A 144,179-nucleotide genomic window follows, 5' to 3' on the forward strand; every position below is an offset into this window, starting at 1 on the left:
AAGATAAAGAGGCGGGGCCAGATCACTCCAAAATAAGTATACATATAGCGAGATTTAATCCTGAGTACTTGGGAACCGGGGCGCCAATTCTGCTGGATAATTGGCATAGAAAGATGGAGAATATACTCAATCTAGTTCATTTCCCAGAGGAGCTTCGAGTGGAACAAGCTGTGATACCCGTCGTTGTAGGTACCAAAAATAAGATTTATATTTCCTATTAAAACTAACCTAGGCTAGTGGTAACAGGGTCGAACCAGAAGGAGGCGAATGTAATTTCAAATTGTCTAATTTAGTCTAAGGTAACGAAAGTGGGGGTTGAATTGATTTGGTCTATACTAATAGCAATAAAAGACAATAAACTAAATAAACGGATAAAACAGATAAAAGAAGGGGTACTAGGATGGTCGGTTCACTATAGTTTCGGCGGCAGCAAACTAAGTAGGTCTAAATCAAACACATGAGGCGGGAAACAAGAGGTCCTCTCGGTCCACTCTTAACAGATAGCATCTTTCGATCTCGCTATAAGTCCCTAATATCACTAATACTGACTCTCGTCCTGAAAAGTGACTTATAATCTAAACTTTACCTATCTTTCGATCTCAGCATAGTTTAGTCATTTTAATTGGTGATCTAACAACTGTCCCTATCTCTCGATCTAATGGGTCAGTCATATCCTAAACATTCAACTAGTCGTGCGCACTCGATTTGTCGAATAAAGAATTAAAACAATTAAAACGAAAGTAAAACCTCACGAGGTCAGTCGATCGACTGACACGCGATTCAGTCCGCATTATTCTACCCCGCCTACACTATGATTCCCCTACATCCTAGCACAAGCAATTTAGCTACTCATAACTACAGTGAAAACAACAGTAAGATTGATCATTAAATCTACGGAATTCATGATTAAGACGATTGAACAAATAGACAACATAAAACAATAATATCGGCTTTGGGAAACTAGCTAGCAATTTCTATACTATCAATGCGATAAAGATAAACTGAAATAGAACAGAAGGAATACCGAATTTGCAGAAGGATTGTAACGGAATGATTGAAAGCACAACGAAAATCCAATGCAAACCAATATTCCAAACCCTAATTATTTGATAAACTAAACTGAATGTAAAACTAGGTAAATTTCTCAATGAATATCTCTGGAAACTAGGTTACGTTATATAGCAAATATACGTAACACTTATTATTAAAACCTAAACACAATGGGCTTCAAGTTCCTCGATCTTTTAATTCTCTTCTGAAGCAGCGAAGTGGTCGATCGATCATGACACCTAGTCGATCGACTGAGATGCAGTGTACAGTAGCCTCTGGATCCCGTGAGTTGGTCGATCGACTGAAGGTAGTAGTCGATCGACTGCTTTAGCTGGTACTTGACTTCTATGATCTCGTGGATTTGTCTTTCGGGCCTTAAAATGCGCACCAAGCTCGTTCCTTAAGTGAATACTCCACGTCAAAATGCAATGCAGGATACTCGGGGACGGATTTAGCTCAATTTCCGTTGAATTCTTCACATTTCTGCAATAATGTACAAAAACACAGAAGTAGACGGAAATAGGGGAAACGGTAGCTTAAACTACACAAATGAGCTCTGAAATGCGTGTAAAATGAGGTATAAAACATCATATAAAAGACACGCATCAAACTTCCCCAAACCAAAACCTTGCTTGTCCCCAAGCAAGAAGTAGACTCGATCTAATGACCTAATGGAACGAGTTCAATCTCAGAGTGAATTACAACATGTAAAGCCTAAACAATTTTAATGCAACAACCAACAATCAATTAGTAATGTGAATCATGCAAACGAGTTATGACGTCGTTAAAAACTGCTGAACCATCAACCATAGAGACTTATCAAATTGGACTCTCACGGGTCGCTCATATCACACATAAGCATAGGTGAATTTAAGAGGATAGAAAGAATTCATATTGTAATGACTCTCACCTAACTACGACCTATAAAAACATGCCTGCAATATAATATGAAAGCAATCTCTACAACCGTACATATGCATTCCAACCAACAAAAGACCATGACTCATGCCGAGGTATATATGTGGACATGTGAGGTATGGGTAAGAAGAGGCAAAACATTTATGGAAAAGTGGAGGTACAGGTGATCAAGCTAGTACCAAAACGGAACCATATGGCAACATCCTTCTTCTTTCTCATAATCAAACGACACGGTGCTATAGCAAGCACAAATCTCACAATCTCCAGTATTAAAGTAATCTACTAACTCCCCATAAGATACTAATGCAACATGGGAGCAAAAATCGCCAAAAGATAAGGATTTTGAACTATGCGAATTGATTTCTTCTTTTCTTTCGAACCTCAGTCGATCGACCAGAATTGGCAGTCGATCGACTGCTATGAACAGTACAAAACACTCTTTTTTTTTCTTTTTTTCGAATCATTTTTTTCTTTTTGTTTCTTTTTCTTTCCTTTCAACTTTTTTTCCTCCTTCATTTCATCTCCCCAACAAAATCTCAAATAAGAGCAAATGCTACCAAAAACTAAGTAACAATCCCAAGAACATAGACTACTAGCTTGACAAAGGACAGGCTAAATGTAGGATGTAGTAAATAGGACAAAAAGGATATTTTTGGCAATGTGGAGCTTATGGGCATAATGAATAAAGGGAAACCTCTACCACATGTGTTAACAAACCACAAACCGAATGCATACAGGTATTAAGCAGATTAAGTTCATATTTATGCACATTTATGTAACATGCCTTATAAGGAGTACTACTCACATCCTAGATAAACTGGTCATAGATGTCACCGGTTATAGGCTCTAATAACTCAGAAATATGATGTAGCTTGCCAAAATCTAAGTCAAGTCTCAAGTTCAGCAAATAATTAACGAAAACTCGTAGATATGCACTTATACGATTCTACTAATAACATGTCAATTAAGCACGACTTAGGCAAAAACAGATGCAAATGCAATGTCATCATTGAAATACTACCGTTCCGACTCGACCTATATGCTAAAATAAACATGCAAATTTTTTGAATTTTTGAAATTTTTCAATTTTTTGGAATTTTGATGAAATTTTTCAATTTTTTGGTATTTTGTATGTATATATGAAATGAAAAAGCAATGCAAAACAAAATGTAAACGTGAATGCAAGCAAATGATATGCGACGCAAAACCCTTCCCCAAACCAAATCGCACAATGTCCCCATTGTGCAAAATCATGTAATGAAGAAAAGAGAAACGGGAATTTGCGAGAAAATTAAATAAATATGACATGAAGTGGAACTTAGGGACTCACAAGACTTTAAGCGCAGCAAAGGAAACCTCCCCAAACCAGCGTGAGCTAGGAGGTTTTAGTAGCCAGCAGTGCTACCAATAAGTACCTGAAAGATAAACAAAGTACCACGCATAAAATCGAGAAAGCAATGAAGAAGCGGTAATTATGTGCAAAGTTACGAAAATGGAAGAAATCAGAAATGAGTCGGGAAATAAAATAGAGTAGAAAACTCCCTTAATCCCGCAAAACGACCCAACACAGCAGGGGAAAGGTCGTGAACAGATCAAAGAAGCAAGTGGTCGATCGACCATAGATGGCGTCGATCGACCAAAGTGAACAGAACAAACTCCTGAAACAAGATCTCGGCCGATCGACCATGGAAGGCAATGATCGACCAGAAAGTCAGTCTGAACTTTCGATTTCTTCGTATTTGCTCAATTACTTGAGCTAATGGGGTCTAAAAACCTGCAAGTGCACAATAATATGCGCCCAAAATTGCGCAAAACCCAACCAAAGTCTAAAGCGTATAACATCCTAAGCAATAGAGATAAATGCGAAGTCTCGCGCACACAAAATACGGTAAATAGTCTTAAAAGCAATAAAGTAAATGTTTGATAAAGCATTTAATCAACTAATATTTGATCAAGAATGGCCATGGTATGGCCCACTTCGTCGGCTTCTGGCTACTAGAGGTAGCCTCAACGATGCTCATCTTCTTAGCCGCACCCTTCTTAGCTTCAACATCCGCCGAACTCAACGGGTCAACAACCTCTATATCACCCCAGTCAATGATCTCTTCGGACTCGTCAGAATCCATATCGGACTCTCTCACCTTGACCGGCTCGTCATCAACTTCCTCGTCAGTGCCATAGCTAAGGCAACCAAGACCTCCTCTTTGAATGATCGGCTCCTTCACAGCTGGAGCGACTTGGGGCCCTTCCTTCCCCAAACCAGCTCCTGCAATATCAGAAATAGACAAATCTTCCTCCAATTTGCTCCCAATCTGGGGCGGAGGGGTTATGACAGGAATAGGAGTAGAGATAGGCATGTCAGAAAGCACAAAGTAGGATTTCTTTTCAGAAACCGTATTACAGGTGACAGGCCACATGGGGTCCTTCTTCCTAGCTGTTTGGGCGAAGACAATAGAATGCTTCCCCACTTTGAAGGTCAGGGTCCCAGAATCAACATCAATAACTGCACCAGCAGTGTGCAGAAATGGCCTACCTAGAATGATAGGTATGTTGGCATCCTCAGGCATATCTAGGACCACAAAGTCTACAGGGAAGAAAAACTTCCCTATTTGCACGGGGATGTCCTCTAGGACGCCTATAGGCTGGACCGCAGATCGGTCAGCCATCTGAACGGTCATGTCTGTGACTGCAAACCTAGTCAATTTTAGCTTCCTAGTAAGACTTAAGGGCATGACGCTAATGCTAGCTCCTAGGTCACATAATGCCTTCTCAATAGAGAAGGTACCTATATTACAAGGAACGGAAAAGCTACCCGGGTCCTCTAGCTTATGTGGTGCAGTGTGGGTCAGATAAGAACAAGTTTCCTCAGTCAGTGCAACAGTATGCACGGTTTCAAGTGACCTCTTTTTAGAAAGCAATTGCTTCATGAACTTCATATAAGCGGGTACTTGATTCACTAATTCAAGGAAAGGTACTTGTACGTTAAGACTACGAACAACATTTTCAAATTTACTGAAAGATACCTGTTCCTTCATCGGCACTAGTATCTCTGGATAAAGGGGCTGTAAGAAGTAGCTTAGCCATCTCCTCTAAATCACGCATGCCGGCATCCCTGTACTTAGGCTGAAAGTCCACCACCTTCTCTTTATTGAAGCTTGAACCTTCTTCAGACCGTCTCAAATGTGAGCCATTGACCGATATTGGGTCGAACTTCGGAATCGGGACGGACCCATCAGCACTCGGGTCTTGCCCCAATACTTTCGGAGTTGTCGTACCCCGAAATAAGTGGTCTCTCAAATTATTGGGCATTGGAGGATGAAATTTCTCAATATCAGCAGTGGCCTCAGTCGATCGACCAGTGAGGTCAGTCGATCGACTGACTTGAACAGGACCAGAAGCTCCTGTAACCCGCACTTCAGTCGATCGACCGGGTATATCATTCGATCGACTGATATACCTGGTAGACGCCATTTTCTTTGTATTACTCGTTACAACTTTCTTTTGACTCGGTTCCGCCTCATTCTTTTCAGGGGCATCCTCGACCATAGCAGGCCCCTCCAGGGTAGACCCACTCCTCAAAGTAATGGCATTTAGGGTCTCTTTCTGGTCAGTTTGAGTCGGTAAGTGTCCCGGAGCTCGAGTGGTACTCTTGCTAGCCAATTGAGCAATTTGGCTTTCTAAAAGTTTCATTCCAGCCTCTCTAGCTTGGGACTCCTTTTGCAACATATTCTTCAACTCAGCAAACTCGGAATTTTGAGATTGTTGCTGCTGCGGCACATAGGGAGGTTTTTGATATTGTTGTTGCTTATGATGAAGGGGTACATAGGCTTGCTGCTGCTGCGGAGGTGGAGTTTGATTTAGGACATTCTGGCTACTCCACCTCAAGTTGGGATGAACATTAGGCTCATAGTAGGTGTTTGCCTGCCTATAGTGTTGAAAGGCAGCACAAGACTCGAAAGGACTGGGACAATTCTCTAAGACATGTCCCTCAGCTCCACACCTTCTGCAGACGAAAGGACCGTCTGACACAGCATTTACTTGGTAAATACCACCTTTTGAAGCTCCTCCCAGTTTATACTTGTCAAATCTCGCAGTGAGAGCTTCAAGTGCAGCTACAGAAGGAGATCCAGCACTCCTCCTTTGATTCCCCCGAGAATCCCCATACTTAGCCTTGTGGGTGGCTAAGTCATCAATGATCTTCCACCCCTTAGTCTCTCCCATATTTTCAGCAAATCGGCCATTGGCTGCAGCATCCAAAATAGCCCTCTGATCGTCATACAACCCGTTATAGAACTGATTGCAAAGACTTCATTTTTCGAATCCATGGTGCGGTATGGTTCGCACCAGCTTCTTGAAACGAACCCATGCTTCATGAAAATTCTCATCCGGCCCTTGTTTAAAGCTCGTGATCTGAGCTCTAATGGCATTTGTCTTCGAGGCAGAGAAGTACTTTTTGTAAAATGCCAGGGCTAAGGAATTCCAGTCGGTGATCCCATGAGCGGCTCGGTCCAGATCTCTGTACCACTCCCTTGCAGCATCGCGGAGTGAGAATATAAACATAGTCTCCTTTATCTGGTCCTGGGTCACACCGGTCGGCGGGGGTATAGAGCAGCAGTAATCGATAAATATCTCCATATGCTTGGCTGCATCTTCATTTACAGCTCCCCTGAACCGGTTCTTCTCAACTAGGTTGATATAGGAAGGCTTTGGTTCGAATTTCCTATCAGCTCCAGGTAATTCGAATCCCTTGTAAAGATTTTCGGCTGTCGGCTCAGAATGACTTGCTATAGTTGCTTCTTCAGCCATGACTGGAATTTCTGGAGAAGTGACTGTCGTTGAAGAAATAGAAGCGAGGAGATGTAGGTCGATCTTCTTCGAACAGAGCGTTCTCGTAGTAACTTGACAGAGTACTCAGCTCTTCCTCTGTCGGCAATATCCTTTGTGATCGTCTCAACTCGCGCAAGAATTTCTCAGTCTCAGGATTGAACGGTACTAGTTCACCACCCTGTGACCTGCGCATAAGAAGAAACTACAAAAAGAATATAAGAAAAGTTTAAGGAACAGATGTCCCTTAAACTAAGAAAGACTAAATAAAAACAACTAAAAATTAGAACAATTGCCTCCCCGGCAACGGCGCCAAAATTTGATACCCGTCGTTGTAGGTACCAAAAATAAGATTTATATTTCCTATTAAAACTAACCTAGGCTAGTGGTAACAGGGTCGAACCACAAGGAGGCGAATGTAATTTCTAATTGTCTAATTTAGTCTAAGGTAACGAAAGTGGGGGTTGAATTGATTTGGTCTATACTAATAGCAATAAAAGACAATAAACTAAATAAACGGATAAAACAGATAAAAGAAGGGGTACTAGGATGGTCGGTTTACTATAGTTTCGGCGGCAGCAAACTAAGTCGGTCTAAATCAAACACATGAGGCGGGAAAAAAGAGGTCCTCTCGGTCCACTCTTAACAGATAGCATCTTTCGATCTCGCTATAAGTCCCTAATATCACTAATACTGACTCTCGTCCTGAAAAGTGACTTATAATCTAAACTTTACCTATCTTTCGATCTCAGCATAGTTTAGTCATTTTAATTGGTGATCTAACAACTGTCCCTATCTCTCGATCTAATGGGTCAGTCATATCCTAAACATTCAACTAGTCGTGTGCACTAGATTTGTCGAATAAAGAATTAAAACAATTAAAAAGAAAGTAAAACCTCACGAGGTCAGTCGATCGACCAAGGATGTCAGTCGATCGACTGACACGCGATTCAGTCCGCCTACACTATGATTCCCCTACATCCTAGCACAAGCAATTTAGCTACTCATAACTACAGTGAAAACAACAGTAAGATTGATCATTAAATCTACGGAATTCATGATTAAGACGATTGAACAAATAGACAACATAAAACAATAATATCGGCTTTGGGAAACTAACTAGCAATTTCTATATTATCAATGCGATAAAGATAAACTGAAATAGAACAGAAGGAATACCGAATTTGCAGAAGGATTGTAACGGAATGATTGAAAGCACAACGAAAATCCAATGCAAACTAATATTCCAAACCCTAATTATTTGATAAACTAAACTGAATGTAAAATTAGGTAAATTTCTCAATGAATATCTCTGGAAACTAGGTTACGTTATATAGCAAATATACGTAACACTTATTATTAAAACCTAAACACAATGGGCTTCAAGTTTCTCGATCTTTTAATTCTCGTCTGAAGCAGCGAAGTGGTCGATCGATCATGACACCTAGTCGATCGACTGAGATGCAGTGTACAACAGCCTCTGGATCTCGTGAGTTGGTCGATCGACTGAAGGTAGTGGTCGATCGACTGCTTTAGCTGGTACTTGACTTCTATGATCTCGTGGATTTGTCTTTCGGGCCTTGAAATGCGCACCAAGCTCGTTCCTTAAGTGAATATTCCACGTCAAAATGCAATGCAGGATACTCGGGGACGGATTTAGCTCAATTTCCGTTGAATTCTTCACATTTCTGGAATAATGTACAAAAACACGGAAGTAGACGGAAATAGGGGAAATGGTAGCTTAAACTACACAAATGAGCTCTGAAATGCGTGTAAAATGAGGTATAAAACATCATATAAAAGACACGCATCAAGCTGCATTCTACTTGAGGGAAGCAGCTGGTGAGTGGTGGGACAAGGCTAAGGTGAGTGCTTTGGACTTATATGTGAAGCAAGGGTTACCTGCAATACCGGGGGACGAGTTTAAGAGAGCTATGAGGTGAAAGTTTGTGCCAGAGCATGTGCGTAGTAAGCTGAGGGAGGAGTTCGATGACTTTAAGATGACTTCTGACATGACTGTTGCGGAGTATTACCAAAAGTTCAACGAGAAATCTAGGTATGCTGATGTAACACCCTGAAATTTGAGTCAGCTTAGAAATACGTGGAAAAATATTTATAGAAAAATAAAATTTTATAAAAAAAAAAGAGAGAAAATGTAATGCAAAGTTTGAATTTGATTAGTAAAGAAAATCGTATATGGATTTGAAAATCAAATAGAATAACCCGATTACAACCTGAAGCTGAAAAGGGAAGGAAAAAAAAATGTACGATAACTATTATTTAGGACGCGTACCATGTATATAAAACGTTACTTCAAGTTGATGTACTCGGGAGTTAAGTTGTCTAACTTAGCGTTGGAAAGTGAGTAAGTATCGTATCGTAACGAAAATTGTCCTGACTACAAATAGAACCAACCTAATATATAATCTAGATCATCCTTGGCCATCCTTCTACGACCTTCCTGGATATCTAGTGATAAGAACCAAAAAAAAAAAATATAGAAAGAAGAGTGTAGAAGAGGAAGAATCGTGAGAGTAAGAAGAACAACAACAAGGGCAATTAATCAAGCTAATCAACTTATTTCATCCTCTTTTTCTCTAATCTTTGGTAAGTAAGTTATGAATCTTTATTCTAATCATAATATCTTAGCTTAATACTTACAAATTAGAGCTTATTATGTAAACATAAGACGGATTTAATCTAAGAAGGGAGGATTAGACAAAGGTGTGAGACGGTCTTAACAAGATAATTACAAATTCAAGGGTTAATTTCTTTGTCTTTGAATAGATGAAAGTTGTTTGGGTATGAGGAGATTCTGATTTTGTATGTTTAAGAACCTAATTAACCTTATTCAAGTAAATTAAGGAAAAATTTAAGATAATAATCACGTTTTAGATAAGTTTATACTATGAATATACTAAAAGCGAGTTGATTGATTTTTTTCCAGAAACTGGTCAGACTTGAATCCAGTTTTTCGACCTCAAAAACTCGAAACTGGGAAAATTTGCTCAAGGACAATAGTTTAGATATTTGTCTTAGCTATATATAAAGACCCGTTATAGCATCTAACTCTATGTGGTTTAAAAGTTATGGTTGTTTTGCCCAGATGACTCAAAACTGATTTTGTAGGTTGTAAAACTCGAAGGGCTGTAAAGATGGTACCATAACCTATGTAAAACGAATGATTTTGGAAAACCTTTGTACATAAGAAGTTTAGATCTTACTCTTAGCTTTCTATGAATGTAAGGATCGTCTTCAAACGATTTGTAAATCACGAGTTATGGTTTATTTGGTAAAGCTGGTCACTAATGTTACTGAACTAATCACCAGAAACAGAGTTTGGTTGAATGCAAGATTTAGACGAGAAAGATTCTACTTATGGGAATGTTCAGTGTGAGTTATTTCTCACAAATTGAATGTAGTTTCCAGAAAGGTAAGCCTCGTTTATAGGGGAGTTGTGGTTAAAGAGATATGCTTGTAGTAATGAATAAGGGTCAGAATCGGTGTAAATTACAGGAAGTTTGTAAAGAACTTTGAAACTTAAACCTAAATGTTTCAAATGGATAAGTTCTCCTAGATGAAGTTGTTCCTATAGATATTAGCTATTTGTATATCAAAACTCATGGTTAGAGGATAATAGTTTGGCTCACAACCCGCAGTGGCTAGCCGGGCACACAAAAATGCCCTTAGCGAATTATAGTTTGGCTCACAACCCGCAGTGGCGAGCCGGGCACACAAAAATGCCCTTAGCGAATTATAGTTTGGTTCACAACCCGCAGTGGCGAGCTGGGCACACAAAAATGCCTTTAGCGGATTATAGTTTGGCTCACAACACGCAGTGGCGAGCCGGGAATACGAAAATGCCTTTAGAGGATTATAGTGACGAGCCGAGCATACAAGTTCGAAGTTGCATAATGTGCTACTATTTGTTATTGTGAGATAAAAGTAATTATAAATGGGGCATTATAATGATTGTTATTCAATATTTCAAATAGTAATCCTTATATATTTTGTTTATACTCTTCTCTTGTGGGATGAGTTGTAAGTCATTAAGAGCTTGGAGTAAGGCTACAATGATAGAGAAATTGATTATATTAGAGGTCATGTTGATATATGGCTTAGGAGAGGAGCATAGTTGTAGAAATGAGTTACTAATATAGTTGGGAAAGAAAAAGATGAGCTAGAAAGACGTACTAGTACTTACAGATAATAAGTTTATTCACGTGAAAATGAAGTGGTTTATGTACGAGACTTTGTTATTAGTTTTGGGCCAAATTGGAATTGTGATTGTAAGGATTACACTTGATTTTGGCCATGAGATTTTGATAGCGACGATTATTAGTTTACTTTATGATGGTTATTTGTAATAATTGTGAATATTTATTTTATTGAAAGTTAATATATTTTGTTTTCAGGTCATTTGCTGTTGTTCAAAAAGGTTATTTCAAGTCGAGATTTTTATTAAAGACTTTGTAAAAGTTGTATTCATTTTCTATTATAGTTTTAAAAAGCATTTTGTAATAAGAGACTTTGTATATTAATTATAATATCCCTGTATATTTCGGCGAGTTTTGTATATAAACGTAATTTTTAATCGAGCTGAAAAATGGGGGTGTTACAATTGGTATCAGAGCCGATTCTTCCTTGGTTAGGTGTTGAGATCTTCATATCTTGGCACCACTTGTTTACAGTTTTGAACATTTTCTTAAATTTTGAGGCATGTTTATTTTTTGAAATATTTTAAGAATACGATATATAAGAATACTTTGAATTATAAAAATACGATGTATTCCTGATTAATTTGAAGTATTATATTATGAGACGGAATAATGATTGGGGTGGAATAATGAGCTGAGTTATTGGGTCAAGAGAGTGTATATTAAGTTAGTAATAGAAATATACTTTATTTTTGGTAGGATTAATATGGTGAGAAAGGTTATAGTAGTGTTTGATTATCATGTACTTGACAAGGAGAAATGGAGAATTGGTATTTTATAAGTAGTTTCCTTGTTTTATGTATATGTTTAGGGGTCATGAAATGCTAAGAGTACTATTAGGCAAATATTTTATAATGAAGTACATTGGATATTAAGGGTCAATCACGTATGGTAAAGTGATGATCATGATTGAAAGACCAATATTGATGATTTACGGTTTATAACTGAATAATTCTTTGTTTCAAACTAATGTTTATTTGTGTGAAAATATGTAGTTGGAGTATTTTTGAAATAACTATATTATTTTCTTTGTAAATTGAAAACTCATCCTTTCATTTTTTTTAAGTTTCGAGGACGAAACTCCTTTTTAGGGGGAGTGAATGTAACACCCTGAAATTTGAGTCAGCTTAGAAATACGTGAAAAAATATTTATAGAAAAATAAAATTTTATTAAAAAAAAAGAGAGAAAATGTAATGCAAAGTTTGAATTTGATTAGTAAAGAAAATCGTATATGGATTTGAAAATCAAATAGAATAACCCGATTACAACCTGAAGCTGAAAAGGGAAGAAAAAAAAATGTACGATAACTATTGTTTAGGACGCGTACCATGTATATAAAACGTTACTTCAAGTTGAAGTACTCGGGAGTTAAGTTGTCTAACTTAGCGTTGGAAAGTGAGTAAGTATCGAAACGAAAATTGCCCTGACTACAAATAGAACCAACCTAATATATAATCTAGATCATCCTTGGCCATCCTTCTACGACCTTCCTGGATATCTAGTGATAAGAACAAAAAAAAAAAAATATAGAAAGAAGAGTGTAGAAGAGGAAGAATCGTGAGACTAATAAGAACAACAACAAGGGCAATTAATCAAGCTAATCAACTTATTTCATCCTCTTTTTCTCTAATCTTTGGTAAGTAAGTTATGAATCTTTATTCTAATCTTAATATCTTAGCTTAATACTTACAAATTAGAGCTTATTATGTAAACATAAGACGGATTTAATCTAAGAAGGGAAGATTAGACAAAGGTGTGAGACGGTCTTAACAAGATAATTACAAATTCAGGGGTTAATTTATTTGTCTTTGAATAGATGAAAGTTGTTTGGGTATGAGGAGATTCTGATTTTGTATGTTTAAGAACCTAATTAACCTTATTCAAGTAAATTAAGGAAAAATTTAAGATAATAATCACGTTTTAGATAAGTTTAGACTATGAATATACTAAAACCGAGTTGATTGATTTTTTTTCCAGAAACTGGTCAGACTTGAATCCAGTTTTTCGACCTCAAACACTCGAAACTGGGAAAATTTGCTCAAGGACAATAGTTTAGATATTTGTCTTAGCTTTCTATAAAGACCAGTGATAGCATCTAACTCTATGTGGTTTAAAAGTTATGGTTGTTTTGCCCAGATGACTCAAAACTGATTTTGTAGGTTGTAAAACTCGAAGGGTTGTAAAGATCGTACCATAACCTATGTAAAACGAATGATTTTGGAAAAACTTTGTACATAAGAAGTTTAGATCTTACTCTTAGCTTTCTATGAATGTAAGGATCCTCTTTAAACGATTTGTAAATCACGAGTTATGGTTTATTTGGTAAAGCTGGTCACTAATGTTACTTAACTAATCACCAGAAACAGAGTCTGGTTGAATGCAAGATTTAGACGAGAAAGATTCTAATTATGGGAATGTTCAGTATGAGTTATTTCTCACAAATTGAATGTAGGTTCCAGAAAGGTAAGGCTCGTTTATAGGGGAGTTGTGGTTAAAGAGATATGCTTGCAGTAATGAATAAGGGCCAGAATCGGTGTAAATTACAGGAAGTTTGTAAAGAACTTTGAAACTTAAACCTAAATGTTTTAAATGGATAAGTTCTCCTAGATGAAGTTGTTCCTATAGATATTAGCTATTTGTATATCAAAACTCATGGTTAGAGGATAATAGTTTGGCTCACAACCCGCAGTGGCGAGCCGGGCACACAAAAATGCCCTTAGCGAATTATAGTTTGGCTCACAACCCGCAGTGGCGAGCCGGGCACACAAAAATGCCCTTCGCGAATTATAGTTTGGCTCACAAACCGCAGTGGCGAGCTGGGCACACAAAAATGCCCTTAGCGGATTATAGTTTGTGATCGGTCCGTTTCGTGTTCACAATTAAAGGTGTGGTCGTTGGGTCACGTCCGAATCAAAACACAATTTATAGCTTCACAAACAACTCTACAATTAGTAAAGAGGCAAGTAAAGGTCAGATCCCAAGGGACGGGTATTAAAATGAGATTTCTATTGAAACTAGTGGTGTCTTAGGGGTGTCACAATTTGGGTTGATGTTGAAGGTCACTAACTAAAATAGCAATGAAAATAAACAAGCAAGATGAATTAAAAGGGGTGTAAACAATTGATTAAAAAGCACTAGGGTGTCATGGGATCATAGGGGAATCATGGGAATTGATCATACAAACATGTTCTCAAATTATAAGCAAGCAATTATTGTTGTGATGGATTGAGTTGGGTTATATCTTACAATCCTAGGAAAGTTGGGGTCCCGGAGCCGAATCGATTACATTGTACAACACCTACAAGTCGACTTAATCTTCCCTACTCAACAACATGCATGGTCTAATGAGACTCGAGTTGGGTTATGTCTTACAAGTCTCATTGAAAAGATAGGAGATGGTGGTAAATGCAAGGATTCATAGGCTTAGCATTTCATCAAATATGACATGTGCATGAGTTGAGATCAAAACAAGCAAGCAAATAAAACATGAAAGCATATTAATTTAAGCATGAACCATTCCCCATGTTGGTTTCCCCTAATCACCCATTAATCCTAGCTAAGAGACTACTCACTCATTACAATGTTGATAATGCTAGCAAGGTTGTCAATCATACCAACAAAATGAAACATGATGAATAAATTAAAGTAATTAACAATAATTAAAAAGCGATTAAGAGAATTATACCTACTAATGATTCCAATAATAAAGCAAAGATAAAAGAAGTACTTGATGCTTGATTGAGAGGTTGTCAATCTCCCAATAATAACCCAAATAATCTTCAATTACCCAAAATAAAGGATGAACAAAAGAGAGATTAAGGAAATAAAACTTGTATTAGAACTTGATTAATTGTTGATTACAAAACTAAAGAGAGATTTGATTGATATTTACTACTCTAATTATTGATAAGAAGAACATGCTCTTCTAATTAGACTAATGGGGTATTTATAGTGGAAATTAGGGGGATGCATTAGGGTTAACTAAGGGCTAAACTAGTAATTATACTTTTTAGATTGAGCAGGGAGGAGCCGGTATTTTCCGAAGGAAGGGCTTCTTTCTTTGTAGCTTGGAGAAGACGAAAATGCGCTGTAGAGGAATCCGAGCAGATCAGGGTCGGGACGGGCGGATTCTGGCGATGGAACACGAGCGGATTCAAGAGAATCCGGGCGGATTGTGGTGGCTAAACCCGAGCGTCTTGGTGGAAAACCGCACGGATTGTGCAGGTGGAGGACGGCCGGATTGTAGACAATCCGCACGGATTGTGCCTCAGCAAGACTTCTTCTTCTTTTCTTCCCTTTTCTTCATAAATTCCTTGGGGATTTCCTTGGGGACTCAAGGATCCTTTCTCAACATTGCTCATCTATTATCATATATACAAAGGCCTTCTAATCTTGTCTCTCCTTGATGCTTGGTCATTGAATTCGATCAATTTAGTCTCGTTTTGCCATGAAAATGCAAGATTCTTACTCCTTTCCTACCAAGGGATCAAAATCTCAAAGAATATGTAAAACAAAGAACTAAAGATAATAAATGACCCAAATATGCACTAAAAAGCATGGGAACAAGGCTAATTCAGGGGCTAAATATGCGCTAATTATGGTCACATCAAATATCCCCAAACCGAACCTTTGCTCGTCCCGAGTAAAGAGGTGACGAAGACTAGGACCATTATTTAAACTAACCTAATAACATAGCCGATATGAGACAATTAGCGGGTCTCACTCCGCCCCTTCAACTCACAACAAGACAACCATGAGGTAGGATGCCTTCTTGCAAGGCAAGGTGGGTCTTGCCAAAATGGCGACACATCCAAACATTAAGCACACAAAATCACATAAAGGATGCATCTACAAAAGAATAGCCACTTCCTCATCAAGTGGCGGAGGCACTAAAGAGGAACAAATTTAAGAGCATGTAATCCTTCACAAATACTAGTTCAACAAATTACTAAGGCTAAGAGGATGGCACTAAATCACCTCCAAATGGTGTTAAACTAGACTACTTTCGTCCTCAATTTCCAAATGCTTTCGTCAAGAGCGATCGGATGGTGGTGGAATGATGATCCCTATGATGCTAGTAGCATATGATATGACAAGTCTCGAATTCTCTACAAAAGTAAAGGTCATGGATCGTCCCAAGCTCGACAAAGTGGCTTGACAAAAAGACTTTTAGGAAATGAAATGCTCAAATCTTTATACACAACGGGTGGATATGACTAGTATTCAAAATTGACCTCATTTCAACTTTCACATTTCAAAAATTTTAGATGAGGTTTGTCCCTTCCGGGCTAGTGTCCTTTGCTTTCGCCAATCGCTTATTAGGCAACCGGTTAACCTCTAGACAATAGCTTTTCGGGGTGATAGTCACTCTGTCTCTGGGCGGCCGAATTCACAACCGTGTGGGGGCCCAATTCAATGGATCCCGCTCCAAAGCACATCGAAGTGGTACGCCTCCATCAAAACAATTTAAATTTCTCAACATTCAACAATTCATAACATTTGAGGTTTCCTTGGCATTAAATTACTTCCACATGACAAAATTCCTTGAAATGAGCACTTCAAGCTTATTGATAGAAAATATTTTTGGGTTGCCTTACCACAAGGTCAATCAAGGTCACCTAGACAAGTTAACCAAGTCCACATCGCATCACGGGGTTGGATAGGTGACTCACATGCAAACCCTTGACTAGGCCTTGGGTCATGGGTCAAAAGATACTAGTATGACACTATCTAGGGTGTTTTACAACCATTCTAGTAGGCAAAGTCTTAAGTTGAACAAGTATTTGTAATGGCTTAGTTGCTCTTGTCAAAGTTCCTAATTAGGCATTTTTCAAAACATTTCTATCATGCAACTACATGCCATGATGCAACTAATATAAACATCCTAATGCAAGTGATTCTATCAACTAATATGACATATAAACTAAATGCAAGTCCTAAGTTCACACTGTTATATCGCATCAATCAAAATAAAGCCACATAGTCATTAACATAAAGAGAAAAAAGGAGATTGGAAAGATCATACCATGCGGTCTTCATTATCCTCATGTCTCGGATGTGGCGTAGTCAATCAATGTGAACAAGGATAGAACAAACACAATATATACAAAACAATATATACACAAGACTACAAAAGGAAATAAACATGTTTTTGGGTTTTCAATTTTCAAATTTTTATGATTTTCGAACTTTTTCAATTTTTTTGGATTTTTTGAATAAGAGTTAAATGTTAGAATTCCCATCCCCACACTAATATGGGCATTATCCTCAATAGCCAAAATGATGGAAATTATGCAAAGATGATGCATGATTTCTACACTAACTGCAATCTACACTAAGCTACACTACATGATGCATGGTTTTTGTTATGACGGAGAGGATAGCCAAAATACTTGGACTAGGTGATCTTCCAAGAATAGAAGGTGAAATTTCATGGTCTTGATGATGGGATGTCTTAGGAGTTAGGATAGTGGATGCCAAATTTCCACATATAGACTCCTTCTTAACCTTTTCTTTGAGCTTCCCCACTAAGTAATTATTGTATGACGATTTGACTTTCGTGAGAAGGTCCATAATGTCATCTCTAACTATCATGGGCTCCTAAGTGGGTGTGAAAAGGTTCTCATGAAGGCATTCCTCCTCTTCATCGAAGCAATCTTCAAACTTCTCAAGGATGGGTTCCTCAAGAAAGCTAATCCCATAACTCCATTCATCATTTGAGTACATATTTCCCTCATCATCTTCTTCCATAGATGCATCATCATCACTTTCTCTATATGAATCATAAATAGGGGCGTCACTTCTCCTCAATAATTCTTTCTCCAACACCTTAAAATCCACATCAAAATTCACACCCTCATACTCACAAAGGTTAAGAGTATTTGGCTTACTCAACCTCATATCTTCCTCATCAAATACCACAATTTCATACTCACAAGAGCTCAAGAAGATTGGCTCTTCCCACTTCACATCTTCTTCATCAAAGGTCATTGCCTCAAATTCACATTCATGTTCAATGCTCAAGGATTGGTGGGGAGTGTTTGTTTGGGTTGCTTTCATTTGTATAATTCGAATTGCTAACTCCTCACCATGGGTAACAATGCTTTGGAGAACATTGTTCCTTTTTTGGCTCTCCTCTAGAATTTGTGTGAAGAAATTTTGTTGGTCTCCCATCATTTGGAGAACCATATCTTGGATGTCAAAGTTGGGATCATCTTTTTGTTGTGGGTGGGTGTAACAGTGCTCATATTGTGGCATTTGGAATTGGTTGTAAAGTGAGTTTTGGGTGGTTGGTTGTTGTGGGTATTGGATGTGGTAATTTTGGTGGGGAAAGTTGGGGTAATAGTTAGGATTTTCAATGTATGAGTAGTAAGGTAGGTTTGTGTTGACTTCCTTCTCAAACTCCCCATACCCATAGTCATACTCAAAAGATCCACCACATACTCCATATGTCAAGTCTTGGGTCATCATAGCTAAGACAAGGAAACAACTACAAGCATGGAAACTACACAAAAACGGTAAGAACAATCCTTGAGGAACAAGTTCCCCAAGGTGAAAGCAAAATCAAAATAGACAAACAAGTAAGAACTTAATCACATAGCACCATCCCTGGCAACGGCGCCATTTTGATGGGTGATGTCGTCGGGTCTCCCAATCAAACACATTTATATTTCTCAACAAACTACTAGTTAGTGGTAAGTCGAGGTCGATCCATGGGATGGTGTGCTTTGGGTTCTAAGTTTATCTATCTCGATCTATGCTAGTGTCACAATTGATGGGGTTTGTAGTTGTATTCTAAACTAGTGAAAATAACAAAGTAAAGCAAACAATGAACTAGGAAATGTAAACAAATGACTAAAAATGCTAGGATATCATGGGGTCATAAGGGATTCATGGGAGTTGATCATACAAACATGTTTCCTACTAGATGCAAGCAATTATTGTTGTGATGGATCGAGTTGGTTTATATCTTACAATCCTAGAAGGTTTGGGTCCCGTAGCCGAATCGATTAGATTGTATAACACCTACAAGTCGACTTAATCCTCCCTATTCAACTATATGCATGGTCTAATGAGACTCGAGTTGGTTTATGTCTTACAAGTCTCATTGAAAAGATAAGAGATGGTTGTAAATGCAAGGATTCATAGGCTTAGCATTTTATCAAACATAACATGTGCATAAGTTGAAATCACAACAAGCAAGCAAATTAATCATGGAAGCATATTAGATTAAGCATGAATCATTCCCCATGTTTATTTCCCCTAATTACCCATTAATCCTAGCTAAGTAACTACTCACTCATGATCAAGTTTAACATGTTAATAAGGTTGTCAATCATACTAACAAAGCCAAACATGATGAACAAGTAAGAAAGATTAACAATAATTAAAACAAGGATTAAGAGAATTACACCTATGGAGATTCCAAAATAATAATGCAAAGAATAATAGAAGAACTTGATGATTGATGGAAGGTTGTCAATCTCCCAATAATAATCCAATAATCTTCAATTACCCAAAAGTGATGAACTTGAATAATAAACTTGAACAATAATTAAGGAGAGATTAATGTGAGATTTGTGGAAATATTGAGATTAATCTATTCTAATGTACTCCAAATCTAATCTAAGAAAGCTTGATTTAATCTAAGGAAACTTGATTCTAATCTCATAAAACTTGATGGTTTGATTATTACAAATGGGGTATATATAGTGGGGATTAGGTGTAAGAATTAAGGTTAACTAAGGGCTAAATAAGTAATTACATCTTTGAGTTTTAGGCAGGGAAACGCCGTATTTTTGGAAGGATGGACATCTTTCTTTGAAGCTTGAAGAAACGAAATTTGCTGTAAAGGAATCCGTGCGGATTGGTGTCGGGACGGGCGGATTGTAGCAGGGGAAGACGGGCGGATTTGGAGCAAGACGCTCGGGCAAAAAGAGGGGAAGACGGGCGTCTTTGTAAGAAGATGGGCGGATTCCTTCAGGGGACGAGCGTCTTCAGTCTCGGGACGCGCGGATTGGCGATTAGCTTCTTTGTTTGAGCTCGGATTGTAAAACGGATGTCATTTTCTCATCCGGACTCCTATTGGAGTGATTCAAAAGCCTAGATCACTTGTTTTTTCGACACCGTTCCATCTATTATATTTTCAGAGCCAAAGGAGCAACTCTTCATTTGGGTTCCGAGCAATTTCTTCATGCAATGCCTTCCTTCTCGTCATCCTTGCTTTTAACCCCTTGATCCTTCTATATACACTTTATTCCTACATCTTTGGTCATCATTCTTGCCTCCTCTTCATACTAGTCCATCTAATATCATCAATAAGCTTCCAAATATGCACGAAAGACGGGAATTTCCGCCTTATTATCTCCTTTTCTACAAAACATATGAAATGCGATAGAAAAGCAAATAGGAAGGTTTTGACGGATAAAATGGCCATAGAATGTTATAATAGTATGCAAAATAGGCTCAATTAGGGGACTAAATGTGCGCAAATAATGTTCACATCAATGACGCTCGTCCCAAATTCGAAAATCCGCTCGTCTTTGCTGAAAGACGCTCGTCCTATGGCGTCATTTCCTGAGGCAAAACGCGAAGAATCCGAGCGTCCCAGTCCTTGGTCCGCTCGTCCCCTGCTGCTATTTCAAATATAACGGGTCTCTTAAACCCTTTTCCCTCATTCATTTTCATTTCTTCTACATTCAAACACTACCCAAAACCCAAAAACCCCAAAAACCCTCATCCTCTACATCAACAAAACCAAATTTCCTCAATCAAATAAAACAAAATCAAATCCAAACTTCCCCACAACAAAAATTAATCACTCCTTTTGCAACAACAATTGATTCAAACACCAAAATCTTCAACTTTTGAGTCGATTTTTAAGATACAAAGCAACATTCTTTCATCTTAAATCGATTTGGGCATAACTAAAAATTGGAGATTTCAATCTTTCTTTGGTGTAATCAAGAATGTCAAGAACTAAAGGAGGTAACAAGGCACCCCCAAAGAAGACACTTTCAAAAAGGCAACAAACTCTTCAAGCAAAACAATTGTCAAAGGCATTGGTAGTCCATGAGGCAAGGTTGGAAGTTCAACAAGGTCCCCCTATGGAAGCTACAACATCAACAACTCCGGTCATTGAGCAATTATCCAACTATCCGGAGGTAATTTTCACTTCCGACTCTTATAGGGATAAATTTGTTCTCTTTGCTAAGAAGACCATTATGCCTACAAAATTTATTTGTGAAGATGCCTTGACAAAGTTGGGTGTTATTGACATACCCCTCCCTCACCTTGGAATTTTTGAGTTCCTTCAAAGTCATAAGGGTGGAGACTAGAACCCACATCGAGTTTCGTCTTGCAAATGTTGATAGACGCATCACTTATGGCAAATTGAGTAAGATTTTAGGCCTTAGCGATACCCCGAAATATACAAAGATCCCCGACAAGTATGACCTCGCTCCTCTTTGGGAGGCAATTTCCGGAAAGAAATTTGTGCGCTTTCATGATTGTCGTGCTCTATTAATCCACCATCCGGGCATTAGAGTGTGGCATAAGGTCATTGGGAATACTTTGATAGCAAGAAATGGCACTAATCATTTTACCAAGCTCGATTGTGTACTTCTTGAGTCGACCTTGAACATAGGAAGGGAATATACTAAGCCATATAATGCTCTAAGACTTTTGGTTGAATGATGGCTTAATGTCGATTGTGGTAAAGAAGGCACCGCTTTTATTGTTAATAGAGGACTAGTTACCCATTTGGCCAAGCACTTTAACCCAAATTTCAACAAAGACAACACTTATGTGGCGGTTAAAGGAGGTCATCTCATTGATATGGACACCATGATTCACAAGTTTAAGTGGGTCAAGCATGATTCTCTTGACACCAAATATGGGTGGTTAACCAATGAAGCTAGATCCTTCACCTTGCCTTCAAAGATTTGCCGATTGAGTGTTCACCAACCAAACTACCTTCTTCCACTCTCCGAGGAGACCGAGTACATTATTCAACAACAAAGAGGCGAGATTGACGAACCCTCCTCCTCCATTGTCACACCACCCTACCCATTTGAGTATCACGAGTTCAAACCCAAGGATGTCGAGGTAGGAAATGATTACTTGTCTGCTCATAAGGGACATGCACAAGGAAGCTTACAATGATAGAGTGGATGCTTACAAGGCCCAATATCCGCCCCTCCTACATCTAGCTAGGCAAGGACATCTTGATCCATCATGTCCTTTGCCTAGTTGGGCGGATAGGGAAGTTTTCTTTCCTAGCACCTCTAGTGGTGGAAGACCGGGTGGAGAGGATATTGGTGACGAGGGTATTGATGAAGAAGGTGAAGAAGAAGAGGTTAAAGAGAATGTTCAAGAAGAAGAAGTTCAAGAAGAAGAAGCTCAAGAAGAGGAAGAAGAAAGCGAGGAAGGGCAAGGAAGTGAAAGTGGGAGTGGAGATGATTCCACATCTATGGAGGAAGATGATGATAATGATGATATGATGGAGGATTAGCAAACCTTGGAGGCTCCTACATTCTTTCACCCCTCTTATGGTTTGTCTACTTCTTTTGTTTTCTTTATTTTATTTTGATCATTTGTTTGTGGAGTCCTAGCAACATGGAGGACTAACACCTTGGCTTCATTAAGGTGTTATTTTTATTGTTCCCAACTTGTAAAATCTAAAATGACAATTTTTAGTTTCATGCATTGCATTCCATGTGCATGAACTACCCCGAAATTCAAGACGTTAGAAATAATGTCTATTCTGGTTTGGGGAAGTCCATGCATATGCATCGGGAGCTAATTTAAATTATGCTCTCCGCCATAACAAAAACACATGCATCATGTAGTGTAGCTTAGTATAGTTTGCATTTAGTTTAGAAATCATGCATCATGCTTACATAATTTCCTATTGTATTGGCCATTGAGGACAATGCCCATATTAGTGTGGGGATGGGAAATTCTAACTTGACTTTTATTCAAAAATGCATAAAAAAATCAAAAATTTTGAAAAATCAAAAAAAATTGAAAAAACCAAAAACATGTTCATTTCCTTTGTAGTGTAGTCTTGTATATATTGTTTTGTATATATATATTGTGTTTGTTCATCCTTGTTCACATTGATTGACTACGCCACATCTGAGACATGAGGATATTGAAGACCGCATGGTATGATCTTTCCAATCTCCTTTTTCCTCTTTATGTTAATGACTATGTGGCTTTATTTTGATTGATGCGGTAAAAATAATGTGAATTTAGGATTGCATTTAGATTATTTGGCATACTAGTTGGTAAAAGCATATGCATTAGGATGTATAAATGTTAGTTGCATCATGGCATGTAGTTTGCATGTTAGAAAAAAATTGCGAAACCGTCTACTTGGGAAGCTTGACAAGTGTATATAGGCCCTAGTAGATGCTTTTTCTTCTTAAGACTTTGCTTGTTAGAATACTTGTAAAACACCCTAGGATGTGTCATGCTAGTATCCTTTGACCCATGGATTAAGGCCTAGTCAAGAATACCTTGTGGTGTGATAACTCCTTGGCTACCGTTTATTCCAAGGTGACCCTTGAAACCATGCAACCATCATTCATCCATGTTCTACCATACATTTTGTCATCAAAAGGAATGGGCACAAAAATAAATTGTTCAAAAATTTGAGTTCAAGAAAAGAAAAGAAAATAAAAAGTTTGCAAAATGCTTCAAAAGAAAAGAGGAGTAACAAAAATGAAAACTCATATGCTTCAAATATAAGGCACCCTCGTTACAAATTGGGGTGACTTTGAGAATGTTCAAAAGAAAATGCAAAAATTGAAAATCGTCAAGTATTGAAATGCCAAAATCAAAAGAAATGGCAAAAAGAAAGTGTTCTCAAATGTTATATGCCACAAGAAATGGGGGGGGGGACAACAACAAAGTAAACTCCCAAATGAAACTCAAATACTATTGATCCCTTTTCCATCGTATCCATTTTTGTGCATGGTAGAGAGGGGACGACCCTTCTTCTTGTCTAGGCAAGAGGAGGAATTCCGCGATCCTCCAGTGTTTCTAACACCATAGGGAGTCTATTCTTGACAAAAGCATTTAATGATTGAGGACAAAGGTACCCTATATTGACACAACTTGGAGGTGATTTATTGGTATCCTTCTAGGCTTAGTAGTTTGAAGAAATTGCATCTATGAAGGAGTGTGTACCCTTGAATTGCTTCCCCTTTCGATAATTTCTGCCACTTAGATGAGGAAAGTGGCTATTCTTTTGTAGATGCATCCATTACTTAATTTTGTGTGCTTTAATGTTTGGATGTGTCGCCATTTTGGCAAGACCCACCTTGCCTTGCAAGAAGGCATCCTACCTCATGGTTGTCTTGTTGTGAGTTGAAGGGGCGGAGTGAGACCCGCTAATTTTCTCATGTCGGCTATATTAGTAGGATAGTTTAAATAAGGGTCCTAGCTTTGTCACCTCTTTACTTGGGACGAGCAAAGGATCGGTTTGGCGATATTTGATGTGACCATCATTTGAGCATATTTAGTCCCCGAATTAGCCTCGTTCCTATGCTTTTTAGTGCATATTTGGGTCATTTACTATCTTTAGTCCTTTGTTTTGAATATTCTTCGAGGTTTTGTTTCCTTGGTAGGAGAGGAGTGCAAACCTTGCATTTTTATGGCAAAATAGAGCTAAATTGATCGAATTTAATGACCAAGCATCAAAGAGAAGACAAGACTAGAAGGCCTTTGTACATATTATAGTAGAGGGGCAATGATGAAGAAATCCTTGCATCCCCGACTAAATTCCGGAGGATTATTGGAAGAAGAGAGGAAGAAAAGAAAGGTTGGGACGAGATCCGCTCGTCCAGCGTAGCAAGACGCCCGTCCAACACTGTAAGGAATCCGAGCGTCTTTGTTATAGGGACGCCTGTCCAACCACGCCCCAATCCGCTAGTCCAAGTATCAATCCGCCCGTCCAGCCACGCCAGAATCCGCTCGTCCCGACCCTTGGATGCCCGGATTGTCTTACAGGCCCATACGTCCTCTTCTCCCCTCCATTAAAGATGCGCATATTTTCGGAAGACTAGCAAAAAGGAGACTCGCATCTTTTCTGAGAGGAGCGATTCCTCAAGGACTTAATCATCAATTAAGCCCTTAGTAAACCCTAATTTGTGTACCTAATTTCCACTATAAATACCCCATAAGTCTTCATTAGATTAAATCAATCCTTCTTTAGATTAGGTTAAGCTTTCATTAGGAGTAGATTAGAATAGATTACTCTTTAATCTTTCCACAAATCACACATTAATCTTTCCTTTAATTATTGTTCAAGTTTATTATTGAGTAATTCAAGTTTATTATTGGGTAATTAGAAGATCATTTGGGTTTATTGGGAGATTGGCAACCTTCCATCAATCATCAAGTACTTCTATTATTCTTTGCATTATTATTTTGGAATCTCCATAGGTATAATTCTCTTAATCCTTGTTTTAATTATTGTTAATCTTTCTTACTTGTTCACCATGTTTTGCCTTGTTAATATGATTGACAACCTTGTTAGCATGCTAAACTTGATAATGAGTGAGTAGTCTCTTAGCTCGGATTAATGGGTAATTAGGGAAACCAACATGGAGGATGATTCATGCTTAATTTAATATGTTTTCATAATTTATTTGCTTGCTTGTTGTGATCTCAACTTATGCACATGTTATGTTTGATGAAATGCGAGCCTATGAATCCTTGATATTTTTACCCATCACTTACCTTTTCAATGAGACTTTTAAGACATAAACCAACTCGAGTCTCATTAGACCATGCATATAGTTGAGTAGGGAGGATTAAGTCGACTTGTAGGTGTTGTACAATCTTATCGATTCAGCTCCGGGACCCAAACCTTCCTAGGATTGTAAGATATAAACAAACTCGATCCATCACAACAATAATTGCTTGCTTATAATTTGAGAATATGTTTGTATGATCAATTCCCATGAATCCCCTATGACCCCATGACACCCTAGTGCTTTTAATCAATTGTTTACATCTCATTTTAATCATCTTATTGTTTACTTTTATTGCTATTTAGTTTAGTTATCTTCTTATCTCAACCCAAATCGTGACACCCCTAGACACCGCTACTTGCAATCGAAAATCCTACATCAATACCCGTCCCTTGGGATCCGACCTTTACTTGCCTCTTTACTAATAGTAGAGTTGTTTGTGAAGTTATAAATATTGTTTTGGTCTAGGTGCTCCTAACGACAAGTAACCGAAAATTAAGCTCCAAGTGAGTCCGACGAAAAAGGTCGTGTATTTTATAAACTTGTGCATTCGTTCTTATTGTTATCGTTATAAGATAATAGTGATTAATTATTTGATTTCTTACTCATTCATTAACGTGAACTTTTAGTAGAATCATTAGTGCTTTCTTATTAGCGTAAGTTAGTCAATCGAGTATTTAACGGTACTCATTGAGTTACAGCTAGAGTTAGTTGTACGATTTGGGTTAGTAGATTTGTAATCCGTAGAAAGGTACTAAATTTATTAATCGAGAATAGTGGACGTAGGTTTCGACTTGTGAAACTGAACAACTTCAAAAACCGTGTGTCTCCTCTCTTTCGTTCGTTTGTTTATTTTGTTTTACCTTCATTAGTTGATTAGTTTAAGTTTATCAATAAACTTTAAATAATCAATTATATTCATACAATCGAAAAAGCTTTCAAAAGTTTTAAATCCTCAATTCACCCCCCCCCCCTCTTGAGTATTTCGGATCGATAGACTCTTCATTTGGTATCAGAGCCTCGTGCTCTTGATTGCCTAACCGCAAAGAGGCTGATCTATCTTGTTTTTATTTATCCTATCGTTTTATATTCCGCTGCCTATCACGTGATAAATGGATTCCAAATATCTCAAGTATCCCGTCTTTGATGGGAAGAATTATGGATTGTGGAAAAACATGATGACTCACTATGTGAAAGGTCATGATTGGGAGTGCGGGAGGATTATCCAAAACGGACCGCACAAAATTCTTGTAGCATCCGAGGAAGGCACTTCCTATGAAAAGAAAGAAGAGGACTATGTCGAGGCTGACTACAAGAAAGCCGAAAAGAACTCCAAAGCAATAAGTCTTCTGCAAAACGGGATGACTTCTACAGAGTTTGATCGATTTTCTTCGCGCTCTACGGCCAAGGAGATATGGGATGGGCTTGAACTAGCTTATGAAGGTACTTCCATTGTTAGGAAGCACCGAATAGATTTGCTTATGCAAAAATATGAGATATTCATTATGGAGCCTAATGAGTCCTTAGATAGTATGTCTGCAAGGTTTTCAAGCATCATAAACGAACTGAAAAACCTAGGTAGGAAATTCAGTACTGAGGACATTGCTAGAAAGGTTCTCAGGAGCCTGACTAAGAAGTGGCGTGCTAAAGTCACTGCAATGGAGGAATCACGAGATCTTGAAAACCTATCCTATCAAGAACTCATCGGTGCTCATGGCCCATGAAATTACTCTTAACAAAGATGACGCTGAACCTAGCCGAAATAAGAGTATGGCCTTCAAGAGCGAAGAAATTGACTCTGAATTAGAGGATGAGACTGTTTTGTTTGCACGCCGCTTCAAAAATAAAATATTTCAAAACAAACAAACAAAATCATCCTACAACAACAACAAGTCATCCAACAAAAAGGTCACAAAATCAAAGTCATCTTTTGGAAACAGAGGTTGCTTCAAGTGTGGAGAATCTGGTCACATGATCAAGGATTATCAAATATGGGAGAAGATCAAGGACAAGACAAAACGTGATAAGACAAAGATAGAATTCAAACAGGTTATGATGGCTTCGTGTTGGGGAGACCTTGACTCAGAAGATGACGAGGAATCTGAAGACGACGAAGTAGCAAACCTTTGTCTCAGCAGCATTAGTCTTGACCTAATCTCCGACAGCGATGATGAAAGCACAAACTCACACTCAAACTATTGCTTTCTTGGAGAATCAGATGAAGATGACGATGAAGAGGTAAGTTATCTTGAGCTTAAAAAACGCGTTAAGAAATTGTCTAAAGGTGCTTTAACTGAATTCTTTGAACAATCTCCGAATAAGTGTAACGTACAGGACTTGGAGCTAAAAGATCTAAAGGAACGTATTCTCGAAATTGCAGAAGAGAATCATACTCTGAAGGCCAAAGCTAATAAGTTAAAATCTAAGGTTATAGATGAGAAAGCAACAACGTTAGATTCTACTATGGCTGAAAAGAAGGAATTAGAGTCCAAAGTTATAGCTAATGAAGCTATAACTTCAGACCTAAAGCTTAACATCAAGCACCTTCAAGCCAAAGTTATAGCTAATTAAGCTATAACTTTAGAACTTAGAAAAGCCAAAGAACTTTTGGAAACTACGGTCACATCTGATGAAGCAGTGATCTTAGACCAAAAGAAAGAGATAGATTCCCTTTCAAAGCAATTAAAGGAACCTAAGACCGACATGATCAATGTTAAGAAATAACATTCCGATGTTGTATTCTGATGCGTGTCATTTATATGATGTTTTACACCCTATTTTACACGCATTTCAGAGCTCAATTGAGTAGTTTATGCTACTATTTCCCTTGTTTCGTGTATTTCTTCCTTTTCTTGTGATTTTGTAGGAATATGAAGATTTCAGTGGAAAATAAGCCGAATCCGTCCCTAAGAACTTAGCATTGCATTTGACATGAAGTATTGACTCGAGGGATGAGCTTGGTGCGCGTTTCAAGGCCTAAAGATAGCAAAAGCAAGGGTGCGTGTACGAGTTTAACAAGCAAAGAAGCATTTCACGATATTGCAGCCTCGTTCAGATGGCTATATCTCGAGTTATAGAGTAGATAATCGAGTGATTCCAATTGGAGGTGAACGCTTATCCTCTTATCTTTCCAAAGCCGCGTAGAACGCCTGATTTTACCAAGTAACGAAGAAATGGCATCTGTTTTAAGATCGGTGCGCGCTGCGCAGAATCGTCTTAATGCAGTCAGACAAAGACCTTTGGTCGATCGATCGCCTCAGTGGTCGATCGACCACCACGCGGGCTGATGCGCAAATTAAAAGATCGAGAATTAGAAAGCCCAATGTATTCTTAGGTTTAGGAATAAGAGTGCGTGATATTCCTATATAACTAACCTATGTTTTCAGAATAATCGATCAGTTCTTAGAGGAGAGACATTAGGTCTCGAGTTTAGCATAGTTTACATTCAAATACTTTAGTTTCTCAATAAAGTTCTTCTTTGCATCCGGATTTGTTCTTCCTGCTTTCTTTATTTCTGGTAATTCTTGCTCTGAATTTTGATCTTTCTTCGTAGTATAGAATTGTTAGTTAGAATCCCTAAGCCCTAATTTCTCTTTATGCGATTTTACTGTCTATTTAATTTAATTATGAATTCTGTTATTTGCATCGTTAGTTTTGTTTTCATTATTATCGTTGTTATGTCTAGCTAAATCAACCCCGCTAAGATGTAGGGGATCTATGGCGTAGATGGCATTAGAATAGGTGACCTCGCATTAGGGCTTGGTCGATCGATCGCTTAACCAATGGCCGATCGAATGGTTGGTCGATCGACTGGGATAGCTGGTCGATCGACTGACTTCGCGTCTGGTTTTGCATTGTTTGTTTCGTTAAGTGCCTTATCTTTCAATGAGACCGAGAGGAGACTTGATAGATTCTTAAACTTGACCATCCCGTAGATCGAGAGATAGGAATGGATAATAATTAACGAATTAAAACGACTAAATTGCTAAGATCGAGAGATAACGTGATTTAGTTTGCATTAGGAATCTTTAATCAAGAACGAGAGTTAGTATTAATGAGACTTAGGGATTAGTAGCATTGGCCGAGAGGTAGCTACTATTTAACATGGACCGAGAGGACTTGTTTTCCCCATCCTTCGCGACCGTATTTCGAGACTTACCTAGACTTATGTGCCATCGAAGCTGTAGTGAACCGACCGTCTTAGCATTTCTTTTATCATTGTTTACCGTCCTTATTTACTTTTACTTGTTTATTTAGTTTATGTTATTAGATTTAGTTATAATTTACATCAAAACCCCCCTCGTGTTACCGTTAGACTAAAATTAGAAACAACTATTATCTCCCTACCTCCCTGCGGATCGACCCGTACTACCGCTTGCTAGTTGTAGTTTGGAAAATTATAAATATTATTTTTGGTACTCACTTCGACAAGTATCAAATTTTGGCGCCATTGCCGGGGAGGCAGCGCTAGTTTTAGTTGTTTTTCATTTTAGTCTGTTTTTCGCCTCAAGGGAAGACTGAGTACCTTGAGGCAGTTCTTATCTTCTTCTTTAGTGTTGTTTATTTGCAGTACTTCAGAAGGGTGCACCCATGTTCCATTCTCAGGAGCAGCAGGTGCCGTTTTGTGGGCGATGCGGCGGAGCGGGACACACATCTGAGGCATGCAGGCACCCTAAGGAGAAGATGTTTGCTTTTCATCAACTTCAGCTCGAGAATTCATATAATTACTCTCCTACTCCACCACATCAACCATATGTGCCTCCTCATGAAGCCCCACCACCATCCACTCCGTCACAGCAAGAGTTGAAAAATGAAGTTGCAGAGTTGACGAGTCTAGTGCATCTGCTTATGGTGGAGGTACAGAAAAGCAATGCGGCGAATCAGGCCTTAATCACGAAGCTGATATCTCAAATTGCTACATTAGACAAGAATGCAGCTGAGATACCGAGTCAATTCCACTCTCTGAATCAGCGTATTGAAACCGTACATGCAATGACGCTGAGGAGCGGGTCCGCTCTTGATGGACCTAACAAAGCTGCTGGAAAAGGAAAGAAGAAAAAGAGCGAGAAAAAGACGGACAGCAGCAATTCCGGTCGATCGACCGCATCACCTAGTCGATCGACCACTCCGCGATCTTCAGTGACACCTTCTGATCTTTCTGTTCATTCTGGAAAATAAGAAGTCAGTCGATCGACCGACCACACTGGTCGATCGACCGATGATGTTGCTGATGATGAGCCAATTCGTCCTCCAATGCCAGATAACTTGAGGGATTTCTTGTTTCAGGATGAGACGACTCCGAAACTAATGAGGGAAGACCCAAATGCTGATGGGTCAGTTCCGGTTCCAAGGTATGACCCTACGACGGTTAATGGTTCATATCTGAGATGGTCTGAAGAAGGGTCAAGTTACAACAAAGACAAAGTAGTGGATTTTCAACCTAAGTCCATTGATGCCGGTATGAGAGACCTAGAGGAGAGGGCAAAGCTAATTTTGACAACCCCTTATCCAGAAAGACTAGTGCCGACCAAAGATGAGGTAACATTCGATAAATTTAAAGATGTCGTGCGTAGTCTTAACGTGCAAATTCCTTTCTTAGAGCTAGCTAATCAAATACCTGCATATATGAAGTTTATGAGACAATTACTAGCTAAGAAGAGGTCTTTGAATGTTGTGGAGTCAGTGCATTTAACTGAAGAGTCTAGTTCGTACTTAACTCACGCTGCTACTCATAAACTGTCTGACCCAGGTAGTTTCTCTGTCCCCTGCAATATTGGTACCTTCTCAATCGAGAAGGCGTTATGTGATTTAGGGGCTAGTGTCAGTGTTATGCCTTTGAATCTGGCTAAGAAGTTGGGATTGACTAGATTTGCCATTACTGACATGATGCAAATGGTCGACGTTCGCAGATTCAGCCAGAGGGGTCTTAGAGAATGTGCCTGTTCAAATTGAAAAGTTCTTTTTTCCTGTTGACTTTGTTGTTTTGGATATTCCTGAAGATGTCAACACCCCAATTATTTTGGGAAGACCGTTTTTGCACACTGCTGGTGCAATAATTTATGTAGGGGAAAGAACTTTGAGATTTAAGGTAGGGAAGCACTCTATTATGTTTGCCCAGTCCCCTAGGAAGAAAGACCCCATGTGGCCCATGACCTGTAATATGATTTCTGAAAAGAAATCTTATTTTGTGCTTTCTGACATTCCCACTTCCTTACCTGTACCTATTCCTGTTATGACACCTCCGCCCCAGATTGGGAGCAATATGGAGGACAATTCTCTTGTTTTGAATGTTGTAGGAACTGGTTTGGGGAAGGAGACGTCGCTCATTGCTCCAGCTGTAAAGGAGCCAATTGTTCAAAGAGGCGGTCTAGGATGTCTTAGCTATGGCACTGACGAGGAGCCAGATGAGGAGCACAAGAAGAAGAAGCCAGTCAAGATTGCAGAGTCAGATCTTGAGTTTGAGGAGCTAGAAGATGATGACCATGCTTGGGAAGATGCTAGAGATGATCCATTGAGTATTCCAGTCGGAGTAGAGTGGAGTCCAGCCTCTGAGATGAGCACTCCGGAAGCTACTTCATGTAGACAGAAGCCTTGGTCGGAGATTTTCCACAGTTTCCGTTGATCTATTTTATTGCTTTTAGACTATTTATCGTTTTTCGTGTGCGCGAGACTTCCCTTTTATTTATGTTTGCTTAGGATTTAAAACCTTTAGACTTTACATTTGGGTTTTGCGCAATTTTGGGCGCGTTATTATGTGTTTTTGCAGGTATAAAGACCATATTAGCTCTCTTTATTGAGCTAATTAGAGGAAATCAGAAAGTTACAGCGAGTTTACCAGTCGATCGAATGCCTACCATGGTCGATCGACTGAGGTGCGACTTCCAGGAGCTTCTGTTCCTGTTCATTCCGGTCGATCGACTGCCTGCTTTGGTCGATCGACCGTTGTCGCTGCTGTACCTGTTCACCACCTTTCCCCTGCTGTGTTTGGTCGTTTTGCGGAATTGAGGGAGTCTTTCCTCCTTTTTATTTTCCGACATTTTTCTGTTTTCTTCCATTTCTTCATCTTTTGCACATAATTACCGCTTCCACGTTGCTTTCTTGGTTTTATGCGTGGTATTGTTGTCTTTTCAGGTACCTATTGGTAGCACTGCTGGCTACTGAAACCTCCTAGCTCACGCTGGTTTGGGGAGGTTTCCTTTTTGCTGCGCTTAAAGTCTTGTGAGTTCCCGATTTCCACTTCATGTCTTGTTTGTTTAATTTAACGCAAATTCCCGTTTCTCTTTTTATTTCATTACATGATTTTGCACAATGGGGACATTGTGCGATTTGGTTTGGGGAAGGGTTTTGTGTCGCATTTCATTTGCTTGCATTCACGTTTACATTTTGTCTTGCATTGTTGTTTTCATTTCCCTTATATATACAGAAAAATTCAAAAAAAAATCGTAAAAAAAATAAAATCGAAAAATTTCAAAAATTTCAAATAAATTCACGTTTATTTTAGCATGTAGGTCGAGTCGGAATGGTAGTATTTCTATGACGACATTGCATTTTCATCTGTTTTACGCCTAAGCCTTGCTAATTGACATGTTATTAGTAGAATCATATATGCATAGTCTACGAGTTTTCGTTAAATTTCTTGCTGAACTTGAGACTTGACTCAGATTTTTAGCAAACTACATCATATTCTGAGTTTTAGAGCCTATAACTGGTGACATCTATGACCAGTTTATCTAGGATGTGAGTAGTTACTCCTTATGAGGCATGTTACATAAATTTGCATAAATATAAACTTAATCTGCTTAATAGCTGTATGCATTCGGTTTGTGGTTTGATGACACATGTGGTAGAGGTTCCCCTTTATTCATTTTACCCATGAGCCCCTCAAAGCCAAATTGCCTTCTTGTCCCATAAACTACATCCTATATTTAGCCTGCCTTTGTCAACCTAGTAGTCTTAGTTTTTGGGAATATGTTTATTGCGGTTTGGTTATACGCTCTCATTGAGATGATGTTAGAAAAAGAATGAAGGATGAAAAAGAATTGAGAAAGTTGAAAAGAAAAAAATAGAAAAGAAAAGAAGAAGGAAAAAATGATTCGAAAAAGAAAAAAAAGTGTGTTGTACTGAAGAGGGTGGTCGATCGACTGCTCCCTATGGTCGATCGACTGCAGCCCGAGAAAAAGAAAGAAAAATCACATGTTTCAATTATTTTGATTTGGTGATTTTCACTCCCATGTTATAATCTATATTCTTTGGGGAGTTGACTTTTATGGAAGTTGCGAGATTTGTGCTTGATAATTAGCACCGGGTTTTATTGTTGATTTTGAGCAAGAAGTTGGATGTTGTCATATGGTATTGTTTAGGTACTAGCTTGATCACCTATACTTCCACATTCCCATAAATGTTTTGCCTCTTCTTACCCATTACCTCACATATCCATATCTACCTCGGAATGTGTCATGGTCATTTGTTTGGTTGGAATGCGTATGTACGGTTGTAGAGATTACTTTTATATTAGATTGCAGGCATGTTCTTATAGGTCGTAGTTAGGTGAGAGTCTTTACAAATTTTACTTCTTTCTATCTTTTACATATATTCACCTTGTGCTTATTTGAGTGTTTTGAGCGACCCGTGAGAGTCCAATTTGATAAGTCTCTACAGTTGATGGTTCAGTGAATTTTTAACGACGTCATAACTCGTTTGCATGACTCACCTTGCTAATTGATTGTTGGTTATTGCATTAAATTGGTTTAGGCTAATCAGTTTGCATTTCGCTCTGAGATTGAACTCGTTCCATTAGGTTTTAGGATCGAGTCTAGTTCTTGCTTGAGGACAAGCAAGGGTTTGGTTTGGGGAAGTTTAATGCGTGTAATTTATATGATGTTTTACACCCTATTTTACACGCATTTCAGAGCTCAATTGAGTAGGTTATGCTACAATTTCCCTTGTTTCGTGTATTTCTTCCTTTTCTTGTGATTTTGTAGGAATACGAAGATTTCAGTGGAAAATAAGCCGAATCCGTCCCTAAGGACTTAGTATTGCATTTGTCATGGAGTATTGACTCGAGGAATGAGCTTGGTGCGCGTTTCAAGGCCTAAAGATAGCAAAAGCAAGGGTGCGTACGAGTTTAACAAGCAAAGAAGCATTTCACGATATTGCAGCCTCGTTCAGATGGCTATATCTCGAGTTCTAAAGCAGATAATCGACTGATTCCAATTGGAGGTGAAAGCTTATCATCTTAGCTTTCCAACGCCGTGTAGAACGCCTGATTTGACCAAGTAACGAAGAAATGACAGCTGTTTTAAGATCGGTGCGCGCTGCAGGAATCGTCAGAATGCAATTCTGTACAGCACCTTTGGTCGATCGACTGGCCTCAGTGGTCGATCGACCACCACGCGGGCTGATGCGCAAATTAAAAGATCAAAAATTAGAAAGCCCAATGTATTCTTAGGTTTAGGAATAAGAGTGCGTGATATTCCTATATAACTAACCTATGTTTTCAGAATAGTCGTTCAGTTCTTAGAGGAGAGACATTAGGTCTCGAGTTTAGCATAGTTTACATTCAAATACTTTAGTTTCTCAATAAAGTTCTTCTTTGCATCCGGGTTTGTTCTTCATGCTTTCTTTATTTCTGGTAATTCTTGCTCTGAATTTTGATCTTTCTTCGTAGTATAGAATTGTTAGTTAGAATCCCTAAGCCCTAATTTCTCTTTCTGCGATTTTATTGTCTATTTAATTTAATTATGAATTCTGTTATTTGCATCGTTAGTTTTGTTTTCATTATTATCGTTGTTATGTCTAGCTAAATCAACCCCGCTAAGATGTAGGGGATCTATGGCGTAGATGGCATTAGAATAGGTGACCTCGCATTAGGGCTTGGTCGATCGATCGCTTAACCAACGGTGGCCGATCGAGCTTTGGCATTGGTCGATCGACTGGGATAGCTGGTCGATCGACTGAATTCGCGTCTGGTTTTGCATTGTTTGTTTCGTTAAGTGCCTTATCTTTCAATGAGACCGAGAGGAGACTTGATAGATTCTTAAACTTGACCATCCCGTAGATCGAGAGATAGGAATGGACAATAATTAACGAATTAAAACGACTAAATTGCTAAGATCGAGAGATAACGTGATTTAGTTTGCATTAGGAATCTTTAATCAAGAACGAGAGTTAGTATTAATGAGACTTAGGGATTAGTAGCATAGGCAGAGAGGTAGCTACTATTTAACATGGACCGAGAGGACTTGTTTTCCCCATCCTTCGAGACCGTATTTCGAGACTTACCTAGACTTATGTGCCATCGAAGCTGTAGTGAACCGACCGTCTTAGCATTTCTTTTATCATTGTTTACCGTCCTTATTTACTTTTACTTGTTTATTTAGTTTATGTTATTAGATTTAGTTATAATTTACATCAAAACCCCCCTCGTGTTACCGTTAGACTAAAATTAGAAACAACTATTATCTCCCTACCTCCCTGCGGATCGACCCTTACTACTGCTTGCTAGTTGTAGTTTGGAAAATTATAAATATTATTTTTGGTACTCACTTCGACAAGTATCATATTCCTTCTTAACAAACGATTCCAAGACTTTCGAGATAACTTTAATAAAGACAATCATGTAGATCACACGAAATGTCAGGAGGAAATTAAAACCCTAAAAGACCTACTTCTACATGCTAGAAAGGTCCATGATAAGTGGGAAGGTAGCACAAAAGTCCTAAACTTCCTAACCGAACAATTTGACAATAATATGAAGATGGGGTTAGGACATGAGTGCTACAGCCGTAGAGATCACTCTAAATGCAAATCAACACCTTCGGACTTTGATTTCAGAAAAAGGAAGTATGCTGATCTTCCTGAATATCTGATTTGAAATTATTGTGGTCATACGGGAATGCCGACCATGCTAAAATTGTTGACACAGTTGATGAGAATGATGAAACCCCCATAAATGAACCAAACAAAGAAAAGGAACAATAAGTTTCGTTGGTTCTATGACATGGCCTTTGACTACACCAAGAAACCTAGCACTTCACAAAACCCTGGTCAACCTCAACCTAGTAAACCTATTCACAAGGGTAACAGTCATGATAGACCTAGAGGAATTCCCAGACCGAAGGAAAACCCTAAACCTAGAACTCCTCCTAAGCAAAATAACCCAAGAGTTAGAAAAACAGTCATTAGACAAGTTTGGGTTCGAAAGGATTTAGTATATAGAGTAACTAATCATAAGGCACCCAACTTAGCTTGGGTACCTAAAAACTGTATCTAATCCCTTCTGCAGGAAGTAGTGAAAGAAAACAATCAATGGTATCTTGATAGTGGATGTTCAAGACACATGACTGGAGATAAAGATCTATTTATTTCATTCAAGCCCTTCAACGGAGGAAAAGTGACGTTCGGGGACAACAAAAAGGGAAAAGTAATCGGCGTTGGCAAAATCGGAATTTCTAAGTCTCACGCGATCAGTGATGTCTATCTTGTGGATGGTCTAAAGCATAATTTGCTTAGCATATCTCAACTATGCGACAAAGGTAAGAAAGTTGTTTTCCATACTGATAGTTGTCACATTATAATTGAAGGAACTAGCAATGTTATTCTTGAAGGCCACAGGAAAAGGAACGTATATATGGTAGATTTAAATGTTGTGCCTACTAACTCTTTTTCATGCATGAAAGTTACACTTTATGATCCATATTTATGGCATTAGCGGTTTGGTCACATTAGCTCACTAACCTTGAACAAACTCAAGAAGTGGGACTTGGTTGAAGGGCTACCTAATATCAAGTTTGACCAAGAAAAGATGTGTGATACATGTGCTAGGTGCAAACAAGTAAGATCATCATTCAAACCTAAAAGAGTAGTAAGCACAAATTAAGCCTTGGAATTAGTACACATGGATTTATGTGGACCCATGAAGGTAAGAAGTAGAGGAGGATCCATGTACGTCTTCGTTCTTGTAGATGATTACACAAGGTATGTATGGCCAATCTTTCTTCATTCAAAAGACGAAACGTTTGATGAATTTGATTGTCATATGAAACGTGTTCAAAACAAATATAAGACTAATCTTGTATCTATTCGTACGGATCATGGCACTGAGTTTGATAACCAAGCTTTCATAGAATATTGTAGAGTTAATGGTGTAGGGCATAACTTCTCTGCACCAAGAACTCCTCAACAAAACGTTGTCTTTGAACGTATGAATAGAACTTTAGAAGATATGGCACATACAATGCTTTTGTGTAGTGGTTTACCTTGTAACTTTTGGGCTGAAGCCATTACTACTTCTTGCTATATCCATAATCGTGCTATGATCCGACCTATCCTTAAGAAAATCCCCTACGAACTCCTTAGAGGTCGAAAACCTAATATCTCTCATCTTCGTTGCTTTGGGAGTAAATGTTTTGTTCATAATAATGGTAAAAACCGGTTAAGTAAATTTGACCCTAGGAGTGATGAGGCAATTTTCATAGGATATTCAGATCATAGCAAGGCGTACAAAGTCTTCAATAAGAGAACTCTTTGCATTGAAGAAAGAATACACGTTATTTTTGATGAAGATAACGTGTTTGATAAGCCCTTACAGGATGAGGAAGAAGACTTGGATGAACCCGACTTCCGTCTTTCAAGAGACGACCCCCCGGAACTGGAATTGGAGGACAATGAAATTGAGGGAACAAGTGATGAACTTGATCGTTCTTCAAAAGATAAAAATGAGAAAACCAAAGTTATAGTTGATGATACTATAACATTGACCCAAAATAAGGACTCGCAAACTAATGTTATAGGTGATGTTACTATAACATTGAATCCAAATCAAGGTGTAGAGTCCGAGGTAATAATCGGTTCTAATACGATACCCGGATTGGATTCAGGGGGAACCTCCTCCAATTCGGATCCAAATGAAGTTGGGTCAAGCTCAAATAACAATGAATAATCTAGTACTTGAACAAAATGGAAATACAAGAGCTCACATCCTATGGACAACATTCTAGGGAATATTAAGATGGGTGTGCAAACAAGACGATCCTTGAATAACTTATGCTCTTTCTACTCCTTTCTATCCATGATCGAGCCAACAAACATCAATGAAGCTCTTGCTGAATCGGATTGGATTGTAGCTATGCAAGAAGAGCTACAACAGTTCGAACGAAACAAAGTTTGGCATTTAGTCCCTAGACCAAAGGATCGATCTGTCATTGGAACAAGGTGGGTCTTTAGGAACAAATTAGATGATGCCGGAGTCATTATCAGAAACAAAGCAAGATTGGTGATTCAAGGTTATAATCAACAAGAAGGAATAGATTATGACGAGACTTTCGCACCTGTTGCCCGTCTTGAAGCTATTAGACTTCTGATAGCATTCGCAGTACATAAAGGAATGAAGCTCTTCCAGATGGACGTTAAGACAGCATTTTTGAATGGGTATTTACAGGAAGAAGTCTTCGTTGAACAACCCCCCGGATTTAAGAAAAGCAAATTTGAAGATCACGTCTTCAGGTTAGATAAAGCCCTATATGGATTGAAGCAAGCACCTAGGGCATGGTACGACAGATTATCTAAGTTTCTACTTGACAATGGATTCAATAGAGGATCCGTCGATAAAACCCTATTTTTAAAATCTGAGGATTCTGACCTCTTGGTTTTTCAAATCTACGTCGATGACATTATTTTTGGATCGACCAACCGAAGCTTGTGCAAATATTTTTTTGAGTTGATGACCTCCGAATTCGAGATGAGTATGATGGGAGAATTGAAATTCTTCCTAGGTCTACAAATACAACAAACCGATGAAGGCATTAAGATACATCAACAGAAGTATATCAAGGAATTAATTCGAAAATTCGGAATGGAAAATTCTCATGATATGCCTACTCCAATGGCCGAGAACAAGAAATTAACATTAGATGAAGACGGTAAATCAGTTGATGAAACTACTTACCGTGGAATGATTGGGTCACTGTTATATTTGACCGGAAGTAGACCCGATATTATGTTTAGCGTATGCGTTTGTGCGAGATATCAACCATCTCCCAAAGAATCGCATATGACGGTCGTAAAATGAATTTTACGATATTTAATTGGAACGGCCAAGCTGTATTTATGGTATCCAACGGAATGTAACTTCGATCTAGTCGGTTATTCCGATGCCGACTACGCAGGATGTTCTCTAGACAGAAAAATCACGTCGGGTGTCGCCACATTTGTCGGACCGTGCATTATTATATCGTTGCAGGACTGGTATGTACTCAATTATTATGGCTTAAGCAACAATTACGTGATTATGGGGTTGATGTAGGATGTATTCCTATTTTAAGTGATAATACTAGTGCGATAATAATTTCTAATCCCGCACAGCATTCACGCACCAAACATACTGAAATAAGAGACCATTTTATTCGAGACCATGTTGAGAAGGGGAATATAAAACTTGAATTTTGTAGTACGGAAAAACAATGGGCAGACATTTTGACAAAATCATTAGCTAGAGAACGTTTTGAGACTTTACGGTTAGAAATTGGTCTAATCGGTGGCACCTAAACTATCATAATTATTTCCTAACCGTATGACTGACTAGTTAAGACGAGATTGTATGTCTGTATTCATATTTTCCGCTGCAAGTACATTCTTATATAGTATTTTATTATTTTATGAGAATATTCCGTTTGCTAGTCTGTTATATTTTGTGTTGTATACAAACCATATCTTTCATTACTTATACATGCTAAGGTTTAGAGCTTCATAAACCAATGACATTCATGATTGGTTTCATTTAGGATGTGAGTAGTACTCCTTACATGGCATGTAACATTAAATTCCTTTACGTTTTACCTACTAACCTTACATTAGCCAAATTTGCCTTGTTTTGACCTATTTGCTCAACTACATTCCATATGGCCTACCCTTGTCAAGCGAGTCTTGTTGGTATATTTGGAAGTCTTGTAGTGGTCATTTCCATTTTACTTGAGGAGAAGAACTTGTTGATGTGAGTGAGTTTGTGCCATACTTCGCATGGCGCATCATGTGTTATGGTGGGTTGGAAAGTGGAATATGGTTACTTTTGGTTGTGATCACTGCTAGCTTGGCTTTTACCTCCACATATCCAAATTATTTTGCCCCTTCTTACCCAATTACCTCACCTCACATTCATATGTAAGTCCTCGGCATGTGTTTTGGAACTCGATTGGTTGGAGTGTATATGTATGGTTACTAGAGATATCTATCATGGTAGATTGCATGCATGCTTTTGTAGGTCGTAGTTAGGTGAGTGACTATTTTCCTTCTCTCCTACAAAATCATTACTAAACTTGGTTTGTATTACACACTCTATATTTATAGCTTGCTTATAATGAAGTCGTTCTTATGCTATAATATATGCTTTGGTTTATATATATTTCTTGCCTCGGTTGATATCATTCTAGTCGTTTTATATCTGCTCTCGTCTTTTCGATGATGTCAAGAGGGGAAGAAATGACAATGATTTAGTTATTTGCCTAAGCTTGCTCCTTGTCAAGACCTATTGTCTCTTAAGGTCCTTAAAGCTTTGGTATTGAATATAATTGTTTGATCTTGCGTTGATCTTTATCTATAAAGATAACGGTATTATATTGAGAGGGAACTACATACTTAGTCATAATTTAGGAGACTTGCTATCATCAAAAAGGGGGAATTTGTTGAACCATATAGGATATATGTTTATATTTTGATGATGTCAAGAGTGCTTTATATTCTATATACTCGTTGCGCGCAATTGTTTGTTTAGTCTTTTAGATTGGACTTACTAATCGCAAGCATTGAGGAATTGCGACGGAAGTATGATGCGTTTATATTATGATCAAGCCCTCAATTAAGGATCAAGATATTATAATATATTGAAGAATTATTCAAGCATTCATGAGAAGATGAAGCTCATTTAAAGATTGATCAAGCTTGAATGATGAAGTAGCCTACACTCGAAGATCTCCTAACGAAGATTAGAATAGCGTAGGTGATTATCTCGTAATGGTAACGTAAGAATGGACTTATTACATTGGTAAAGTTATGGCCTCACAGCTATAACATTACTTATATAAGAGCTCAATGTAATAGCTCTTCTACTATAACACTGAGATGTGAAGTTTATAAAACACACGACAAAATAGTTTTTAAATTGTTTTTGGAAAACCGTTTTAAATAGTTTAGTAAAAGTATTTATTTTACAAGGGAGCTTATTTTAATATTGAGTATGGTTTTACTATGAGCTTATAATTAGTAATTATGATTGAATCAACTTATGAGTTGAGGCATCTTGCTAATTAGGGTTTCTAGTTTCTACATACTCTAAAAAACCCTAAACCTAATTTATCTTACCTAGGGTTTTCGTGAAAGAGGATTGGGCTTATGAGTCGTTTCTTTCTCATACACGGTTACTCTTTGTACAAGTTAGGGTTTTATGTAAATCTTTATAATATTTGATTAGAGATTTAATATCTCTTTTATATTATTTTGATTTATTCTTTCCTAACTTATAAGATATTATTTTTGCAAAGATAGAAGGAAAAGATTGAGTAAATCTTTAAAATAATATTTGATTAGAGATTTGTTATCTCTTTATTATTTGATTTATTCCTTTCTATCTTATAAAAATATTAGGGATGAATGGTGATGCGTGAATAGTGCCACGTGAATAGTGCTATGAATAGTAAAACGTGAATAGAAATTTCTCTCTTGTGCAATAAGCCTTTGCTTGGATAATGGTTAAGGTATTAGGATAATATTTGTTAGAGATTTCTTTATCTCCTTATATTATCTTTCCTAATCTCCAAGATATTGGTGAGTTCTTAAGATAGGAAGATATTATCTATTAAGGCAAGTCTTGGAAAAGAATTAAGGAAAGGTTTAACCTAATTCTATCTTGCTTTACAAGACTTCCACGTCACTTAGGGTTTTTGTAAAACCAAAACCCTTGCTCCTCTTTTACTATAAATACTCCATACTTTACATCATTAAAAGTTAAGACCTTTGAGCATAACTTTAATTTATTTCAAAAAGCAAAACCGTGTTTTAATGCAAGAAAACTGTTTTGTTATTTTTCAAAAAAGGTCGTGTATTTTATAAACTTGTGCATTCGTTCTTATTGTTATTGTTATAAGATATTAGTGCTTATTTGATTTCTTACTCGTTCATTAACGTGAACTTTTAGTAGAATCATTAGTGCTTTCTTATTATCGTAAGTTAATCACTCGAGTATTTAACGGTACTCATTGAGTTACAGCTAGAGTTAGTTGTACGAGTTGGGTTAGTAAATTTGTAATCCGTAGAAAGGTACTAAATTTATTAATCGAGAATAGTGGACGTAGGTTTCGACTTGTGAAACTGAACCACTTCAAAAACCGTGTGTTTCCTCTCTTTCGTTCGTTTGTTTATTTTGTTTTACCTTCATTAGTTGATTAGTTAAAGTTTATCAATAAACTTTAAAAAATCAAATATATTCATACAATCGAAAAATTTTTCAAAAGTTGTAATCCTCAATTCCCCCCCCCCCCCCCCCCTCTTGAGTATTTCGGATCGATAGACTCTTCACGATCATTTGAGCTCTCAAATTTAATTATACATGTACGTTTATAACAAATAATTAATATAAATACATTACATATAAAATTATTCCTACGGTTTTGTGCTTTTAGTGCATGAAGTTTCTTCACATAAAGAATGTTTCATGAATAAAAGAATTAATTTGAGATGTTTCATGTTGTAATTATCAAAATAACTCTTCACCCATGTAAATGTTGCATGCGTTTTGCTCGTAAAAATCCTTCAATGTAACATCATCAAGTTGAATGCTTCAAGACTTGATGTTCAATGCACTAACTTCTACGAATATGCTTCTTTATTTTATCATTTGTAAAATGATGGTCTTGCCAACATTATTCGATAGTTGGCTTTCATTTTATTTTGGACGACTTCATTTTTATTTTGTGGACTTGGAGATTTTGAGTCTGAACTTGAAGTCCTTAATTGTTTTGCCAGTTTTTATTCATCGCCTCGCTTAGCTGTTTAGCTAATATCAACATCAAAATAGCTCCTTCCTACAAATAATTATATAATTGCAGTAAAATGTTATATGAAGGAATTTATTATTAAAATACACTATATTGCTTAAAATCAATGTAAAATTATGGAAAATAAGTATATAAAGTATAGTAAATTATATGCTTGGGGTTGTAAGAATCTTCCCAAAATGACCTTCCATGGCCAAGACTCGTCTCAAGTAGCCTCGTGATTCTCGGTGAGTGCCAAAATGATAGGAAAAATCCGACAATTGCTTCATTTTCTACAAAAACACAATAATGAATGCAAAACACCTAGAACACGGAATTAGCTCATAAAATCATTTTATAAAGTGCAATTTTCATGTAAAATCGAGCTAAAAGAGGGGTGAAAATAATATAAAAATACGACACATCAAATTCCCCCAAGCTAAGCCCTTGCTTGTCCTCAAGCAAGCATACAAATCAAGACAAAGGCAACGAGTCACTAAATCTCATCAATTGCAAATCCCAACATCAGCTAACAAGCACAATGAATCATAATCCTGAAACAACATGGGCATAGGGAGAATGCAAAAACATGGATGAGATTTACATGGCGGCGTCGCATGGAAGACTTCATCTAAACGTTTCGGCTCTTGCATGATCTTTTGACAATGGACTCTCGCGGTTCACTCATGAACACATCTGTATGTAAAAGGCAATTTATTTGAGTGGCACTCACCTACTCTGACTCATGAGAGTACGCCCGCAACCTAAAATGGTAATCATTCCACGTCCACAAGTCAAAGCAATCAAATGCAAGCATAGAAAGAAGCCAATGGTAAAAATAAGGTAAAGGGATATGGGTAAGAAGGGGGAACAATTGAATTATGGAAAGTGGTGCTAAGTTAAGCTAGCAACTAACAAAGACGTGCAAGGATGCTCAATCCAAACTCCAACCCAATCCCAAGTAGAGGACATGAAGCCAAAATAAGCAATTCGACTTCCTTTTAATTCAAAACAAAAGTAAACTTCCCAAAAATCATGATTAACAACATAAAAGTGATTTCACAAACCTCTTCTCTTCTTCTTCTTTATAATTTTCAACAAATTCATTTTTTTTTTCATTTTGATCATGCTTCTTTCTTTGATTTTCTTTCTTTTTGTCACTTTTTTCAACTTTCTTTTTTTTTTAATTCACTTTTTTTTTTCATTCTTCACAAATTTCACTTTATTTTTCTCAACTTCTCAATTTCCTTTCGTCCTCCTTTTTCAATCTCAAGATAACATTTCAAGTAGACACAAAGGTACGAAAATCAGTAATTCCGCCCAACCAAGCTCACAATGACATAAGCTGAGCAATATCCCAAATAAGCACCCAAACACAAATGAGAAAGTTAGTAGCTCAACAAGGTAGGCAAGTTTTTAATGTAGCTAGATATGAGGAAATGTGTGAGAGGGTTTCAAAATAGGCAACAATAGTCATGTGAACGGCTTCAAATGCTCGCAAAATATGAATGCAATGCTCGTTAGAAATGGGATAAAGACCATACTTATGCGTTTTGACATGACGTACACCATAAGGAGACCTACACACACCTAGATGAGACCGGATATAGATGCACCGGTCGTTAGAGGCTCTACCTTACCAATTTTTTAGGTTGCCAATGTCAAGATCAAGTCTACTAGATCTAAATTCCATCCACTCACTATGTCAAGACATCCCCATGTATGCAAAATCCCGTCGATAAGTACGAATCATTATCTATAAAGCTATAATTGGGATAAGCAAGGAGAGAAAATAGTAAGCTAAAGTGGGGGTAAGCATCACAAAGCCACAAGAGAAGAACGATTTTTCAAATTTTTGATTTTTTTTTCAACTAAACTACATGCAAAGCTAACTAATATGCTCTAACTAGATGCAAATTCCTCCCCCAACCTAAACATCACATTTTCCCCAATGTGCACATAAAAACAACCATCAAACCGTAGAAAACGGTTTTCAGCACATTATCCAGCAAGGTACAATACGTTTAAAGGGGAAAGGGAACGAAAAACTAAATGCAAAGGAAGGAAAGCTTACTAAACGATCTAGCCTCCCCCAAGCTAGTATGTACAAGGGGGTCATACATTTCGTCATCAAGAAAAGGGCCACCAGCAGAGGCTCGGCTCATCATTGGGTGCGTGATCACCTCCGGATCCCAACGCACCATCAAAGGAACTACCTCCAGCTTGGCAGTCACTAGCATAGTCATAAATACCCCTTGCACCACTTGAGCTGCCACCATAATAATCATAGCCTCCATAGCCACCTCCTAAGCCTTCAACTCCATAATCCGAACCACAATAGTATGGACTGGGTTATAAGTACCTGCAACATGATCAGAAGAAGACGGAAACCCACCCTCTGGCCAAGGATACAAGGATGGGTGAGGGCCCTCGAGTGGAATAACATCTCAACATCTTCTTCTTCTTCATAATTTGGCTCCTCTTGAGCTCTTCTTCTTTCACCTACAAATGACAATTCAAATAACAACTAAACTAAAAAAGAAGTCTGTAATTCTACGAGAGCAATAAATTTTAAAAAATTACAACAAAACACGGGTTGCCTCCCGAGAAGCGCTGATTTTATGTCCCGCACGACGTAATGAAGCTTGAGAATTAATTCGTCAAAGACGGAAGGTCCAAGAAAACTTCCTCCACAACTCCAATGATAGCATTCTCATGATAAATCTTCAAACGATGGCCATTGACTTTGAACTTCTCTCCATTGGTGGTCATTACTTCAATAAAGCCAAGCTTGTTGACATTAATGACGGTGTATGGTCCGGACCACTTTTGATACCCGTCGTTGTGAGTACCAAAGATAAAATTTATAATCTCCTATTAAGACTAACCTAGGCTAGTGGTAACAGGGTCGAACCACAAGGAGGCAGTTGTAAACTTTAGTTGAATTATGTTCAGTCTGAGGTAACTATTACGGGGGTTGATTTGAATTGATCTAAGGCTAAGAGCAAACAAAGATAATAAACTAAAAATACGATTTAAACAGATAAAAGAAGGGTACTAGGATGGTCGGGTCATTATAGCTTCGGCGGCAGCAAACTAAGTCGGTCTGAATCAAACACAGGTAAGGCGGGAAATAAAGAGGTCCTCTCGGTCCACTCTTAACAGATAGCATCTCTCGATCTCGCTATAGGTCCCTAATGTCACTAATACTAACTCTCGTCCTGAAAAGTGACTAACGGTCTAAACTATACCTATCTTTCGATCTTAGCACAGTTTAGTCAATTTAATTGATGGTCTAATAACCTCCCCTACCTTTCGATCTAATGGGTCAGTCACGAAATAGGTATCTAACTGGTCGCATGCATTCGATTCGTTAAATACAAGATTAAATTCAATTAAAACGAATATAAACCCTACGAGGTCAGTCGATCGACTGATAAGGTCAGTCGATCGACCAACACGCGAAACAGCCTTCCCTAATCTAATGCCGCCTACGCCATAAATCGCCTATATCCTAGCACTATAGAATTAGCTACTCATGACGAAAGTAATAACAACAACAAAGCTAATAATGATTACTGAGTTCATGCTTAAAGTAAATAACAATAATGATAACACGATAATTGGCTTTGGGGCACTAACTATCAAACCTATACTAATAACGAAAGTAAAACAATAAACTAAAATTAGAGCAGAATGAATACCGAGATTTAAGAGAAAGATTTAGAACAAAGGCAGAATTCCAATGCTAAAATCGATATCCCAAACCCTAGTTACTCGAAATAAACTGAAACTGAAAATACTGTATTGTGATAGAAACTTCGATCAAAACTTCATATCTAAACTGATGGTTTTATGTTACGTTATATAGCAATCAACGCAACATCTTATTTCCTAAACCTAAACTTCACGGGCTTCAAAGATTCACTGTAATACTCCGTATTTATAAGTCTTGGGGTACTCTATCGAGTAGGCCTTACTCTGTCGAGTAAGGGTAAGTTGCGTTTTAGAATAGTTTCTGACCTGTTGGGTACTCGATCGAGTAGCTGGGGCACTCGATCGAGTAGGGGGGTACTCGATCGAGTGCCTTGGGTACTCGATCGAGTGTCCGGTTTTACGGGGGAGTTTTCTCGGGTTTTGTTAATTACGCGATTAAGGTATTTAAACATATTCGTAATTGTTTTAAATCACTTTTTACAAAACCTAAAACCTGTTTAAGAGAGAAAGCAACTAGTTCTTCCTCCTAATCGCGTTCTTGACAATTCCGGAGTTCGACGGTCGGTTCGTATCGTAGTTCGTGTCGTTGGATTCCTTGCGTCGAGGGTAAGCTTTTAATATAATTTTTATAATGTTTTGTTAAGTTTGGTTAAACCCTAATTTAGAGATTGGGGGTTTTGTGTGTAGTTTGTGATGTGTAGCCTCTATGTGTTATATGATAGGAGGAGGGTTCATAGAAGAGACTTTTTGATACAGCTGTTGATACCGTCTGCGTGTTGTGCTTTCCGGTAGGATTTCCTACTCGGTATTAGTCCCATAATGGGATATTGGTGATGTGCTGTAATTAGTTGTTTGATATGATGATTGTGATTGTGATTGTGATTGTGATTGTGATTGGTTTCGATGGCTCTCGAGATGCGTTCTCGGCTGAGTGGGGTCACTTGCGGGAGTGATCTCACGCCCTAGTTTCGCCCTTCGTGGAACCCGCCACGAAAGGGGATGTGCACATTAATGGGACAGGGTTATCGCTCGTATGATGAGCGGGGCTTAGGTGGGAACGGCTGCGGTCCCCCAGCTGGTGGTGGTCCGGTGGACGGTCGTATTGAGATGATGGGAATTGGTTGGTGGTGTGTGTGTGTGTGTGTGACAGTTCATCTGTCTGTTTATCTTATTGTTGATGTATATTGAGTTGTGTGATTATCTTGACCCCGTTTAAATGTTTTAAAACTGTGGTGATCCATTCGGGGTGGTGAGCGGTTGCTTAAGCGGTATATCTTGGATACGCGTGGGATCTAGTGGGGATGGAGTCATCACATATCGAGTCTTTAGTCTTCATTTGTGTTTATTAGAACAGTTCCTTTCGGTTGGTTTATAGTTTGAGAACAGTTGTATTTTGCTTACAGTTGGTTTTGTAATGTAATCACTTAAACTTATTTAATAAAGTATGTTCTTCATTGTCTTATGATTATCATGCCTCGGGTAACCGAGATGGTGGCACCCTTATACCTGAGTGGTCCTGGTAAGGCACTTGGAGTATGGGGGTGTTACAAATGGTATCAGAGCGACGATCCCGAAACCTCGTAACCAATGAATCTAATGAATCTAGGGAGTCAATTAAAATGAACCCGGGGTAAAGGTTGTAGGAGCTAATGCAAAGACTTGGGAGACGTCCTAAAGTCGCGAACTCGCCCTACAATTTTGAACCGGTCACCATGGGATATGTGTCGGGATCGTTATGTGCTTATTGTGTGCTGTGTGTATTTATGTAGTAGTATGTTGTATGAATTGATGGATGAAAGATGATAATGATGTGAATTGTATGTTGGTTGATTGTAAAGCATGAAAGTATAATTATTGATACATGTAATTTGACATGTTATAATTACGTAAGGAAAAGTGTTTTGTCTATATATATATATAAAGCGATGTGTAAGTATACATGTTGTTGTTGTCGTGTTGAGTAAAAGTACAGAAGGTTAGGAGTATGAATTGAACATGTCTTTGGGTGAATATGTTGAACGTATATGGTGGGTAAATATGTGGTATGATGGATGAATTAGTGGAAAAAGATGAATCATCGTGGTATGATAACATGGTTCGGATTAAGCGGGTTATATAATGGAAGTTATTTTATAGTGTTGTTATGTTAGTAACATGGAATAGGATTTGTAATGTATGAGTATGATTTGTCTTACGAAAGGCTATAGAATAAAAGCATGTGGGTAGTGCATGATGAATGTTGTTGCTTTGTTTTCGAAAATAATAATATGTGATTGGGGCTACTGGTTTCATGAGTATTGGGTTGTTTTCGTTTAACTTGGTTGTTGTTTAAGTTGTTTGGAAGTAAAAATCAAATAATTATGTCGTCTGATTATAGCAAAGTTGTCTTTAAACTGTTATAACTTGAGATGCGTAAATGATTTTAATGTGATTCCAATTGGAGGTGATAGCTTGTTCTTTTACGATTCTAACGGTAGGTCACACACCCAAAACGACCAAGAAATGAGTGAGTTATGGCTGTTTTACGAAAACTGGACAGTGCTGAGAATTGGGTACTCGATCGAGTATCCTTGGTACTCGATCGAGTAAGAGGGCACTCGATCGAGTACCTTAGCTACTCGATCGAGTAGCCCTGTTGATTTGTTTTACGTGCTCCTGATCTTCACCTACTCGATCGAGTAAGTCCCTTACTCGATCGAGTGGCCTGTACTCGATCTAGTGACCCCTATTTTGGGTCATATGTTTATCTTTTGACTTCGTTGCATATTATGTTTAATTCAAAGGCGTTATTTTGCTTCTTTATGCATTGTTTTACATGTATGTTGGTCTTGATACGTAAGTTACCCAATCTTATGGTGAAGTGAGTGGCTTTGTGGTGAGTAGGAGTTCGGTGGGAGACATAAGTTATATGTGTTGTGATAAATAGTGGAAAAAGAAAAGGAAGATTGGTATGGTTTATTGAGACATAGAGCATGTTTTGTGAGATGAGATAAGCGAAATGTTTGTATGTTGAGTAATGTAAAAGTAAATGAATGTGGGCAAGGGATGGTGTGAGTTTATGGAACGTGAGAATGAAAAGATTGAAATGAGGGACGCAAATGGTGGCAGCTTGAGATGTGTAAAGAATCATGGAGGGGGATGGTTAGGAGTCGTGTGGGTCAAGAATATACATAGTGAAAGTTCGTTTTAAAGGGGTTGAGAAGAGGGGTATATAGTGAACTTTGTGGAGACATGTCGCGAGGTGGATTTGTAGACAGTGAGGGAGTTTGGGGAGATTTGGTTTATTAAGAGGTGAAACCACTGTGGGATTTCCTTGGGCAATTAACGGTATTAAATGAATTCTGATTTCTAAAGAGGTACAAAGGAGATGCAATTGTTTGGACAGTGAACGTTGATTTTATGGACAGATTAGTGGCAAGTGTGAGTGATAGCATAATAAGAGAAGATCCATGGTAAGAAAGAGTGGGATGATGTCGGTAGAAAATAATGGAATTTGAGTTTTGGAGCAACGAAGGGGTAACTGGATTTCTAAAGAGTTAGCTAGAAGGAATAAGGAGTTGAACTATTAATTGGTATTATTGAGTGTAAAGAGAAAAGAAGGATAAAAGTAAGCTGAGGAAAATATTCACCGGAGTTATGTGATATAAAGGTAAGGAATCATCGAAATGTGTGATATTATCATGAGGATGTTAGTTAATGGTTATATGGGAGCTTCAGGACAACATGTTTAATAATGAGTTTTGAGAAATTAAGGAAAGTAAGAAGTTAGTAGAATATCTGCATGATATGAGATTTTGGTGGAGAAATGGATGATGATTCAATTAAGGAAAATATTGGGAAGAATGTTGAGGTAATTTTGTTCATGGATTCGATGTTCGTTGTTTGGGATGTTAACCAAAGATAGAAAAGAAATCATGATGTTTAGAGATGAGTGAAGAGGTTTGATGTCCGGACAGTGGTAGTGTTATGGTCTTTGACTAGTGGTTAAGGGTAAGGGTATATTAGAAAAGTGGCAATTCTAAAGAGGCTGATTTTATAAAGACTGAATTGATAAAAGTATGGTTGTCAGGAAGTATAAGACATAGTCTTAGGAGGTGGTTTCTCATAATGAGTGTTAGCTGTATGGTTATGTATGGCGAAGATCTTTGGTGATGCGAATGGAAGAATGTGATGAGGGGCATGCGAGTTAAGCTCGGACAACAAGTAACCTTTGTTGAGTGGTAACTTACGTGGTCAGGATTGACTAGTTGGTTGTGATTACGGGTCTATGATATGTGTAAATGTTTGTGTGAGGTTCTGACCTCACAAGAAGTGGTATGGTGTGATAATTATAAAGCTGTTTTATGAATGTTCTATAATATATATGTTGGACACGGTAGTTTAATTGAATGATATCCAAAAAGGTAATAATTTGATTAATTTGACATGGCTAGTTATAATTTTATGTGTATTAATAACACATGTGTATTCCGTGAAATGGTAGAGATGATGTTCATGAGATGCTTATCTGTTTAATTCATATAATATGTTGCGTTGTGATTGAGTAAAGTGGATTTGAGTAAGTTTTCTTGTCCGAAAGGTTATTTCCGAGTCAGTATTTATGGAATTGTATGTAGCTGTGATGTCTATCGATGTGGTTGTGGTGCCTCCGGTGGTGATCCGGGCACGGTATTTAGTATTGTGATGCGGGTATTTTCGCGTTGTGGTGGGTGTTGGTGGCGGTGTTGTGATGCCGTCACCGGTTGTGGTGGAGTAGGCGGGATGATTATGATACGAGTTTTCGAAAGTGCATACTAGTTATACATAGATTGTTGTTTTGTTTCTTTGTTGTTCTTTGTGAGTTTTGGTTGAACATGTAGACAGTTGTCTTGCTTATTGATGTTTTCTTTACCAGGTTAAGTTAAGAATGAGGTAGAGTATAATATGAAATAGAGTTGAATATGTTTTCGTTGTTGTCATGGTATAGTGATGTTCTATTGATGGGACACGGTTGTGAGAGGTTGTTTCTGATAATTTTGATCTTGTTCTAGATAAGGCTTTAGTAGACATGGTAATGGAAAATGATTCGTGGAACATGTGTTGTAATGATCTGAAAGCGGCAGGTAGTTCATAATCTTTTGTTGGGACAGTGAGTGTAGGGTGTTGGGGGAATTAGTGTCATATTAAGTTATGTATGAGTTTTGCGGTAATGAAGGAAAGAACTTGAGGATCTAGTGTGAGTATAAGTAACGAGTGTGGATCGGGAGTTATGCTACGGAAGATAAGTGCTTTACATAGCGAGGTATGTAGGTTTGCAATGATAATGGAGAGTTAGTATGGTGATTTTGCTACGAGCCTTATGGTATAGGTTAGGGGTGTGCAGATTGATTTGAAGTATGAGAACTGTTGAAGTAAGAGAGCCTTGAGAAATAGGAGTGGTTATGGAAATGAGGTTATAGGCGATTATCTTTGACATGTGGTGGTGATGAGGATAATGAGATAATATAGCTAAGGGTTTAGTATTAGTGAGTTACGAGGACGTAACATTTGTCTTAAGAGGAGTAGGATGCAATAAAAGAGAGTTTCATGGTGGTGCATGCGGTAATATAATTGGAAGTAGAGTGTTAGCGTAGCGTAAAGGAGGGATTTGTTTTGTGGACAATACTTATAAAAGGCCATGGCCGTGCTTGTAGTACTGTGATGCTTCGGAGTATGAGAATATTTTATATAATGTTGACGGTTGGGGATGGTGTTATGAGTCCGAGTAAACTTCGAGGACGAAGTTCCTTTTAAGGATGGTAGAATGTAACATTCCGTTTGATGACTAGGAGTGTCTTGATTTTGGATTTGATAGTGGATGATATTATGGAGCTAGCAGTGTTAGTGGATGGTGGTTGGTTATGTATGAAGTTGGTGTCGTGAGAGATATATATGTGGTGGATGCGATATCGTGAGTCATGTTAAGGAAGTAAACATAGTTGGTGGAGTGGATGTTAAGAGTTCATGTTTTATGTTTGGTCGAGTTTTTGAGTTCTTAGTTATGTTGTTGTGTCTTGGTCGAGTTAGTATGGTTGTTTTTAGAGTATGGGTTGAACTTCGGGGACGAAGTTCTTTTTAAGGAGGGAAGACTGTAATACTCCGTATTTATAAGTCTTGGGGTACTCTATCGAGTAGGCCTTACTCTGTCGAGTAAGGGTAAGTTGCGTTTTAGAATAGTTTCTGACCTGTTGGGTACTCGATCGAGTAGCTGGGGCACTCGATCGAGTAGGGGGGTACTCGATCGAGTGCCTTGGGTACTCGATCGAGTGTCCGGTTTTACGGGGGAGTTTTCTCGGGTTTTGTTAATTACGCGATTAAGGTATTTAAACATATTCGTAATTGTTTTAAATCACTTTTTACAAAACCTAAAACCTGTTTAAGAGAGAAAGCAACTAGTTCTTCCTCCTAATCGCGTTCTTGACAATTCCCGGAGTTCAGACGGTCAGTTCGTATCGTAGTTCGTGTCGTTGGATTCCTTGCGTCGAGGGTAAGCTTTTAATATAATTTTTATAATGTTTTGTTAAGTTTGGTTAAACCCTAATTTAGAGATTGGGGGTTTTGTGTGTAGTTTGTGATGTGTAGCCTCTATGTGTTATATGATAGGAGGAGGGTTCATAGAAGAGACTTTTTGATACAGCTGTTGATACCGTCTGCGTGTTGTGCTTTCCAGGTAGGATTTCCTACTCAGTATTAGTCCCATAATGGGATATTGGTGATGTGCTGTAATTAGTTGTTTGATATGATGATTGTGATTGTGATTGTGATTGTGATTGTGATTGGTTTCGATGGCTCTCGAGATGCGTTCTCGGCTGAGTGGGGTCACTTGCGGGAGTGATCTCACGCCCTAGTTTCGCCCTTCGTGGAACCCGCCACGAAAGGGGATGTGCACATTAATGGGACAGGGTTATCGCTCGTATGATGAGCGGGGCTTAGGTGGGAACGGCTGCGGTCCCCCAGTGGTGGGTCCGGTGGGGATCAATATTGAGATGATGGGAATTGGTTGGTGGTGTGTGTGTGTGTGTGTGTGTGATTCATTTGTCTGTTTATCTTATTGTTGATGTATATTGAGTTGTGTGATTAGTACTGACCCCGTTTAAATGTTTTAAAAATCGTGGTGATCCATTCGGGGTGGTGAGCGATTTAAGCGGTATATCTTGGATACGCGTGGGATCTAGTGGGGATGGAGTCATCACATATCGAGTCTTTAGTCTTCATTGTGTTTATTAGAACAGTTCCTTTTCGGTTGGTTTATAGTTTGAGGACAGATTTGTATTTTGCTTACAGTTGGTTTTGTAATGTAATCACTTAAACTTATTTAATAAAGTATGTTCTTCATTGTCTTATGATTATCATGCCTCGGGTAACCGAGATGGTGGCACCCTTATACCTGAGTGGTCCTGGTAAGGCACTTGGAGTATGGGGGTGTTACATTCACGATCTTTCAATTCACGTCTGGAATAGAAGTCTGGTCGATCGACTAATAATCTTTGGTCGATCGATCGCTCCTCAAAAAAAAGAGCTTCGGATCCCGATATTTGGTCGATCGATCAAGGTGGTAGTCGATCGATCGGCCGAGCTGCTATTTGACTTCTCAAAACACGTGGACTTGTCTTTTGGGCCTTGGATTGCGCACCAAGCTCGTTCCTTAAGCAGTTCCTTTACGTCATTTGCAATGCAGATTACTCGGGGACGGATTTGGCTTGATTTTCCATTGAATTCTTCACATTTCTGCAATAAAGTACAAAATACGGAAGTAGACGGAAATAGGGAGAAATATAGCATAAACTACAAGAATGAGCTCTGAAATGCGTGTAAAATGGGATGTAAAACATCATATAAAAGACACGCATCAACTTTGATCGCAACTTTCCCGGAAAAATATTCATTCGGGAGTTAAACAAGAGCACTTTGTCACCAATTTGAAAATCTTTCTTGAGTATTTTCTTGTCATGCCAACGTTTTGTTTTCTCCTTATAAAGACGGGAGCTCTCATAGGCCTGCAAACGAATTTCATCAAGCTCATTAAGTTGCAATAACCTTTTCTCACCACATAAAAGTAGCATCGAAATTAAGCTCCTTGATTGCCCAGTATGCTTTTTGCTCCATCTCCACGGGTAAATGACAAGCTTTTCCATAGACCAACCTATATGGCGAGGTGCCAATAGGTGTCTTAAAAGCGGTCCTATATGCCCACAAGGCGTCATCTAACTTCATACTCCAATCCTTTCTTGACTTGGTAACAACTTTCTCAAGTATGTACTTAAGCTCACGATTTGAAACTTCAACTTGGCCACTTGTTTGTGGATAATAGGCCAAGCCTCTTCTATGATAAACTCCATACTTAACAAGCAATGCATCAAGTTGTTTTTCACCAAAATGCGTGCTACGATCACTAATCACCGCTCTAGGGACACCAAAGCGTGGAAATATGATTTTCTTGAACAAGTTTATTACATGACCAGCATCATTGGTTAGAGTAGAAATTGCCTCTACCCATTTAGAGACGTAGTCAACGGCGACTAAGATGTAACGATTACCCTTTGATGAAGGAAAAGGGCCTTGGTAATCAATACCATATACATCGAAAATTACAACTTCAAGTATCCCGGTTTGAGGCATCTCATGCCTCTAAGAAATAGAGCTGGTTCTTTGGCAAGCATCACATGTCATCACGAAATTATTGTTATCTTGGAACATGGTGGGCCAATAGAACCCAGATTGGAGAATCTTAGAAACGGTCTTAGATGGTCCATGGTGACCACCATAAGGGTAAGAATGACAACCTTCTAGAACACCTTTCACATCCCATTGTGGGATACATCTCCGATACAATCCATCGGAGCAATGCTTGAACAAATAAGGATCATCCCATAGATAAAACTTGGCATCATGCATGAACTTCTTCTTTTGTTGATATGAAAGGTTTGGGGCAACTCATGACCAACAAGGTAGTTGGAAATATCGGCATAACACGGAGTATTTGAATCCACCATCATCATCAAGGAGTCATCGGTAAAAGAATCAATAATTGGAATATTAATACATCCATCATCAAATCTCAAGCGGGAAAGGTGATCGGCAACAACATTTTCAGCCCCTTTCTTGTCACGAATCTCAGGATCAAATTCTTGCAAGAGCAAGATCCATCGAATAAGCCTTGGCTTTGCTTCTTTCTTTGACAGTAGATGTTTTAAGGCGGCATGATCGGAGTGGACAATGACTTTGGATCCAATCAGATAGGAGCGGAATTTGTCTAAGGCATAGACAATAGCAAGAAGCTCCTTCTCGGTGGTGGCATAGTTTATTTGAGCTTCAGCCAAAGTTTTGCTTGCATATTAGATAGCATGGAGCACTTTGTCCTTTCTTTGTCCAAGAACGGCACCTACCGCATAGTCACTAGCATCGCACATCAATTCAAATGGCAAATTCCAATCCAGTGATTGGATCATAGGTGCAGAGATCAAAGCCTTCTTAATCCTATTGAATGACTCAAGACAAGCATCAGTAAACACAAAAGGAGCATCCTTTAAAAGGAGCTCCGTAAGGGGCTTGGTAATTTTGGAAAAATCCTTAATGAAACCACGGTAGAACCCCGCATGGCCTAAAAAGCTCCTTACACCTTTAACATTCACGGGAGGGGGAAGTTGTTCAATAACTTGGACATTAGCACGATCCACTTCAATACCTCTTTCCGAAACAAGATGACCAAGCACCACTCCTTCATTCACCATGAAGTGGCACTTCTCCCAATTTAAAATCAAATCTACTTCTTCACATCTTTTCAAAACCTTGGTTAAGTTAGCCAAACATGCATCAAATGTAGTTCCATAGACACTAAAATCATCCATAAAAACTTCCATGATTGACTCAATAAAATCCGATAAAATACTAGTCATGCAACGTTGGAAGGTCGCGGGTGCATTACATAGACCAAAGGGCATCCTACGGTAGGCAAAGGTACCATAAGGGCAAGTAAAATTGGTCTTTTCTTGGTCATCGGGGTGAATTGGTATTTGAAAGAATCCCGAATAACCATCTAAGTAGCAAAAGTATTTATGACATGCCAACCTCTCTAACATCTGGTCAATAAAGGGCAATGGGTAATGGTCTTTTTTTGTGGCCAAATTCAACCTCCTATAGTCAATGCACATGCGCTATCCTGTCACAATTATAGTGGGGATGAGTTCATCTTTATCATTTTTTACTACAGTGGTCCCTCCTTTCATAGGAACCACTTGGACCGGACTTACCCATTTCGAATCGGAAATTGCATAAATAATTCCCGCATCCAAAAGTTTCATGACTTCCTTTTTTACCACGTCTTGCATGTTAGGATTTAAACGGCGTTGACCTTGGACACATGGTTTATGATCCTCTTCAAGATGATTTCTATGAATGCAAAAATTGGGGCTTTGTGGACATGGGGGCCACGGGGGCGCTTGGGAAACAAGCGTTTGCATTTGTGGAGTCGCCACCAATTTATTGTGGAAAATTGGAAACCGTTCGAATACCTCATACCATGTCAAGACACAAAGTAGTGACATGAACACCAAGAAGTCGTTACCCTTAGCATTCTATGTCTAGAATGACTCTCGTGGATGCCAATGAACACGGATGTTCACAGAGATCTGGAGTAAGGGGTGAGGGTACATATTAGGAAGCTCTTTTGATCGAACACCTAATCCCGCCCGCCTCGATAGCCGGCTCTACTAATGATAGGGAAGTTATCTATACTCGATATATCGTCGATTAAATGCATGCAATGCAACATCCAAGTTTTAATCCTATCATGTGAAAATTTAACTAAGTCGGTGAAAAATTAATTTAGCATACAATAAATGTCAAAGTAGGGATTTAAGCTCAATTATATGTGAAGCATACAAATGATACAATAAAAGAAATATAATAATGAAAATTAAAATAATTACAACGGATTCAATTGATTTATGTCGAAAATACTTCCAAAACGGATAATTTGAGAAAGAAAAGAATACAAGAATAAGCAAACAGGAATTAGGCGATAATACGATTAATAGTTAATTAAATACGTAAGCTAATTAAACTAGGCCAAGGCAGAACGGAAGTTCAGAGACATAAATCAACCTGGAACAGGCGCAGCAGAGCTGCGTCCTTTGGAAGAGGCGCAACAGTTGCTGCGTCTGTTCCAAGGGTGAGTTCTGGCTATGAAGCCGGAACTAGAAATCGTTAATGTTAATTGGTGAATGAAAGGATCAATTATGATATTCGACTCGGATGGAAGTGATTTAATGGATTAATTACATGCGAATGGGTCATAAAAGCAATAAAACATGGATGAGACGAATGCCAACGGATTAATTACATGAACGAAAGATTGATTAGTGACATAGGTGAACTAAATAGGTTAAATATGATAAATTAATGATGAATTAATGACGAATAGACAGATGGAAATGTATCAAAGGTCGGATTCCAGAAACTCAATATGAAAGAATTGAATCTCTACAACCCGGATTGATTTTAATGACGAAAACCCGCAAATATTGGATTACTTGGGATTTAAGTTGGGATTTAACGATGAATTATACGTATTAATGATGTTAAACAATATACATGTGAAATTATCATGCTATTATGTCAAAGAATTTAAGAACAAACGAAAACAAATTACGAACAACGAATTGACAGAGGACGGAGGAAGAAGAAAGGAAGCAGGAACTGCGGCAGCCTCACGAAGAGGCATAGCAGGTGCTGCGTCCCTTCGAAGAGGCGCAGCAGTTGCTGCGTCCTTTCTCAACGCTCATCTTCTGGTAATCCGTAAAAAAGGTTTTAAAGCATGGTTTTATAAATCGGTTTTAAGAAGTGTTTTCGACATAAACCTTACATGATGATTACAAAAAGTAAATAACAATAAATAAAGAAGGATTTACACCCTCAGACTTACATGTTTGACGAAACGAGATGAACTAAGTTAACGTTTAGTGATGCTCGACTCGAATGTAACGAAAGTGCCCTCGTAAGAGTAAAACGATTAAGATTAATTAAGTTGATTGATGTGAAGTTGGTCAAATTGGTCGGTCATGCAAACGAGGCTGGTATTCAGAAGGATCCGAGCTTACGTGGTCGAATGTTCAAGCACGTAGACGCCAAAAAGTAAGAACGTGGTCTAGAATGCAAAGGGAGAAGAGAAGGACGGACACTCGGGTGAGAAATATGAGGAGCGAAGGCTCCTATTTATACTAATCACGTGAAGGAATAGGGTTTTCGGAGAGACATTGGAAGTGAATCTCGAAAATATATGAAAAGATACGAAAAATACGCAGAAACGGACCTGAGAAGAGGCGCAGCAGTCACTACGTCTCTTGGAAGAGGCGCAGCACTTGCTGCGTCTGTTCCCAGGTGGTTTCCTCCTGCGGAAGAAAGATTTCTGTGTTTGGTTTATGGAATGACGGGATAATCTTATTTTCCTTAATATTTTGTATGAATATTACGGGAAATACTTTACCAAAGAATAAAAGATTGCGAAAGATTTATAAAATATGGATTAGAAATATCCGGAACATTCCAGCACATTCTGACTCGGGATTTTAGCGGTTATCAGAAAATGAAGACGGTTTTAGGCCCGGACTCCAAATGTACTCTAATTACTATCAAAACGACCGTATCGGCGCGTAGATGACAATTAAGAGGTATACATCAATGTTTGAGAAATCACTTGATGATAAACTTACGAACTGTCATAAATCATTCTGCGTACCAAACATGCGGCCCAATCATCACCGGATGGTTTGCGGGAGGTGCAGAAATGAGGTATCTACAGAGCCCCCACTTTGACTGAGGCTTGGACAAGGCGAAAGTCAAAGTATAGCCATCAGGTCAATCGAAGATTACAACCTGACGACTATGGCGACGCGAGGCGGCTCAAGGGGTCTAAGCCAAGGACCTGTTGTCGGGAACATTTTAGAGTCTGTCGAGTTCCGGGGAGGGTCGTTTAAAGCCCATTAGACTACGTAAAGAGGCTCGCCAGCCATAAGAAGAGATCATACCTGAAACTTCTTGAGAGACATTTCCGGAGGTGCATAGGAGCTCAGGGTAAGCGTAGGAGCTAAAAGATAAGGGCAAGCGTATGAGCTAAAGGGTAAGACCTAAAAGATAAGTAAGGATTGTGCTAGGGTGTGGGACCCTAAAGGAAAGCATCAACGGGAAGGAGGCCCAAAATATAATTTTAAACTGAGGGGTAACTAAGGCTTGAGTGTAAGAACTCTGCCGGTCTGGGAACCTCTGAAGAACGACACCTCTATCGCACTCCGTGGGGAAATAGGAAATATTGTGGGTAGCAGGACATAGGCGGGAACTGCTGGGAGAAATCTGCTTGGGTAGTCTTCAAACAAACTTCAGAATAACTCGAGAAGGACGATTGTATGTCGTAAACTCTCGTTGGGGAAAACCTTATCAGGAATTTATCTCCATGTCTCGAGAGGGATTGTCTATCCGCTTACTCTCGCTGGGGGAATATAATAAAGGCGTGTCGAAACACCTGTCAAAGAATACCTGCTCGTTGTGACAAGCCTGGTCTTGGAAGCAATTAATAATGTATGGTAGTCTACAGTTGGCTTAGAAATGTGGGTCTGAACGAAGAATTATCGTCAAACGCCAAAAAGATAAAATGGCAACGGGGAAGGGGCGCACCAAAGATGGGCCCACAAATAACGAACTCATAACGAATTTTTGAAAATTCGTATGAAGGGAAGCTAAGGAAGAGGCGCAACAAGAACTGCGTCTCTTGGAATAGGCGCGACACCTGCTGCGTCTGTTCTTGGAGGTGTCTTTTCGGCGTAAAAACGCGATGAAACAGAGGGTTTAACTCATTTGTTTCGAAACACAAATTCATCCATTTCTCTCTCAAACTTCAACCATTTCCGCCAAAATTTGATCCAAAAGCTTGCATTCGCCATGAATAATCAAGGGTATGTATATCATTCTTGCATTAATCTTCTATAATGGACGAATTGGATCGACAAAATTTAGGGTTTTCAACCTTAAAATGTCGAAAATTTGGGGCTTTTCCCCCAAATGATCTTTCCTTGTAAAATTGACCATGTAAATGGCTATATGGTAGTATAAGGATCATAACCATGTATTTGTTTCGAAATTTCGTTGAGTTTTGAGCATTTGAGTGAAATTGAGACGGTTTCACAGCTATACCGTAAATTGCTTCGAATTGCCCATTTGCGATGAAACTTGACATTTGGAATCCTTTAATGATGGGTAAACTTCCTACCATCTTGGAATTTTGGTTTGTGATGGCTTTTTCAGGACACTTTTCTAGGGCATAATCGTCGTTATAACAAAATGCTGCCGAAATTTCGGCTTGAACCCATGACTAGGCTTCAACTTAGGCTTGACTTAACCCAAATTACCACATGAGTGATCGGGTTTGTGGGAATACGGCCAAAGATGGCAAGAAAAGAGCGATTTCGGGCTTCTAAAATTTGAAAATCCCCTAATCAAGGCTCGTCGTCACTTGACGCGGCCTAAAATTACTTAATTTCGCAGTGACGAGGCTTCTACTTTTGGGAGAGCTCCAATGGAGATAGACACTGTTGTTGACGCTTCTCGTGCTCTCGAGGAGGCTTTTGCTGCGGCAGGGCAGCCGGGGAGGTTGCTGAGGAGGAGGAGGCCCCGAGACGGGCCAACGTGGGGCGAGGAGGTCAAGAGCTGAGGGGAGCACCTGCGTGGGCTGAGACCTGGGACAGCAGGCACTTGCTTTGGGCTGCAGAGGGTCACCTGTCCTATAGGACGGTGAAGAGCTTGGTAACCTTGAATTCATTATTCATCACTCATACTCTTTTGTTTCATTTGCTCCAATTTCTCTCCCAATTTCATTCAAACTAAAGATAGCTTTTGTTTCAAATCACAATAGGAGGCCGGGAACATCACACCGTTCTCGGGCTACATGATGGCTATGGAGTGCTACGAGAGGCTGTCAGCGGAGGAGCGGGCCATGATCAAGCGGGGAGCGTTCGGTGCCCTGGTGAAGGCTTGGAGGGATATCGCGAAGAGGAAGCTGCGGGCTAACCTTAGCCTGGTCCGCGCTTTCTTGGACCGATTCTGGATACGACTTCCACTTTTCACATGCCTTTTGATGAGGTGGGAGTCATGTTGGAGGACTACGGTATGATCTCTGGGCTGCCGTGTGGGAACGAGGAGGTGGACTGGCCGGAGACTGCCATGAGGGTGGACTCGGCCGAGGCTAGGAGGTTGATCGGCTGAAACTTGGCGCCGAAGGCTGCTACAGTGCCTTGTTTGGTGCCTATTTCTTATGTCCGAGACTACTTTGCAGGGAAGACCCCGGCACTGGTGGTGATCGACGGGAGAGAGACGGCTCCTCCTCCCTGTACAGTTGAGCAGAGAGTCCGCTTGTGGCTCTGGTGGTTCTTGTCTTCGATCTACCTCGGAGACAAGGGAGAGAGGCTGTCGATGAAGCTTCTTCCCTTTCTTTCTGACCTGAGCTCCCTAGGGCGTTGGGACTGGGTCACTGCTGGTTTTGCGGTCCTCATCCGCTTCTTGAGTGCCATGGTTCGTCCGGAGTTGATGGAGAAGGGGACTTCTCCTGGTGCTGTCGGCCCTGGACTACTGTTGGAGGTATGAACCTTCATTTGGACTAATAATCATTTCTTTTCCTTATTGAATTACGAAAGATCATTATTGACTATCTTGCTTCCAAGGCGTGGGTGTACTCCTACTTTCCGAGCCTCTCGCCCAAGAGGATGGAGCCGCTGGAGAAGGCCTATCCCGTCATGAGGGATTGGGTGATGTGTCGGACGAGGAGCAAGCGCTCCTCTCACGGTGTCTACCGGCGAGACGTGAAGGCTCTTCAGCTGGACAGTGTGAGCATCTCACTTATATTCGTTTTGCTTCTTTATTACTTTTTAACCGATCACAAGAATGATTTCTTGCGTGTCTTTTCCCAGTGGGTGCCCAGGCCTTGGGCGGAGTACGCTGGCGCTCCTCCTTTTGTGGCTGAGGTCCTTCGACCTAGGAGCTCGAGCCAGCTACTGCTGAGGACGTCGATGGGTCCTGTGTGGTACTTGGGCGAGCGCTTGGCTCGTCAGTGCTCTCGGGATGTCTTGACGGTTCCCATCGATCCTTCTAGGACGATGTTCAGGGAGCCTTCTGAGGCCGAGAAAGAGGTTGACTTGGCTGGCGTTGGTGGTAACGCCTTCCTGCTTCCTGGTGAGGACTACTCGGCGTTCCTCTACGGGAGGTTGGCGTACTGGCCAGTTGTGGTAAGTACTTTATCCTTCTTTACTTTCGATTTTTGAGAATACGATGAAAGATCATCGATTAATGAGAATCATTTGACTTTGCAGGAGGTCAAAGTGGCGGGCATCGAGCCCCTAGAGTACCCCGAGACCCTCGAGGGCACTGACGCGACCGGGAGGAGGACGATCTCCGAGCTGCGTGACTTTGACGTAACCGTGACGGATGCTGGCCTGGACGATTGGCAGGATCTGATTCGGAGGGTGAGCCTCTAATTTGTATGATGTTCTTGTGTAAGAACACGTTTGATTGTACTTATCCGATTATTAAGAACTTCTTTTTTGAAAATGCAGGTTGCTCCGTCCCGGTTTGTGACGTTACTGAGGGTGACCAACCGGTTGCGAGCTACTGCCGTCGAGGCACTTGTCAGCGGTCGAGGTCGTCAGGTATGAACCTTTCTTCATTTTTGAATTTTCTTATTTTCTTATGATTGTTTGAAATGATTGACATGAGCCAATTTTGTTGCTTGCAGAGGGAGCGTGAGCTGGAGCGAGGGCTTGCCCAGTCTCGGGAGGAGACAACTCATCTGCTGAGAGAGCTCGAGGTTCGCGATGCCAAGGTTACTGCTCTCGAGGCGAGAGTTGCGGAGTTAGGCGGCGACCAGCAGTAGCTTTGTTGTTTGTTGTTTTTGTTGGCTTTATTTTTGTACATTTGTACATTTTAGGACCTACATTTTGGACATTTGGACTTTGCTTGGGGCTCGAGCCCCCAGTTTGTTGTACATATCCCTTTTTTGGTTGCATATGATGGCCTGAGTGCCTTTGCTGCTGGGTTGTGTTGCTTGTACCTGCAGGTTAGCTTTGAACAGGTTTGGTAGATGACGGTTTACGCCGTCATGCTGCCGAAATTTACATAGAAATCACATAGAACATGTATGCATACATATGGCCTAAATTACCGCAAAACAAATGACTTGAAAATGCAAAAATGCAAAAAAATTAGTCGGAAATGACCGGACGGTAGGGAGGGTTACCCCCAAAAAAAGAAAACAATAAAAACGTATAAGTTTGAAATGGAAGGTGAAAAAATGAAAAGAAAATTAAAAGAAATGTACAAGTGTGCTAAAATGCCGAAAATGTCGATATTGTCTCGAAATGCGCATCCGCGAAATTAGAAAACACGAAATATGGCAATTTTGACGTATTTACCCAAAATAATAACCCGTATGAATAGGAAATTATTCGTTAAGGAATTTAGGAAAGATCCAACGCGGAAAATCACAGAAACATTGCTGAGGAAGAGGCGCAGCAGGAGCTGCGTCCCTTTGAAGAGGCGCAGCAGGTGTTGCGCCTGTTCCCAGGTGTTTTCGTCCTGGCTGATTTTAGGAAACAGATTTTAGTATAAATAGAGACGTCGATAGAGGTTTTATTCACACAATTCTTCCATCTCTTCCTCGTCTTATTACATAAAGTCCTCAAAAGAAACATTCATCATGAATACTTAAGAGATTCGTCTAAAATAATGGACCAACGAGTTTTCCAACATGGAAAAACACGACATGGGTGCTTATAATCTTGGATCATTGTTGAGTTTGAAGCTTATCAAGGTGGTCAAACCATTCATAGATGCTTGTCTTGATTATTGGGACCCGAATTATCATGTTTTTGCTTTCCCCGGAGGTGACATTTGCCCATTTCCTGAAGAAATTGCTGCGATCGGTGGATGGGACCCAGAACACTTGCCTGCTATTCCTTCTACTTCACAAGTGTATAAGAACAAGTTTAGGGACTTGCTTGGATTGACAAGAATTGAGGTGGATCGTCTAGTGACATCGAAAGGAGTGCGAATGTTGGACTTTATTGACCGATTCATTAACAAGGCCGACCCCACCGTCTCTTATGTTGCCAGGCGAAGGGCATTCGGATTTTGCTTGTTACATGTATACGTCCTTCAAGGGTATGTTGATGAAGATTTGAGAGGTGATCCCCGTCTCTTGGGCCTAGTTGAGCAAATGGAACTGCGCAGGAGCCCAGCTTGTTTATGCTTAGGAGAGATCTTATTGGGTTTGGATAACAGGAAAGCCAATCGCGACCTACCTTATTTGGGGAGTCCCATTATTCTGCAGGTAAAAGAACACTTTTCTTTTTCTCTTTTTCTTTTTTTTTCTTTTTTTTGTTTTTTGTTTTTTGTTTTTTTTTTTCGTTTGTTGTTTTTTTTTTTTCGTTTAATACCCACTTTTGGTAGGTCTGGCTTATGAAGCGCCTTCCATTGATCGAGCCCCCAGTTCATGTTCCTTCTTATCATGCTCGCTCGATTGCAATGAGGACCAGGCTTTACATGGTGGACTTCACTCGGGTCTGCAATTACTGGGAAAACAAACTAAAGAGTGATGATGGCCCTTTGATTAGATGGGTTGTACCATGGTGGCATCTCAAATCTGTCACTGGAGTATCTTCCTTGGATCCTACCCGATCTGTGCGCATTCTTGGCTTGGAGTTCATGGTATACATCTTCCCGGAGAGGCTGATGAGACAAGTTGGAGTGAAGCAGATGATCCCGAAGCTTGACATTGTCCCGCAGACTGCCGTGGCGCTTACTACAGAGAGCCGAAGGGAGTGGGCCATTAAATGGGCTCAAAGGAGCGTGTGGTTCTTGAACTCTTCTGTTAATGCCTTAGTGGTGTCAGACTTCTATCTGCGGTGGAGGAAAGCTACTACTCCAGAGGAGCGTGAGAGATTGAGGAAGCGTGAGCCCGTTGACTACAAGGTGCGCGAAGTGGAAAAGGAGAAAGAGAAGCATCTGACTGAGGGAGATGAGGAAGCCGGATTTCGAGTTGTTCATCCTTCGAAGAAACCGAAGACCTCTCCTATCGTGGACAAAGTGATTGACAAGAATGGGAAGGCTAGGCCTCGAGAAAGACCGTTGGTGATTAGGTCCGAAGTGGCGCAGGAGCGTCCGGCTCGAGGTCGTGACAAGAAGTATGACAAAAATGATAAGGGCAAAGGAAAGATGGAGGAATAGCCCAAGTCTTTATTATTATTTATTATTATTATTAATGTAATAAGAAGGGGGGGTTTTTAGAATCCGAGCCTATTTTTATTATTATTATGTAACGTATTATTATTATTATTATTAGGAATGAATGAAATAAAAGAGGTTAATTGGTTATGAAACCGTTGTGATTTTCTATTCATTATTCTTGTCGAATTCCAAATGCAATTGCAAATGTCCTTCTATTTACATTTTGAAAATTAATGGGTTGTATCCTATGAAGGATTGCCTACGTATTCATTTAAAAAATGAAATCAAACCCTTGCGCGTAGTTCGAGTAAATGTAAAAGAATAATTGTTCTAAACAAGAGCTTGTAATGAACTTAGAAGATAAGCATGAGCTTTTTCTTACTCTTAAGGTGAAATTTAGTTTATTTGATGATATGAGGATGACAAATTGTCAAAATGCAAGAGCATAGCGACATTAGCTTATTTTAGCTTGGCCGGGAGCCGTTTATTTTAGTGCCACAAGATCGACACATGAGGTTACGCGAGGCGCGTTTTTGTTCCTATTCTAGGCATAATACCGTTTCAGTTGGTTAAGGTTTATCGGGTTGGCGAATTCATTCCCATCTAGGTCTGTGATTCTAACCGCACCCCCTGGAAGTATGGACTTGACTAGAAATGGCCCGGCCCAATTAGGTTTGAATTTTCCCCGTGGATCGACAGGTAAAAGAGCTCTAACTGACTTGAGTACTAAGTCTCCTTCCTTGATGTTCCTTGGCTTGACTCTTTTGTTGAAGGCTCGTTTGATACGTGCTTGATATGTTTGGACATTGTGTAATGCGCGTAGCCTACATTCATCCAGAAGGATGAGTTCTTCGTATCTATCCCTCTTCCAATCGGCTTCCGGGATTTGACTTTCGAGTAAGATACGCAATGATGGTATTTCTAACTCGACTGGCTGTACAGCTTCCATGCCATAGGTCAAATAGAAAGGGGTGGCCCCAGTGGGCGTCCTAACTGATGTGCGATATCCCCACAAAACAAAGGGTATTTTGCTTGGCCAATCTCGATAGTTGTCAATCATTTTCTTGAGAATTGTGACAACGTTCTTGTTTGCTGCCTCTACCGCACCATTAGTCTGTGGTCTATATGGCGAAGAGTGGTGATGCCTAATTTTGTACTTGGCTAGCAATTGCTCAGTCTCGGCTTAGAAATGTGATCCATTATCACTAATGATCTCATGTGGGCAACCGTATCGACAAATGATGTTGTTTTGTATGAACTTTTCCACGTTTTTAGCCGTGAGACTAGTGTAGGAAGCCGCTTCTACCCATTTGGTGAAATAGTCAATTGCCACAAGGATGAAACAGTGACCTCCTGGCCCGGCTGGAGTTATCTTCCCGATTATATCAATTCCCCAGGCAGAAAATGGCCAAGGAGATGTCATCGTATAGAGCAATGAGGGAGGGACATGCTGTACGTTCCCGAAGATTTGGCAGTTGTGGCAATGTCTTACGTATTTGATGCAATCGGATTCCATTGTGGTCCAATAATACCCCAAACGTGTGATTTTCTTTGCCATCATGGGCCCACTCATGTGAGGACCTCATTCTCCGTCATGGACTTCTTCCATTACTTTTCGCGCCTGTGAATGATCAAGGCAATGTAGGATTACACCAAGAGGTGTTCTTTTGTATAACTCTCCTTGTATGAGAACGTATTGGGAAGCTAGTAGGCGTATAGCGCGTTGTCCCCTTTTGTCCATATCCGGTGGATAGGTACCGTTGAGTTTAAAACTTAGGATTGCTTGGAACCAAGGCTCCTCTGTGACTTCCTCTTCGTCAGTGATTTGGTGGACATAAGTTGGCTCTGATCGACGTTCGATGCACAAAGGCATTTCCACCATGTCATCTGGCATATTAATCAAAGATGCGAGTTTTGTAAGAGCATCCGCAAATTGATTTTCTTCCCGAGGTAGGTGTAGATAGGTCACGTGATCAAAGAATTGGGCGACTTGGTCTATTCTGGCTTCATAAGGTGCTAAGCTTTCGCTTCGGATTTTCCAAGATCTCTTACCTTGATTGATGATCAGGGAGGAATTCCCATGCACTCGGAGGTTTTTAATGCCTAAACTTACAGCCGCCTGTAGTCCAATGAGACAGGCTTCGTATTCTGCAGCATTGTTTGTCACCTCGAAGTCGAGTTTGACAGAGATTGGTGTATGCTCACCTTCAGGAGAAATGAGCAACACTCTTATTCCAAATCCTCTTAAGTTTGATGCTCCATCGAAGTAAAGGTCCCAGGAGTCTGCATCGGTTTGGAGTATATCCTCGTCTGGAAATGACCAAGTATCTATTATTTGTGCATCATTGATGGAGTTTTCTGCAAAGAATTCGGCAACGGCGCACCCTTTTATAACTTTCAGGGGCACATATTTGAGATCGAACTCTGAGAGCATCAAAGTCCATCTTGTTAGTCGTCCGTTGAGAACGGGTTTCTCGAAAAGGTATTTGACTGGATCCATTTTGGAGTATATTTTGACGGAGTAGCTAAGCATGTAATGTCGTAGCTTCTTCGTTGCCCACACAAGAGCGAGGCATGTCTTTTCGAGTTGTGAGTATTTGCACTCGTACTCCAAGAACTTCTTACTAAGATAGTAGATAGCCCTTTCTTCTTTTCCTACGGTTTGAGCTAGCATGGCGCGCATGGTTGTTTCAGTCACTGTGAGATATAAACCAAGAGGTTGATCTCGTTGAGGTGGCATGAGCACGGGTGGTTTAGCTAATATCTGCTTGATCCGGTCAAACGCCTTTTGACAGTCATCATCCCACATGGTGTGATCTGTTTTCTTGAGCTTTTTGAAGATAGGTTCACAGATCATGGTGAGTTTCGATTTGAATCGACTTATATATTGCACTTTTCCCAGGAATCCTCTGACTTCTTTCTCCGTTTGAGGTTGCGGCATTTCGATCAAGGCTTTGATCTTGGAAGGGTCTATTTCTATACCTCGTTGGCTAACGACGTATCCCAAGAGCTTGCCAGATGTTACTCCAAATGTGCACTTCTGAGGATAGAGCCTCATGTTGTACTTTCGTAGCCTTAAGAAGAATTTGCGAAGGTTCGCAATAAACCCCTCTCTATCCTTGGATTTGACAATCATGTCGTCTACGTATACCTCAACTTCTTTATGCATCATGTCATGTAGGAGTGTAGTTGCGGTGCGTTGATATGTATCTCCGGCGTTGATTAACCCAAACGGCATAATCGTATAGCAATAGGTTCCCCATTGAGTGATAAAGGCGGTCTTATGCATGTCTTCTATGACCATCTTGATTTGGTTATAACCCGCGTACCCTTCCATGAAGGATAGTAACGCGTGATCTGCGGTATTGTCCACCAATATGTCGATATGTGGTAGAGGAAAGTTATCTTTAGGACTTGCTTTGTTTAAGTCTCTAAAATCAACACAAACACGGATTCTCCCATCCTTTTTGGGTACGGGTACTATGTTGGCTACCCAGTCAGAGTACTCGGAAACTTTGATGAACTCGGCTTTGAATTGCTTATCGACTTCTTCTTTAATCTTGAGAGCCCATTCTGTCCTCATTCGACGAAGCTTCTGTTTCACGGGCTTGAAACCTTGCTTAATTGGGATTCTATGTTCGGCGATATCCCTGTCGATCCCTGGCATGTCTTTGTAGGACCAAGCGAAAACGTCCTTGAACTCGTGTAGGAGGTCTATGAAACAGGCCCTTTCGGTGGGGTTCAGGGTTGTCCCTATCTTAAGTTCTTGGGGTTCTAGTTCGGTTCCTACGTTGATGGGTTCGGTGTTCTCTATTACTGGTTCCCCTTCCCCCCTCTTGTAGTATTTCCTTGGCTATGTAAGGAGGTATGTCAATTGAGTCTGGGTCTGGGTCATCCTTAGTATCATCGTAAACAGAATTGCATTCAAGATAACACAAAAAGTAAGCAGAACCTGATTTATTCATATTAAAGTTTCAGAAAAGTTGAAACAAATAAGCCATCTGATCTATGGTCAGTTATTGGGGCATTTCCAAAACTACTGTTACTATTTGAGACTAAGCTAGGAGAAACAAAGGGAATGGGGATGACGACAGGAGGAGACTCTTTAGTGACTTCTCTAGACTCCGACTCTGAGTCAGACTCCGACTCTGACTCGAATTCATCGTCTTCTAGTTCTCCTTCAAACATCTCTCCTTCTCCAGTGGTGAACTTGAAGAGTCTTCCATGATTGTTGGTCCTCTTGCTTGATTTTCTCCATTCGTTCTGCTGATTCGCGTTTGTTTCTGTGATTAACGCGGTAGGGTTGAAGTGATTGTCTTGATGTATCATAGTAATGATCTCATCCTGCGCGGCTCTAACAAATCGATCCTCTCCAAATAGTAGACTAACAGCTTGTTCGTCTAAGCAAGGTGCTTGACGTGCTTTGATGGTAGGAACCGTTTCTGGAGGAATGAATTAGAAATTGTGAAAGATCTCGATCCCGGCTAGCTTCCTTTCGAGATAATGCCAAGGTTCGGGAAATCCGTGAAAGAGTTCTTGACTTCCTTCCTAACGAAGTATCCATTTAGGGTAGGGAGATAGGGTCGCATTTGGACTCCTACGTACTTACGGTTTTGAACTTGAGCGAGCATCTCGAGAACTTCCTCTTTAGTGGGTTTGTATCCTAGGCCAAGTGGTATCCTTTTTGAGTTGCCTTCCTTGTAGGGTGCGAAGGTGTTTCTTCGGACAGGGTTCAAAGGCATTCCAGGGAAGTATCCCTGGGATTTGAGTATGTGGTTGACCACCAAGTTGGAGTAGGGATCGTAGTATAGGGGTGCCAATTTGCTTTCTATGACACTTATGCTTTGAAAGCCCCCAAGTTCATGTACTGGATCCGCAAGGACTTGATTATTTGACTTCTTTTCGATTATAGCCTTGATGGGCTTACTTAAGTGATCGTCACCACTTTGCCGTTTAGTGGAATTTTGATCTTTTGGTGAAGGGTGGATGTTACCGCTTTGGAAGCGTGAATCCAAGGTCTTCCCAGAAGTATGTTGAAGGAAGCTTCGATGTCCACAATTTGGAAGTTAACCTTTCGCTCAATTGGCCCTGTGGCTATGGTTAGGTTAACGAGTCCTACGACCTTTCGTCGTGTACCATCATATGCACGGACACCTTGATTGGTAGGGGTCCAATCCGACTCTTTCATGCCTAGTTTGTATGCCGTTTTCAGGGGTATGACGTTGACCGCAGAGCCATCATCTACCAAGGTCATTGGCACATTCTTCTTTAAGCAAATGACGGTGATGTAAAGGGCCAAGTTGTGACTTGCGCCAAAGGGTGGCAAATCTTCGTCTGAGAAAGTAATAGGATTACTTAGCTTTGGTGATTCTTGGAAGACCAAGTTGACTACATCGTCGGGTGTGGAGTTATGCGCTAAATTTAGCTTAGCCAAAGATTGTAGTAAAGCTTGGCGATGTGGGAATGAGCATGCTACTAATTGCCAGACTGAAAGATCAGCCTTTGTCTTCTGTAATTGCTTGAGCAAATGATCAGTAGAGTCATCTTCATTATCATTTGGTGTGATAACGTTGGTTGGACCACTTTGAGTAGTACTTTGATATGGACACCCCGAACGAGTTAGGTGGTCCACATCTTGGTCTTCACCATTTTGGACTATTTCCTTGACTAGGGAGTGTTCGATGAGATACTCGTCTTCATCGTCATCGGCCCATACTCCATTGACTGTAGCTAGTTCCCTCATTCTCATGATCTCGTCCTCTAATTGTGTGACTTGATCGACTAGTTTACCAACCACGGCGACTATTTCTTGCATAGTGGCATTTTGAGAAAAGATTAATGGCGCATGTTCTTTGGGTGTCGCATTAGGGTCATGTAAAGTTGTCATCACATTTTCCAATTCCCAAACTTGCCTATCCACACTTCTTGCCCATGAGATGAAGTCGGCAATGGTAGGGGAAATGGTAGAGTAGAACCCTTCATTCTCGATCGCGTGGATCTTGTCTTCGATTGGAGAAATGAAGTGTGAACAATCTAAGGTAGATTCTTCACTTGTGATCACTAGAATTCCAAGAGGATTCTAAGTGTTGTTGGGCTTACCTCCTGGCGGTATTGGTAGTCGACCATCCTCTATCATGTCTTGAAGCACATTTTTCAATTTGTAGCATTTTTCTGTGTCATGCCCCTTACCCCTATGATATTCGCAGTATGAGTTCTCATCCCAGAACTTGGACTTCTTTTCAGGTTCGGGCGTAGGTCCTATGGGTTGGAGTTTTTCTTGTTTCATTAGCCTTTTTAGAGCATTGGAGTAAGTGTCCCCAATATTTGTAAATTTCCTTGGTGGGGCACTCTTCTTAGATGGCTCGAGGAGGTTAACTTTATCGGTCTTGCTAGTGGAGCCGTAAGAACGACTCGTTGGGCCTTGATATCCTCGACCTACCGTTTTGGACAGGAGCCCTTTACGGATGTCATCTTCGATCCTTGTTCCTAGTACGGTTAAGTCCTTGAAAGATTTAATGTTTTGGTACCTCAAATGATTGGCATAGATGGGCTTTAAGTTGTCCACGAAATTCTCTACAAGGGTAGCCTCATCCGGACGTTCAACTAATTGGGTACTAGTCTTCCGCCACCTACTTAGGAAGTCGGTGAAACCTTCTTTGTCATTTTGGGTAAGAACCTCTAAAGTGCGCATGTTAACTTGGATCTCAGCATTATCCGCATATTGCTTAGCAAACTCGACCGCGGCGTCTTCCCAAGTAGCGATCTTATTGTGTTCTAGAGAGTAGAACCATTGCTTTGGGATGGTGTCAAGAGAGGAAGGAAAGATCCTTAAGAACATCTCGGGTTTGATTCCTTTGATAGACATATAGTCCTTGAAAGCACGGATGTGGTTCAAAGGGTTTTCGTGCCCCTTGAATTTAGGGATATCCGTCATGTTGAAGTTGGTTGGCAACTTGGAACTCACGGCCTCATACTTGCGATTATTATCCCTATAAATGTCATCCCCTTTAAGATAGATCAATTGCTCCTCTATGCATTGGAGTCGTTTCTCAGCTGCAGTCATACCCATGGGAGGGTTTTCGTCCCTGAAGTCATTCACGAAGTCATTAACGACTTCGCTTTCCCGAGGAGGCAACCTCGTTTCTACGGTATAGATCCGGCCCTCGATGGTGTCAAGGTGATCATACACTTGGTCTTGAGTAACTTGGAGTTGAGCTAGTGCGATTAGGATTCAATCATTACTATCTTGGAGTTGATTGAAGTCGCTTGTTTCAGGCATCTTGGAAACTGGATAAGAGATCGACGACGAATCAAAACACGATCGACCATTCTAGCACACTTACTAAGAAAGAAATGTTTTGACTCGTGAAGTGGGTGTGTGCCACTTGTGTCAGTGAGCTTTTGAAGAAATGACAAGGTTTGAAAAATGTTGGTCCTAGTCAACTTTAGTGTAGTTGTAGAAGTGGACTCGAAGTGAGGTTTTGAAATGGGCTTGGGCACGAAATGTGACTCGACAAATGGACAGAGTTTTGACTCGGTTTTGCGCTAATCATTGGCCTTTTTCAAAATTTATATTTTAAAAGGATTTTGATTTTACAAAAATCGTCATGGTTTCGTTTAGAAATGGTGATCACGTAAGGTACAAACATTTATGCAAGCATTATAACGGGATGCTGAGTGCATTTAAAATGGTTTTGGTTTAAAGGGTGGGTTGCCATACCGAACAATCAAACCCGAAGTCTGTGGAGAGGCTCGTACCAAACAACAGTAAGGCCGATTCCTAGTCCATTTCCTCAAGTAGTGAAAGTCCTTGATACAAACAAGAGTAAGTACCATGGTATGGATGACATCAATCGCTATCCATCCTTAGGCCCAAATAAGAATTAGGACCTTTTAGACGGGACGATTGGTCGAATGGGTTGGGTTGGCCTAGGAAGGCCGAATAAAACGATCTAGGAAGACCGAGTTATGAAAACCGACAATTGTCTTGTATAAACTATTCCCTAACCTTGTTCAAGTTTCACCCTTTTGGCTACACATAAGTGTATTATTCCCCAGCGGAGTCGCCAAACTGTGGACATGGGGGCCACGGGGGCACTTGGGAAACAAGCGTTTGCATTTGTGGAGTTGCCACCAATTTATTGTGGAAAATTGGAAACCGTTCGAATACCTCATGCCATGTCAAGACAAAAAATAGTGACATGAACACCAAGAACTAGTTACCCTTAGCATTCTACGTCTAGAATGACTCTCGTGGATGCCAATGAACATGGATGTTCACAGAGATCTGGAGTAAGGGGTGAGGGTACGTATTAGGAAGCTCTTTTGATCGAACACCTAATCCCGCCCGCCTCAATAGCGGCCTCTACTAATGATTAGGGAAGTTATCTATACTCGATATATCGTCGATTATATGCATGCAATGCAACATCCAAGTTTTAATCCTAGCATGTGAAAATTTAACTAAGTCGGTGAACAATTAATTTAGCATACAATAAATGTCAAAGTAAGGATTTAAGCTCAATTATATGTGAAGCATACAAATGATACAATAAAAGAAATACAACAAAATACAATAATAAAAATTACAATAATTACAACGGATTCAATTGATTTATGTCGAAAATACTTCCAAAACGGATAATTTGAGAAAGAAAAGAATAAAGGAATAAGCGAACAGGAATTTGGCGATAATACGATTAATAGTTAATTAAATACGTAAGCTAATTAAACTAGGCCAAGGCAGAACGGAAGTTCAGAGACAGAAATCAACCTGGAACAGGCGCAGCAGAGTTGCGTCCTTTGGAAGAGGCGCAGCGGTTGCTGCGTCTGTTCCAAGGGTGAGTTCTGGCTGTGAAGCCGGAACTGCAAATCGTTAATGTTAATTGGTGAATTTAAGGATCAATTATGATATTCGACTCGGATGGAAGTGATTTAATCGATTAATTACATGCGAATGGGTCATAAAAGCAATAAAACATGGATGAGACGAATGACAACAGATTAATTACATGAACGAAAGATTGATTAGTGACATAGGTGAACTAAATAGGTTAAATATGATAAATTAATGACGAATTAATGACGAATAGACAGATGCAAATATATCAAAGGTCGAATTCCAGAAACTCAATATGAAAGAATTGAATCTCTACAACCCGGATTGATTTTAATGACGAAAACCCGCAAATATTGGATTTAACGATGAATTATACGTATTAATGATGTTAAATAATATACATGTGAAATTATCATGCTATTATGTCAAAGAATTGAAGAACAAATGAAAACAAATTATGAACAACGAATTGACAAAAGGACGAAGGAAGAAGAAAGGAAGCAGGAACTGCGGCAGCCTCACGAAGAGGCGCAGCAGGTGCTGTGTCCCTTCGAAGAGGCACAACAGTTGCTGCGTTCTTTCTCGACGGTCATCTTCTGGTAATCCGTAAAAAGGGTTTTAAAGCATGGTTTTATAAATCGGTTTTAAGAAATGTTTTCGACATAAACCTTACATGATGATTACAAAAAGTAAATAACAATAAATAAAGAAGGATTTACACCCTCAGACTTACATGTTTGACGAAACGAGATGAACTAAGTTAACGTTTAGTGATGCTCGACTCGAATTTAAAGAAAGTGCCCTAGTAAGAGGAAAACGATTAAGATTAATTAAGTTGATTGATGTGGAGTTGGTCAAATTGGTCGGTCATGCAAACGAGGCTGGTACTCAGAAGGATCCGAGCTTACGTGGTCGAATATTCAAGCACGTAGACGCCAAAAAGTAAGAACGTGGTCTAGAATGCAAAGGGAGAAGAGAAGGACGGACACTCGGGTGAGAAATATGAGGAGCGAAGGCTCCTATTTATACTAATCACGTGAAGGAATAGGGTTTTCGGAGAGACTTTGGAAGTGAATCTCGAAAAGATATGAAAAGATACGAAAAATACGCAGAAACGGACCTGAGAAGAGGCGCAGTAGTCACTGCGTCTCTTGGAAGAGGCGCAGCACCTGCTGCGTCTGTTCCCAGGTGGTTTCCTCATGCGGAAGAAAGATTTCTGTGTTTGGTTTATGGAATGACGGGATAATCTTATTTTCCTTAATATTTTGTATGAATATTACGGGAAATACTTTACCAAAGAATAAAAGATTGCGAAAGATTTATAAAATATGGATTAGAAATATCCGGAACATTCCAGAACATTCTGACTCGGGATTTTAGCGGTTATCAGAAAATGAAGACGGTTTTAGGCCCGGACTCCAAATGTACTCTAATTACTGTCAAAACGACCGTATCGGCGCGTATATGACAATTAAGAGGTAGACATCAATGTTTGAGCAATCACTTCACGATAAACTTACGAACTGTCACAAATCGTTCCGCGTACCAAACATGCGGCCCAATCATCACCGGGTGGTTTGCGGGAGGTGCAGAAATGAGGTATCTACAGGCTTAAACCCCTCAAATCATCAAGTGTATAACGAATGGCTTTCCTATATGTTCTCAACACATCAAACAATGAAGACAATTGACTCTCACTCAAGTGGGCAATAACTATGACCGGACACATTTCCGACTCGTCAAGAAAACCATATTTCAAATTCAAGGGGAGGGGTTTAAGCTCGGGTTTTTGTACCTCAACCTTGGTAGAAGTAGCAACCAAACATATGAATTGATATCTTTCCTCCAATGGTAGCTCCTCTCCATATAATTCCACCTCCAAAGCATCAATTTCTTCACTTCCAATATCTCCATCACCTGAAAAATATTCCAACAACAAGAGTGCCTCCAAAGGATCTTTGCTTAAAGATCGAGGCAATGAGTCATCTACAATAACATCAACAACATCCAAAACTTCAAGGGAATAACATGACTCCTCTAGCATTGGACTCTTCATAGCATTATTCAAATTATAAGTGACCTTGTCATCACCTACTTCCAATGTTAACTTACCATTCTTGACATCAATGACCGCGCCCGCGGTATGTAAAAATGGCCTTCCCAAAATGATTGGGATTTGTGAATCTTCGGCAATGTCAAGAACAATTAAATCAACCGGAATGAAAAACTTTCCAACTTTGACGGGCACACCCTCCAAAACACCCAAAGGGCGTTTTATAGAACGGTCCACCATTTGCAAGGTGACACTAGTACATTTTAAGACACCCATGTTTAGCCTTACACAAATTGAGTATGGCATCACACTCACACTAGCACCTAGATCGCATAAGGCTTTATCAATAGAGTAGGTGCCAATAGTGCATGGAATAGAAAAGCTACCAGGATCTTTTAACTTGGGAGGTGACTTATTTTGTAAAAGAGCACTACACTCGGCGGTGAACGCTATAGTTTCAACATTATCAAAAGTCCTCTTCCTAGTTAAAATGTCTTTCATGAACTTAGTATAAGAAGGGATTTGGGTGATTAATTCAGTAAAAGGAACGGTTAACTGCAAATTCTTCACCACTTCCATGAACTTACCAAATTGAGTCTCCTTTTGGGCCTTCTTTAATCTATCAGGGAAAGGTACTTGAATCTTTTCCGGGTCTTTGACTTGATCATCCTTCTTTGGAGGAACATCCTCCATATCTTCCACCACTATTGGCTCATCAACTTTCTTTAAAACATCCTCAACCTTTCTCGACCTATCAACCTTGTTGCCGTCTTCAACATCACCACTTTCCTCACCAACTACCCCACCATCATCGTTAGGCATAAGGGGTTCATCATAAGTGGTACCACTCCTCAAAGTGATAGTATTTGCGGTGTCATGAGGTTGTGCACCTTGAGGTGGTAATTGACCTTGTTGTCTTTGGGCACTTGAGGTGGCAAGTTGGGCTATTTGGGTTTTATACATTTTCATTGTTGCATCCCTAGCTTGATCGCTCTTTTGAATGTGGGTGGCCATATTCCTTTATGTCTCAACCACCTATGTCAACAAAGACTCAATCTTATTTGATCCTTTGTTGGATTGTTGGCAATTTGATGATTGACCTTGAGTTTGTTGATTTTGGAAGGGTTGTTGAAAGCTTTGTTGGAATTTTTTTTGATAATGAGGCCTTTGAATTTGATTTTGAAAACCCGGTGGGGGTGCTTGAAAATGCCTTGGTTGTTGTGGCACATTTTGGATTTGATGTTGTGGATTTAGCACATTGGTGCTCTTATAAGACAAGTTTGGATGATACTTTGTAGCTTCATTGTAGGTGTTGGAGAAAGGACTGAGATTTTGTCTAAAACTTTGAAAAGCATTCACCTCTTCAATATATGCCCTACACAAAGCGGCGCAATGTCCCGCACCTCCACAAGCTTCACACACCATCACTTGGCTAGTAACATTCACTTGTTCATGAGATTGGGATGAGCTTGCTCCTCGGTTGTCCATTTGTTGTTGGAGAAGAGCCACTTGAGCTTTAAAAAGAGATATAGTTGTATCCTCTTCCTTGTCTTTCAATGGGGTGTTACGAGAGTTGACGTATTGGGAATCATGCACCGCCATGGATTAAATGGTAGAATGAGCAAGTTTCGTATCAATTTGGTCAAACCTCCCGTTGTTAGCGGAATCTAGAACTCAACGAGACTCAGCACAACAACCATTATAAAATGTAATGGCAAGGAACCATAGATCTAACCCGTGATGAGGGCACTCTCTTTGCAACTCCTTATACCTTTCCCATGCTTCAAACAAACTTTCATGACCATTTTGACGGAATCCCGTGATTTGGCTTCTCAATTGTTGGGTCTTCTCCGGGGGAAAATACTTTTGATAAAATGCAAGAGCCAATAAATCCCAATCGGTAATTTCCATTGTGGCTCTATCAAGGCTATTAATCCACAACTTGGCTTTGTCTCTCAAAGAAAAAGAGAAAAGTATCTCCCTAATTTGATCTTGTGTAACCCCCGGTTGCCTAATCATCGAGCAATATGAAAGATCATAGATCCAAATTAGACTCTCTAATTAAAAACAAATTATCTCATAATATGTTCATTTAGTGATCTATGTAACATGCATGCAATATTAAATCATGAAAATGAAAGTTTAAGGAAAAACAATTTCCTTACATTGATTTTATGGTAAAATGGGCACAAACTAGTTCATCTTACTAACTTGTTCTTGAGCTTATACCAAATGGATGATCCTCCTTACAAATCTTCAAAGATAAGATCTCCTTCTTGTTGCACCCAAGAACTTACCCAAATAATTTTACAAGTATTAACTAGATACTAGTAAAATTTAACCCTTGATAATATGTTAATAATACTAACTTTCTTAGTATTAAATTTTTGTTTTACTAACAACTTAGTAAAATGATGCTTATTATTTTTAGAGAGATGTACCAAATTTTTGTTCACATGCATGAGTGAAAATGAGCTAGCTTACAAAAATGAACAAACAATATGGAGTATATTGTGGAGAAGTGGCGGGTGGAGTGTATCTAGTGAGGGAGTCCACTTCTTTTAATTTTTGTCCAATGTTATATCACATGCAAGTGATCATAAGATGACTTATGGAAAAGAAACAACAAGTAAAGTGAAATGATTATCTCTATAATCATCCACTACACTCCATTTACACGGTCTAATGTCCCATTTACGGGTCCATTTTGGTTCTTATATTTGTCGCACAGATACGTGTAAATTTTATTTAAACATCGTATCATGCTTAAATACATCCAATTAAATTCGTCTAAATCACTCCATAAATAATATGTGTACCGCTACACATATAGTTTACGTACCAATACTAATCACATTAGTCAACTAGTACCAATTTAATAATTAACTGCTTAATCATTAATTCCCGTCTCAAATAATTTATTATTCAATTATCGCATAATTAAATAATAATTTCCGTACCTCGAGTTCACAACTCGAAATCTCTCTTAAAATAATTGACTAACCTTTTAGTCTACAAATCAAGGGACTAAATAAATTGTATCTCATACAATTAATTAGTTGTCTATTGGGGTTCGTTCCTTTAGGTGTGACCGAAAGGGGTCAGTTGATCACCGCCGTCTCACGACAATAACGTCAAACTCTAGTCAGCCAACCGTTATCGATTTACGTTAATCAACTGATGAGGATCAAATAATTAAATATCTGATGATATTCCATTAATGAGATTTATTATGTTAACTAACTATTGTGGAGGACACTAACTCCAACAATCTCCCACTTGTCCGACACAAGGTGTGCGCTATCAATTCTCTTGTCCGTTTTAATCTCCCACACAATGGAAGGTGTCTTTCAGGTCGCACTTGCACATGAACACATCGCGAGTGGTTTTCTCGATCGGGAGTGTGACTACCTCACCGGAAAAATCTCTCACAGATTACTTCCGAGCGTGGCCACGCATTTGTAGTCATTAACTCCTCGAGTGGCCTTGAGATATAGTTACCCAAAGTGGGTGGACAATTCTTGTATGCCCTATCTATCCTATTGCACAATACAGCTCACCATGACCTAGTAAATGCCCTTTTGGTCTCCTTTCACGGCACGACCTAGGACAAAAACCAAAGTCACTCGGAAACTGCACTTGCTCAGATAATAGTCTCCAGTCAAAAGAATCGACTCATTAGAACATCTTAGAGATCCCCGCCACGACCAGGCGTCTATAATAGAACTTAGGGATTCTCTAAATGGTCTCTGTCCGGCAAAGTGTCATACACTCTGCCTATGTAATCGACTAGTCATCACGCATGACCTTATGGTGTTGAACAACCGTCAATCGACTTACAATCTAGTCACTCCGAGAGGTCACCTCATTAAGTGACTAGGGACTAAATACAATGTTCATCTTATTCACTTGAATATTGTTCAACATTGTCTCCACAACTTATTCAGATAAACAAGGTATTCCATTTTTTCAGTCAAACTGAAAAATTGAGTTCTTAAAGAAACTCTAACAATGAATGCGATCATCACTTATGTAAATATCAATACTCTATCCAATATTTACATAGCGATCTTCGGCAATTAAGGTATTGATGCCTGTCGTTGTGTGCACCAAAAATAATATTTATAGTCCAAACTACTACTATAGCTAGTGGCAGTCAGGGTCGAACCACAGGGAGGCGATGCAATTAATAGTTGTCTGTTTTAGTCTTTAAGGTAACAAGTGAGTGGGGGTTTGATTTGATTTGGTCTATAGCTAAAGGCAATAAAAGACAGTAAACTAAATAAACACATGAAATCAAATATTAAAAGGGTGCTAAGATGGTTGGTTCACTATAGTTTCGGCGGCAGTAAATTAGGTAGGTCTAAAACAAACACGTGAGACGGGAAAATAAGAAGTCCTCTCGGTCCATTCTTACAGGTAGCATCTTTCGATCTCGCTACAGGTCCCTAATCTCACTAATACTAACTTTCGTCCTGAAAAGTGACTAAAAAGGCCAAATTAACTCCTTTCGATCTCATTAATTTAGTCGTCTTAATTAGGTAAGCTATCTCCCTTCCCTATCTTTCGATCTTTATTGGGTCGGTCAATTCCTAGGCATTCAACTAGTCGCGTGCACTCGATTCGTCAAATATGGAAATTAAATTAATTAAAACGAAGCAAAACCTCACGAGGCCAGTCGATCGACCAGGGTGTGCGGTCGATCGACCATGGCGCGATTCCAGGTCTCCTATTCTAATGCCGCCTACGCTACAGATACACTACATCCTAGCACGAGGGATTTAGCTACTCATGACTACGACGAAAACAACAATAAGATTACGGAATAAAACTACTGAATTCATGATTGAAATAATTAAACAAACAAATAACATAAGACGATAATTTGAAGCCGGAAACTAATCTAGCAACTCTATACTATGAGCGAAATAAAGCAATAAAACTGAATAATAGAACAAAGAAGTACCGTGAGAAACAGAAGCAAAGAATTGCAGAATAAAGATCCAAAAACCGAATGCAAAAGTAAACTGTATTGAATACGAAATAATCTTTAGAACCCTAATTACTGATGGTAAAACTTGATAATCTAAAACTTAATGAAAACTGAATGATAAAAGCTTCCCCCTTATTCTGAAAACTAAAGCTACGTTATATAGGAATATACGTAACACTTATTCCTAAACCCTACATACAATGGGCTTCTAATTTCTCGATCTTTTAATTCACGCAGATTATTGTGTGGTGGTCGATCGACCATCGTGACGGTCGATCGATCGGATGTAATGAACAGGTGCTACTGAAACTCGTGTTCTGGTCGATCGACCGTAGGCATCAGTCGATCGACTGAAGTAGCTGATACTTGACTTCTAAATTCTCGTGGATTTGTCTTTCGGGCCTCGAAATGCGCACCAAGCTCGTTCCCTGAGTATTAAATACTTCACGTCAAATGCAATACAAGGTACTCGGGGACGGATTTAGCTTGATTTCCGCTGGATTCTTCACATTTCTGCAATAATGTACAAAAACACGAAAGTAGACGGAAATAGGCAGAATAGTAGCATAAACTACATAAATGAGCTTTGAAATGCGTGTAAAATGAGGTGTAAAACATCATATAAATGACACGCATCAAACTTCCCCAAACCAAACCCTTGCTTGTCCCCAACAAGAACTAGACTCGATCCTAAGATCTAATGGAACGAATTCAATCTCAGAGCGAAAACCAAACTGCAAAGCCTAAACCAATTTAATGCAATAACCAACAATCAAATAGCAATGTGAATCATGCAAACGAGTTATGTAGTCATTAAAAATTTGCTGAACCGTCAACTGTATAGACTTATCATTATTGACTCTAACGGGTCGCTCATATCACTCAATGAACACGGGTGAGTATATGTAAAAGATAGAAAGAATTAATTTTGTAATGACTCTCACCTAACTACGACCTATAAGAACATGCCTGCAATCTAATATGAAAATAATCGCTACAACCGTACATATGCATTCCGACCAAACAGATGACCATGACACATGCCGAGGTAAATATGGATATGTGAGGTATGGGTAAGAAGAGGCTAAGATAAATTTGGATAAAAACAGAGTTAAAAGCCAAGCTAGTAACTAAGGGAACCAAATTATAACAACATCCAACTTCTTGCTCAAAATTCCAATAAAACGAGTGCTAATAGCAAGCACAAATCTCACAATCTCCGATATAATCAACTCCCCATAAGATATGAATGCAACATGGGAGCAAAAATCGCTATTTAATAAAGACTTTGAATTATGCGATTTGATTTTCTTCTCGGGCTTCGGTCGATCGACCAATGAGTCCAGTCGATCGACCGTCCTCTACAGTACACATGCGTTTTTTCTATCTTTTTCGAATCATTTTTCTTCTCTTTTTTTTTTCTTTTTCATTTTCCCAACAACATTTCAAAATGAGCATTAACTACCAAAAATGAAGTAACAATCCCAAGAACATAAACTACTAGCTTGACAAGGGCAGGCTAAATGTAGGATGTAGTAACGGGACAAAAAGGCTATTTTTGGCAGTGTGAGGCTTATGGGGAAAACGAATAAAGGGAACCTCTTCCACATGTGTCAACTAACCACAAACCAAACACATACAGGTATTAAGAAGATTAAGTTCATATTTATGCACATTTATGTAACATGTCTCATAAGGAGTAACTACTCACAATCCTAGATAAACTGGTCATGAATGTCACCAGTTATAAGCTCTAAACCTCAGAAAATGATGTAGTTTGCCAAAAATCTAAGTCAAATTTCAAGTACAGCAAATATTTAACGAAAATTCGTAGACTATGCATATATGATTCTACTAATAACATGTCAACTTGCAAGGCTTAGGCATAAACAGCTGAAAATGCAATGTCATCATTGAAATACTACCGTTCCGACTCGACCTATATGCTAAAATAAACGTGAAAATTTTGAAATTTTTGAAAATTTTCATTTTTTTTGAATTTTCTGTATATATAAGAGAAAATAAACAACAATGCAAGACAGAAATGTAAACGTGAATGCAAGCAAATGAAATGCAATGCAAAACCCTTCCCCAAACCAAACCGCACAATATCCCCATTGTGCAAAATCAAATAATGAAATAAAAGGAAGACGGGAATTTGCGTGAAATTAACTAAACAAGACATGAAGTAAGGACTCGGAACTCACAAGACCTTAAGCGGAGCAAAAGGAAACCTCCCCAAACCAGCGTGAGCTAGGAGGTTTCAGTAGCCAGCAGTGCTACCAATAAGTACCTGAAAAGACAGAAAATACCGCGCATAAAACGAGAAAACGATTTATTGAAACGCAACATTAAGTGTAAAATAAAGAAACGGAAGAAAACAGAAACAAAACGGAGAATAAAGTGGAAAAAGACTCCCTCAACCTCCGCAAATCAATCAAACATAGCAGGGGAATGATCGAAAACAGGTACAACAACGAATTATGGTCGATCGACCACATCACCCAGTCGATCGACCAGGGTGAACAGGAACAGAAGCTCCTGGAAATCACAACTCAGTCGATCGACCACACAGGCCAGTCGATCGACTGCAAAACCTGCTGTAACTTTCTGATTTCTTCGAATTAGCTCAATAAATTGAGCTATCAAGGTCTATGAACCTGTAAAAACACACAATAACGTGCCCAAAATTGCGCAAAACCCAAAGTAACAGTCTAAAGCATATAAAATCCTAAGCAAACTTATTAAAATGCGAAGTCTCGCGCACACAAAAGCACTAAAAAGGTCCAAAAGCAATAAAATGAATGGTTTTGAAAAAGCCTTAATCAACTAATAGTTGATCAAGAACGGCCACGGAATGGCTCACTTGCTCGGCTTCTGGCTACAAGAAGTAGCCTCTACAGTGCTCATCTTCTCAGCTGCACTCTTCATAACTCCAACATCCGCAGAACTCAACGGATCAACGACTTCAGCATCTCCCAAATCAATGACCTCGTCCAGCTCATCAGAATCTAAGTCGGACTCCGTCACTTTGACTGGTTCCTCATCAGGCTCCTCATCAGTGTCATAGCTAAGACATCCTAGACCGCCTCTTTGAACGATTGGGTCCTTCACAGCTGGAGCAACATGCGGCTCTTCCTTCCCCATATCAGCTCCTGCAATATCCAAAACAGAAGAATCTTTCTCCAATTTGCTCCCAATCTGGGGCGGAGGTGTTATAGCAGAAACAGGCATAGAGACAGGCATATCAGGAAGCATAAAATAGGATTTCTTTTCAGAAACCGTATTACAAGTGACTGGCCACATGGGGTCTTTCTTCTTAGCCGTCTGGGCAAAGCCAATGGAATGCTTTCCTACTTTGAAGGTCAAAGTCCCTAAACTAACATCAATAACTGCACCAGCAGTGTGCAGAAATGGTCTACCCAATATGATGGGAATGTGGGCATCCTCGGGCATATCTAGTACAACGAAGTCAACAGGGAAAAAGAACTTTCCTATTTGCACGGGAATGTCCTCTAAGACTCCTATAGGCTGGACCGCAGATTGGTCATCCATCTGTACTGTCATGTTGGTAACTGCAAACCTAGTCGATTTCAACTTCCTACCAAGACTCAAAGGCATGACACTAATACTGTCTCCTAGGTCACACAAGGCCTTCTCTATAGAAAAGGTGCCAATACTACATGGGACTGAAAAGCTACCTGGGTCTTCTAGCTTATGAGGTGCAGTATGGGTCAGATAAGAACATGACTCCTGAGTTAGTGCGACAGAATGCACAGTTTCAAGTGACTTCTTCTTAGACAAAAGTTGCTTCATAAATTTCATGTAAGCAGGCACTTGATTGACTAACTCAAGAAAAGGAACTTGTACGTTTAAGCTACGAATAACATTTTCAAATTTATTAAACGATACTTGTTCCTTCGTCGGCACCAATCTCTCCGCATAAGTGGCTGGAAGAAGTAACTTAGCCCTCTCCTCTAAGTCTCTCATGCCGGCATCGGTGGACTTAGGCTGAAAATCCACTACCTTCTCCTTGTTGTAATTTGACCCTTCTTCAGACCGTCTCAAAAATGAACCATTAATCGTCATCGGGTCATACTTTGGAACCGGAACTGACCCATCAGCATTTGGGTCTTGCCTCAATATTTTCGGAGTAGTCGTACCCCGGAACAAGTAGACCCTCAAGTTATTTGGCATTGGAGGATGAAAAAACTCACCCACAGCAGCGTCGTCAGTCGATCGACCATGAATGTCAGTCGATCGACTGACGTCTACAGGAACAGTAGCTATAATTTTTCGCGGACTGGTCGATCGACTGGGTATGTCAGTCGATCGACTGACATACCTGCTGATCGTCTTTTTCTTGCTATTATTCGCCACTGACTTCTTCTTGCTTGGTTCCGCCTCATCTTTTTCAGTGACATCCTCCACCATAGCGGGCCCCTCAAGGGTGGACCCACTCCTCAAAGTAATAGCATTAAGGGTCTCCTTTTGATCCGTCTGCGACGGTAAATGTCCCAGAGCTCGAGTTGCACTCTTGCTAGCCAATTGAGCAATTTGGCTCTCTAACATCTTCATCCCGGCCTCTCTAGCTTGAGACTCTTTCAGCAACAAATTTTTCTATTCGGCAAATTCAGAGCCTTGGGACTGTTGCTGCTGCTGTAGAACATACGGAGGCTTTTGATATGGCTGCTGCTGCTTATGAGGGGTCACATAATTCTGCTGCTGCTGCTGCTGCTGTGGAGGTGGAGTCGGATTTAGGACATTTTGGCTACTCCACCTCAAATTTGGATAGACATTTGGCTCAAAAGAAGTGTTTGTCTGCCTATACTGTTGAAAGGCAGCACAAGACTCATAGGGATTAGGACAGTTGTCTGAAACGTGTCCTTCTCCTCCACATCTCTTGCAGACGAAAGGACCATCTGACACAGCATTCACATGATAGATCCCTCCTTTCGAAGCTCCTCCCAACTCGTACTTATCAAATCTCGCCGTGAGAGACTCTAACGCAGCTACAGAAGGGGATTCAGCACTCCTCCTTTGGTTTCCCGTGGAATTTTCCTACTCAGCTTTATGGGTGGCCAAATCGTCAATAATTTTCCACCCCTTAGTCTCTCCAACATTCTCCTGGAATCTACCATTTGCTGCCGCATCCAGGATAGCCCTCTGATCGTCATAAAGCCCATTATAGAATTGATTGCATAGGCTCCATTTCTCAAACCCATGGTGCGGAATAGTTCACACCAGCTTCTTGAAACGGGCCAATGCCTCATGAAAATTCTCATCCGGACCCTGTTTAAAGCTCGTGATCTGAGCTCTAATGGCATTTGTCTTCGAGGCAGAGAAATATTTCTTGTAGAATGCCAGGGCCAGCGACTTCCAATCAGTGATCCCGTTAGCAGCTCGATCCAGGTCTCTGTACCACTCCCTTGCAGCATCACGAAGAGAGAATATGAACACGGTCTCCTTCACCTGGTCCTGGGTCACACCGGTTGGTGGGGGTATGGAACATCAATAATCAATTAAAGTCTCCATATGCTTAGCTGCATCTTCATTTGCAGCTCCCCCAAATTGGTTTCTCTCAACCAAGTTGATATAGGACGGTTTCGGCTCGAATTTTCTGTCCGTCCCTGGTAATGCGAATCCCTTATAGAGATTCTCAGCTGTCGGCTCAGAGTGACTAGCTATACTTGCTTCTTCAGCCATGTCTGGAGATGTGACGGTCTCGGTTGATGAAGTAGAAATAGGAGATGAAGGTGGATCCTCCTCAAATAAAGCGTTCTCGTAGTAACTAGACAGAGTACTCAGCTCTTCCTCTGTCGGCAATACTCTAGATGATGGTCTCAACTCACGCAAAGTCTTCTGAATCTCAGGATTGAATAGCAGTAATTCACCACCCTGTGACCTGCGCATAAGAAGAAACTACAAGTAGAATATGAGAATAGTTTAAGGAACAGATGTCCCTTAAACTAATAGAAAGACTAAAAATAAAAACAACTAAAAATTTTAAACAATTGCCTCCCCGGCAACAGCGCCAAAATTTGATGTCTGTCGTTGTGTGCACCAAAAATAATATTTATAGTCCAAACAACTACTATATCTAGTGGCAGTCAGGGTCGAACCACAGGGAGGCGATGCAATTAATAGTTGTCTGTTTTAGTCTTTAAGGTAACAAGTGAGCAGGGGTTTGATTTGATTTGGTCTATAGCTAAAGGCAATAAAAGACAGTAAACTAAATAAACGGGTGAAATCAAAAATTAAAAGGGTGCTAAGATGGTCGATTCACTATAGTTTCGGCGGCAGTAAATTAGGTAGGTCTAAAACAAACACGTGAGACGGGAAAATAAGAAGTCCTCTCGGTCCATTCTTATAGGTAGCAACTTTCGATCTCGCTACAGGTCCCTAATATCACTAATACTAACTTTCGTCCTGAAAAGTGACTAAAAAGTCCAAATTAACTCATCTTTCGATCTCATTAATTTAGTCGTCTTAATTAGGTAGGCTATCTCCCTTCCCTATCTTTTGATCTTTATTGGGTCGGTTAATTCCTAGGCATTCAACTAGTCGCGTGCACTCGATTCGTCAAATATGGAAATTAAATTAATTAAAACGAAGCAAAACCTCACGAGGCCAGTCGATCGACCAGGGTGTGCGGTCGATCGACCATGGCGCGATTCCAGGTCTCCTTTTATAATGCCGCCTATGCTACAGATTCCTTACATCTTAGCACGAGGGATTTAGCTACTCATGACTACGACGAAAACAACAATAAGATTACGGAATAAAACTACTGAATTCATGATTGAAATAATTAAACAAACAAATAACATAAGACGATAATTTCGCCTTCGGGAAACTAATCTAGCAACTCTATACTATGAGCGAAATAAAGCAATAAAACTGAATAATAGAACAAAGAAGTACCGTGAGAAACAGGAGCAAAGAATTGCAGAATAAAGATCCAAAAACCGAATGCAAAAGTAAACTGTATTGAATACGAAATAATCTTTAAAACCCTAATTACTGATAGTAAAACTTGATAATCTAAAACTGAATGAAAAATGAAGGATAAAAGATTCCCCCTTATTCTGAAAACTAAAGCTACGTTATATAGGAATATACGTAACACTTATTCCTAAACCCTATATACAATGGGCTTCTAATTTCTCGATCTTTTAATTCACGCAGATTAGCGGTGTGGTCGATCGACCACTGTGACCGGTCGATCGACTGGACTGCAATGAACATGAGCTACTGAAACTCGTGTTCTGGTCGATCGACCATAGGCATCAGTCGATCGACTGAAGTAGCTGACACTTGACTTCTAAATTCTCGTGGATTTGTCTTTCGGGCCTCGAAATGCGCACCAAGCTCGTTCCTTGAGTAAATACTTCACGTCAAATGCAATGCAAGGTACTCGGGGACGGATTTAGCTTGATTTCCGCTGGATTCTTCACATTTCTGCAATAAAGTACAAAAACACGAAAGTAGACGGAAATAGGGAGAATAGTAGCATAAACTACATAAATGAGCTCTGAAATGCGTGTAAAATGAGGTGTAAAACATCATATAAATGACACGCATCAGGTATACTGCTCAATCACATTGAGATGACATAACCATCATGTCTACCTTATGCCAACGGCTTTGGTTAGAGGATTAGCAACAGTTGCATCACTCTAATTTTCATTGCTATTTTCCTTTGTTCTATGCAATCTTTTCATCACATAGAGCATTTCTAAGTACACGTCTAAACTAGGTTTTAGACTCTGGTTCTAAAGCCAGTCAAACACTCCCATTGTTTTCACAGTCTCTCCGGGAACGATATTCGGCTAACAGAACTACTCTAGTTCCATTAAAATCCGGATATCAATTATCTCTTTTACAACATCGGATGCTATAATGTACTTAGCTTTCCGTTCATGATTTGTACGTATAACACTTATGCATACACATCCTTCATATGACATCTTTTATGTATGACTTCTCATACATATTTGCTTTATACATGTATAACTTCTTATACATATTATTCTGTATGCACATAACACTCTTACATGCTAACCATTCCTTAACGAGGGCCATATCATCTTATAAGCATAGGAATATTTCCGGGTAATCCTTTTACACAAAATTCATAAATTCCTCCAAACTACAAGAGTAAATCCTCAGTGCTTCTCAAGTACTCAAGGATGCTCTTAATAATCATCTAGTTACACTCACTAGGAAATGATTGGTAATGACTTCTCATATTCTCAACATGATAAGTCCCGACGAGAGTAGATTTTAGCATATTTAATATATCCTGCAGCGGAAGCACAAGAGATTCTATTAATTGTTCAACAACTTGAACGAGTCAAGAATCTTATCACATTAGTCTCTTAAATATAATGCTAATATCCATAGAGATCTATCTCATTTGATCCGGATATTAATATTCGCTATGCTACTCTCAAGTATTCACCCGAGAATATTTCTAGTCACTAATATGTCAAACACATATTTAGACTAAGAAATATCACCATAGCTACATTTCTATTCATTAATATGTCAAGCACATATTTAGACTAAGAAACTTAATTTAGCTCCCACTAAACTCCATGTATTATAATGGTACCTCGACACTCGAGTAATACCATTTTGATAGACTACATGATTGAACCCAAAGTTCCAACTCTTTGACGTATGTAGATCACAAAAGGGATCTATCAAGCATGCTAGGCTTCTTAGCATTGACAACATCAACAAAACTTCTCCCAAGGAGAAAGTTTCATTATTCATTTGCCGAATCTCATCCTCATGAGAAGCTATATTTCTAAGAACATACGAATTGATAAAGGCATTTGGGTTGTCACAAAACTCTCTATAACAAACCCAAATTTTAAACATCTTATGTAACCTTTACGACAAGATCAAGGTAACCAACCAAAGTATTCACCTTAAATTAGGTCTCAAAAACATCTCGTGTTTTCTTCCTTATTGCATCGTGTGCAAGGATGTCAATTCGGATTGCATGGTGACACGCCATCACATAGAGTTCATACTTATAGAAAAGCCTTTGATGAGGGTTTAAGATTCATCACTTTTTAAAAGTAACGCAATATTATCGCAAAATTATCTCCTTATAACCACTGAGCCACAATAAAGAACGTCTTCTTGCATTGTCCTCCGTTTGTGGGTCTTGGACTTCCACAAGTTCAAAATTTCTCCCACTCTGTCTTCCATAAAATTGAAAATCTTTCTAGAAAGACAGCATTACGAGCCACAAACTCTTTGTTCTCGTTTTGGAGGAGTAAAAACCATGTGGTTTAATTTTGGATAACCCTCACAGATACACAAATTGGTTCTGAACATAAACATTTATGATCCCAAATGTATAAAAAGACAAGTTAGGGACTCTCCCTATCCATATCTCATATGGAGTCATTTAGGCTATTATAGTCGGGTTTTAAACTTTTAGTGAGAAAATAGCTTACAAAAATTGCGAAAAACCTCAACTATATCACATAAAGTTTGGTTTATCTTCTTGACTACACCATACTCTTTGGTGTCCTAAGGAAAAGGTATTATGTGAACTGGTTCACAATCTTCTTAGTGATTATCAAGGTCATTACTTGATATTACCCATTTAATCTTCAAAGTCATTACTTTGAAATTTCCGATCAACATTATGATCTTGACGTGCTTTTTGTTTACTACGTCATTTTGAAAATATTCCACGTTTCAAAAATCGCTTTTATGTCTTATTAAATAGATACGAGGTTTTCATATCTACTTAACATTACGGTAAAAGTAACCAAGTATGTATATTACCAACTATCGGCCTTACACATCCGTATGTATATGGTGAATCACCTCACTATTGTGTTTCTTTCTACAAAAGAAAACATAATACATGCACACATACCATAAGACTCACAATCAAATGGTTGTTCAATGTACTTTTCGTTTACTCGTTTGAAACGAATTTACTTGAGGTTTGATCAATTGGGTTCACCGGAATAGAGACTTTAAAATCTACAAGATAGTATAACATTTAGTTTTCGTGAAGAATGTAAAATTCCTCTAACTTAAGTGGTCTAAACCAACCACCAAGTTATCATAGGAGTAGGTACAACAATTTGTTTTAAATCACATAAGTGATGCCTTCTATGTATAAACATAGATGATTACATTCTTTTAAAACCAAATTTAGGTACATTTGTCTCCATCGAAATCATTGCTAATCTAGCACCATTTCGATACATAATGTCCTATGCTAGACGTCTTACGTTTTATCAATTCATGTAAACTTCTTTACAAAGAAATGACCCGTACTTGGTATCTCATACCAAGATAGTGGAACTAGCCTATCCATTGAGTAGATGTCTCTTTCAACTTTGTTCTATCGCATACATCTAGGGTTGATTCTTCTTAACTCCCACTCACTTTCACATTCCTCTTTGCTTCAATCAAGCAAAAATGAATCTCATTAAGACCTCTCTTCATGTCATTCGTGATATTTTATACACTTAGTAAGAGTGAATTACTATAAAGTGAGTGCAACATATGGCAAAATCTCAACTTCTTGCGAAATTGGACTACCTAACCGTTCAATTGTTATCATATGCCTAAACTCTTTAGCGCATAAACAATTGATTTGGCCTTTCTCGAAGTGAGCCATTTGACGGTATCATATTGGAGTATTCTTTGTGTTTTTGAAAACTCTTTTCGCAAACATTTAAATTACTCTTGAGTAATTAAAATTAATATGTCATCATCATGACGGAGGTGTCACTTTCGAAATCAAGACTCTCTTGATAAAATTTGACTCCCTTTTAAACTCGTAATATGAGTTTGCAACATGAAAACCCCTTTTTAAATATGTATGGATGTTAAGTTGTATAATAATCGCAATAATTGTTGTAAGCTTATGTAGGTGAATTAGTAAATCATGTTACCAATCATTGCTACCGAATTCTTTCAAAGAAACCGCTTCCTATGAAAGAACGAAACGAGTATAATAATAAATAGAGGATGAAGTGTGCGATGTCATAGTAAATACATTAATGAAAAAGAACGAAAAATAGGAAAAATTAACATTCAATGTTTTTAAAAATACTTGTGAAAAACATCATCAACAAGTTTTATCATTTATATAATGACCTCCCACTAAATTATATAAATGATTCCAAGACCCAAATATTAAACAAAAATGAGCATCGCTTGAGCGAAACATCCCATAATTGCGTAAATTCGGTAAGTCACGTTGACTAATTCTACCTCAAGAACTCTTGGTCGACTAATTTCCTCAAATTCTTCTACTAGCCCCGGAACACAATACCGTCTTATATCCCGTTGAGTCCAACCAACTTTGGCGCGTGATAACCGTTTACCACCCTACTTACTCAAGGTAAAAAGAGAACACCCCGCTTGGGCGAGCGTGACTCTAATGAACAAGAGATTCATAGGTGTTACTAATTGGGAAGGCTGATCTCAATTTTAGTTATGTGAGAGATCTTGTCAATTTAGTCATAAATTCCTTATAAGTGAATTAATTCGGTGAATGTAAATGACGTGAATTGACAACCGCGAAAATAAAAATGCATGTGAATGGCGATTTTGGCATGCGCGAAAATAAAACAAGCAAACATGTAAGCATATGAATAAATCCTAGTATGGCCACCTAGTTAATAAAAACTAGTCTATTACATTTCGGAAACCAACTCCTTGGTCCCTTGCCTCTTCATTCCATAAGTGGCTCTTTCTTGTGGGATTTGGAACACCTTCCAACTCCGTCTTGTTGTAATCCGTCTTTTGGAAACGCCGGTAAAAATAACTATTACAAATGAATTACATAGCTATTCCTATTATACATTAATTAATAAAAATAAACAAAACTATTAATTAATTACAAACCGACGATACGAGATCGTATTTAATTACAAACAAATCGATATTCCCATTCATTTCGGGTAATAACGATTAAAATTAACTAGGCCATACTAGGTACAACAAGATAAATGCTTTAAATAAATGACAATCATTCATTCAACTTAAATAAATATGCTTAAAATGTTGTAAAATGATGCCAAAATCGCCCTATCTATTATTCGTTGGTATTCATCTCGGTTTTTGTGGATTTAATCGATTTTTAACATGTAAAAATCAATAATCAACTCTTAAATCTCATTTAAGTTCAAACTAATTTTTTAAACTGTTTTGAACCTCAAAATTAGTCCTCACTAATTTTATGATAAATTATTTTTTTGATTTGGTGATATTTTGCTAATTTAATCGAAAAAATCATAATATTTAAGTAAAAATCCAAAATAATTGAACAATTACCCAAAAATTGAAACAAAAATTTTTAGTATTCTGGAACACTCCCAATAACACCAAAATGTCATAAAAAGTTCCCAAAAATTCCGGATAAATTTTATGAAGAAAAAGATCGATATTTATCGGTTTTTAACCACTAAAACCAATAAACATCAAAACAAAGTGAAAACACACATACAAAATCACTTTTGACATTTAAATAAAATTCTTAAATGTACATACACTTATCATGGGCAGAATCAAAAGTTTCAAACTTATGATTAATTAATCTGACTTTTATCGACTTTTAAATCAAAAAATCAATAAACATGCAAAAAATTCGAACCAACCTTCAACCTTTTGCATACAATAAGTAGAAAATATGCATGAACTACCATAAAAAATCCATGCATCAAATCAACTTTTAGCTAATTTTAGTCAATTTGTAACTAAAATACGGCATTTTGACTCGGTTTTCTACCAAAAAACATTAAAAATAGCAAAATAACTTCAAAAATCACCAAAAAATTCCACAAACCTATTGAGATCAGTAGGTATGCATGTCCCAAAAATTTTATGCTAAAACCTCTTCTAACACAATTTTTGAGTTTTTATAAATTATCACATAATTCATTAAAATGCTTAAAATCAGCATGCAAATTACAAGCCTATGCTCTGATACCACTTGAAAGATCATAGAACCAAATTAGACTCTCTAATTAAAAATAAATTATCTCATAATATGTTCATTTAGTGATCTATGTAACATGCATGCAATATAAAAGCATGAAAATGAAAGTTTAAGGAAAAACAATTTCCTTACATTGATTTTAGGGTAAAATGGGCACAAACTAGTTCACCTTACTAGCTTATTCTTGAGCTTATACCAAATGGATGATCCTCCTAAAAATCTTCAAAGAGAAGATCTCCTTCTTGTTGCACCCAAGAACTTACCCAAATAATTTTACAAGTATTAACTAGATACTAGTAAAATTTAACCCTTGATAATATGTTAATAATACTAACTTTCTTAGTATTAAATTTTTGTTTTACTAACAACTTAGTAAAATGATGCTTATTATTTTTAGAGAGATGTACCAAATTTTTGTTCACATGCATGAGTGAAAATGAGCTAGCTTACAAAAATGAACAAACAATATGGAGTATATTGTGGAGAAGTGGCGGGTGGAGTGTATCTAGTGAGGCAGTCCACTTGTTTTAATTTTTGTCCAATCTTATATCACATGCAAGTGATCATAAGATGACTTATGGAAAAGAAACAACAAGGAAAGTGAAATGATTATCTCTATAATCATCCACTATAGTCCATTTACACGGTCTAATGTCCCATTTACGGGTCCATTTTGGTTCTTATATTTGTCGCACAAATACGTGTAAATTTTATTTAAACATCGTATCATGCTTAAATACATCCTATTAAATTCGTCTAAATCACTCCGTAAATAATATGTGTACCGCTACACATATAGTTTACGTACCAATACTAATCACATTAGTCAACTAGTACCAATTTAATAATGAACTGCTTAATCATTAATTCCCGTCTCAAATAATTTATTATTCAATTATTGCATAATTAAATAATACCGTACCTCGAGTTCACAACTCGAAATCTCTCTTAAAATAATTGACTAACCTTTTAGTCTACAAATCAAGGGACTAAATAAATTGTATCTCATACAATAAATTAGTTGTCTATTGGGGTTCGTTCCTTTAGGTGTGACCGAAAGGGGTCAGTTGATCACCGCTGCTCCCCGACGACAATAACGTCAAACTCTAGTCAGCCAACCGTTATCGATTTACGTTAATCAACTGACGAGGATCAAATAATTAAATATCCGATGATATTCCATTAATGAGATTTATTATGTTAACGCACTATTGTGGAGGACACTAACTCCAACACAATAGTCGCAAAAATTTTGAACATGTAAATTAGGATCTTCCGTTGGACTCCCATCAAATTGCTTCCTCTCAACAAGGCTAATGAAAGCCGGCTTTATTTCAAAATCTGCCGCACCAATTTGGGTAGTAACAATGCCCCTAGGAAGCATTGTCGCGGTGGGCTTGGAGTGATCGGATAAACGAACCATCTTCTTGATTGGTGGTGTTGAACTAGAATCCCCCTATTCCTCAATAATTTGAATATCTTTTTCGTAAGATCTCCTCACACTTCCAAGTCCTTCAATAGATGTAGCTTCAGAAATCTCCTTAAAGAAGCGTAGTCGTCTATGCAAAGATCTTTCGGGCTTGGGATCGATTGGAAGTAATTCACCAATCCGAGAGGACCTGGGCATAAGACAACAACCTAGAGAAGATTGTGAGTAACGGTTTTAAGGAAAAAGTGCTCCTTAAGACAAAGAAAAACAAGATAGAAATGAACTAATCACAAAGCAAACAAAACCGTGCTCCCCGGCAACGGCGCCAAAATTTGGTCGGCTTATCGTGTACCTAAAAAAGATAAAATACCCTAGGCATAGCTACCAACAAATGAATGTAGTTAGGGAAGTAGGGGTCGATCTCAGGGAGACGGTGGATGCAATATGACAAGCTATGAGTAGAATTCTATCAAGGTCGGTCACGATTTGGTTTGGTTTGATTTGATTAAAGTAAAAGCAATGATGAAAAATAAGTTGTAAACAATTATGAATAAGGATCTAGGGGGAATGGGGTCACACATGTAGATTAGCATAAATCGATGTCAAATTAAACGAACATAAAATCAAATGGTTTTTAGGTTATTAGCAATTTCCTCTCAGTCTATTACCCAACCATAGAACGATTACTAACGAGCTCTCGCGCAAATTAGATCGAACTATTAAAACATACTTTGCCTAATTCAATTCCAGACTTTCGCTCTTAGGAAATGAATAACAAATTAATCAACGATCATGGCCAAGAATCAAAGATTAACAATATGAAACAAGCATGTATTATAAGCAACAATTTGATCGTATAATTCTCTAATTTAACATGTGTAAATGGCTAATCAAACATGGCTTCCCCTCCCCTAGATTAAGAAACTACTCACACATAATTACGAGTAGACTAACAACAATAAGATGAATAAAGATGAACATGGTAACAATATATAAACGGGTCAAATAATATCGTGAACAATATTAGAATATAATAAAGATAATTGATGTAAATAATGAGAGAATGAATAGAATTTAATATGGAACTAATTATTTTATTGTTTGTTGTTTATGTCTCTATGTTTTTTCGTTCTTCTCAAAAGCAAATCACCTCCATTATATAAAAGATTATTTGAGCTTTCAAATTTAATTATACATGTACGTTTAGAACAAATAATTAATATAAATACATTACATATAAAATTATTCCTACGGTTTTGTGCTTTTAGTGCATGAAGTTTCTTCACATAAAGAATGTTTCATGAATTAAAGAATTAATTTGAGATGTTTCATGTTGTAATTATCAGAATAACTCTTCACCCATGTAAATGTTGCATGCGTTTTGCTCGTAAAAATCCTTCAATGTAACATCATCAAATTGAATGCTTCAAGACTTGATGTTCAATGCACTAACTTCTACGAATATGCTTCTTTATTTTATCATTTGTAAAATGATGGTCTTGTCAACATTATTCAATAGTTGGCTTTCATTTTATTTTGGACGGCTTCGTTTTTTGTGGACTTGGAGATTTTGAGTCTGAGCTTGAAGTCCTTAATTGTTTTGCCAGTTTTTATTCATCGACTCACTTAGCTGTTTAGCTAATATCAGCATCAAAATAGCCCCTTCCTACAAATAATTATATAATTGCAGTAAAATGTTATAGGAAGGAATTTATTAATAAAATACACTATAATGCTTAAAATCAATGTAAAATTATGGATAATAAGTATATAAAATATAGTAAAATATATGCTTGGGGTTGCAAGAATCTCCCTTCCCTATCTTTTGATCTTTATTGGGTCGGTCAATTCCTAGGCATTCAACTAGTCGCGTGCACTCGATTCGTCAAATATGGAAATTAAATTAATTAAAACGAACCAAAACCTCACGAGGCCAGTCGATCGACCAAGGTGTGCGGTCGATCGACCGTGGCGCGATTCCAGGTCTCCTTTTCTAATGCCGCCTAAGCTACAGATTCCCTACATCCTAGCACGAGGGATTTAGCTACTCATGACTACGACGAAAACAACAATAAGATTACGAAATAAAACTACTGAATTCATGATTGGAATAATTAAATAAACAAATAACATAAGACGATAAGTTCGGCTTCGGGAAACTAATCTAGCAACACTATACTATGAGCGAAATAAAGCAATAAAACTGAATAATAAAACAAAGAAGTACCGTGAGAAACAGGAGCAAAGAATTGCAGAATAAAGATCCAAAAACCGAATGCAAAAGTAAACTGTATTGAATACGAAATAATCTTTAGAACCCTAATTACTGATGGTAAAACTTGATAATCTAAATCTGAATGAAAACTGAATGATAAAAGCTTCCCCCTTATTCTGAAAACTAAAGCTACGTTATTTAGGAATATACGTAACACTTATTCCTAAACCCTATATACAATGGGCTTCTAATTTCTCGATCTTTTAATTCACGCAGATTAGCGGTGTGGTCGATCGACCACTGTGACCGGTCGATCGACTGGACTGCAATGAATAGGAGCTACTGAAACTCGTGTTCTGGTCGATCGACCATAGGCATCAGTCGATCTACTGAAGTAGCTGATACTTGACTTCTAAATTCTCGTGGATTTGTCTTTCGGGCCTCGAAATGCGCACCAAGCTCGTTCCTTGAGTAAATACTTCACGTCAAATGCAATGCAAGGTACTCGGGGACGGATTTTGCTTGATTTCCGCTGGATTCTTCATATTTCTACAATAAAGTACAAAAACACGAAAGTAGACGGAAATAGGGAGAATAGTAGCATAAACTACATAAATGAGCTCTGAAATGCGTATAAAATGAGGTGTAAAACATCATATAAATGACACGCATCAGGTATACTGCTCAATCACATTGAGATGACATAACCATCATGTCTACCTTATGCCAACGGCTTTGGTTAGAGGATTAGCAACAGTTGCATCACTCTAATTTCCATTGCTATTTTCCTTTGTTCTATGCAATCTTTTCATCACATAGAGCATTTCTAAGTACACGTCTAAACAAGGTTTTAGACTCTGGTTCTAAATCCAGTCAAACACTCCCATTGTTTTCACAGTCTCTCCGGGAACGATATTCGGCTAACAGAACTACTCTAGTTCCATTAAAATCCGGATATCAATTATCTCTTTTACAACATCGGATGCTATAATGTACTTAGCTTTCCGTTCATGATTTGTACGTATAACACTTATACATACACATCCTTCATATGACAACTTTTATGTATGACTTCTCATATATATTTGCTTTATACATGTATAACTTCTTATACATATTATTCTTTATGCACATAAAACTCTTACATGCTAACCATTCCTTAACGAGGCCCATAACATCTTATAAGCATAGGAATATTTCCGTGTAATCCTTTTACACAAAATTCATAAATTCCTCCAAACTACAAGAGTAAATCCTCAGTGCTTCTCAAGTACTCAAGGATGCTCTTAATAATCATCTAGTGACACTCACTCGGAAATGATTGGTAATGACTTCTCATATTCTCAACATGATAAGTCCCGACGAGAGTAGCTTTTAGCATATTTAATATATCCTGCAGCGGAAGCACAAGAGGTCCTATTAATTGGTCAACAACTTGAACGAGTCAAGAATCTTATCACATTAGTCTCTTGACTATAATGCTAATATCCATAGAGATCTATCTCATTAGATCCGGATATTAATATTCGCTATGCTACTCTCAAGTATTCACCCGGGAATATTTCTAGTCACTAATATGTCAAACCCATATTTAGACTAAGAAATATCACCATAGCTACATTTCTATTCATTAATATGTCAAGCACATATTTAGACTAAGAAACATAATTTAGCTCCTACTAAACTCCATGTATTATAATGGTACCTCGACACTCGAGTAATACCATTTTGATAGACTACATGATTGAACCCAAAGTTCCAACTCTTTGACGTATATAGATCACAAAAAGGATCTATCAAGCATGCTAGGCTTCTTAGCATTGACAACATCAACAAAACTTCTCCCAAGGAGAAAGTTTCATTATTCATTTGCCGAATCTCATCCTCATGAGAAGCTATATTGCTAAGAACATACGAATTGATAAAGGCATTTGGGTTGTCACAAAACTCTCTATAACAAACCCAAATTTTAAACATCTTATGTAACCTTTACGACAAGATCAAGGTAACCAACCAAAGTATTCACCTTAAATTAAGTCTCGAAAAAATCTTGTGTTTCCTTCCTTATTGCATCGTGTGCAAGGATATCAATTCGGATTGCATGGTGACACGCCATCACATAGAGTTCATACTTATAGAAAAGCCTTTGATGAGGGTTTAAGATTCATCACTTTTGAAAAGTAACGCAATATTATCGCAAAATTATCTCCTTATAACCACCGAGCCACAATAAAGAATGTCTTCTTGCATTGTACTCAGTTTGTGGGTCTTGGACTTCCGCAAGTTCAAAATTTCTCCCACTCTGTCTTCCATAAACTTGAAAATCTTTCTAGAAAGACAGCATTACGAGCCACAAACTCTTTGTTCTCGTTTTGGAGGAGTAAAAACCATGTGGTTTAATTTTGGATAACCCTCAGAGATACACAAATTGGTTCTAAACATAAACATTTATGATCGCAAATGTATAAAAAGACAATTTAGGGACTCTCCCTATCCATATCTCATATGGAGTCATTTAGGCTATTATAGTCGGGTTTTAAACTTTTAGTTGGAAAATAGCTTACAAAAATTGCGAAAAACCTCAACTATATCACATAAAGTTTGGTTTATCTTCTTGACTACACCGTACTCTATGGTGTCCTAAGGAAAAGGTATTATGTGAAATGGTTCACAATCTTCTTAGTGATTATCAAGGTCATTACTTGATATTACCCGTTTGATCTTCAAAGTCATTACTTTGAAATTTCAATTCAACATTATGATCTTGACGTGCTTTTGGTTTACTACGTCATTTTGAAAATATTCTACGTTTCAAAAATCACTTTTATGTCTTATTAAATAGATACGAGGTTTTCATATCAACTTAACATTACGGTAAAAGTAACCAAGTATGTATATTACCAACTATCGGCCTTACACATCCGTATGTATATGGTGAATCACCTCACTATTGTGTTTCTTTCTACAAAAGAAAACATAATACATGCACACATACCATAAGACTCACAATCAAATGGTTGTTCAATGTACTTTTTGTTTACTCGTTTGAAACGAATTTACTTGAGGTTTGATCGATTGGGTTCACCGGAATAGAGACTTTAAAATCTACAAGGTAGTATAACATTTAGTTTTCGTGAAGAATGTAAAATTCCTCTAACTTAAGTGGTCTAAACCAACCACCAAGTTATCATAGGAGTAGGTACAACGATTTGTTTTAAATCACATAAGTGATGCCTTCTATGTATAAACATAGATGATTACATTCTTTTAAAAACAAATTTAGGTACATTTGTCCCCATCGAAATCATTGCTAATCTAGCACCATTTCGATACATAATGTCCTATGCTAGACGTCTTACGTTTTATCAATTCATGTAAACTTCTTTACAAAGAAATGACCCGTACTTGGTATCTCATACCAAGATAGTGGAACTAGCCTATCCATTGAGTAGATGTCTCTTTCAACTTTGTTCTATCGCATACATCTAGGGTTGATTCTTCTTAACTCCCACTCACTTTCACATTCCTCTTTGCTTCAATCAAGCAAAAATGAATCTCGTGAAGACCTCTCTTCATGTCATTCGTGATATTTTATACACTTAGTAAGAGTGAATTGCTATAAAGTGAGTGCAACATGTGGCAAAATCTCAACTTCTTGCGAAATTGGACTACCTAACCGTTCAATTGTTATCATATGCCTAAACTCTTTAGCGCATACACAATTGATTTGGCCTTTCTAGAAGTGAGCCATTTGACGGTATCATATTGGAGTATTCTTTGTGTTTTTGAAAACTCTTTTCGTAAACATTTAAATTACTCTTGAATAATTAAAATTAATATGTCATCATCATGACGGAGGTGTCACTTTCGAAATCAAGACTCTCGTGATAAAATTTGACTCCCTTTTAAACTCGTAATATGAGTTTGCAACATGAAAACCCCTTTTTAAATATGTATGGATGTTAAGTTGTATAATAATCGCAATAATTGTTGTAAGCTTATGTAGGTGAATTAGTAAATCATGTTACCAATCATTGCTACCGAATTCTTTCAAAGAAACCGTTGCCTATGAAAGAACGAAACGAGTATAATAATAAATAGAGGATGAAAGGAGGATGAAGTGCGCGATGTCATAGTAAATACATTAATGAAAAAGAACGAAAAATAGGAAAAATTAACATTCAATGTTTTTAAAAATACTTGTGAAAAACATCTTCAACAAGTTTTAGCATTTATATAATGACCTCCCACTAAATTATATAAATGATTCCAAGACCCAAATATTAAACAAAATGAGCATCGCTTGGGCGAAACATCCCATAATTGCGTAAATTCGGTAAGTCACGTTGACTAATTCTACCTCTAGAACTCTTGGTCGACGAATTTCCTAAAATTCATCTACTAGCCCTGGAACACAAGACCGTCTTATATCCCGTTGAGTCCAACCAACTTTGGCGCGTGATAACCGTTTACCACCCTACTTACTCAAGGTAAAAAGAGAACACCCCGCTTGGGCGAGCGTGACTCTAATGAACAAGAGATTCATAGGTGTTACTAATTGGGAAGGCTGATCTCAATTTTAGTTATGTGAGAGATCTTGTCAATTTAGTCATAAATTCCTTATAAGTGAATTAATTCGGTGAATGTAAATGACGTGAATTGACAACCGCGAAAATAAAAATGCATGTGAATGGCGATTTTGGCATGCGCGAAAATAAAACAAGCAAACATGTAAGCATATGAATAAATCCTAGTATGGCCACCTAGTTAATAAAAACTAGTCTATTACATTTCGGAAACCAACTCCTTGGTCCCTTGCCTCTTCATTCCATAAGTGGCTCTTTCTTGTGGGATTTGGAACACCTTCCGAAAATAAACTCCGTCTTGTTGTAATCCGTCTTTTGGAAACGCCGGTAAAAATAACTATTACAAATGAATTACATAGCTATTCCTATTATACATTAATTAATAAAAATAAACAAAACTATTAATTAATTACAAACCGACGATACGAGATCGTATTTAATTACAAACAAATCGATATTCCCATTCATTTCGGGTAATAACGATTAAAATTAACTAGGCCATACTAGGTACAACAAGATAAATACTTTAAATAAATGACAATCTTTCATTCAACTTGAATAAATATGCTTAAAATTCTGTAAAATGATGCCAAAATCGCCCTATCTATCATTCGTTGGTATCCATCTCGGTTTTTGTGGATTTAATCGATTTTTAACATGTAAAAATCAATAATCAACTCTTAAATCTCATTTAAGTTCAAACTAATTGTCCAAACTATTTTGAACCTCAAAATTAGTCCTCACTAATTTTATGATAAATTATTAGTTTGATTTGGTGATATTTTGCTAATTTAATCGAAAAAATCATAATATTTAAGTAAAAATCCAAAATAATTGAAAACTTACCCAAAAATTGAAACAAAATTTTTTAGTATTCTGGAACACACCCAAGAACACCAAAATGTCAGAAAAATTGCCCAAAAATTCCGGATAAATTTTATGAAGAAAAAGATCGATATTTATCGGTTTTTAACCACTAAAACCAATAAACATCAAAAGTAAAAACACACATACAAAATCACTTTTGACATTTAAATAATATTCTTAAATGTACATAAATTTATCATGGGCAGAATCAAAAGTTTCGAACTTATGATTAATTAATCTAACTTTTATCGACTTATAACTCAAAAAATCAATAAACATGCAAAAAATTCGAACCAACCTTCAACCATTTGCATACAATCAGTAGAAGACATGCATGAACTACCATAAAAAATCCATGCACCGAATCAACTTTTAACTAATTTTAGTCAATTTGTAACTAAAATACGGCATTTTGACTCGGTTTTCTACCAAAAAACATTAAAAATAGCAAAATAACTTCAAAAATCACCAAAAAATTCAACAAACCTTTTGAGATCAGTAGGTATGCATGTCCCAAAAATTTCATGCTAAAACCTCTTCTAACACAATTTTTGAGTTTTTATAAATTATCACATAATTCATTAAAATGCTTAAAATCAGCATGCAAATTACAAGCCTATGCTGTGATACCACTTGAAAGATCATAGATCCAAATTAGACTCTCTAATTAAAAATAAATTATCTCATAATATGTTCATTTAATGATCTATGTAACATGCATGCAATATAAAAGCATGAAAATGAAAGTTTAAGGAAAAACAATTTCCTTACATTGATTTTATGGTAAAATGGGCAAAAACTAGTTCACCTTACTATCTTGTTCTTGAGCTTATACCAAATGGATGATCCTCCTTACAAATCTTCAAAAAGAAGATCTCCTTCTTGTTGCACCCAAGAACTTACCCAAATAATTTTACAAGTATTAACTAGATACTAGTAAAATTTAACCCTTGATAATATGTTAATAATACTAACTTTCTAAGTATTAAATTTTTGTTTTAATAACAACTTAGTAAAATGATGCTTATTATTTTTAGAGAGATGTACCAAATTTGTGTTCACATGCATGAGTGAAAATGAGCTAGCTTACAAAAATGAACAAATAATATGGAGCATATTGTGGAGAAGTGGCGAGTGGAGTGTATCTAGTGAGGGAGTCCACTTGTTTTAATTTTTGTCCAATCTTATATCACATGCAAGTGATCATAAGATGACTTATGGAAAAGAAACAACAAGGAAAGTGAAATGATTATGTCTATAATCATCCACTACACTCCATTTACACGGTCTAATGTCCCATTTACGGGTCCATTTTGGTTCTTATATTTATCGCACAAATACGTGTAAATTTTATTTAAACATCGTATCATGCTTAAATACATCCAATTAAATTCGTCTAAATCACTCCGTAAATAATATGTGTACCGCTACACATATAGTTTACGTACCAATACTAATCACATTAGTCAACTAGTACCAATTTTATAATTAACTGCTTAATCATTAATTCCCGTCTCAAATAATTTATTATTCAATTATCGCATAATTAAATAATACCGTACCTCGAGTTCACAACTCGAAATCTCTCTTAAAATAATTGACTAACCTTTTAGTCTACAAATCAAGGGACTAAATAAATTGTATCTCATACAATTAATTAGTTGTCTATTGGGGTTCGTTCCTTTAGGTGTGACCGAAAGGGGTCAGTTGATCACCGTCGTCTCACGACAATAACGTCAAACTCTAGTCAGCCAACCGTTATCGATTTACGTTAAGCAACTGACAAGGATCAAATAACTAAATATCTGATGATATTCCATTAATGAGATTTATTATGTTGACGCACTATTGTGGAGGACACTAACTCCAACACAATAGTCGCAAAAATTTTGAACATGTAAATTAGGATATTCCGTTGGACTCCCATCAAATTGCTTCCTCTCAACAAGGCTAATGAAAGCCGGCTTGATTTCAAAATCTGCCGCACCAATTTGGGTAGTAACAATGCCCCTAGGAAGCATTGTCGCGGTGGGCTTGGAGTGATCGGATAAACGAACCATCTTCTTGATTGGTGGTGTTGAACTAGAATCCCCCTATTCCTCAATAATTTGAATATCTTCTTCGTAAGATCTCCTCACACTTCCAAGTCCTTCATTAGATGTAGCTTCAGAAATCTCCTTAAAGAAGCGTAGTCGTCTATGCAAAGTTCTTTCGGGCTCGGGATCGATTGTAAGTAATTCACCAATCTGAGAGGACCTGGGCATAAGACAACAACCTAGAGGAGATTGTGAGTAACGGTTTTAAGGAAAAAGTGCTCCTTAAGACAAAGAAAAACAAGATAGAAATGAACTAATCACAAAGTAAACAAAACCGTGCTCCCCGGCAACGGCGCCAAATTTTGGTTGGCTTATCGTGTACCTAACAAAGATAAAATACCCTAGGCATAGCAACCAACAAATGAATGTAGTTAGGGAAGTAGGGGTCTATCTCAGGGAGACGGTGGATGCAATATGACAAGCTATGAGTAGAATTCTATCAAGTTCGGTCACGATTTGGTTTGGTTTGATTTGATTAAAGTAAAAGCAATGATGAAAAATAAGTTGTAAACAATTATGAATAAGGATCTAACGGGAATGGGGTCACACATGTAGATTAGCATAAATCGATGTCAAATTAAACGAACATAAAATCAAATGGTTTTTAGGTTATTAGCAATTTCCTCTCAGTCTATTACCCAAACATAGAACGATTACTAACGAGCTCTCGCACAAATTAGATTGAACTATTAAAACATACTTTGCCTAATTCAATTCCAGACTTTCGCTCTTAGGAAATGAATAACAAATTAATCAACGATCATGGCCAAGAATCAAAGATTAACAATATGAAACAAGCATGTATTATAAGCAACAATTTGATCGTATAATTCTCTAATTTAACATGTGTAAATGGCTAATCAAACATGGCTTCCCCTCCCCTAGATTAAGAAACTACTCACACATAATTACGAGTAGACTAACAACAATAAGATGAATAAAGATGAACATGGTAACAATATATAAACGGGTCAAATAATATCATGAACAATATTAGAATATAATAAAGATAATTGATGTAAATAATGAGAGAATGAATAGAATTTAATATGGAACTAATTATTTTATTGTTTGTTGTTTATGTCTCTATGTTTTTTCGTACTTCTCAAAAGCAAATCACCTCCATTATATAAGAGATCATTTGAGCTTTCAAATTTAATTATACATGTACGTTTAGAACAAATAATTAATATAAATACATTACATATAAAATTATTCCTACGATTTTGTGCTTTTAGTGCATGAAGTTTCTTCACATAAAGAATGTTTCATGAATTAAAGAATTAATTTGAGATGTTTTATGTTGTAATTATCAGAATAACTCTTCACCCATGTAAATGTTGCATGCGTTTTCCTCGTAAAAATCCTTCAATGTAACATCATAAAATTGAATGCTTCAAGACTTGATGTTCAATGCACTAACTTCTACGAATATGCTTCTTTATTTTATCATTTGTAAAATGATGGTCTTGTCAACATTATTCAATAGTTGGCTTTCATTTTATTTTGGACGGTTTCGTTTTTTGTGGACTTGGAGATTTTGAGTCTGAGCTTGAAGTCCTTAATTGTTTTGCTAGTTTTTATTCATCGCCTCACTTAGCTGTTTAGCTAATATCAGCATCAAAATAGCCCCTTCCTACAAATAATTATATAATTGCAGTAAAATGTTATAGGAAGGAATTTATTAATAAAATACACTATAATGCTTAAAATCAATGTAAAATTATGGAAAATATGTATATAAAATATAGTAAAATATATGCTTGGGGTTGCATGAATCTCCCTTCTCTATCTTTTGATCTTTATTGGGTCGGTCAATTCCTAGGCATTCAACTAGTCGCGTGCACTCGATTCGTCAAATATGGAAATTAAATTAATTAAAACGAAGCAAAACCTCAGGAGGCCATTCGATCGACCAGGGTGTGCGGTCGATCGACCGTGGCGCGATTCCAGGTCTCCTTTTCTAATGTCGCTTAAGCTACAGATTCCCTACATCCTAGCACGAGGGATTTAGCTACTCATGACTACGACGAAAACAACAATAAGATTACGGAATAAAACTACTGAATTCATGATTGAAATAATTAAACAAAAAAATAATAATATAAGACGATAATTTCGGCTTCGGGAAACTAATATAGCAACTCTATACTATGAGCGAAATAAAGCAATAAAACTGAACAATAGAACAAAGAAGTACCGTGAGAAACAGGAGCAAAGAATTACAGAATAAAGATCCAAAAACCGAATGCAAAAGTAAACTGTATTGAATACGAAATAATCTTTAGAACCCTAATTACTGATGGTAAAACTTGATAATCTAAATCTGAATGAAAACTGAATGATAAAAGCTTCCCCCATATTCTGAAAACTAAAGCTACGTTATATAGGAATATACGTAACACTTATTCCTAAACCCTATATACAATGGGCTTCTAATTTCTCGATCTTTTAATTCACGCAGATTAGCGGTGTGGTCGATCGACCACTGTGACCGGTCGATCGACTGGACTGCAATGAACAGGAGCTAATGAAACTCGTGTTCTGGTCGATCGACCATAGGCATCAGTCGATCTACTGAATGAGCTAATACTTGACTTCTAAATTCTCGTGGATTTGTCTTTCGGGCCTCGAAATGCGCACCATGCTCGTTCCTTGAGTAAGTACTTCACGTCAAATGCAATGCAAGGTACTCGGGGACGGATTTAGCTTGATTTTCGTTGGATTCTTCACATTTCTGCAATAAAGTACAAAAACACGAAAGTAGACGGAAATAGGGAGAATAGTAGCATAAACTACATAAATGAGCTCTGAAATGCGTGTAAATGAGGTGTAAAACATCATATAAATGACACACATCAGGTACACTGCTCAATCACATTGAGATGACATAACCATCATGTCTACCTTATGCCAACGGCTTTGGTTAGAGGATTAGCAACAGTTGCATCACTCTAATTTCCATTGCTATTTTCCTTTGTTCTATGCAATCTTTTCATCACATAGAGCATTTCTAAGTACACGTCTAAACTAGGTTTTAGACTCTGGTTCTAAATCCAGTCAAACACTCCCACTGTTTTCACAGTCTCTCCGGGAACGATATTCGGCTAACAGAACTAATCTAGTTCCATTAAAATCCGGATATCAATTATCTCTTTTACAACATCGAATGCTATAATGTACTTAGCTTTCCATTCATGATTTGTACGTATAACACTTATACATACACATCCTTCATATGACATCTTTTATGTATGACTTCTCATACATATTTGCTTTATACATGTATAACTTCTTATACATATTATTCTTTATGCACATAACACTCTTACATGCTAACCATTCCTTAACGAGGCCCATAACATCTTATAAGCATAGGAATATTTCCGTGAAATCCTTTTACACAAAATTCATAAATTCCTCCAAACTACAAGAGTAAATCCTCAGTGCTTCTCAAGTACTCAAGGATGCTCTTAATAATCATCTAGTGACACTCACTCGGAAATGATTGGTAATGACTTCTCATATTCTCAACATGATAAGTCCCGACGAGAGTAGCTTTTAGCATATTTAATATATCCTGCAGCAGAAGCACAAGAGATCCTATTAATTGTTCAACAACTTGAACGAGTCAAGAATCTTATCACATTAGTCTCTTGACTATAATGCTAATATCCATAGAGATCTATCTGATTAGATCTGGATATTAATATTCGCTATGCTACTCTCAAGTATTCACCCGAGAATATTTCTAGTCACTAATATGTCAAACACATATTTAGACTAAGAAATATCACCTTAGCTACATTTCTATTCATTAATATGTCAAGCACATATTTAGACTAAGAAACTTAATTTAGCTCCCACTAAACTCCATGTATTATAATGGTACCTCGACACTCGAGTAATACCATTTTGATAGACTACATGATTGAACCCAAAGTTCCAACTCTTTGACATATATAGATCACAAAAGGGATCTATCAAGCATGCTAGGCTTCTTAGCATTGACAACATCAACAAAACTTCTCCCAAGGAGAAAGTTTCATTATTCATTTGCCGAATCTCATCCTCATGAGAAGCTATATTGCTAAGAACATACGAATTGATAAAGGCATTTGGGTTGTCACAAAACTCTCTATAACAAACCCAAATTTTAAACATCTTATGTAACCTTTACGACAAGATCAAGGTAACCAACCAAAGTATTCACCTTAAATTAAGTCTCGAAAATATCTCGTGTTTCCTTCCTTATTGCATCGTGTGCAAGGATATCAATTCGGATTGCATGGTGACACGCCATCACATAGAGTTCATACTTATAGAATAGCCTTTGATGAGGGTTTAAGATTCATCACTTTTGAAAAGTAACGCAATATTATCGCAAAATTATCTCCTTATAACCACTGAGCCACAATAAAGAACGTCTTCTTGCATTGTACTCAGTTTGTGGGTCTTGGACTTCCGCAAGTTCAAAATTTTTTCCCACTCTGTCTTCCATAAAATTGAAAATCTTTCTAGAAAGACAGCATTACGAGCCACAAACTCTTTGTTCTCGTTTTGGAGGAGTAAAAACCATGTGGTTTAATTTTGGATAACCCTCACAGATACACAAATTGGTTCTGAACATAAACATTTATGATCCCAAATGTATAAAAAGACAAGTTAGGGACTCTCCCTATCCATCTCTCATATGGAGTCATTTAGGCTATTATAGTCGGGTTTTAAACTTTTAGTGGGAAAATAGCTTACAAAAATTGCGAAAAACCTCAACTATATCACATAAAGTTTGGTTTATCTTCTTGACTACACCATACTCTATGGTGTCCTAAGGAAAAGGTATTATGTGAACTGGTTCACAATCTTCTTAGTGATTATCAAGGTCATTACTTGATATTACCCATTTGATCTTCAAAGTCATTACTTTGAAATTTCCGATCAACATTATGATCTTGACGTGCTTTTTGTTTACTACGTCATTTTGAAAATATTCCACGTTTCAAAAATCGCTTTTATGTCTTATTAAATAGATACGAGGTTTTCATATCTACTTAACATTACGGTAAAAGTAACCAAGTATGTATATTACCAACTATCGGCCTTACACATCCGTATGTATATGGTGAATCACCTCACTATTGTGTTTCTTTCTACAAAAGAAAATATAATACATGCACACATACCATAAGACTCACAATCAAATGGTTGTTCAATGTACTTTTCGTTTACTCGTTTGAAACGAATTTACTTGAGGTTTGATCAATTGGGTTCACCGGAATAGAGACTTTAAAATCTACAAGATAGTATAACATTTAGTTTTCGTGAAGAATGTAAAATTCCTCTAACTTAAGTGGTCTAAACCAACCACCAAATTATCATAGGAGTAGGTACAACAATTTGTTTTAAATCACATAAGTGATGCCTTCTATGTATAAACATAGATGATTACATTCTTTTGAAACCAAATTTAGGTACATTTGTCCCCATCGAAATCAATTCTAATCTAGCACCATTTCGATACATAATGTCCTATGCTAGACGTCTTACGTTTTATCAATTCATGTAAACTTCTTTACAAAGAAATGACCCGTACTTGGTATCTCATACCAAGATAGTGAACTAACCTATCCATTGAGTAGATGTCTCTTTCAACTTTGTTCTATCGCATACATCTAGGGTTGATTCTTCTTAACTTCCACTCACTTTCACATTCCTCTTTGCTTCAATCAAGCAAAAATGAATCTCATGAAGACCTCTCTTCATGTCATTCGTGATATTTTATACACTTAGTAAGAGTGAATTACTATAAAGTGAGTGCAACATGTGGCAAAATCTCAACTTCTTGCGAAATTGGACTACCTAACCGTTCAATTGTTATCATATGCCTAACCTCTTTAGCGAATAAACAATTGATTTGGCCTTTCTCGAAGTGAGCCATTTGACGGTATCATATTGGAGTATTCTTTGTGTTTTTGAAAACTCTTTTCGCAAACATTTAAATTACTCTTGAATAATTAAAATTAATATGTCATCATCATGACGGAGGTGTCACTTTCGAAATCAAGACTCTCTTGATAAAATTTGACTCCCTTTTAAAATCGTAATATGAGTTTGCAACATGAAAACCCCTTTTTAAATATGTATGGATGTTAAGTTGTATAATAATCGCAATAATTGTTGTAAGCTTATGTAGGTGAATTAGTAAATCATGTTACCAATCATTGCTACCGAATTCTTTCAAAGAAACCGCTTCCTATGAAAGAACGAAACGAGTATAATAATAAATAGAGGATGAAAGGAGGATGAAGTGCGCGATGTCATAGTAAATACATTAATGAAAAAGAACGAAAAATAGGAAAAATTAACATTCAATGTTTTTAAAAATACTTGTGAAAAACATCTTCAACAAGTTTTATCATTTATATAATGACCTCCCACTAAATTATATAAATGATTCCAAGACCCAAATATTAAACAAAAATGAGCATCGCATGGGCGAAACATCCCATAATTGCGTATATTCGGTAAGTCACGTTGACTAATTCTACCTCTAGAACTCTTGGTAGACGAATTTCCTCAAATTCATCTACTAGCCCCGGAACACAAGACCGTCTTATATCCCGTTGAATCCAACCAACTTTGGCGCGTGATAACCGTTTACCACCCTACTTACTCAAGGTAAAAAGAGAACACCCCGCTTGGGCGAGCGTGACTCTAATGAACAAGAGATTCATAGGTGTTACTAATTGGTAAGGCTAATCTCAATTTTAGTTATGTGAGAGATCTTGTCAATTTAGTCATAAATTCCTTATAAGTGAATTTATTCGGTGAATGTAAATAACGTGAATTGACAACCGCGAAAATAAAAATGCATGTGAATGGCGATTTTGGCATGCGCGAAAATAAAACAAGCAAACATGTAAGCATATGAATAAATCCTAGTATGGCCACCTAGTTAATAAAAACTAGTCTATTACATTTCGGAAACCAACTCCTTGGTCCCATGCCTCTTCATTCCATAAGTGGCTCTTTCTTGTGGGATTTGGAACACCTTCCGAAAATAGACTCCGTCTTGTTGTAATCCGTCTTTTGGAAACGCCGGTAAAAATAACTATTACAAATGAATTACATAGCTATTCCTATTATACATTAATTAATAAAAATAAACAAAACTATTAATTAATTACAAACCGACGATACGAGATCGTATTTAATTACAAACAAATCGATATTTCCATTCATTTCGGGTAATAACGATTAAAATTAACTAGGCCATACTAGGTATAACAAGATAAATACTTTAAATAAATGACAATCATTCATTCAACTTAAATAAATATGCTTAAAATGCTGTAAAATGATGCCAAAATCGCCCTATCTATCATTCGTTGGTATCCATCTCGGTTTTTGTGGATTTAATCGATTTTTAACATGTAAAAATCAATAATCAACTCTTAAATCTCATTTAAGTTCAAACTAATATTTCAAACTGTTTTGAACCTCAAAATTAGTCCTCACTAAATTTATGATAAATTATTAGTTTGATTTGGTGATATTTTGCTAATTTAATCGAAAAAATCATAATATTTAAGTAAAAATCCAAAATAATTGAAAACATACCCAAAAATTGACACAAAAATTTTTAGTATTCTGGAACACTCCCAAGAACACCAAAATGTCAGAAAAATTGCCCAAAAATTCCGGATAAATTTTATGAAGAAAAAGATCGATATTTATCGGTTTTTAACCACTAAAACCAATAAACATCAAAAGTGAAAACACACATACAAAATCACTTTTGACATTTAAATAATATTCTTAAATGTACAAAAATTTATCATGGGCAGAATCAAAAGTTTTGAACTTATGATTAATTAATCTGACTTTTATCGACTTTTAACTCAAAAAATCAATAAACATGCAAAAAATTCGAACCAACCTTCAACCTTTTGCATACAATTAGTAGAAAACATGCATGAACTACCATAAAAAATCCATGTTCCGAATCAACGTTTAACTAATTTTAGTCAATTTGTAACTAAAATGCGGCATTTTGACTCGGTTTTCTACCAAAAAACATTAAAAATAGCAAAATAACTTCAAAAATCACCAAAAAATTCAACAAACCTTTTGAGATCAGTAGGTATGCACGTCCCAAAAATTTCATGTTAAAACCTCTTCTAACACAATTTTTGAGTTTTTATAAATTAACACATAATTCATTAAAATGCTTAAAATCAGCATGCAAATTACAAGCCTATACTCTGATACCACTTGAAAGATCATAGATCCAAATTAGACTCTCTAATTAAAAATAAATTATCTCATAATATGTTCATTTAGTGATCTATGTAACATGCACGCAATATAAAAGCATGAAAATGAAAGTTTAAGGAAAAACAATTTCCTTATATTGATTTTATGGTAAAATGGGCACAAACTAGTTCACCTTACTATCTTGTTCTTGAGCTTATACCAAATGGATGATCCTCCTTACAAATCTTCAAAAAGAAGATCTCCTTCTTGTTGCACCCAAGAACTTACCCAAATAATTTTACAAGTATTAACTAGATACTAGTAAAATTTAACCCTTGATAATATGTTAATAATACTAACTTTCTAAGTATTAAATTTTTGTTTTACTAACAACTTTGTAAAATGATGCTTATTATTTTTAGAGAGATGTACCAAATTTTGGTTCACATGCATGAGTGAAAATGATCTAGGTTACAAAAATGAACAAACAATATGGAGTATATTGTGGAGAAGTGGCGGGTGGAGTGTATCTAGTGAGGGAGTCCACTTGTTTTAATTTTTGTCCAATCTTATATCACATGCAAGTGATCATAAGATGACTTATGGAAAAGAAACAACAAGGAAACTGAAATGATTATGTCTATAATCATTCACTACACTCCATTTACACGGTCTAATGTCCCATTACGGGTCCATTTTGGTTCTTATATTTGTCACACAAATACGTGTAAATTTTATTTAAACATCGTATCATGCTTAAATACATCCAATTAAATTCGTCTAAATCACTCCGTAAATAATATGTGTACCGCTACACATATAGTTTACGTATCAATACTAATCACATTAGTCAACTAGTACCAATTTTATAATTAACTGCTTAATCATTAATTCCAGTCTCAAATAATTTATTATTCAATTATCGCATAATTAAATAATACCGTACCTCGAGTTCACAACTCGAAATCTCTCTTAAAATAATTGACTAACCTTTTAGTCTACAAATCAAGGGACTAAATAAATTTTATGTCATACAATTAATTAGTTGTCTATTGGGGTTCGTTCCTTTAGGTGTGACCGAAAGGGGTCAATTGATCACCGCCGTCTCACGACAATATTGTCAAACTCTAGTCAGCCAACCGTTATCGATTTACGTTAATCAACTGACGTGGATCAAATAATTAAATATCTGATGATATTCCATTAATGAGATTTATTATGTTAACGCACTATTGTGGAAGACACTAACTCCAACACAATAGTCGCAAAAAATTTGAACATGTAAATTAGGATCTTCCGTTGGACTCCCATCAAATTGCTTCCTCTAAACAAGGCTAATGAAAGCCGGCTTGATTTCAAAATCTGCCGCACCAATTTGGGTAGTAACAATGCCCCTAGGAAGCATTGTCGTGGTGGGCTTGGAGTGATCGGATAAACGAACCATCTTCTTGATTGGTGGTGTTGAACTAGAATCCCCCTATTCCTCAATAATTTGAATATCTTATTCGTAAGATCTCCTCACACTTCCAAGTCCTTCAATAGATGTAGCTTCAGAAATCTCCTTAAAGAAGCGTAGTCGTCTATGCAAAGTTCTTTCGGGCTCGGGATCGATTGGAAGCAATTCACCAATCCGAGAGGACCTGGGCATAAGACAACAACCTAGAGGAGATTGTGAGTAACGGTTTTAAGGAAAAAGTGCTCCTTAAGACAAAGAAAAACAAGATAGAAATGAACTAATCACAAAGCAAATAAAACCGTGCTCCCCGGCAACGGCGCCAAAATTTGGTTGGCTTATCGTGTACCTAACAAAGATAAAATACCCTAGGCATAGCTACCAACAAATGAATGTAGTTAGGGAAGTAGGGGTCGATCTCAGGGAGACGGTGGATGCAATATGACAAGCTATGAGTAGAATTCTATCAAGGTCGGTCACGATTTGGTTTGGTTTGATTTGCTTAAAGTAAAAGCAAAGATGGAAAATAAGTTGTAAACAATTATGAATAAGGATCTTGGGGGAATGGGGTCACACATGTAGATTAGCATAAATCGATGTCAAATTAAACGAACATAAAATCAAATGGTTTTTAGGTTATTAGCAATTTCCTCTCAGTCTATTACCCAACCATAGAACGATTACTAACGAGCTCTCGCGCAAATTAGATCGAACTATTAAAACATACTTTGCCTAATTCAATTCCAGACTTTCGCTCTTAGGAAATGAATAACAAATTAATCAACGATCATGGCCAAGAATCAAAGATTAACAATATGAAACAAGCATGTATTATAAGCAACAATTTGATCGTATAATTCTCTAATTTAACATGTGTAAATGGCTAATCAAACATGGCTTCCCCTCCCCTAGATTAAGAAACTACTCACACATAATTACGAGTAGACTAACAACAATAAGATGAATAAAGATGAACATGGTAACAATATATAAACGGGTCAAATAATATCATGAACAATATTAGAATATAATAAAGATAATTGATGTAAATAATGAGAGAATGAATAGAATTTAATATGGAACTAATTATTTTATTGTTTGTTGTTTATGTCTCTATGTTTTTTCGTACTTCTCAAAAGCAAATCACCTCCATTATATAAGAGATCATTTGAGCTTTCAAATTTAATTATACATGTACGTTTAGAACAAATAATTAATATAAATACATTACATATAAAATTATTCCTACGGTTTTGTGCTTTTAGTGCATGAAGTTTCTTCACATAAAGAATGTTTCATGATTTAAAGAATTAATTTGAGATGTTTCATGTTGTAATTATCAGAATAACTCTTCACCCATGTAAATGTTGCATGCGTTTTGCTCGTAAAAATCCTTCAATGTAACATCATCAAATTGAATGCTTCAAGACTTGATGTTCAATGCACTAACTTCTACGAATATGCTTCTTTATTTTATCATTTGTAAAATGATAGTCTTGTCAACATTATTCAATAGTTGGCTTTCATTTTATTTTGGACGGCTTCGTTTTTTGTGGACTTGGAGATTTTGAGTCTGAGCTTGAAGTCCTTAATTGTTTTGCCAGTTTTTATTCATCGCCTCACTTAGCTGTTTAGCTAATATCAACATCAAAATAGCCCTTTCCTACAAATAATTATATAATTGCAGTAAAATGTTATAGGAAGGAATTTATTAATAAAATACACTATAATGCTTAAAATCAATGTAAAATTATGGAAAATAAGTATATAAAATATAGTAAAATATATGCTTGGGGTTGCTAGAATCTTCCCAAAATGACCTTCCATGGCCAAGACTCGTCTGAAGTAGCCTCGTGATTCTCGGTGAGTGCCAAAATGATAGGAAAAATCCGACAATTGCTTCATTTTCTACAAAAACACAATAATGCATGCAAAACACCTAGAACACGGAATTATCTCATAAAATCATTTTATAAAGTGCAATTGTCATGTAAAATCGAGCTAAAAGTGGGGTGAAAATTATATAAAAATACGACACATCACACCACACCAGCTTAGCTTCCACTGTCAAGAGTTTTAGTTGTCATTTTGTAGTTGTTGGTTTTTGGATAGTTCTTTAATGTCGGATTTTGAGACTATGTAAACTTTAAATCTTTCGTACTTCAATAAATGTGATTTGAGTTGTTGCTTTTGATATACTAACCTCGGGCAACCGAGATGGTAACAGCCATTCATGCTAGGGTAGTCCTTGGTAAGGTACCTTGGTATGAGGGGGTGTTACAAAAAAACCCCAAAAATTAAGGTTCATAAGACTAGAAAAAGGGGTAGATCTCAACTTACAAGGTGAAAGGATGAAGGAGAAGGTGAGAAATCCTCTAATACAAGCTTGAATCCCCTAATATGGTGTATGTGAGAGTTTCAGGGAGAAGGGAGAGAGTTTGGAGAGATAAAGAAGAAGATAGAATGGATGAGGATAAGGGGATAAGATTTCCTTATCCCATGTTCTGATTCAGCACCACTCGGTCAAGTGGCAAGTCCACTCGGTCGAGTGTCACTGACTAGGTCGCGTGTCACTCACTCGGTTGAGTGCCGGTCTACTCGATCGAGTGAACCTCACTCGGCCGAGTACGATGCAGTTCTCAACAATGACCAATTTTCGTAAAACAGTCATATCTTACTTGTTTCTTTGTCATTTGGGGCGTGTGACCTACCGTTGGAATCGTAAGAGAATAGGATATCTCCTCCAATTGGAATCATATCAATATCATGTCTAGATCTCAATGTATGACAGTTTTAAGATGACCCTTCTACAGACGGGCATTATCACAACTCCACTAAGTCTAATATAGGTTATACTCGGTCCGCTTGGTCTACTCGTTCGAGTGAACGCTTTAGAAACTACGAGGTATTATAATCTTCCCTTCTTAAAAAGAACTTCGTCCCCGAATTTCACACACGACTCTAATAAGGTACTACTAACTCTATAATCTATATCCCATCACAATCTCGGTCCTTACTCTCCTTTCACAAAGCCAAGGTAAGACTGTCTTGAAAGACACCCCATAAACTCGTAGCATCCACTCAATGGACAAGGTCAACCTCAGAAGTGACTCTCACTACCTCAACACCCTTAGTACTACCTATCAAGTTCCATAGTACCAACGTTACTAATCCACTAATCCCAAATCGATTCCCACACTAATCCAACATCGATTCCCAACACTCTTTCCTTAATTTTCAAATTATTACATCCACTCCCCCTAAAGGAGAACTTCGCCCAAAAGTTTGACTATCAAGCTCATAATGTGTTCTCATACGCTCATTACCAATTTCCACAAGTGACTATGTTCCAGGTTCAACACTCTCTCTTACTCATTGCAAATCCGTAATCAAATCTCATATCGTCTTATGCCATTGCTATAATTTTAATCTAGAAGCCTCCCAAACGTCAAAGCACAAGGTCCAACCCACGGTTTCAATCTATAATTCCATAACTAACTCCCAACTCAATTTGGTTATACGTATACATATCTATCACGGGGTATAACTCGATTATTATTACATATTTATGTCACGTCAAATCTCATGCCTTCACATGTATGCAAATCAAAACACCAATACACGGACTCTAGGAAACAGTCAATTAATGCAAAATTTCTCGTTATGTGGCTCAACAATGATCAACATTCCCATTTCCGGATATCATGCCACGCATATACCGCGTCAAATCTACCACATGATCATACATGTGTTTCCATATCCGTTCTCATTCATCAACAACACTTTCGCTCATACGGAAGGTCACAATCATTATCATGCAATGACCACTATGTGACACATAATTTGCTTGTTTCATCTTACTTTTACACATCAATACAAAACCACGTCAAATAACAAACATCAAACAAGATTATCACATCATTATTGTCATCCAATTACATATGTCAATTAACAACTTCCATTTAAATTTCACTCAAAAGTCACATAACGCAAACAATTGAGAAGGTCTCGTCCATATGGGGTCAGCATGTTCATCCGACACAAACCAACCATTATAAATTGTGAAAATAAGGGTATACACTCAATATTAGGTCGAGTATTAACAAAACAAGGGTCAAAGTAGACCACTCGATCAAGTATAGGAGGCCACTAGTCCGAGTACGCGACCACTCGATCGAGTAGACGGTACACTCGATCAAATGTCATCTGGGCATGAGGTTTAATTTTCAAACTCATTTCCAAGCTTCCCTATTTCATCACTCAATGAGGCATTAAAACAAGGTCACGATGTACACCGTGGGTGTTCCACCTGATGATTGAGAGGCAACTTTACAAACAACATCTATACTACCGCTCATAGGCCATAATTTCACCCTACTACTTTCACCCTCAATGCATACACACTTTGCTTAACCTGCCATACTACATTACACAAGAAATCAAGATACCTTAACGACATAATTGAGCCTACATGCTTTACATATCACACTCTCACTCTCTTAACCGCGAAAACCAAGCTTGGTATTACTAAGTCCACCATCATATATCTCAATTATTAAAATTCAAACTCATTCCTCGTATGTCACGGCCGTCAACGCGACCTCTTCACAAGGGTTCCCTTAAAATTTGTAACAATTTCTTATCGAATGTTGGATTACAGAACTTGTAAAACCTCCAGCTCTTCTCTCATTCTAGTATTCCCTCTCATTTTCCGGTTTTATAAACCTTTGTCACTATTTATTCGATTCATACCATTCCTCAAGTCAAATCTCAACACCATCCGAAACTTTTATCAACTTGTGTCCTTACTCTCTTTTCACTCTTGGTACCTCACTATTCTCTCATCATTCTATAAATCTTAACTCAAACCTATGCTATCCTAAGATACACGAGTCATACTCAATAAGCTCACTCTCACTTTGTCCTTTAAGTTATGTTCCCTAACTATGAGTCCGAACAACCGCTAAATATCCAACCTTGGTCGCACTCCACTCATTATTTATAGGTGGTCTCTCATGATCAACTCACTCAACTCAAAACTTTTCATAGGCTAGTATACCTTTCTAGGTTTCCCAAATTCTTAAACTCGATGACTAAATCCCATTTCACATATCCCGTCGAAGACACATGCCTAAGGGTTAGGGTCAGAAAATCGTTCTATTAGGCTCACACATAAACTCTATGTTCGGATATCCTCGTAATCACCGAAGGTACCTCCAGCTCTTGGCGAGCTTCCCTTGCTTGGTTGCTCCTGGCGTTACTTGATGACTTCGGCACGCCCCGGAATTAATTTCACATGCAACTTCCGGTTAGGGATGATGAGAATTACAACAATCCGGAATGGATACGAAAGAGGTAGGAAATAAAATAAATTGGAAGGGATAGAAAACTTTCCCAACGCTTAAATCGGTGACCAACACTTTAAAATAAACCCTTGACACGAGCTTGTCATTGAGATGAAGTTTACTTAACCCGAAGAATGGAATTAAAGAAATTATTGGATGGCTTCCTTTGTATTTTAAACAAACCACAAACTTGATTCATTAGTACACTTGAAATATGATGAATTTTGTAAAATTGATGCAAATTAACTCTAGCAATTTTACCAACTTTGTAAAATGTTCTTCCCTATTATGCAAATTATACTCAAACTTGACTAAAATGTGAATTATTATATTAAAACTCTAACATAACGATGATTTGTTTAAAATTTATTGAAAACTTTAATACGGAATAAGCCGATATAAGATGACACATGTCGCTATAAGCGAAGTTCAAAGTATTAAGAATCAATTAAGACAAGAACCTAACTTGGTAAAAGTCAAAATCCGGGTAGGTATACCACTCATTTTTGAAAAATTTAAGACGGATAAATCTCTCATTACTTCGCAAGATATTACAGTCAAAGCTTATGTATACTTGTCACAACCTTTCGAAAAGTTTCTCACCACATTAGGGCGGAAAAATTCAAATCATTTTATGATAAAATTCAACATTATTAATAAATATAAAGCCTTTGTTATCCAATTAGACCCAACAACGAACACAAAAATACAACTATTGACTCAAGAATACAAGTTTTTAAGCTCATCCAAGTTGGACAAAATTTCAACGTAAAAAAAATATTGATAAAATTTGAACAAATATGTGTAGATCTACCCAAATCAAGTTTGGAAAAAAAATGAATAAGTCAACACTCTTACGCGGTCAAAGTTGAGAAGACGGATAAAGAAAAGTGGAGTAACAAAGTGTAATCCAAATAATAAATTACCAACATGGAGTTTGAAATTATTTTAAGATAAACGGATGTCAAAGTTACGAGGTTTGAGGTAGAAACGAAGAAGATAAGATAGAGAAAAGCAAAAAAATTCACGAGTTTCTCAGCTCATCAGACCTACTCGGTCGAGTACTGAGGGAATTCGGTCAAGTGTTGCTCTACTCGGTCGAGTGACAGGTTACTCGGCCGAGTGGCAAATTTTCCGGAAGTTTTCCAGTTTCTGTAACTTGCTCACTCGGTCGAGTGACCAACCCACTCGATCGAGTACTGCCCTACTCGGTCGAGTCTGGTCTCGTACTCACTCGAGTGATCCTTTACGACTTTTAATTGTCGATTAAATTGAACTATGATATACCCTGCATCACAAAGAAAGGTTTGGGAGTCCACCGACCCTCGGTGATCCATCCCGAGTTAGCTCATGCGGCATCATACTCACCGTTTTAACACAGTACCTCCATACTCATAACTACTCAAAATCATCAACATTCATGCCTTAATGATAGAACTAACAAGTTTAAACACGCATATGATTTATCTAGATGCCAAGATTCGGGACTAACGTCCCTTATACCAACACACACCAATTGCTTCTAAAACATGTTATACACATTAGCCTACCCATCCATCTTTGACATATTATAATTTACCACACAAACCTCTATATCATGCAAGAAACTCAACAAAATCGTAACACACATATAATCATTCAACATATCACGTCACGTTTCCTGACTCGTAACCACCCATGTAGTTACCAACCGAAATAATAGGATCTAATTTTGAGATTAGAGATCCTACTCACCCAAAACCGACCTCGTATTGAACTCAAGTTGGGTTCATTTTCTTAGACACACCTAGGTTCATTTTTGGTTCATTGGTTTAGGTTCCAAAATCGTCGCTCTGATACCACTTTGTAACACCCCTTTCTTACTCGCTTAAGGTAATTGGGAGATGTTACCATCACGAATTCCCGAGGCAGTGAAATCAGAATTACAATTAAGAAACTTTATTAAATAAATAACAAGTTTAATTATTACAAACAAAAAATATTGAATAAAATACAACTCATGACCACTATACCCATCTAACCAACTCTACTCGTCTCGTGACTCATCAAGCTCGTCCCGTCTCCCCCGTACTATCCAAATAACTTGTACTTAACTTGCTCCAAATATGATCGGAAATATCATATAGATCGACACAACACGTCAGTTTCAATAAATGTAAAGTGTGACACGACACGAGTGTGTGAATATGCAACATGACTATGATATGAATGACATGCTAACAAAAAACCACCACCATGGTACTGGGACACGCCCAGATATACCGACAACCACACTGGTACCAGGACACGCCAAGACATACCAACAACCACAAACAGGTATCAATACACTCCCAGACGTACCGGGTCCGGAAGCCAACCGGATCCTCTGCCGGACATCGTGTCTCAATCACACGAGTCCCTCCGTAACTCAAGCCATTAATGTGCACATCCCTCTTGGAGTGGGAAGCTCCAAGAGGGGACTCAAGCATAACATGGTCTCCCAACCACCTTACATCTCCATAACAACAAGTAATCCACCATATCATCACCAACCTCCAATACACAAGATAATTATAACAAATGCAAGACGACACTTTATATGCCAAATACCGACTCATCACATCGTCTTAACCATCATTACATTGTGATACACAATAACCATTATGCTTATCCCCTTTATAACATGATTAGTGACTAAACATGTTATAATGCAATTACTCTAATTAGGTGAGATTAATTACAACATTAACCACTTAACATGTAACAACCACAATATTGAAACCGAGTAGGATTAACCTACCTCTTAGCATAACCCATAAGCTAGTCGAAATCACCAAGTATCCATCTCATAAAACCGTCTCATCCTACATAAATCACATATTAATTATCACAAATCACCCTATACTATAATACAACATAAAACCCCTTATTATTACCCACTAATTACCCATTTATTAACAATAATTACTAATCAACCCAATTAAAAATCCCCAAAAATTAGGGTTCATAATGAAGGAAAAGTAGATATATATACATAACATATTCATATATGTTTGTTAATTTACTCATAAAATTAATTGGTGATATTATGCATGCAAACTATAAACTATTTAAAAGAAGAAATCTTCATCTTACATTGTGATTTTCGGTTTATAAGGGCACAAGAGAGATCTCCTTCTCTCTTGTTCTTGTGCTTTCCTCAATGGATGAACAAAGACCCAAGTGTAGGATCTCTCCCAAAGCTTAATACCCAAAGCACACTCTTAATTAAAATTAATATTATAAATACTAGTACAATATTAATTTTGTAGAAAAATTGACCCAAAAAAATTGGTTTTATCTCTTAAAACCGGTTAGGAGAAAGAGAGGAAGGAAGGAGAAATATTTTATCTCTCTAAAATATTTTGATGAGATGAATGAATGAATGAACAACAATTACATTATTGTGTATAATAGGTAAAATAAGAGGAAAAACCAAAGTGGTTTTTCCTCTCCAAAAACCGGGTGGAAGAGGGGGTGGAGGGAGCCAATGCATGCTCTAGTTTGTCTTCAAGTTGACAACTAGTTTGCATGGCTAGTTTAGTAGGTAATCATGGTGCTTACCACTAACAAAAACAACTTAATATTTGCCTAATCCTCCTCTTAATTTCGGCACACATAGATAATATGGACTCCATATTATCTTTGTCAAAATGTCAATTTGTCTTATGTCACATGTCATATGTTAACATAAATTTGTTATGTATTTTTAACACATTAAAAATCAACGTATTAATAAAAATACGTCATATACAAAAATCGACTTAGTAATTCGCAATTACTAGTACCAAAATATTTTACCAATTATAAATCACAATAATTGTATTTATAATAATTCATTCAAATCCAATTGTTTCCTTAAACAATAATTTCATTTGAGTAATGATACAATTCGATTACTCAGACCGTATCTCATTTAATCAAATTTCAATGAGATACGTAAATATTACTTCCAAAATCGTTCGTCAATTTTAAATAAATTAATTGACTCGTAACGTTATACGATCAATTAATTGATCAATTAAGAGTGTTGCCCTTTAGGTATGACCTAGGGGATCAACTGATCACCACCGTCGCACGACAGTAATGTCAAACTCTAGTCAGCCAATCATTACCGATATGTGTGGACCAGTTGACAGTAAAATATTACTTCCCAATTGTATTCTTTATAATGAGACTTAAACATGTGATCATCATGATCAACAGTCGTGATCGCATTATTGTCGGAGGACACATATTCCAATAATCTCCCACTTGTCCTCGACAAGTGTGTGTCACCAATTCTCTTGTCCTATTACTATCTCCCACTCAATGCAAGGTGTCTTTCAGGTCGTACTTGCAAGTGATCATATCGAGAGTGGTTTCCTCGATCTGGAGAATAACTGATTGACCGGATTTATCTATCATAGATACCTTCCGAGCGTGGCCACGCATTTCAAGTTCATTACTCTTCGAGTGGTCGTGAGATATTGTTATAACCCTGACTAGGGATGGACAATTCCTATCGCACTCATTCCCTTCAACTAGCCACAGCCATCATAACCCAAAATATGCCCATTCGACCCCATTTACGAAGGTCGTAGTAACACAAATCAAAGTTAATCTGAAACTGTGCCATCTTAGGTGAATAATCTTTAGTCAAAAGAATCGACTCATTAGAATACTATAGCAGCTCTTGCCACGACCAGGCTATATAAATTTGCCAGAACTCTATAAGTGGTCATTAGGCCCGACAAAAAGTTCCCAACAGTCTGCCGATGTGATCGACTAGTCATCTAACATGACTCTATGGCACTTGAACTTGCCATCAATCGCATCACACTCTAGTCACTTCGAGACGTCACCTCATACAAGTGACTAGGGCAAATACTACGTTAATCCGTGTTCACTTTAACGGGGTTCAATTGTCACTACAACCCGTTTGGATGTAACAATGTATAAATTAAAGATAAAAGACAAATGTGATTATGAACATGAACAAAAACAATACTTTTATTTCATTTCAAAATCTAACATAGACTTGGTACACGTTTATGTCCCATGGACGCCATATATCCATCATGTTTAGCCTGCGATAAAGGCTTGGTGAGCGGATCGGCTATGTTGTCATCCGTCCCAACCTTACAAATCGCAATTTCCTTTCTTTCAATAAAATATCTTATTACATGATATTTTCTAAGTACATGTCTAGATCTATTACTAGACTTCGGCTCTTTAGCTTGGAAGATCATCCCACTATTATCACAATAGACAGTGATGGGATCATTGGCGGTAGGTACTACTCTTAGACCTTCCGTGAATTGCCTGATCCAAACAGCTTCTTTAGCAGCTTCTGATGCTGCAATGTACTCAGCCTCCGTTGTAGAATCCGCGGTTACAACTTCCTTGAAGCTTCTCCAGCTTACGGCACAACCATTGAGCATGAAAACGAAACCAGCTTGTGATTTCATGTCATCTCTATCTGTTTGAAAACTTGAGTCCGTGTATCCATTAACACGCAGCTCAGTGTCTCCTCCAAACACTAGGATAGAATCCTTAGTTCTTCTCAAGTACTTAAGGATGTTCTTGACGGCTATCCAGTGACTCTCACCTTGATTTCCTTGATATCTACTCGTCATGCTCAAGGCATACGAGACATCAGGATGTGTGCATATCATGGCGTACATGATTGATCCAACAGCGGAAGCATAAGGGATCGCCTTCATGCGTTCAACATCATGGGGTTCGGAAGGAGATTGAGTCTTGCTCAATATCGTCCCGGTTACCGTAGGTACCAATCCCCTTTTGGATTTATCCATGCTGAACCGTCGAAGAATCTTGTTAACATAAGATTCTTGACTTAGTGTCAATATCCTCTTGGATGTATCTCTATTGATCCGGATACACAATATGCGTTGTGCTTCTCCTAAATTCTTCATCTGGAAGTGGTTACCTAACCACTTCTTAACAGAAGACAACATCGGAATATCATTTCCAATGAGTAGTATGTCATCGACATACAAGATTAGGAACACAACATTGCTCCCACTAAATTTCATGTATAAACATGGTTCCTCAACACTTCAAGTGAAACCATTCTCTTTTATCACATGATTAAATCGATGATTCCAAATTCTAGATGCTTGCTTAAGACCATAAATGGATCTCTTAAGTTTGCACACTTTATTAGTATTTTTAGAATCAACAAAACCTTCGGGTTGTATCATGTACACCTCCTCTTCTAAATGCCCATTTAGAAAAGCGGTTTTGACATCCATTTGCCATATTTCATAATCATGAAATGCGGCGATTGCTAACAAAATCCATATGGATCTTAGCATGGCTACGGGTGTGAAGGTCTCATCATAATGGAGACCTTGGACTCGGGTAAATCCTTTTGCCACTAGCCTAGCTTTGTAGACATCATCATGTCCTTCTATGCCATTTTTTATTATGAATATCTATTTGTATTGAAGAGGTCTTGCCCCTTTAGGCAAATCTACCAAGTCCGAAGCTTGGTTTTCATGCATAGAATCCATTTCGGACTTCATGGCTTCAAGCCATAAGGATGAATTTGGACTAGAGATTGCTGCCTTGTAAGTGGCGGGCTCGTCACTATCTATAAGCAACACATCGAGTGTTCCATCTTCTTCGATAAGTCCCACATATCGATCGGGATGGCGAATAACTCGACTCGTTCTTCTAAGTGGAGGAGAGACAACCGTGTTAGACGACGAAGGATCATCTTCTTGCGTCTCTATTTCGGTTTGTGGCTCTTGAATTTCATCAAGTTCAAAATTTCTCCCACTCTGTCTCTTAGAAATAAATTGACTTTCTAAGAAGACAGCCTCGCAAGACACAAACACTTTGTTTTCTTGAGGTTTGTAGAAGTAGTATCCTTGAGAGTTCGAGGGGTAACCTACAAAGGTGCATTTTTCGGATCTTGGGGCAAGCTTGTTGTCGGTTTTTGCCTTGACGTAAGCATCACATCCCCAAATCCTCATATAGGATATATTGGGAACTTTTCCCGTCCACATCTCATATGGAGTTTTTTCGGTGGACTTAGTGGGACTATTGTTCAAAGATCTAATTGCGGTTTGAATCGCAAATCCCCAAAACGAGTTTGGTAAATCGGTTTGACTCATCATTGATCGAACCATATAAAGTAGGGTTCGATTTCTCCTTTCGGCAACACCATTGAGTTGTGGTGTTCCGGGTGGAGAAAGTTGTGATATAATTCCACAACCTTTCAAGTGTGAATTGAATTCATGGCTAAGATATTCTCCACCACGATCGGAACGTAGTGCTTTTATCTTTTTGTCCAATTGGTTCTCTACTTTGTTTTGAAATTCCTTGAATTTCTCAAACGCTTCACTCTTATGTTTCATTAAATAGACATACCCATGTCTACTCAAGTCGTCGGTGAAGGTTATAAAGTAGTCATAATTTCCACGAGCGGTGATACTCATTGGTCCACATACATCGGTGTGTATGAGTCCTAATAGTTCACTAGCTCGTGTCCCTTTACCACTAAAAGGATTACGAGTCATTTTGCCAAGTAGGCAATATTCGCATGTACCATATGACTGATAATCAAATGGTGTAATCACATTAGTCGAAATTAATCTTTTGATGCGATTCTCGTTTATGTGACCTAATCGACAATGCCAAATGAACGCTTCATTTGGGTCACTTGATTTGAGTTTCTTTGATTGAATGTTATAGATATCATTAGTCGGATTTGAGGTCTCTAAAATGTAAATGCCATTTATGGAAGAAGCTTGGCCTATAACCAATTCATTCCTAGAAATAGTACAACGATTGTTCTTAATGACAAAACAAAAACCGTCCATGTCTAGCATGGCGATTGAAATAATGTTTTTAGAGAGTGTAGGCACATAAAAACAATTATGTAAATACAACTCAAATCCGTTAGGCAAAGCTAAAACATAAGTTCCTTTGGATTCGGCCGCTACTCGAGCTCCATTTCCAAGGCGTAGATCCACATCTACTTTGCTAAGCCTCTTCACATCTCTTAAACCCTGTAAATGATTACAAAGGTGAGAACCACAACCGGTATCCAGTACCCATGTCGTAGTGGAAGTATAATTTATATCAATAACATAAATTTCCTTAGGAATTTTACCTTTTGGAGTGATGATTCCTTCCCTTATGTTTCGCAAATATACGGGACAATTCCTAAGCCAATGTCCCATGCCATAGCAATAATGACACTCATCATTAACATGCTTGAAGTTTTTGACTTTCTTTCCCTTCTTCTTGAACCTTTTGCCTTTGGAAGCAAGAACTTGATTGCTTGAGCTCCCACTAGTTTTGGCATCTTTATCTTCCAGAGACAAAGACCCTATAGATTGTATGAGGTAGTCTTCCTGAGACGGGCTCACACGAGATCTAGTAGTAGTAGGTGGTTTAGAAGAGGTGATGAAGTTAAGGTTTCCATCCGAACCTATCCCAAAATGAAGTTCTCTAGTAGTGTCGAAATCATTGTTGGAGCAAACGTCGTCAAAAACATTGTGGTATGACTCAATAGTTATCGGTGCGGTAGCATTTGATGGATTCATTGTAATGCACTACAAGTATGGAGGAAAGGAAATATTAACATTTGTCTTTTAAATCATACTTGTAAATAAATTAACAAGATATGAGCATTTATATAGTGACCTCTACCCAACTATCATAAATAATTCCAAGATTCAAATTCATATTAACTTGGACACGGTAGGGCCGATGAAACCCTTATCAATATAACTCGGGGGATTAACGCTTTAATCGATTCTACTTTTAGAACTCTTGGTCGATAAAATTACATAAACTTTTATCTTTAGCCCGGAACACATGCGACTACGGTCACGAATACTTCCGTTGAGTTCAATCCAAATTTCGAATAAATGTGTCCATGATCCAAATCCACATCAACTCGGGCACGGTATGGCCGATGAAACCCTCATCAACATGAATTCGGTGGATAGACATTCATCACCCACTTCCCCTACGTAACAAGGTTTGTACCCCGGTAGAGCCGAGTGCACTCCCTCACGAAATAGGTTTTCATGGTTTCTACTCTTTGGTAAGGCTATGTCTCAATTGATTTGTTTTAGCGAGAGGTCATGTCAATTTATTATCTATCATGTTTTAAGTGAACTAAAGCGGTGAACTATGATAATTGTATTTGACACGGTCGATGAACTCGATTAGATGATGATGCATGTTTTAGTTATGGCGATTTAGTGATGCATGCGACATATAAATAAAATGCAAAGCATACAAATAAATCCTAGTATGGCCTTCCTAAAATAGAAAACAATTTAACTATTACATATTCGGAAACCAACTCCATTGGTCCCTTGAACTTCGGTTGTGGCACGCATCTCGAGGTAACACCGTCTTTATGTATCGCCTTCTTGAAGAAATCCGTCTTTGGGAAGTCCGGAATAAATAAAATTACATAATAAATTACATAATTTCCTATTATACATTTGTAACTATAATAAAATAAATCTATTAAATTACAAGACGGTGATACGAGATCACAATAAAATTACAACCGAATCGATATTCCCATACATTTCGGGTAATACCAATTAAAAACTAAGGCCATACTAAGTAAAAATTACATAATTCGAAATTACATAAATAAAATTATGACAATCATAAAGAAAATGCAGCATTATAATATGTAAGAACATGCCCAATTTTATGCTAAATCGCCTTTAAATAGCCAATATCGTATATTACCCGGTTTTTACGGATTTGCGTGATTCAACATTTTATAATCACAAAAATACCTAAATTCATATTTATGCTTAAGTTAATTACCCTAACCTCTTAGGACTCAAAATTTAGTCTTCACTAATTATTTGACCATAATTAACTCATATTTCTAAAATTTGTTCATTAATGGACTTAAAATTGTAAAAATAAGCTATACTCTTCAAATAAATCACAAAATTTCAAATAAATTCAAAATTCAAAATTTAAACTCATGAACATTCTGGAAAAATACCATGACACTCATAATGTTCAAAAAACTTAGGTTAAAAATTTCGAAATTTATCCGGAAAAACAATGTTGGGTTTATCGGTTTTAACAAAATAACCATAAAAACATGAGAAAAATTTATATTCATCAATTTTTCAATTTTAGATCTGAAAAAGATAATAAAATGCAACATATGATGTTTTTCCTTAGTCATAGAGTATGTATTATTAATATTTCACTAATTAAGTCACTATTTATGCTATTGTTCTTCAAAAAATCATAAATCATGCATAAAGACTTCAATATAGCCTATTATTTTACACACATCTTGTAAAATTTCATGTGACAACATACTAAATTTCTATGACCAGATTCGAAATTTATCTCATATTAACCTATTTTTCATCTAAATCCGATTTTAATAATGAAAAATCCATTTTTCGAGCATAAGAAGTCCAAAAATCATGAAAATTTACAGATCATCTCAAAATAATATATGTGATAACATAGCCAAAAATCAGTGGAAAATTCGAAGTTTAGCTAATTTTCGTCTGAAAATGACATTTTATTCATAAAATCATATTTTTAATGCCATTATAATATAATATGAACAATAAAAATCCATAAATTAACCAAAATATCCTAAAAACATTTTAGGACCAGAAATTTTAACATGCATAATGATTTTCGTGATTTATCATAATGACACAAATTTAACAAGTTTTATATGTTAATCGTTTAACTCGGAAAAACTTTTAACCGATTTGCATGCAAACAACCAAGGCTCTGATACCGATTGAAGGAAAAGTAGATCTATATACTTAACATATTCATATATGTTTGTTAATTTACTCATAAAATTAATTGGTGATCTTATGCATGCAAACTATAAACTATTTAAAAGAAGAAATCTTCATCTTACATTGTGATTTTCGGTTTATAAGGGCACAAGAGAGATCTCCTTCTCTCATGTTCTTGTGCTTTCCTCAATGGATGAACAAAGACCCAAGTGTAGGATCTCTCCCAAAGCTTAATACCCAAAGCACACTCTTAATTAAAATTAATATTATAAGTACTAGTACAATATTAAGTTTGTAGAAAAATTGACCCAAAAAAATTGGTTTTATCTCCTAAAACCGGTTAGGAGAAAGAGAGGAAGGAAGGAGAAATATTTTATCTCTCTAAAATATTTTTATGAGATGAATGAATGAATGAACAACAATTACATTATTGTGTATAATAGGTAAATAAGAGGAAAAACCAAAAACCGGGTGGAAGAGGGGGTGGAGGGAGCCAATGCATGCTCTAGTTTGTCTTCACAATGACAACTAGTTTGCATGGCTAGTTTAGTAGGTAATCATGGTGCTTACCACTAACAAAAACAACTTAATATTTGCCTAATCCACCTCTTAATTTCGGCACACATAGATAATATGGACTCCATATTATCTTTGTCAAAATGTCAATTTGTCTTATGTCACATGTCATATGTTAACATAAATTTGTTATGTATTTTTAACACATTAAAAATCAACGTATTAATAAAAATACGTCATATACAAAAATCGACTTAGTAATTCGCAATTACTAGTACCAAAATATTTTACCAATTATAAATCACAATAATTGTATTTATAATAATTCATTCAAATCCAATTGTTTCCTTAAACAATAATTTCATTTGAGTAATGATACAATTCGATTACTCGCACCTAGTATCTCATTTAATCAAATTTCAATGAGATACGTAAATATTACTTCCAAAATCGTTCGTCAATTTTAAATAAATTAATTGACTCAGAAACGTTATACGATCAATTAATTGATCAATTAAGAGTGTTGCCCTTTAGGTATGACCTGGGGATCAATCGATCACCACCGTCGCACGACAGTAATGTCAAACTCTAGTCACCAATCATTACCGATATGTGTGGACCGGTTTGATAAAATATTACTTCCCAATTGTATTCTTTATAATGAGACTTAAACATGTGATCATCATGATCAACAGTCGTGATAGCATTATTGTCGGAGGACACATATTCCAACACATAAGACTTAAAAAGGGGTAGATCTCAACTTATGAGGTGAAATGATGAAGGAGAAGGTGAGCAATCCTCTAATACAAGCTTGAATCTTCCAATATGGTGTTTTTGATGGTTTTAGAGAGAAGGGAGAGAGTTTGGAGAGATAGGAAAGAAGATAAAATGAATGAGGATAAGGGGATAAGATTTCCTTATCCCGTGTTCTGATTCAGCACCACTCGGTCGAGTGGCAAGTCCACTCGGTCGAAATCCACTCACTCAGTCGAGTGTCATTCACTTGGTCGAGTGCTGGTCCACTCGGTCGAGTGCGTCGCAGTTCTCAACAATGACCAGTTTTCTTAAAATAGTCATATCTCACTCGCTTCTTTGTCATTTATGGTGTGTGACCTACCGTTGGAATCGTAAGAGAACAAGCTATCACCTCCAATTGTAATCACATCAATATCATGTCTAGATCTCAATTTATGACAGTTTTAATATGACCCTTCTACAGACGTGCATTATCACAACTCCACTAAGTCTAATATAGGTTATACGCGGTACACTTGGTCTACTCGATCGATTGAACGCTTTAGAAAATAGGAGGTATTACAGTTTTGGCTTGCTATATTTGACATGGTCTTTAACCTGGTTGTGACAGGGTTAGGGCCAAGGTTGGCTGGCTGAGCTCTTGCTCTAATAGTAATTACTTGATTAAGTGTATGATGTAACTTATTAGAGGAGGATGATTATGCTTTCTTATGCTATTGGGTGATTTCTAAAAGGTAGAATATTTTTCTACTCAATTTCAGTAATATAAATGTTAGTCATGTGTTTCCATATGTCATTCTTATTGTTGTTAATTTTACATGCATTGTATTTGCATTATAACTTGTAATTGGGTGATTGTGTCTCAGTGGATGGTTGTAAAGGAGGGGGTTGCTTTATAAAATGTTAATTGGGGAGTATATCTTGAAGTATCACTTTGATTGTTGGTTCACATGAGTACATGGCTTAATTGACATCTATTTCATATATGAGAAAGAAGCATGTTTAATAATCATTGTACATGTGAAAATATCATGCTAGCATATTGTGTTGCATATTGAGATATATATGATTATGATGGATGTTGAAGGTTGTGGTGGAGTTCTAGTGGTGATATATGGTTGTTAAGGAGATGTAAGAGGGGTCGGGAGACCGTCTTACGCTCGATTCATCTCTTGGAGCTTCCCACTCCAAGAGGGATGTGCACGTTTATGACTTGATTATCGAGGGTCTCGTGTGGTGTCATAGCACCTGGCAAGGGTCCGGTTAGCATCCTGACTCGGTACCACGGATGTGTTCCGAGTACCAATTTTTGGGCTGATGTCCGGCTGTTTGGCAGGCAGTGCTAGGGTGCCGTCACCTGGTTGTTAGTCCCGTGGATGTGTTCCTGGTACTGGTGTGGTGGGGGTGGAGTGGTAACTTGTGTACTTCTTTGATCCATTCCATATTCACATTCATGAGTCAAGTGTTGAGTTTTGATATTATCGACGTGTGCTTGTTGTGTGTAATTGTGGCCTGCTTTAATTGGGGTGGCTTGTGATGAACCATATGATATTTTCGGTCATATGGGGAACACTTTGAGTACTGGTTTGGTTTTGGTACCTTGCGGGAGACGGGGCGAGCTACGGACACTTGTAGTCAAGTTGCATAGCTAGAGGTTACACGACATAGATTATAGTTGAGTTGTATAATGTATAGTTCACACTTGTTATTCATTTATTAGTATGTATATCATTAAACATGTCATTTATATATAAAATGTTATTTAACTGTTGTTTTGATTCACTGCCTCGGGAAACCGAGATGGTGACATCTCTTGATTACCTTGGTCGGGTAAGAAGGGGGTGATACAATCAGAGTGACAGTGTATGGTTCCAGAAATGGGGAATGTCATGGCCTTAATTGACATAACTTGTGTTGGTCATTTTGAGTTATTGCTCTATGGTTTGGAAGACTATTTGTATTAGTATATTTTGTTGATAAAGATAGTCTACTTTTCTATTTTTATCATTGATATATATATATATATATATATATATATATATATATATATATATATATATATATATATATATATATATTACCCACATTTCACCAAAAAAATAAACAAAAAAAAAAAAAAGAATTTAAAGACCAAAATTTCAATGTTGATTATCCCGAGGCATTGAAATCGGAATTACAATTAAGAAACTTCAGGAAATAAATAACAAGTTTAGTGATTACATAAATGTAAACAAATGAATAGGGTGAACTATACAAATTAGAACTCGACTACCATCCATGTCATCTATGCTATGCTACTCGACTCCGAGTCCAAGGCGCGGCCCAAATTCCGATCACGTCAACAACCAAAACCTATACTCAACCTGCTCCCCATATGATTGCAAATATCATATGGATTGACATAGGCCACCCTGGAAATAGGTGAGAATTACACAGACATACAAACGTCAGTTTCAATAAATGAATACAGTGTGACTCAACTCAAAATGTGTGAGTTTGCAACATGACTAAAACATGAATGAGACGCTATTGAACAACAACCACTCCCGCACCGGGACATGCCCAGACGTACCCACAACCACCACGGTACCGGGACACGCCCAAACATATCGACAACCACACTGGTACCGGGACACGCCCAGACATACCAACAACCACAAATAGGTACCGGGACACACCGAGACGTACTGGGTCCGGAAGCCAACCGGATCCCCTGCCACACATCATGTCTCAACCACACGAGTGCCTTCGTAACTCACGCCATTAATGTGCACATACCTCTTGGAGTGGGACGCTCCAATAGGCGACTCAAGCCTAAGACGGTCTCCCAACCGTCTTTTGTCTCCTCACTAACCAAGTAACACCACCAATGATCTCCAACATAACACAACAATGACCATACATGGAAAATGCAGCACAACACCAATTATATGACTAATCATAAACTCAATCCCAACATATCATGGATAAAACTTCCTCAAATACCAACATGTAATCCCAATCAACTCATACAAAAAAATGATGATGCAAGACACACAAATATGCACACAAAAATATTGAAACCGAGTAGGATAAACCACCTTTTAGCAATCATCACAAGCAACTCGAATCCCACATGATTCCGTCCTGCATGAACATCTTAATCCTATACAAATCATGTAATACTATCATAAATACATCCTACACTATTATAAACTACAAAACCCCTTATTACTACGTACCCACTAATTACCCATAATACATATAGTAACTAATTAATTACCCAATATAAACCCCAAAAAGTTAAGGTTTAAACTAATTAAAGAAAGGTAGATCTTAATTTACAATGTTGAGGGAGGAATAAAAAGGATGAAAAATCCATGAAAGTAAGCTTGAATCCCATGTAAGAGTGTTTGTGAGGGTTTTAGAGAGAAGGGAGAACATTTAGAGTGAGAAGGAAGAAGATAGAATGAATGAGGATAAGGGGATAAGATTTCCTTATCCCGTGTTCTAATTCAGCGCCACTCGATCAAGTGGCGAGTCCACTCGGTCGAGTGTCACTCACTCGATCGAGTGCCGCGTCTACTTGGTCGAGTGACCTTCACTCGTTCGAGTGCACACAGTTCTCAACAATGACCAGTTTTTGAAAAACAGTCATATCTCACTCGTTTCTTGGTCATTTTGGACGTGTGATCTACCATTGGAATCTTAAGAGAACAAGCTATCGTCACCAATTGGAATCACATTAATACCATGTCTATATCTCAAGTTACGACTGTTTTAAGAGACCCTTCTATAGGCGGACATTATAACAACTCCACTAATTCTAGTATAGGTTATACTCGGCCCACTCTATAGTCATACTTCACTCCCGATTAGACTCATCAAACCCGAGGGTCCTCTCACACATCCCAAGGTTTCTTTGGGGGTCCCAAAATATCCAGGTATTACACCTTATGCTCTTCTTGGGCGCTTATGACTCCTAGGCCACCGCTCATCTTCTGGGCTTCTGGTCTCCTTTTATTCGTCAAATCTTCTGGTTTTGAGTAGTCTCCATAGAGTCCTCCAAAAATGTCCCATGAACTTGACATCCCTATCTGAAACAATTGTCTTAGGAACCCCATGAAGTTTGAGTACCTCTTTGATGTAAAGATCAACAACACTCACTGCATCTTCAGTTTTGGTGCAGGCAATGAAATGTTCCATCTTGCTGAATCTATCAATCACCACCATGATTGAATCCTTGTCTCTCTGTGTCCTTGGAAGAGCTGTGATGAAGCCCATGCTGATATCTTCACAAGGTCTCTTTGGGACTGACAATGGTGTATAAGGACCAGTTTGAAAATAGGTTTTATACTACTGACATGGTGCACACCTCTTGATAACATCCTACACATCACCAAGCATCTTAGGCCAGTAAAACCGGTCCTACAAAATTTCACAAGTCTTATGCACTCCAAAGTGTCCGGTAAGACCATTGGAATGAGCCTCCTTGATCAGCAAACCCCTATAAGCTCCTTTAGGAATGCACAACACGTTTCCCAAAAATAGGAATCCACCTTGAACCAGATATTTGCTCTCCTTCAATCTTAATTTGACCTGATTGGTGTAAATTCCATTCTTCTTGAAAATATGGGTCTTCAGCATAGAATTATTTCATATATTCAAACCCCAACACCTTTTGCTCCATGATATTGAGCATCCGACCAAGATAATTAGAGCGTTACCATCTTGGTTTTCCGAGGTAGTGAAATCGGAATTACAATTAAGAAACTTTATTAAATAAATAATAAATTTAGTTATTACAAACGTAAACTAATGAATAAATAAAATACAACTCGAGGCATCTATACTCTTCTGACCAACTAGACTCATCTCGTGATATCATCAAGCTCGTCCTGTCTCCCGCGTACTATCTAAACAACCTGAACATAATCTGCTCCCCATATGACCAAAGGATATCATATGGATCGACACAGGGCACCCCAAAAGAGACAGGTGACAAATACACAGACACAACAAATGTCAGTAACGATAAAAGAAAGTGTGACACGACTCAAGTGCGTGAGTCAACAATATGACCATGATATGAATGACACACAATTATCCAACTGTCATACTGGTACCGGGACACGCCCAGACGTACCCACAACCACTGGTGCCACGAACACATCCGCGACACCCCAATCACACAAGATACTCCGAACACGTCGGTGGTACCAGGCCCAAGAGCGACTCGGGTCCCCTGCCAGACGTCGTGCCTCACCACACGCGTCCCTCTTAACTCAAGTCATTAATGTGCACATTCCTATTATGGTGGGAAACCCCAATAGGCGACTCAAGCAAAAGACGGTCTCCCAACCGCCTTCCGTATCCATAGAACAAGTAACCAACCAACAGCGCAATATCCTCCAATATACATGACAAACACAATGAATGCAAGATACCGTATAACATGCTAATTTCCGACTCATTAAATGCAATTAATGACAAATAACTCATTTAACAAATAGACAAATTATCGAAACTGAGTAGGATAAACCTACCTTTTCACAAGCTCCATAAGCAAACCGTCACCTAGTTAAAGTAATGAAATATATTTAATTACTAACTAATTTAATTAAATTAAATACGAACTAATTACTTAAATATAAACCCGTCTTAATTAAGCTATTCAAATCCCGACTCATACCCGTTATTTAATTATTAAATTCCGTCTTAAACTCTAATTAAATTAAATATATAATTAAATAAACAAAACATCGTCTTAAAGCTATACAAATTCCGTCTTAAAACTACCCGAACCACCACCTTGGCTCACCACTGTGGGCCACCTTCCCCCACCTTCGACCATGGTGGTTGGCTGCCACCACAGCCGCCCAAGGCAGCAGCCACAAGGCCACCACTAGCTGCCAATAACAAGCAACAACAACAAGCAACACCGAACAACAACACCATCACCACACATAACACCCTCTCTTTAACACCACCATAGAACCACCACCAGCCACACGGCTGACACCAGCCATCACCACCGTGTCCCTGCCCCTAGTCGACACCACCAACAACCCACAAGACCACCACAACTCCAAACGCGACAACAACAACAACAATGGCGACACACGCAAAATCCACACCCCTCTTTAATCCGCGATAACAGCCCGTACTGCCACCTACGTTGTTGGATCTTGTGTCCTCCACAGTTAGTGTGATAACGTATATGAATCTCTTATAGGTTCACAAGGGTATACTTAGTATTTTATCAGTTGATTAACGTATACTTAATAACGGTTAGCTTGCTAGAAGTTTGACGTTATTATCATACTGATGGCGGTGATCAACTGGTCCCTAAAAGTCACACCTAAAGGACGTATTTGAGAGATGTGATTATATGAAAATGTAATCACATTGATGCCTTATATGACTACAAGGTTAGTTCATGTATTTGACTAAAAAGTTGGTAATGTGATGATTAGACGATTATTTAATACAATTAAATAATACCAGCTGAGACGAATTAATTGTAAATTGTTAAAGTCGTAAATTGAATATAAACTGTTATATTTAATTAATGTATATAATGTTAGCTTAAACGAATTAAGATGTTAATTCGTAATTAAACGTAACCAGTTATATTTAATAAGCAAATTATAAATATGCGATATTTATATTTAATGTATATATTATACGATATTGTCATAATAAATGATGACGGAGCGGTATTAAGTGTGTGGACTTATTAATACAGGACGACATAAATGACAATTGATAAATAATACACATTTTATACATTTTGAGAACAACCAAAAATAAGAAGATTTTCTCCTTATTTTTGGTGGTTGGTGAAACCGAAAATAAGAAGATAATTCTCCTTGTTTTCTCGGTTGTTACACAAAAAAAAAGGAAGAAAAAATCTTCCCTTATTTACCTCCTTTTACACGGTTAAGAGGAGAGGATTTGGGGATCATTTTCTGAACTTTTTGACCTAATTCTCACATCACACAAAAACCTAAAAATTAGAAATTAGGGTTCATCTTTTCTAGCAAAAGAGAGGCATTTCTCATAGCATTTTGGGTGCAATAATTAGGAGAATATCGATTTCGATATTGTTCTTAGGCCAAATTGCTAGGATCAAAGGTTAATTCTAAATCTCTATTCTTTTGTTTATGCAATTTGTTTATGACTAGCAATTTCATATCTCATAATTCGTTATAATCCGAAATTTTCTTGTTGAAATATACCGATATTTCCTAGAAGTGGTATCAGAGCATAGGCCACGAAATTATTTTATATGATTTTCATAAATGGATTTAAACAAAAAGATTTTTGAAAAGAGAAAAAAAAAATTCTGCCGTTAGTTTTGTTTTTTTTTTTTTGCCGTGAGCAAAATTTTTTTTGGCGAGATGATTTTTGTTGATGTTTTTGTTCCATTTGATTTATTCATATTGTTGTTTTAATTTGTTAAGATGATAATATGATAAATTTGTAGATGTTTTGATTTAATAAAAAATTAAATTGAAATGTAAATGGAATTGTTTTGATTAATGATGATTATTTGTTTTTGCTATATAGTTTTTGGTACACATGATGTTAAATTGTTGTTTAAGGATCATGATTCATTAATTTGAATGTTGATGATTATGCCAATCTTGTTCTATTAGCAACTTTAAACAAATTTGTTCATCTAAATGTTTTTTTTTTTCGATAAGAAAAAAAAAACTGTTTTTTTTCGAATTATTGGGCTGTCAGCTGAGAGCTTTAAAAAAAAAATTGTTTATTTTTGGCCAATAATCTTTATACATTATTTATAATGTATGATTGTTTGTTTTGAAAAAGTTCACAAATTAAAGATACCCAATTATTTTAAAGAGGTTTAAAATAATATTGGATTAATTCATATCACTAGCTAATGTGAATTAAGATTGGAATTATTGTGAGTAATTGAGGAATTGTCACATAATTTTGATAATTATAAAATAGGTGGTTTGGATAAATTACTCTACATAATTAAGGAATTATGTCTTGAATGGTTAATTTATAGTTGATGCATTTTTATTTAGTTGTATGAATCGATTGAATGGTTTATTTACGGTTTTTTTGCAATCGGTTGTAATTTGTATTACCTAGTGTGGCCTTAGTTAATTATGTTTTCGTAATGATGGAAACATAATATCAATGTAATTTTGAGATCTCGTATCTCTTTTGGTTTTCTTTAGTATTATGGTTTTGAAATTAGAATGTAAATAGGTTTATTTTGTAATTTATTAATTGTAATTTTGAGAAGACTAAAGATGGAGATTGGATTGCTCACTCCCGCTACATGGACCAATATGGAACATCAAGATAAACTTCTCGGGTCCTAGGAAGGATTCCAAAGTTGTATTTATGTTCATTTTGGTAGATAGGCCACACTAGGACTTTATTTTGTTTTACGTTTTTCCATTCTTATTACTTTTCTTCGCTTCATAGTTAGTGCATCATATTCCGCCTAAACCAAACCACCTACTTAAATGCATGAAAATTGACTCATATAGTTTGATATTAGTCATCATGGACATAAAGATGTCACACAATTTTAAGCCATCATCTTAGTTTTTTCATTCTCATGCTAGATATTAGTTCACTTAAAATGAATTAAAATAAAGTTGATGGGATCTTCCTCTAAAACTGAAATTGAGACTAGTCTTTATAGGCCAAACAGCTATGAATCCCTTCTCCGTCGGTAGGCATATAGGACCTTACTCTCCATATGACCCCTTCTACGCTGGGTAAGTAGTTTGTGTTGACTTAGTTTACCTCAACATTATAATCCGAAGAGTTTCTCGAGATTATGATGGACTATAGATAGAATTTACAGAAATTTATCAACTAAGAAGTCTAAAAGTAGAATTAGCCAAAAGGTTGGCTTATCAATTTACAGATAATTGAGTCTTGTGATCATTTATATAATTCTTGAGGAAGGTCAATTGTATAAATGCTTGAGTCTTCGCGTTATAACAGTATTGCATTAGACTTAAATCATAACGATGAGTATGCTTATTATATTTTTTTCCTTTTCGCAGTGTAGAATTCGTTTTATATTGATAATACTGCTTACACCAAATGGCTGGAAATAATGATATCCCTATGCCAAGTGCCACACTTGGACGCGAGTCCTGGCTCAAAGCTTTCATGGACCACATGAATCAGTTCACACGACTGAAGAATGACGGGTCCAACTTTGCGGACAGGGAGGCGTCATTAGGGAATCTTTGCCATTCTTTGACGGTAAGCTCAAGTACTTAACTGAGCCAATACCGCCAAACCCAGGCCCCAATGCAAGAGCTAACGAGTCACTTGCTTATAGTGACTTCGTCATGGAAGCGGGTGCGATAAAGAACGTACTCATTTTTGCAATGGAAACCAATTTGGAAAGACGCTTCATAGCCCAAGGTGCAAACAAGATTTTCACCACGCTCACTAATGAGTTCACAAAAGCACCGAGAATCGTTACTTATAAGCATACCTGTCGCATCTTTGATGCAAAACTTCAGAAGGGCCAACCGGTTAGCCCACACATTCTTAACATGATTGAGAATGTCGAGAAACTGGAGGCACTTGATTGCAAAATCAGTGAGAGCATAGTCATTGACCGTATGCTTCATTCACTTCATGATGGTTTTGCCCTATTCAGGGCAAATTACTACATGAATGACATGAAGAAAAGTCCTCATGAGCTACACTCACTTCTCGTACAGACCGAGAAGGATATGAAATTGAGTGGGAGCATGAAGCAAGATGTTCTCATGATTTCCAACAAGAATAAGGGTAAGGGCAAAGCTCACGGCGACCTAACTGTAGGAAAGCCAAAGTTTAAGAAGTCAGGAAACGGTAAGAGTGGGCCTGGTGAGACTAGTCGCTCACCAGGCAAGGCAAAGAGCAAGGGCGGTGAAATTGAGTGCCACCATTGTCACAAGACTGGGCATTGGAGGAGGAACTGTCCTGTGTACCGTGAGGACATAAAAGCAGGCCGTGTCACTCCTGTTGGTATGTCATCTAATATTCATATGATTGAGATTAACAATGCAAGTTTCGAAACTTGGGTACTTGATACTGGTTGTGGTTCTCATCTGTGTAATCATTTTCAGGGCCTAAAAAACATCACACCTCTCGCAAAGGGTGATGTGGACCTGCGAGTCGGGAATGGAGCAAGAGTTGCTGCAGTCTCAAAGGG

General features: G+C 37.8%; 1 non-coding gene across 1 annotated transcript; it reads left to right on the top strand.

Moving 5' to 3' along the window:
• The first annotated feature begins 79,417 nt into the window (after nucleotides 1-79,417).
• Nucleotides 79,418-79,525, top strand: LOC141593840 (small nucleolar RNA R71). Its single transcript, XR_012521900.1, has one exon. It is a non-coding gene; the product is annotated as a small nucleolar RNA R71 (small nucleolar RNA).
• Nucleotides 79,526-144,179: the final 64,654 nt, after the last annotated feature.

This window comes from Silene latifolia, chromosome 7 (genome assembly GCF_048544455.1).
Source record: "Silene latifolia isolate original U9 population chromosome 7, ASM4854445v1, whole genome shotgun sequence".
NCBI lineage: Eukaryota > Viridiplantae > Streptophyta > Magnoliopsida > Caryophyllales > Caryophyllaceae > Silene > Silene latifolia.